Here is a 115,418-nt window from a genome sequence, read left to right as displayed (position 1 = left end):
CTATTCAAAAATATTTTCTGAAATAAGAAAAAAAAAAAGAAATGTCTTAAGTGAAGAAATATTTTCATCGGTGGCATCATATCTTCTAAACTACTAATCGTAATTTGACAAATGAAGTATTATTAGATGAATATTACTTGTTCGCTGGTTATAGGCTAAGTTGCACTACAATATATTGATTAAGGCACCGTCTAGAAAAAAAAAAATGAAAATCAACTAAAAGTTTTAGATGAGAATAAATATTTTCTTTTTTAATACTTTTTAAAGTGTGATTTTGTATTAGTCGGGGTTTAGTTTTTTAAATTACTTTTTTTCTCAAAAATATCCAATGTATTTAAGTTAATTTATAATTATAAAATAATTCGCTAAATCAACTAATACCTCAAAGTAAGCCACCACCAGCAAAAATTAAACTTTACATAAAAAATAATTTATTTCCTTCTTTTTGCAACCCCTCAAAGCGCTCATGAAATCATGACATCGAACTACATCCTCTACTCGCCAAGAGAGAACACCTCCCAGGCGATCTAGAGATGTAGCCAAAGCCAAAGATGGCACCAGGGATAGGAACACCCCATCCTCAAAATCAGCTTCCGAAAAATGCCAAAAGAAGCCAAGCAGAAGCCAGAAGGCAAAAGATAGAGTTCTTCCGAAACGGGGCGAACCAGGTGGCCTGGATGATCCCTTCAGGAAGGGTCTAAGTGGAGCGGCTACAAGGCGGTACCTCGATCTTTTGGCGGAAGGGAAAACCCCTGAAGAAGCCAAAAGGAGGGTGGAGGAAAGGAGAGCTGAGCTTTTAGCTGAGTCCCTCAAAAGCCAGGGCCAAGGTAAGAGGAAAAATCACCATATTACCCCTCCCCAAAGGCAAGAGGTGAAAAAACCAAGATTGGGCAACTCAGCAGAAGCGGGATCAAACACCGCGCTGAATACTAGCAAGAGACCACTGTCGTACGCCAATACCACCAAAAGCGTAAGGATAGCTATTCTACCAAAAGAATATCCTGACGCAACTCTTGGTACCGATGAACTGACAGCACTCGAGGAGGCGATCATTGAGGAAGTGTCTTTAGGCTGGAAACATAAGCTACAGTTTAACGGGATTCACTTTAAAACAGGCCTGCTCGTTGTAGACTGTGCTGGTCAACAAACAGCGGACTGGCTTAAAGAGAAAGCCGCAAGACTTAGCACTTGGAAGGGCACTGCTCTGGTTGCATGCTTGGGAGAAAACATTCCCAAGTTGCATACCATAACTATGTTCCTTCCAAGAAGTAAGGATCAGGAGGACCAGAAATCTTTAGCCCTGATTGAAGCTCAAAATGATGGACTTTGTGTTAAAGCATGGAAAATCATCAAGAGCAAGGCGGAAGGCAAAGGCAAACTACTGGTGGCAAAGATCGACACCAATTCTGCCAAAACCATTACAAATGCAGGTCATGAACTGCATTTTAAGTTCGGGAAAATCCCCATAACTGGCCTCAGGAAAAATAATGTAGAGGCAAACACACACCATCAAGGTAATGACCCAACTACCTCTGACTCCACAGACCAACCTCCAACCACCAACCAAACCCCAAAAGCCCCCCATCCAATAAATCCTATTCCCTTACCACCACCACCACCACCACCCCCTCCAAGTATTCCCGTAGTACAGGTAAACCAAGTTGCCGAGATGGAGAAAGGCTCAGTGAACGGTGAAGATGAGGGCATGGACCTCTCTCCGTTACGAGTGAGCCCGGATGAAGCGCTTCCAACTGAAGAGGAGGAAGAACATCTGCTTGCAGATGAAGGGGCATTCGCCCCGATTCTGTAAGCAAAATGACCGGACGCGGGATCAGTGCCAGGCTAGCCCAAGTTAACGTCCACCATGCTAAAGCGGCTTCGGCTGTCATAGCAAGGAAATTCACGGCGGATAACCTGGGGTTAGTGCTGATCCAAGAACCCTGGATTAACGGGGGTCAAGTAAGGGGCCTAACAAGTAAGGACTCCAATTTAATATGGGACACGAGAAGCACCTCGCCCAGAACATGCATAATGATCAGAAATAATATAAATTTTATATGTCTTTCAGAATTTATGACGCGGGACCTTGTTCCAATACAAGCCCAGATATACATCGAGGACAATCCCTGCACGATGGTTGTAGCTGCAGCATACTTTGCGGGTGATGATGACGACATACCGCCTGCTGAAGTACAGAAGCTGGTTGACTACTGCAACAATAAAAAACTACCGTTGTTGGTTGGATGCGACGCCAACGCTCACCATACTACGTGGGGTAGTTCCGATATTAATCAAAGGGGTGAGTACCTTTTAAATTTTATTATCGAAAAAAATCTAGATACATTCAATGTAGGGAATACCCCAACTTTTGTAACTAGAACTAGAAACGAAGTGTTAGACTTGACATTCGGAACCCCGAATGTAAGCAGCTTAATTAGGGATTGGAAAGTTTCCAACGAACCCTCACTGTCTGATCATAGAATAATAACGTTTAACCTTGAAGGCCTTCAAACAGAGAATACCTCTGGAAGAAATTCAAGAAAAACGAACTGGAATATCTACAAAACTGCTCTAAAGAGCAACCTTGAACAAATTGGTCCAGCTAGAACGACAACAAGTCACTATGAGTTGGAGCAAATAGTTAATGAGGTCAGTGGGGCAATAAATGAGGCGTTCGAACTCAGTTGCCCTATAAAGCCCATGAAAAGACAGAAAGATGCACCTTGGTGGAACAAAAATCTGTCAAAACTAAGATCCAGTGTAAGAAAACTCTTTAATGAGGCGAAAAGAACCGGAGAGTGGAATCAGTACAGGACAGAACTGACTAACTACAGCAAAGAAATAAGAAGAGTCAAAAGAAACAGTTTTAGGACCTTCTGTGAGAGTATCTCCTCTACTCCTGCTGCAGCAAGACTGCATAAAGCACTAGCAAAAGAAAAAACTATAAAATCGCTAGCTCTGCGTAAACCGGACGGCAGTTTTACTGAAAACGAAGAGCAAAAGTCAACACTGTTACTATACACTCATTTTCCGGGAAGCTCTCCACTGATAGGCCTCCAAATAGAGAGAATACCTCCTATGCCTAATCGTGAAGACTGGAAGATAGCTTCAACTATCTGTTCAGGAAATAGGATTGAATGGGCAATAAATACCTTTCAACCCTTCAAGTCACCCGGAGTGGATGGCATCTTTCCCGCACTTCTACAAAAAGGGAAAGAAGAATTAATGCCACAGCTAATTAGCATTCTGCGAAGCAGCGTAGCACTTGGGTATATACCAAGTCTGTGGAGAAGAGCTAAAGTAATTTTCATTCCCAAAATAGGAAAGAAGGATACAACCCATCCAAAGTCATTCAGGCCAATAAGCTTAACATCTTTCCTACTGAAGACATTGGAAAAATTAATTGACAACTTCATAAGATCAGAAGTACTCATAAAAATGCCTCTGAATAATCGCCAACATGCCTACAGGGCAGGTAAGTCAACAGAAACTGCTCTATACGAACTAACGAACACCGTACAAAAAGCATTAAATGTTAAAGAAACTGCACTATGCGCCTTCCTAGATATAGAGGGGGCCTTCGATAACACCTCTCATGAATCAGTATCTAAGGCTCTTGTAAGAAAGTGTGTTCCGGCCACCATTACAAAATGGATAGAGAAAATGTTGAGCACAAGAACGGCAGAGGCAACTACAGGTGTAACAACACAGAAAATCATCACAACAAGAGGATGTCCACAGGGAGGGGTTTTATCACCCTTGCTGTGGAGCCTTGTAGTGGATGAATTACTGGAACATCTTACATCCCTGGGTATTCGATGTCTTGGTTTTGCTGACGATATTGTAATAACCGCCTAGGGGAAGTTCGAGGAGACCCTTTGCGATATCATCCAAAGAGGACTTTCAGCTACAAGTAAATGGTGTTTAACGGTGGGGCTAAATATCAACCCAGCAAAAACTACAATTGTACCATTCACAAGGAAACGGCTTTTGCCTCATATCAGACCTATCCAGCTAGCTGGTAAGGTCATTGAGCTAAAGAGAGAGGTAAAATATCTAGGTATCACACTAGACAGTAAACTCCTCTGGAATAAACACTTAGAAATAACAGTCGGGAAAGCCACAAAAGCCCTTATGATATGCCGAAGACTGGCAAATAAATCATGGGGGTGCAAACCAAATATCCTAAGGTGGATGTATACCATGATGGTGAGACCCATTATCACCTACGGTGCGGTTGTTTGGCACAAAAGAACCGAACTAGTTACAACTAAAAAGACATTAAACAAAGTTCAAAGATTGGCCTGCTTATGCATTACTGGCTCAATGAGAACTTGCCCTACAGCAGCAATGGAAGTCATCCTCCACTTAACACCACTCCATGAAGTAATAAGTAGTACTGCTAACGGAACAATCTTGAGATTTGCAAAAGAGGGAACTGGTACGGGCAAGAGTATTGGTCTCAAAGAAAGGGACTCAATATCGAACACCACAGTTAAAAACCTCCTTGACATCCCAAGAGATTGCATGATCAAGAAATACAACTTTGAGAAAAACTTTCAAACACAGTTTAGTAGCAAGGCAAAGTGGGTAAGTGAATCCACGAACTACACTTTCAATGCAAACGCCATCAAGTGGTACACTGATGGATCGAGAACAGCTGATGGAACTGGAGCAGGAATATTTGGGCCTAGAACCAAAATTTCCATTCCAATGGGACAGTTTCCTAGCATTTTTCAAGCGGAAATCAACGCTATAGATAAATGCGCAGAACGTAATCTCGAAAGAAAATACAAAAACCAAAACATTGCCATCATGTCTGATAGCCAGGCCGCACTTAAAGCTATAAACTCATACGCCATCAACTCCAAACTCGTATGGGAATGTGTGAAGAAGCTGAACGAGCTTGGCAAGGCAAATAAAATAACACTGTACTGGGTTCCCGGACATGTTGGAGTACAAGGGAACGAAGTAGCAGACTCCTTAGCAAAAGCAGGTGCAACCGCACCTCTTATGGGCCCAGAACCATATTGCGGAATTGGAGACAGCACGATCAAACAAATGATAAAAACCGATGAGGAGGCCAAACGAACTAAAATTTGGAAAGAAACTCCTAAACTCAGACAGGCGAAATCACTACTTGGGAATTACAACCAAAAAAGATTTAAAACCTGCATTAACCTGAGTAGAAACAACCTGAGAATAATAACAGGGATCCTTACAGGCCACTGCAAGCTGAGAAAACACCTCAACAACATTGGCCTGGCAGACAGTGCCACCTGTAGATTCTGCAACAATAATGAAGAGACGCCAGAACACATACTGGGCAACTGTGAAGCACTAATGCACAATCGACACAGATACCTGGGCCAGCACCAGGTAACAAGTAAAGATCTACCGTCGATAGAAATACTCCAGTTAATCAAATACCTAAAAAGTATCAAACTGGAGACTGTACTGTAAGTAGTTAATTGCAGCCAAATTTGGGGGCACAATAGACCTTTAAGGTCGCAGTGCAACTTTCCCCCACAACACATTCATTCATTCATTCATGACATCGACATAAAACGTGACTCCAACAATTACGTGACTCAAACTCGAAACTCCCAACTCTTAAAAGGTGTTATAGCTACATGTGGACAAAAATAATATTTTACCTTTTGGCAAAAATGAAATCGAAAGACAGCAAAAGTTTCCACCGTCATTCTCGTCCTCATCGTCGTCATATCGATGCAAAAAGTAAACCAATGACTTTGCTAGCCAAAAGCTCCCTCCCTCGAAATTTTCTCGGACCTAACGATGAAAAACCTTCAGCGCAGCATGGAAAAGTCAATTCTTTACTCCTATATAATAAAGGGACTGGGGACTGGAAATAAAGCGCGTTAATAAAAGATGTTCCGTACATGACTTTCGAAAATAATGGTCTGATTCTAAAGTTTCCCATGAAAGGATGATTATCAAGACACAAAGTCCACGATTTATAGGTTAAGACGAATGAAACGGACGACAACGACGTTACTAAATTAAATGCAACCCATTCCTCAATATTATTTCACCTTTTTTCGTTATTTTTAGTTACCCAAAAAACTGATACCAGTTGAATTGTTATATCTACTTTCAATTCTCCTTGAAAAAAGAGTATGAAAAAACCTTTGTATTTTATACTCGCTCATAAACTTTTAGGTAAGGTATTTGTTTTTTGCTATTACACGTGTAAAGGTCAGGTAAAGAATGTCGATGTCCTTAAATTTAATAGCACGTGTGTCGTATAAAAGTTATATGTATTACATATCCGAAATTCATAAGGCAAAAGGTTTGGTTTTTGTTAAACGCTCTGAATGCTTTCATTATTCATGAAGCTTGAATTAAATGAGCTTGAATGAAAGACAGGAAATAAAGTGCAAACAAAAAAATTATATACAAAAAAAAAAACTGAAAAAAAAAAACAACAAGGAAAAATGCTTTATTGTGCAAAATGTTTCGCTTTATTTTGTCTCGTCTTTTCTTTTTAGATTTAGTGAGACTTAGAGGTAAATCCAGAATTCCAGGCCAAATGAGGAGGATATAGTAGGTATAAGAAGACAGACGAGCAAAAAGCAATGTCTTTCAAACTCTGCGTGATGTATTAATCCAGACTACAAGAGAAATGGATTAAGTTGAATGTCTTTTGTTTTGAATTTGAGTTTTCAGTTTTTTTTTTTTTTTTTTTTTTTGAATTTTCTTCTTTTTATTTTTGCTTCCTGTGTTCATTTCTTTTGTTTTAAATCATTTTCCATACCAACCAGCAACGGTTATGTGTGGAGTATAAAATATTATGAACAAGCTAACGAACATCACAACGACGAGGAAGGACGACGAATGGTACGGAACGTTGGTAATAGCTTACTGAAGGAAAATAATAACGAAAGTGTGTTTTGTAAAATTGAAGTCATTGCAAATGGATTTTTGTATTTTCTTTTTTATTTTACTTGTTCCTTTTTTAGTTGATTTTGTTGTTTTTGAAAATTTTTGTTAAAAATAAAAACCTTGAAATAAAATGTTAAGTGTAATTAATTGCAGTGCTAGAAAGTTAAGTGTTAAGTCATTGTTCAACAGAAAACTACTTGCAGACGTTATTTTTATTAAAATGGAGTGCCATATTTTAAGTTGAGGAGGCAAAAATTGAACATAAAAAGGAATATGTTTTTGAAGAATTTTTTTGTAAGGAATACCTAATGCTTTAAATTTTGGAAAAAAAATACCTGTCAAAATATTTTTTTAAGAGAATACAAAGGCAAATAATTTTGAACTTTTTTAATCTTGAGATCTACCTACAAATCCGTATTTTTATAATTTTTTTACATCTGGTATATTTAACAATATTTCTGGTATATTTAACTATATTATTTTTTTAAATATACTAGAAATTAGTTAAATATACCAGAAATGTTGTTAAATATACCAGATGTAAAGTTATCCCTGCCGTTAATTTTTCACCATCAGGTACTGACTGGTGGGGTTGTTCCATACCGATTTTTTAACGTGGTAATGATTGTGTGTGGTAAACATGTCGCAAACATGTCCGGAACATGTCCTGAACATATCTCGAATATGTCTAGAACATCTCCTAAATATGTTGTGAACATGTTCCAAAACTTTAGCACTTCGATGTCATTCAGTAGCTTGTTGCGTAGGGAAACAAAGATTCATTTTGCAAACGTTTTATTCAGTTATTTTTATTTTTTGTAGGGTTGGGTATTTTTAAATTTTATAAAAAAAAGAACTAGTGGAGTAACTAAAGCTCAAAAATTGGCAATATTAGGGAACCCGGCCGAACAGCTTAGATTTTGATGATTTTTTTTTTCAAACGTCGGTAATTAAAAATACTATATAGATTAAAAATTGCCGGTGTTGCCGTTTTGATTTTTTAAATTTAATTGAAGATTTTTGTGAACAAAAACAAATTTTTTTCAAAATTTTTTCTTAAATTTCATAAATTAATTGATGCCAAAAGATTGTTGATTGTTGAGGGACAATCTTCCATAGTTCAAGCGATAGATGCAATTTTCTTATTAATTGACTTCAAACACAAAAAAAAATATTTGAACACAACGGCAACACCTACAATATTCAAATATATATTTTTTTAAAGCTAAAAGCTTAGTCATATATGTAAAATAAAAATTAAGTTAATTGAATGAACGGCTTTTGAAAGAATGGTAATTGAACTCAGATTTTTGAAAAAAAAAAATTATTGAAAAAATTTTAACATGTCGTTTTTTAAACTTGGTCGTAATATAAAATGCATTTATTTTCAAATTTTTTTGGCTGCATTTATTATGATTTCAAATTATAAAAGGAAATGTCAATATGTATTACGGTTTATAAAAAAAAATAAAAAGTATTTCATTTTCGAAGAACTTTTTTTAATAAAAGTTTTGAAAAAAAATGTAACTTATTTTTTTTTTTAAAGTTCAACATCTAAACATAAAATTATTTTTCATTCATTTAATAACCCTTACTGTTGAAAGTTAAATAGCAAAAATTTAAAGTTCCTATTTACCACAGTCTTTGAGAAAATTAATTATTTCAATGCAAAAATTCAGTTTTAATAAAAAAAAACCATTGAAATTGAAGTAATTTTTCATTTTTTTTTTTCAAAAGTGTGATATATTTTACCTTTTTTGCTTCGAAATTCAACTGATAATATTTATTTATTTTTATTTTTAAATTTTTCTAATAACATTTTTTTTTTCATTCTGAGTTTGAGGACCATTTTTTCAAAAACTCGTCATTAAATTTAGTGGATTTAAATTTAAGAGATAAGAATGAGCTTCTGGCTTTTTAAAAATGTATTTTAAAATATTGTAGGTGTTGCCGTTGTTTTCAAAATATTTTTTTTTGTGTTTGAGGTCAGAATGTTAGAAAATTGCATTTATCGCTTAAACGATGGAAGATTGTCCCTTACTGCCTTTTATACATATATTTTCCTTAAATTACCTAGAGAATCTTTTGCTATCATTTGTTTTATGAAATTTAAGCAAAAAAAATGGTTTTGTTAAAAAAAAATTAATTTTAATTTTAAAAAACAATACGGCAACACCGGAAATTTTTAATCTATAGACTTTAAAGTATTTTTAATTACCTACTTAAAAAAAAAAATCGTCAAAATCAGAGCTGTTCGGCCGGGTTCCCTAATAATTTGCTTTAGTTACTCTACTAAACATTTAAAGTGAAACACCTGAAGTGCCTCCAGCGATAAAGAGTGTTTATTTAAAAACCTTCCTTATTTTTGAAAATATTGTACACAACATGCAGGTTAAAAAACCCATTACCTTAAAAAAATACAAAAGACTTCTTCTTTATTTATGGTAAACATTTTAAATTAAATTTAAGCATTATTTTTGTATATGTTAATTATATCTGCCTTTGACCTTCCTTTCCTTCAGAAAAATCAACAAAAACAAAAGAATACAACAAAATCAATGCATGCCTACGTAAAGTACAAGTACGCACTTACATGTTTTTCGATATCAAGCCACTCCATTAAGGGTTTCCCTAATTTTTCTTTCATCTTTCAATTATATTTTCATTCTATTTTTATTCCAAATAAAGATTTGAAAAAAAAACACTCAAAAATACCAGATTTTTTTTTTAACAATCTCAAAAAACCTCAGAGAATCTTGTATAAATCTTTCCCTCTCTTTAGAAGGCTTATCTTCCCGTTTTACAAGAACAAACAATTTATTAAAATTCCTGACGAAAAAAAAAAAACAAAAATCCTGAAATACAAATTCCAATATCCGACCCCAACAACACGACCGACACCAACCAGAACCGAACACAGAGTGTACATGTGTGTTTTCGTATGTCGCATATTTTACTGGGTGGGAGCGAACGCATGTACGTTGGCTGGTGTACGCACGTACACTTTGCGGCACGATTGCCATGTTAATTTGTTTATAATCACTGACACTTAACAAAGCGAACGAACGCACCTCCTGTCTTTTTTTTTTTTTTTTAACTTCTGCCTGCCTTCCGATGATGCTGATGATGATGAGGATGACGAGAAACGACGCAATGAAAACGCGTCCCTGTCAACGCTTACCTCAGCCGCCAGACTCGCAGGATTTCGCGCTGCCATTCCAGAGAACAACGGGGGAACGTGTAAACTTCGTTTAATTGAAATTCTAGCGGTGAAAACTGGAACCCGCAGAAACATCACATTGCTGCCTGCTCTACTGCGATCTGCGACTCTATTCGGATGACATGTGGGGGCGCGCTTCAGCTTCAGAATGTTGGCTTATGGCATATGCCATATATGCATCTGGTTTTCCATATGTACCTTGCAGGTAGGATATAGAGGTTGATTTATTTCGAAACAAGCGTTTTACCCCTTTAAATTACATACAACGAATCAAACGAATGAATGGAATGATATGAAACGAACGAACGAACCTTAAGCTAATTTGAAAAAGAAGTTTTAAAAATAATTTCATGAATTTTTACGAGATTGATGTGAAACTGTAACAGCTCTACAGAGAGACTTTTCCTGGATCACCCAGGAGTCATGGGACTTTATATAATTTACAAAAAAAAAATGTTGAAGATTCAGGCGGGAATATAAATTCCTTTAAATGTCAGAACAAGGAGACATGTGTCCTTTTTTTCAAAACGAGAGATGCAACATGGGACTTGTGCGGCGTTGCTTGGTATCAGCAAAAGGTATAAGTTGGTATGCAAAAAAAAAAGAAAATAGAAAAAATTTATTTCATTAAATTCCTGTAGATACCCGCTTTGGTATCTATGGGTATAGCTTATATGGGAGACAAAAGAAAAAGCAATATCTAAGATGACTAGAGAGACGCATTTCTCTCGGGTGGAATTAGATACATGTCAGTTATTCCTTTGTTTAAAATTACTCTTATTTTGTAGAAGACCATGTTTGCAGAATTTTTATAAGTTATTGTTTTGTAAAACTCGTCAGTAAAAATATGGGAGCAAAGAATCTGTGCAGTTTTTGAGATAGTGAGTTTGAAAGTCTGCTTTTTTTTTAGTTCCAGTTCTAAATCTTGGAAATTTAGATATCGAATAATTGATTTTGCGGAAATTAACTGCTGGATCTAAAAACTTTCAAATTAAAAATTTATTAGTTTGCTTTAGGTACTGCCTCCAGAACCCTCGACTTAGACATCAAAAGAAAGGTCTTTTTTCATGACTGAAAATTAAAAGTTTTTTTAAGGTCTGGTTCAGGGGCGTAGTTACCGCTGTATAAGGTTAATCCATGCAACAATGCCCCTGAAATATAGGGCCAAAAAAAAATTGATTATTAAAAATTTTTTTAATAACCATATTATTGCGCTTGAAATTATAAATAGATTGGAAAAGTGGAAAATGTTTTTTAAAATAAAACGACGAACATAAAAAATTGCATTTTTGTTGAGTTGACAGAAGTAGATAAGTTAGTAAGAATATCAAATCCGGAATCGTATTTTAATTTCAACGTTTACATTATTTGCCGCTTGGATACTTAAAAGCCTTCATAGTCTGAGTAACATGTTAGAAACCTTAAGCTTGGTACACACTAGGTTGATCAACACGGTCAACATGCGTTCCAAATCGATAAAATGAACAGTTAAACTTTTCTGAACTTGGTCAATTGATGTGTAATATCAAATGTGTCCTATGTCCATCATAGCTGGAATAATTTGGAAATGTTAAATTTTTCAGTATTTCGCGTCTAAAACGCGTATAAAACGCTTACAAACCGCTTTAAAAACGAGTTTAAAACGCGTCCCTACAAAACGCTTCCAAAACGCGGCCAAAACGCATCCAAAACTCGTCCCAAACGCGTCGAAAACGCATACAAAACGCGTCCAAAACTCGTCCTAAACGCTTCCAAACGCGTCCAAAACGCGTCAAAAACGCGTCCAAAACTCGTCTTAAACGCGTCCAAAACACGTTCAAAACTCTTCCAAAACGCGTCCCAAACGCGTCCAAAACGCGTCCCAAACGCGTCCCAAACGCGTCCAAAACGCGCCCAAAACGCGTCCAAAACATTTTTATAAAGAGAATAGAATCTATAGTACTATCATAAAGTAGTTCGTTCGTTAGCTGAGTGGTCGTGAGGGAGCTTAGATCGATTTCAATCGATTTTTTAGTTCGTTCATTAGCTTAATTTTCTAAAAAATTCTTTGTTATTCAAAACCTTAAAAATGACATACTTCATTTGGAAACTATTTAAAAAGATTTTTATGGAATTTTTAAATAAAAGTTAATATAATTTAATTTATTTAAGTTTATATTAAATTACTTATAAAATTAATTAAAAATTTTGTGGGATTTGAAAAAAAAAAAGTTGTTTATCTAAATTCTTTAAGAATTTCTTAAAAACACGTTCGTCACAAATTGTGCAAAACAACAAAGATTTCTTTTAAATACAAATTGACCAAATTGATATTTATAGAAACAATCCACAACAATTTTACAAAAACTACCTGTTTCTTACAACATTAAAAGAACGTACTTTCTTCGTATTCTTTAAAAAAAAAAACAGCCCGAACAGAAACGAATTCCTTTAACAAAGTTTACCCAAAATTTATTGAAAATGGCTTCAATTTTAAAAATGGTATAAACGGACCCATTTTTTTCCGAAAAACTGCCCAGATTTCTTTTTTTTTTACAAAAACGCCATATTTTTTTTTTTATAAAAAGAGCAACAATTTTGAAAATTTCGTGCGCAGTTTAGTTAAAGAATTTTCTTAGAAGTTCACAAGAGATCATTTTTATAAAGTCCGTAAGAAATTTTTAGGACTAAAGAATTTTGTTGAAAATCGTTAAGAATTTCTTAAAAATTCGTTCCTTACAAATTTTGGAAAATAGCACTGATTTATTTTTTAAACCCTTCTTTTTTTTCAAAAATTACATGTTTCTTAAAACATTTTAAAAAAATAGGTACTTTCTTCATTTTCTTAAAAAAAAAAAAAACAGCCCAAAAAACGGATCAAATTTCTTTAACAAACATGACCCAAAATTAGTTTTTTTTTAAACGGCTTTATCGAAATTTTTGTAAAAATCGCCCAATTTCGTTGCATAAACGAACCCAATTTTTGTAACACTTAACAGGGACCAATTTTTTTTTACAAAAAATGCCCAAATTTTTATTTTTACAAAAACGCCCTAATTTTATTTCATAAAAACTCATTAAGTTTCTCTTTTTGAAAAATACCAGGCAGAATTTATAAAAAAAGTTGTCAAAAATTTAAAAAAAATTGAAGGGTTTGAGGTATTTAAATGAAATTTATATAAAATTTTGTTAAAATTCGTTCAGAATTTTTTATCAAAACTTTTTAGAGTTTCTCCATTTCAAAAATACCGGAAAAAAAAACTATCGAAAATTGGTGTTTGATTTAAGAATTTTGACGAAATTTTCAAATTTTAAAGAAATTTACAAAATATTTTATAAGTTCGTTAAGAATTTCATAAAAAACGGGATTTAAGAAATTTTGCCATTATTTACAAAAAGTTTTTCTTTGACATTCGTACGAATTTCAGTGAAGTCGTTTAAAACAAAGTCGGTTTATCGTCATAAAAAAAACGATTTTTTTTACACTTTTTTTTCAAAATGCTTCAAAATTGTATATATATTTTTTTTTACAGGGTGGGCCAGGTCTAAACCGTCTTTTTTCCGTATTTTTTTTTTAGAAATTTCAAAAGACTTGAGTCTTGAATAATTTCCTCTGAAAATAATTCAGTTCAATATTATAAATGTTTCATGTCTGTTTTTAATAGTATCCACCGCATTACATGAAATGTCCATTTTCTAGACCAAATTCGAATACTCATAAATACACAAAAGTCAAATAATGCATCCTCTATAATTAGTCATCTGCACTGACAAAAGAGAGCCCACACGCGAATATTTATCTACTATGCCTTTGGTCGACCTTAATATTCCAATTTTTTTTTCCTCACTCCCAAAATTAGATCAATAAATTTCAAGCTTGCCACAGAAAATGCCAGCAAAATAAATAAAAAAAAAAAAAAAAAATGCAGCTGACACACCAAAACGAATTTAATTATGTTTTACAACCAGACACTTTGAACAGCAAGCAGCAGCAACACAAAAATGCAAGGCACCAGCCAATACCATTTTTATAGAGAGATTGTGAGGGGGCTATAGAAAGATTTTTAAGGCTACCCGAAAAATTTACTGTGCCTGTAAAATATAATAAATAAAACAAACAACCACCATGTTTAACATGACTTAAACGAGCGCATCCAATTTTATGACAATTTAATTGCTTCCTTTGAACAGGCGAAAAATAAAAACCAAGCCGCAGCTAGCAACTTTCTTCTGTCCTTTCCAAGTTCCACCAACCAACTCTCTGAAAAAAACAAAACAAACAAAAAAATACAAACTCCACAAAAAGGGTGCTGGTTCATTGTTTCAAAATTAAACACTCCGTAAAACATGTTGTTTTGTAAATTGAAAAACAAATCCATGTCACTCATATGACAGGCTCCCCCGTTCCATCACGACATCCTCAGAGACTCACCGCTTTACAGATAGAAAAAAAAATCCCTCATTCGTTTTTTTTTTTTCGGTTCATTCTAAAAATGTAGTTAGAACGACCCCAACAAGAACGTGTGTATAGAGCCGGTACCCCGACACGGAGTCGGGCCGGAGTCGGTACACCCAATTTTTGGTGGATGGATGTCCTTCAGCAGCGGCTTTTGTCGGTGATTTAATAGCGCACTTTGTCTCGTCATCAATTTAAAACAACATGTGAGTCCCCTACCTTTTTGGTGAGATGGTGACGTAAATCATTTAGGGCAGATCAAAAAGAAAAATTGTCTAGAATATACGACATGGTCGTTTGTGTAAGGTTGGCGGTGGTGGATGGAGGAGTGGGGGGGAGAACTGTCAACCAACAATTTGGTTTTGAAATTCCACATCCGATGCGACTTTTTCTGACGTGTCGTCGTCGGTCGTCAGTCGTCAGTCAGTTGGCGACGATGATGATGACAAAGACTTAAAGAGATGAAAAATGCTATTCGACTTTAGAACGTGTGGCAATGCATTTTGATAATATCGCACTAATGAGCCTTTTTTTTTCTGAAACTTAAGGGATAAGTAATTAGCTCGTGGAGGTCTTCTTCGTCCATCTATGTAAACGGTTGAAATGACGGGGAAAATGAATGTGAAAATAGGGATCATCACCATTTTGACAAGAGCGTAACGCAGGAAATTTAACAAATTGGAAGGGGATAGAGAAAAATGGGTTCAGAAGTGATATCAAAAATTTTTTGGAAAAACTTTTGGTTGGTGTAAAAAAAGCTTTAGGTCTGAGAATATAGATAAAAAAGAGGACCAAATTTTACACAGTATTTTTAATGGTACAAATTTTTGGCAGCAATATATGTGAGTAAACATAACCAAAGTCACTGCACTGAGAAAAAGGGGCACCTTAAAATAAGATGATGATCACTTTAAACCACACCTCCTAAAACAATATGATTTCCGCTTAAAATAGGTGGAATCCGCTTAAAATAGGCGGAATCAGCTTAAAATAAGTGAAATCCGCATAAAATAATTAGAATCCGTTTAAAATAAGTAAAATTCGCTTAAAATAAGTGGAATCCACTTAAATTCTGTTAATTTTAAGGTGAGCTTTATTTCATTTTAATGTGAATTTTCGTCTTAAAAAAACGACAAAACATAAAAATTTAAAAATTAATCAGTCTTAAGTTTCAGTTTATCATACTATTTTCCAACAGTGAGGTGATAGGCTCATGGTAGTCGCTGCCAGTTTTTTTTTTATTATTAAAATGTTTCGAAATAAAACTAAGAAGATTTCCCGCTTAAATTAAGTGGATTTCTTTTAAATTTGTGCATTTAAGAAATTAAGAAGACTTGTCCGCTTAATTAAAGACGGAAGTCATCTTGGCAAAAAACTATGCAGAAATCCGCTTTATTTAATATGAAATCTACTTATTTTTAGATGGTCTTTTTTCTCCGTGTACGAATCCTATTTGAAATTTGGCCACCATCGTCAAAAAACTGCATCAATAATGCAGGTTTAGGTTAAGCTATACCTTTTAAGCTAGTTATTCATTTAAAAGCCAAACCAAGCTTATTAAGTTAAAACCAAATTTAAACAACTACTCCATTCCAAGTGACTAAAAAGTCATTGGCACATATTTTCAAGAAAAAAATTTTGCATGAACGTTTCATTTGCAATAAGAATCACGAACCAAAAGCGTACATCGAAAGATTTTAATTAAAAGGGTATTTTTTTAAAGGGTGAAAGAACGTAACAAGTACCAAAATATCCTATTAAAATAATTTTAGATTTAAAAAAAAAATTTGGATAAAATATTTCGATGGTCATTGGCATCAAGAATAAAAAAGGACTTTTAGGAATCATGAGTGAAAGGGTGTTTTTTTTTTCTATTAAACTGAATTTATATTGGATTTTAAGGGTGATGATGATGATAGCTATTAGTATTCTGGCAACCAATTACTCTTAAAGGCCTTTCATTGGATTTTAAATCCAATATAATTTCAGTTTATTAGAAAAAAAAAAAAACACCCTTTTTTCTTGATGCCCAAAAAATATCACCCTCCACAATACGGCCTTGCTTTTTTCCCTTTGAAAAAAACAAACTTCTCTGCATATTTTTTTGTGATCTCCTATTTTCCTGACATTTTTTTTTTTATACAAAATGACAAATTGCTACTTTGTCGGTGTCATCCTGAAATCCTGTTGGTGAAGGTAGAGTTATTTTGGTTTTAGAAAAAAAAATTAAAAAAAAAAAGTGAAATCTGAGAATAGCTAACCGCAAGTGCGCTGTCAGTCAGTGAAAAACATGAATAACGAGGGAATTACATGTGCTAATTAGGTAAGTTATTTAGAATAGTTTTCTTGACGCAATTGAAATAGAGAAAAAATAAGAAGTTCATAAGAAAAAAAATACCTATGAATTAGAGGGGGTCTTTGTGTGTTTTTTCTCGTAGTTTTTGAAACTTTTTAATGATGATTGGTTATATTCATCTACCATCAAGGTAGATACGACAAGATTAGATTTGACAGTTCTATCAATTTAATGATCCCCACTCGGGCGCCATTTAGTGATTTTCTTCAGTTTCAATTTCAGAGATACAGTGAAAAATAATCCTCAGATCACGGATTCATATCAACAAAACACAAACAAAAAATCCATATGAATAGGGATTCCAGACGCGATGCTAGCGATATGGTTTGGTAGCTCTTTGGTTTGTTTTCGGTTTCAATTTCGGTTCGGTGTAGCCTGTTGGTACATATTTTACAACGACGACAAAATGAATATCGTAAATCTTTCTTAACTTCATTACTCTTCATGCAATGATTATTACTTTTTTTCTGCAGCAGCATCATGGCGGCGACAGTAGTTGCATTGCGGTTGCTGACGGCACCTTTGAAAAGCACTTAGCTTTATTGGCCTCGCTCGTGACGTTGCTTCGTATATAATAATCGTCGCTATGTCGCCACAGTATCGTCGTTGACTCGGCGGCGGCAGTGGTAAAGACGACGCGACGTCGAAACCGCGGCACCAGCAGTTGCTCGCGAATTGACACTTTTCCCTTCTTTATCTTCTTCTTCTCGGGATGTTGTACGGTTGTACCTTTCGCGAGCTTGCTTTTTATGTATGAACTTGGTGACACAAAATATTTTATGACATCTAGCAAAAGGATTGGCTTTTTCTGAAAACAGCATAATTGAATTTCAAAATAGTTTCCTCTTCAGAAAAAAAAAAAGGATACCGACACAGTCTGAGGGTATATCGAAGAGTCCAAGCTTATTTTTTTTTTTCTTTTGTCGGTTTGGTTTACTATATTTGCATATATATACATCATATAGCCACATCCGCACATCTACCTACCTACACTTTATGCTCCTGGCACACTGAATGACATCCTTTCGAAGAATCCTTTTTGTGAAATCAGTCATGCTGTGGCTGTGGTATCTCACTCACCGAGCCAAAACCGATAAAAGAAAGGGGGGGGGGGGGGGGGGGGATAGAGACGAGACGGATATGCGGCGATGGCGATGGTGCCTATATGTAAAAGAGTTTCTCAATTTTATAGGCTCGTCACTCGAATTGGGGTTCAATTTTCAGGATATGAATAGAATTTCCTCGTAATGTCAGTCGTTTGGTCATAAATTTGTGTTATCCATGTGAAAGATGGAATTGTGAAGCTAGCTAGTTCTTACTAAAAAAAAAACCTATATAGAGAAAGCAAGGCATGATGTTGCTTGCTGTATATGGATGAAGTTTTTAGAGGACTTTTTGGGGGAAAACTAATTTATTGGTTGAATGAATTTTGATTGGGACATTGGGAGATTGGTATATAGTATCTATATATTGGGGACATTTGGGAATATCCTACGATATCATACAGCAGATGGACTTGCTTTAGCTGCTATAGGAGTAAGTTATAATTGAGAATGAAGAGTGAAGTAGGTTTTTTTTTGCTTTGAAATTGTTGGGGATCGACTAGGATATGTTCGATGAAAGTGTTGGTCATATAAAAAAGGAGAAGGAGTTACTTAAATTTATGACTTTACCATCAAGTTTGGGTATATTTTGTGTGTGTGTCTGTGTTGTATGGACAAAATCAGGTCATTCTTTGTGTGAAATTGTATATTCGGACACAAAACACTTTGATAGATGAAATTATACTCCTACACTTGAGAATTTTTTTTTGGTCAAAGAGAGAAAAAAGTATAATCCTGGATTTTTAAGAGCTTTTTAATGATAATTCCTTATTTATCTTCCATCAAGGTAGATACGATAGGAATAGATCTGAGAATTCTATCAACTTAATGGTTTTTGCCCGGGCGCCACTTTTTGATTTTATCAGTTTTTGGTCATCTTTGAAGTGACAGAGCAGCACTTTAGTCTTTAGATATGAAGTAATCAAAATGTTAATGCCCTCTCAATTATTCTCTCCGGTGCGTATATCGTTCCAAATATGCAGCTTGACATCCATCACTTTTTCTTTAAAAATCATGTCCACCGGAAAAAGTTCATCCACCCTAGATTGACAACATGATTCATTTCACATTCTCACATATCAGGAGTTTGTTTTTTTTTTGTCTTTTGTTTTTGTTTCCATGACTTCGTGTCCCATTTGAAATTTTTGATAAAACATGTACAGTACACATACACACTGATTTAATTCCGAAGTAGTGGTAGGCAAAGAGGGGGTATCATCAGGTTGAACCATGCCAAAGACCGCATCACATTGAATATCTCTCTCGTCAATGACAAGGGACTAAGCCTCTCTCTCTATGTAGCACTGCCAATTCGGGACCGGTGATGATGATGAATCCTCTGCTGCCATCGCAACTGTCAAATCCAATGTCTCGATAAGGACTGCAATGCGGGTTGTTCTCCTCCCTCTTTTGTTCCCTCTCCCACTTTGTCTGATTCTGTTTCCGGAATAATAGGCTGTCCAAAGGCACAAAACTGGTATTGTCCTGGCCAACCGACCATCACCAAAAAGTCCATTTTCAGGAAGAGCAATACAACAACAACAACAACAACAAACAAAAAAACCCTCAAACTATTGTTGGAACATCCATCTACCAATACTTATATAGAATAACATACATATATATATGAGGAATCACCACGTAAAGATTCATCGGAATAGAGAGGAGCCATCACCACGTCAGAAAATATATTTCGCGATAGCAAAAATGTGGTTTTCCGTATAAAAACCATCAACCGAAGATGACGCGAACGTTGCACTGTTACCTATACTCTACAAAATACACACACATACATACATATAAAATTAAAACCAGAGCTCAGTTACTTTCGGTTCAATTAATATTAATTTTGAAAATAGAGGTGATGCTTGTCATGATGGTGTCCGGGTACATGTGGAAGGAGGGATATTTTAACGAGTGAAGGTGAAAGCCACTTCCGACCACAAAAGCCTATACACCAGTACCGAGTTGCCGGCCGCCGCCGCCGCCGCGCGTATCCCTCTCAAACCGCTTTCAAAATATATCCATTCTGCCGGAATCACAAAATGGAAAATGGATACATAGACCTTTTATAGAGGGAAAGGACTCCTCACTCTCTCTCACTCTCTTGAATAAAGGATATGACTTTTGTAGACCAAAGTCACTACGAAATGGCAGATAATTTGTTTAAAAGCCGACAATTGTCGCACGTCCAATGTGTGTCCTTGGCAGAGTCTCTCTCAGCGGCTACCTACCTATTCGGCCAAAGGACCAAACCCGTTATCATGTTTCAAAATATTCAGACCACTCACGCTCATTGTGTGTCGCACATGTCATGAACCTACGTATACTTGGTGTATGTGTGTGATGTGGCATTTTTGTGATGTGGGTAAAACTGGCCAAATTTTATGTTAAACTATCTAGGTACATAGATCACTTTGTATAGGGTGTTTTAGATTGATAAAAAAAAAGTTTTTTTTGATTGATGCGGGAAGTATTTAAATCCTGGACTCTGTAACTCTGTAGATTATCACGCCACATCAAGGCGTTACACTGGCGTTACATCTGCGTTAGACCTGTGTTACACTTGCGTTACACTTACATATTTTGCACTTACTTCATACCTGCGTTACACAAGCGTTATGTCTGCGTCAAACCTTATTTACAGCAGTTTTTTTTTTTTGACCTATTCCGGGTAAATCTAGAGGCCCTAGGTTACACCTGCTAATTTATCTACTGTTTTTGCTGGCGTTACCAGGAGCCTATCGTTATACTGGTGATGTAATAGAGTTTTGGTTGCTGTTTCGTAATTCTAAAAATGCCCGCACGTATCAACTGCTGCTCAGCCAGAGTTTTTCCCTACCGTTACCTAGCGTTACATCAGATTTTGCCTGGTGTAACGCTAAATGTTCGTACTGTTTTTTACAACTAGGGGTCCAACGCTATAAATTCTTATTTTCCAGAGTTTTTGCCTACCATATCCTAGCCGTAGACCTGCGTTACGTCTGTGTTACACCTTATTTACCAGAGTTTTTGGTATCATTTTTTGGTACAATGTAGACCCTTGCATTATAACTGCTGATCTAGCAGAGTTTTTCACTACCGTCACCTAGCGTTACATCAGATTTTGCCTGGTGTAACGCTAAATTTTCGTACTGTTTTTTACAACTTGGGGTCCAACGCTATACCTGCTTATTTTCCAGAGTTTTTGTCTACCATATCCTAGCCCTAGACCTGCGTTACGTCTGTGTTACACCTTATTTACCAGAGTTTTTGGTACAATGTAGAGCCTTGCATTATAACTGCTGATCTACCAGAGTTTTCAACTACCCTTTCCTTGCACATCCAGGGTTCCTTCGTTACATCCGCTAATTTCCCAAAACGTAACTCAATGTCGACAGCTCCCTTAATTTATTAAAAACACTTGCTTCCGAAATTTATTTTATTTATTACAAAATATCAAATATTCACGAAACACCCCTTTACAAAATCTATATGAATATAGTGAAAAACAGGTGCCAACCACAGTCCTCTCTTTCTCGTAAATTACTGTAAATTTTCTGATTAAGAGTATAAAATTAGCTTGAAATGTACTTCTAAGTACTAGATATAATATTGGTCTACAAAATGTTTTTACGTTGTTGTTGTTTTTTGTTTGTTTAGAACTTTAACCATAGTTCGCGAACACTATTAAATCTGTGGTTATGTTTCAAAGCAAAGTCATCGTCATGGTCATCGTTTATATAACTTCATTCCCGTACATTATAGAACTCGGGTTGTTTTCTTTTTCAAGAAGAGACCATAAAGACCACTGTAAAGGATATAGCTCAAACGATTAATATAATGAATATGGTTGTTGTCATATCATGTTACAGGACATGAATATAATATCCGTCGTTTAGCCGAAAAGTGATTAGATGACGTGATAGTATGTGATCAGAGTAGAGCTTTTTGCTCATCATATTGTATAAGGACATGGTTTATGACCATGAATGGATTTTTGGTAATACATTATACCTGCGACGAAAATGGTCTACTTAATAGTATAGGTTTTTGTTTGATCCTTTTTCTAAAATATGGGTCAGTGTCATTGGATAAAGATATAGAATAAATTGATACACTAAAATGTGTGTTTATAAATCGATTAATAAATGACACAACACAAAAGTAGTAGAGTTTCATGTTTCACCTTTGTTTACATAGATTGGAAAACGTGTATTTGAAAAGGAAACACGTTGCGTAGAAGAAGAGGTGGTAATTTTGAAAATTCTTGAAGAAAAATAAATGAGCAGGAAAAACTTGGAGAATTAGTGTATAGTTAAGAGAAAGATTTACGCATGTTGACTGTCAACTACATATGCTAAGAAAAATAAAGTTATGAAGTCCTTAAATTCTTGCTACATACAACAGATGGTTTTCAATTTTTTTCAATAAAAAAAAAACATCCTTTCATCCTTGAGAGATACTTTAGTTTCTTGGTTCAATTTTTAATTTAAACAGTATTTCTAGATTTTAAAAGGGTACCATCATTCCTGCTTATTTTTTGATATAAGCCTACATTTTTTCTTCACCTTGAAAAAAAACACCCTTTTACATGGGAAACATGTAAATTGTAAAAACTTATTTAAATCGTAATTCTCATTTTTAATAAGGTTCCTATGGATACCATTTTTAATTGCGTATTTTCATTAATTATTTCCGTATAAAAAAAAAACACCCTTTGTATTAATATTCTTGGATTCTGTGATAAATGAAATATTTTATGCAATTTTTATCGAGATATCATTTTAGAAACAGTTTTCTTACCAATTCTTGATTCCAAATTTTCATTTAAAAAAAAAACACCCTTTCGTTAAAGATAATTTTTGTAAACTCTTTAAAGTCTTGATTGTTGTAACAAACGAAACTTTTCATCAAGTAGGTATAAAAAGTCAACAAAATTTATGTTTATATATATTTATGGAAACGTATAAAAACTTATTTAAATCGTAATTCTCATTTTTAATAAAGTACCATTTTTACAATTTTTAATTGCGTATTTTCATTAATTATTTCCGAATAAAAAAAAACACCCTATGAGTAAATATTATTGGATTCTGTGATAAATGAAATATTTTATGCAATTTTTATCGAGATATCATTTTAGAAACAGTTTTCTTACCAATTCTTGATTCCAAATTTTCATTAAAAAAAAAAAACACCCTTTCGTTAAAGATAATTTTTGTAAACTCTTTAAAGTCTTAATTCTTGTAACAAACGAAACTTTTCATCAAGTATAAAAAGTCAACAAAATTTATGTCAGCTGCTATAAAAAAGCACCCTTTCATCAAAAATCAAAAAAAAGGTTTAAGGATTTTCTGATTATTTGTTATAAAATCCCACATGCATTTTTCAGACATTTTTGAGTACAAATTTGTCTTGAAGACCTATACACATTTTTCAAAAATTTTATTTAAGGTCTTTTCATCTTAAAAAATACTTATATTCAATTTTTCTTAGAATGACATAATTTCTTAACCTTAATCATCACTTCTTAAATATCCTTCTTAACGTCTTTACTAATGTCATAGAGACATTGGTCGCCAATCTTAATTTTTCAACATTTACTAGATCTTGAATATAAATTTCATATTAAAGTACCTACTTTGTACAGTACACTACCACAAATCAGCAAAGAAATAATATCATTTCCCTAATTGCTCTTGCCGACAGAAACGAAAAATAAATTTGTGATAACAAAACTAAACTCCAAGTTGTCTTAATATTTTTTTCAAAAACCTAGCCATATCCACATCCCTATTATAGCCGCAATTATACCCAATTCATTTTGACTTTATGTCTCAATGAACTCAACAACCGCAACACATAACATGAACTGAACACAACATTTTACAAATCTCTGCCAGCCAAGAGTGTGTGCGACTATTGAAGATTATTTACGAAAATTACTGTTATAAATGCCAAGTACTACCCAAGTATATACTATATATTCACCATATCAAACAGAAGAAAGAAAAAAAAAGGATCTAAGTACAAAACTAAAATGTACAACATTATTGTACTATGTTTTTCCAATTTTCCAACCCCTTTTTGTTATTCATATGCAAATTTCTTAGACTTGGCATTTTTATTCACACACAAGTCTACACAAGTACACAAACACACAAACAATATAGTACAGTACACAGTCTTGAAATTATAGAAAGTACAATTTGCTTGTTTTTTGTCCCGTTATTTGTCTATGTCGGAAATTTGTATTATGTGAAAAGGAAATTATTATTCTTGAAATTAAATTGCAATTGTTGTTTTGCTCAAACTCAAATTGTGTCCTTTTCTAATACTCTCCACTCTCTCCACTCCAACACTCATTTTCTATGTATGCTGATATGGATTGTCTCTTTTGTATAAATGTTAAAATGTATCTTCTTGATGTACGAATACGAACAACGAGTATCCCTTTAGTTCTCGAAATGGTCTCAACTAAATTAAACAGGCAAATGCCCAGGTCATTAAATAAAATATCCTTCATTGATGTTGAAGGGAAGATATGTTAGGTCTGAGATTGGGGAGGTATTATTGTGTTGTTTGGTTTCTCATTTGGTTATGGTCGTAAATTTTTGATATAATTTTGTATATCATTTTTTTTTTCTCTGCAATTTCAATTTAATGATGTTTTGAAAAAATAATAATAAATTCCTTACAAGAGAAAAGTGACTAAAAGGACAACAAAATGACATCAACATTGTTGTCGTCATCTTCGAATTAAAAGAAATGAAGAAAATGTCTTATACTCACCTCACTTACAAAACTGGAAAGGATTGATTTTTATTGAAAAATGTATATGATACATATCTTTACGATAAACTGTAAAAGTTTGTAAGTGTTATTTTTACTACTTCGAGTGTTCAAAGGTATTTGAAACTTTTATGACCGAAAAGTTATGAGTTTGTTTACAAATTTGCTCCCAGGATTACTGCTTACCTACATTGTTTTTTTCTCTTTGCGTAATAGTTTGTTTTAATGAAGAAATTGGCTCAGGAAACCTTTGACAATGCACAGAGAAAAACAGTTCACCTTTAAATAGAACGAGGCATACCTTAAATCCCACCCTTTTAAAACAATATGCGATTTCCGCTTAAAATAAGTGGAATTTGCTTAAAATAACCGGATTTCACTTATTTTAAGCATAAATCTTACTAAAATAAGAGGAATCTGCTTAACATAAGCGGAATTCGCTTAAAATAAGTGGAATCCGCTTAAAATAAGTGGAATCCGCTTAAAATAAGTGGAATCCGCTTAAAATAGGTGGAATACGCTTAAATTCTGTTAATTTTAAGGTGAAATTCATCTAAATGTGAATTTTTGTCTTAAAGGGTTTTCCGTTTACATTAAATAGATTTCTTTTAAATTTGGACATTCAATAAAATTAAGAAGATTTTTCCGCTTAATTTAAAAAAGAATTCATCATCAAGACTAGAAAAAACATCAAAAATCCGTTGTGGAATCCGTTTGTTTTTGAATGTTAACCTAAAATATCAACACAAAAAAGCGATATCACATCAAAATATTGACTCCATCCACAAAAATAATCTTCAAGGACATCACTTTATTGTAGAAATGTTGTTTTCACATTGAAATCTCTAAATCCAATTTTATTATTCAACACCTGATAGATTTGAGATTCTTAAACAAATTTTCCTAATAATTGAGGCTTTAAATAAATAATTTCAAATACACTTTGCTCCAAATTTTTGGTGGATGATGGTGGCATATCATCAAGGACATCATGTTATGGTAATGAAACACACAGATAGAAAATCAATCTTCATTGGTATGTCATTTTGTATAAATTACATAATTTACACAGAAGAAAAACAGAATTTTTCTACAGCGAGTCTCAGCACGCGAAAAAAAAAACTCAAGGACATTGTCATCAGAAATTGATTTTATTTTTATTTCTATTTGTCAAGAGGATATTTTTTTTTTTTTTTTCAAATTGACAACAGATGTTCTACTATTTGTGTGTACTTAGCATTGTTAAGCTTTACCATTACGAGAGTTCGAATTTGAAAAAAAGTAGAAATTGGTGAATGATTTCAACGATAATCGCTGAAATCAATCAATTAATTTTTGTTCAACTTAAATTCAAGTAGCAATCCAAATGTAGAATTGAACACTTTATAGTCAAATAATTCTAAGTTAGGAGCATTGAACTTTATCCATTTTAAGTAAGGTCAATGACCTGTGGTCATTCGTCATTTAATTATTTGGTTTTAGTCATTATTTTTTAAATGGTCACTGGGGTGTATGAGTACTATTTTTTACTTACATTTTTTTTCTTTGAAAATCATTAATATTATGCTTGATAGATAGGTCGGATTAGTTTGCTGTACAAAGAAATAATATAATAATTTTTGAAAAATTCTTAATCTTGCTCAAGATTTGAATTTATACGATTTTCAGAATTTTTTTTTTTTCAATCAGGCATATCTCAGATGTTTAGTCGAAAACAGACAGAAATTCAAATCTGACAACCAAGTGAACCTGTTTCTAAGGAAACTCACACAGTTATCATGTCATTATACTGCACCTGAATTTCCACCCATTGCACCATCAAAAGTAGGTAGCTTGTTGATAGTTGTCAAGGATGAAATCCAATAATTAACTTCTGGTTTACTTGGGTTATAAAGTGCATCATAAAATACTCACACATTTCACTACCTACATAATTTATGTACATATATCTAAGAAATGACATGCATGAGTGATGAAAAATTATGTTTGGATTTGCTTTGACCCAATGGAATATTTATTTTTTTTTTGTCATAAATAAAATCAATATCAATGCTGTTTTTTTTTTGTAAATTCTCTGTTGGAAAATTCAATTTCCGTCCATATACACGAACTTTGATTCCAAGTTTGGTGGACAAATATTATTGTGATTTTTAAGTTAATCATACACAAAAATAAAATTATTCTCTGTCTCTCTCTCAACGATATAAATATAAAGTATGTAGTTGGTAGTGTCGAATAAATAATTGAGGTTCCTCTCGCTTGAATGAACGAATTTTTCCAAAACGATAAAAAGATTTTTGTATACACTCTATGTCATTTGATTGAGTACAAAAAGTTTTAATTTAAAATAACTTGTTCAACAAAATACGGTTTCGGAATTATTTTCTTTTTTAGAAAAGAAACGTAAAAAAAATATTAAAAATTGTTTTTAAAATAACAAAACAACTTTTTTTAAAAACATTTTTTTGAAAATTTTAATTTTGTATACAAATATTGAAAAAAAAAAATTGTTATGAGGCTTTGAAGAAATAATTAACATTTAAAACAAGGTTTTGAAAAAGTTAGCATAAAACAATAAACATTATAAATTGTTTTAAAATAACAAAACAACCTTTTAAATGGTTTTTAATAAATAAAAAATTTAAGAACATTTGTTGAAAGTTTTATTAATATGTTGTATAAAAAAATTGTTATGAGGTTTTGAATAAATAATTAACATTTAAAGCCTCAACTACATCAAAACACAAAGTGAAAAAAGTGCAAGAGAGTAAAAAAAAGCAAAAAATATAAGAATCACATGTATATTTACCTGACATCTATTGGAAAAAAATTAACTAAAAAAGCTCTTTTGTTTTTGAAGTTTTGAAATTTCAAATACAAAAAAAATTGAAAAAATAAACTAATTATACAGTCAACTCCATCTAAGTCGAATTGTCACAGGACACGAAAATTGGTTCGAGTTAGAGGGAAATTCGACTAAGGGGAATCTATTTAATCTTTTTGCTGCAGGCGGTTTCAATACAAACGGTAACAAAATTTGAGTTAGAGGTAAATTTGACCTAAAGGAAGTACGACTTATAGGGAATCGACTGTATTTTAAATTTCAATTGTTTTTCAAAAGAGCTTTTTTTCGCAAAATGACAGGAACTATGTGATCGAAGAGCTGCCTTACGGAAAGGATATAAAATATTTTTTGAGTGTATTTGTTTTTAAAACTTTGTGAAAATTGAAAACTTGGTCTTGTTTAAGCTTTTTAAATCGAATACTTTTTTAAAATGAAAGAGAGATATACAAACAAGCTACTAGGGGGAAGAAGAAAAAACATCGTGTTTAGTTTTTTGTACTTTTTTGACTTTGTGTTTTGGTGTAGTTCAGGCTTAAAACAAGATTTTGAAAAAAGTTTGCATAAAACAATAATAATTTTATTATTTTTTTAGCATGAAATATAAAAAGCATTGAAAATTATTTTAAAATAACAAAACAACTTTTTAAATGGATTTTAATAAAAAAAAAATTAAGAAAATTTTTTGTCATTTTTATAAAAATACCTAAGTTGTATACAAAAATTGAAAAAAAAAAAAAAAAAAAATTTATGAGGTTTTGAAGAAATTATTAATCCACATTTAAAACAAGATTTTGAAAAAAAGTTAGCATAAAACAATAATATTTTATAATTTTTTAATTAGAAATGTAAAAAACTATTAAAAATTGTTTTTAAAATAACAAAACAACTTTTTAAATGGATTTTGTTAAAAAAAAATGTTTACTAACTTTTGTTGAAAATTGTATAAATATGTGTAATTTTGTATACAAAAAATGAAAAAAAAAGTTATGAGGTTTTGAACAGAGTATCAATCCACATTTAAAACAAGATTTTGAAATAAAGTTATCGAACCGTTTTGAAGATATTGAAAAATAATTTTTTTTATAAATACCAAAATTTATATGATTGAAATTTTTTCTTATTTTTAAAATAGGGTAAGTTAAATTCTTTTTGTACAAAAATTGTTTTTAAAATCAATTAGAAAGTTTACGAGAAAGTCAGAAATAAAAAAAAAAAATGTCAGGTATCGTTAAAATAGTTTGATTTTTTTTTAAATTGATTTTTTTTTTGTAACAAAATAATTTTTTGACATTCAGGTTTGTACTGGGGTGGTTTACAATCTGAAGTATCCTCCACTTATTATTAAAAAGAGAAGGTTTTTGAGAACTCAAGACCTCTTCAGTTACTGGTATCATTTTTTATTGTTTCACAAAAGATTAACCCTTCTGTACCTATCCGACTGAACCGGACTGTCCATCTGATTGAATATTTTCATTAATTTCCATTATATTGTTGTCATTTATTGGTTTGTCCATTCGACCACTGATTGAAATATTATGTACGAATGCGTGATTATATATGTATGTCAGTCGATGCGCGATGTGTCGTGAGTCCGAGTCCGCTTATACAATAAAATGCTTCTATAGTCTACATAAATGGCGTATCTGCAATTCATATTGTGGTAGCAAATGAATGTAATATATTATTGTGGCAATAAACAATCCGGCACTGCCGACCAACGACCGATGGACGATGACGACGCACGGTTTATCAAAAAATAAAAACCGGAGACCTACAACAACGGTCATTCATTTATTTGTGTATGATGCCTACATATTTTCTGCTGATGCTTTTATATGCGGGCGGAAGGGACGTTGCGTTGGTTAGCTGGATGGATGATGATGAAAGAAACATCTCTCTTTCTCTCTCTCTCTCTTTTTCGCTGAACGTTTTCACTTCATTTACAAGCAAATATAATTAACAAAAATTAAATATTCACGTAAAATTGTGTAAATATTACGAAATCATGTGGTGCGGTTGAAAAAATTGCAAAGCCCACAATTCGCCTTTTTCCTTGAATGTTGGTTGTGAATCACAACACAAAATAAATCGAAAACAATTCGACAATTTTTCAATTTTCCAATCAAATACTTATAGTATACTACGGCCTAGTGTGAGGCAGCCTTGATTTCCGTGGGAAATCGGAAAAAAAGGTTTCTTTTGTTTTTTTTTTGTTTTTTTTTTTCATTTTTTATGTTTTGTTTTGTTTTGTTTTGCACCTGTGAAAACTGCGGATCAGGATTCCACCAATTGCCGACTTTGATGCCGAAAAAGACGGATGAAAAAAAAAAAAAACACGAACCAAGATGGAAATTGTTTTTTGCAGCCTCAGAAGGTTTATAGAGAAAAAAACCCTTTTTTTTCTTCTTGTTGTTGTTTTGTGTTCAAATAAATGGACCATCAGCCGATGGTGTACCATTGAATGATTAATGCGTAGCTTTGGCTTTTACGACGGGGTTCGATTCTCTGATGGAATATCGAAGGAGCCCTCACTCACTCGCTATGGCCTGGAGCCGTCATTGTAAAGCGAATGCCTTCAGGAAAACCAAAGAGTGATTGTAAGTTCATCGATCAATGAGTTTGTCGATGGTTTTATTTTTTCAGTATCAGGGGCATTTTTTTTTTGTTAACCTTCAATGTTGTTAAAAAAGGATTTGGGTTTTATTTTTTTTAACAGTGGAGAAATTAGACGTTTATTGGAATAGGAAAAAAAAAAACTTTATCCAAAAAGAGGAAAAAGTGAAGAAAAATTGATATCAATTTCTAACACAATTTAAGGTTTGGGGACTTCTTGTGGTAGTTTTGCAACAGATGGGACAAGAAACAACAAAAAAGCGTTTCAGGAAAGCAGACAATCGTAGTAGGTTTTCTGAAGTTCCTAAATATCATCATCTTCTGAGTTGATAGCAACAAAAACATAACTCAAAAAATAGAGCCAAGTTCTTTTATATTAAAATAAAGCTAGCACAAAAAGTACTAAAGTTTGGTTTTAAATTTGGGTTGAGGTCAAAATCCAGTTTTTCTTAATTATGCTTTTCAAAACTCTGCTTTTTATAGTTCTGCAAAAAATTGGCTTGAAAAAAATGGCTTGAAAAATGTTATAAAGCACGAGCTTTTTTGCAAAATTTTGTTAAATTATCGCTGCTTATTCGATAACTTACTCACTTTCAATGTTTTAAGTTCATTGTTTGTTTGATATATCTATAAATTAAGCAAATATGAAGAAAAGGTTTTTAATGTTCAATGTTTTTGAAAAATAAATTTAAAATCCATCAATTTTTCTAAGAATGCATATTCCAAAAATTCAATAAAAAAACAACATAGTTTCTAATTAGTTTTCAACAATTAATTGGACGTGAATTATATGAAAGTCCCTCTATGCATTATAAAAAATATATAATAGCAATTTTGAATGATTCAATTTTAACGGTCACTGTGGCGTATGTTTAACATTTTATTTTATTGAAAAAAATAATCAGCTCTATTCTGCTATTCGAAAATCAAATTTGCACAGAAATTTTTGAAGTGAAAACTTCTTTTGTATCGTAGTGATTTGAAACAAGATGAAACGAAAACGCGACACGAACATTCAACTTCTTAAAACTTTTTGAAGTTATACTTCTTATGGGAGGGTGAGTATGAAAATTTACTTTTTGACAAGAATGTCAAAGGGATTATGACGCGATCACTCTTGGTAGCAGGGCTGTCGTTTCACCTTTAGAGTAGGCAGTACTTTAGTATTTAAAAATGCAGTACGCCGCAGTACGGCAAACATAAAACACACAACACGTTGCAAGTTACATGTTTCATGTGGCAAGTTGTATGTGGCAAGTTGCATGTGGCAAGTTGCATGTGGCAAGTTGTATGTGGTAAGTTGCGTGTGGCAAGTTGCATGTGGCAAGCTGCATGTGGCAAGTTGCGTGTGGTAAGTTGCATGTGGCAAGTTGTGTGTGGCAAGTTGCATGTGGCAAGTTGCATGTGACAAGTTGCATGTGGTAATTTCCATGTGGCAAGTTGCCAGGGTTGCAAAAAGCTCACATTTCAGCTCAGCTCACAGCTCAGCTCAAATTTGAGCTAATTCACTTTGGAGCTAGGTACCATAGCTCAGCTCATTTGAGCTGAGCTGAAAGTGAGCGCCCCCAACTTCCAACGTCTATATCTCGGAATTTTGAAGAAAATGAAAAAAAAATTTTTGATGCCAAAAGGTAGCGGGGACTCTAACCTATATTTGGGTACAACTCTCATCCCTGTAGGTCCACGCGTTCTTAAACCGGGAGAACTTAAAAGTAAAAAAAAAATAGACACGATTCTGAAAAAATAGGCATGATGTGGCGGTTTAACATGGAAGGCGATTTTTTAAAAATCTGATAATGTGCAAAGCGTAGGCCCATGACACAAGCTATCATTTGGCATCACTCCCAAGCGGTTTAGTTTCTAGGAGTGTTCAAAAATTCGGGGATTTTTCGAAAAAAAAATTTATTCCAACTTTCAAAGGCGATTTTCTCGGAACTTTGAAAAAAATCGAAAAACCGGATTATACCACTATCGGGTAGCTGAGAATATAAGCTTTCATATGGCACCACTCCCCTGTCTCTAGATCAAAGCGTTCGAAAGCCTATATCGCGAAATTTTGAAAAAAATGACAAAAATTTTTTTGATGCCAAAAGGTAGCGGGGACTCTAACCTACATTTGGGTACAACTCCCATCCCTGTAGGTCCACGCGTTCTCAAACCGGGAGAACTTAAAAGTAAAAAAAAAAAATAGGCACGATTCTGATAAAATAGGCATGATCTGGCGGTTTAACATGGAAGGCGATTTTTAAAAAATCTGATAATGTGCAAAGCGTAGGCCCATGACACACACAATTTAGTGCACATACAAATTTGATTAAACTTTAATACGCATGCTGATAACATAACCTTGCATTTGATATATCACAATTAACTGTACGAGTTCTACAAGTTACACAATCTTAAATTGAAAAACTTGAAAAATACCTCAAAACACTTGTGCAGATCTTTTGACGAAATTTCGACATAGTTGGCTTTAAAAAATTCTTATTTTTTTTCTAGGCATGGTAGAAATATGATTCATACGTCATATAAAAGGTCAAATAACCTTTCAGATGATATAAAATTTACTATAGGTTGTCATTTAAAAAAAATATATTTAATGGTGTTAAAAGAGAAAAAAGATTGTTTTTTTTTGCTTTTTCGATGAAAAGTGATTTGGTTTGAAAAAAATAAGCTCTTTTTGTAGATGTTGTATAGACATAGACAATATAAATATTTTGAGCTGAAACAATAAGCTTTTGGATGATATAAAATTAATATAGGTTGTCATATAAAAAATATGTATTTAAAGGAGATAGAATAAAAAATAGGTAGATTTTTTCTTTTTTTTTTTAAGGTTTCACTTCTTCCACGTGTTGTATGTTCCATCATAACTCCTAAACAACTTAAAGTAATTTGACAAGTGAAAAATCTTGTAAAACGTCTTGCGTGTCCGCTGGGTATGAGCTATCTGAAGTCACATTAAATAAACCATGGTAAAATTCATAAATTAATTTCTTCTAATGCACAGTGTTTCTGAAAATGACCTTATATCAACACTGAAGCGCATTAAAGTTAAAAATTTTGCATGTAAAATAATAGTTCCATGCCTTTGTTGTCTCTTGTAAGGTTCCAGAACCTTTGAATAAATCTATTTCTTAAAAAATTAAGGTCAAATACATTACAAAAGCGTCTGTTGCAATTCCACAAAGAAACATTAAATTCCCTTTTTTTTTATTCATTCTTGTTTTACCGTTTAAATTGTACCATGATGAGCCATTACGACAATATTTTTTTTTCCATTTATAATTCCTTGCAAGCAAATCTTTTAATCTGAAATATGGCAGCAAAAACCTAATTAAATAATAATTCATTAAGCAAAAACCATTTTGCCTCGACTATAAGATCATCTCTTTAGTCTCATTAAGCCTTAAGTGCCAATGAAACTCATCTAACAAGCTTCTACTTTAATCTGTCGCTGATCCAAAAATTTCTCTCCATAAAATCTTTTCCACCTCTTTTTTAATATTTCACAACGATTAAAAAGCAAAAAAGAAAAAACTCTCTCTTTCACTATTTAATCTCCTTCATCTTGATATTGTTTTAATGAATATTTCATCTTCAAACCACCAATAACAATAGGAATCTAAAAAAGCGATAAAAATCATTGGTTTTTATACATAGTGGAGAGTTTTCAAAACCGAAGAAAACATAAGAATAATGGGTCGATAAGGTATAGGTGTGGCGCGCGGTATCGGTACATGGTTTGGTGTGTATAGAATTTAATCATTCTGGTGCAATTCCCGTCTGGAAATTAAGATTTTCTATCTTTGAAGCAGAATCTTGAAAAGCAATTTTCTTTCCACTTCCTTTTATGACAGTATCAGTTGGGGACTTGCCCGCCTGCCATTCACTGCGTGGCATGGCGTGGGCTACAATTGGAATTGTCCAAAGGATGAAAAATATAACACACAGCCAAACAAAAGTGTAGAAAAAAAGAATAACAACAACAAAAAAAGGATCCAAAATGAAACGAAAATGAGTAAAATGTCAGGAAACTTTTTCCAAGCCATATCTCCTCACAAAATGAAAATCAGTTAAATGAAAGAGGTGGCAGAAAATGAAAATGGAAAGGGCTAGAGAGATCCTCACTGATTTTAATATCCACCTCAGGTAAAAATGGTGGCGCCATCGCTATATTTGAAACGACCACGAAATCTTGAATCTCCTTGGGAATATACGGACATGGACGCCAAATTAACTATTCGAACTTTTTCTAAACTCCAATAAAAATGGCAGTTAGCCATGCGGCTGAGCTGTATTCTGTACAATACGTCGTCGTTGTCGTTGTCGGCGCCGGCCGTGTCGGTGTACGGTCGGGAAAAAGCGAGATGGTTATAGTTGTTATTTAGTAGGATTTAGGGTGGTCTTCTGTATAAGGACGACTCCCAATAGAGTACCAGAGCTTCATTAAGAATAAATGAATTGAACTTTCTGCTTATAATTCATTTTCGAATTTTTCCATTTCTCCATCTCTGCAAAAGATTGTCATCCCGGACAGAACTTGTTATCAAATTTGATTATTTTTTTTGGAATTTGTCGCCCTCTTTCTCTTTAGACCATGTCTAAGGAAAGTTGGAAAGAAGAGACTCTCCACTCTCACTATCTATTTTGAAGAAGAAAGAAAAGAAAAAAAAGGGAAGGAATCCTTTGGGTGAGGACAGCCATTTGGCAGCGATAGCAAAACGTTGCCGTCATTTGCACGTTCCTCATGGACTCGAGGACACTCATGCCTCCAAGCTCCTCCAAGTTGTAGAAAAATTATGCAGATTAATTATATTTTCGGAAGCAGGAGAATAAACACAACACAGAGTACAGAATAGAGCACAGCAGCAAGCCAAGAATATTATAAAAAAAAGCAAAGCCTTTTTGGTTCAAGTTCGATGACGACGACGACAACGAGAAAGACTCTGTCGACCAACAATCGATATGGTTTGGGGTATATAGTGGATGGTAAAATGGGAAATGGTGTTTTGTTGTGCGGTTTTTGGACCAAAATGGTTACTGCGCTGGGCTAGGTTTTGGCCCATCGCATCCGTGGGAGAAAGGCTGTGAATTATAATTAATTGGAGCAGGTTCGATAGGTTTCGTTGGTCGTCAGCAGGTCGTGCTTGTGGTTAGGATTGGTATATTTCTATGTGGTGGTTGGTTGGGTGATGGTAAGTAGAATTGGGAAATCTGCCTGGATTCACAATATTCTGGTAAATAATTTATGAAGTGCTGGGACCTAGGGCGGCACTGGTAATTTTGTGGTTTCACACAGAGTACGGGGGTTATAAGTTTTTTGTATATATACATATCTAGCAGCAGCAACAGCAGCTAGCGCATAACAAGAAGCCATGTTTTTCTATCTGTTGTCAAAGAGTCTTTAATAATTCATTGAGACTTAAGAGTGTGTCGGGGTATAAGCTTTTGGTTATAAGTATCTTTTGTAAAATATATATTAAACAGAAAACTCTTGTATATTATCAAAAGAAGGCTGACAAAGATACTTTTTGGATACAAAATTGTTATGGTTAAGAGTAGATATTATTATACTTAGGTATAGAAATTTAGATTTCTGCATTTAATTTGTGTTGGTAATATAATCAGTCAATAAATTCTTGTTTTCATGTCTGTGGTATTCTTATACTTATTGAAAGAAAATGGTTAAGCCTTTGGGTGTTTCTAGATTCTTTGAGTTAAACATTTTGATGGAGCAATGAACCTTTTATAAGAATTTGCACATAATTTCAAAAACTTTTATTCATACAATCTTCTCTTGATATTGTTGTACATAATTATTTTTAATCTGTTCAAAAAAAAAAATTGTAGCTTGTACAGTTTTTGGTTTTTTTACCGACTGTCAAAAAGGAGGAGGTATTCAATTCAATTTTTTTATGTTTGTTACCTCATAACTTTGGAGTGAACTAATTTTGATAATTCTTTTTTGTATTGGAAAGCTGGTGTCTGCATTATTGTCCCATTTCAATTTCGTTTAGTTTTGGCTAAAAAAAAAGTATGAGAAAAACCATAAAACCCAGTTTTAATCCATTAAAGTCTGTTTCGTTTTTTTTTTTATAAAAACGATTTACTGCACAGCAAGGTTTTGGATGACTAAACTATACAATACTTTTCTAAGGGTTTTTGGTGTGCTGAACTCGAATCTGGTTTCAGAAATATTCTATCAGCTCTGGTTTTTGAAATATTGCCATTAGAAAATGCAAAAACACGTTTTTAGGCTGATAGCTCTGGTCAACAAAATTTGACTATTTTTATTATGAATAAACCAAAGTATACCTTTACAATAGTATTTGGTATGCTTAACTCGAATATGAAGTCAGAAATATTCTATCAATCTTAGTTCTTGAAATATTGCCGTAAGAATTTGCGAAAAAAGCGTGTTTTGTCTGTTTTTGAGGTTATGCTATGATGTGAGGTATCTTATTTCAACACAATTTTTAACGGTTTCTATAAGAAATATTTTCCTTCTTTGAAAATCTGTTTGAATCTTTACGATATCTGTTTTATTATCCGAGATATTTGAAGGTTAAGTACGTGTGTTTTGGCTAACGTTATTTCAAACTGCAGTAACTTCAAATTAAAATATCTCGAATTATAAGAAAGATATCGCAAAGATTGAAACTGATTTTTAAAGAAGAAAAACAAATTTTTTATACACAAACCTTCAAAAACAGTGTTTGAAAAAAATTCCCTCACATTGCAGCATAACTTCAGAATCAGTTGTTTTTGCATTTTTTAACGGTAATATTTTAAAAATGGGAGCTGATAGAATATTTCTGAATTCGGATTTGAGTTCAGCACATCAAAATCCTTTGGAAAAGTATTGTTTGGTTTATTCATCACACAAAAACTTTAATTTTGTTGTGCAGTGATTATTTTTTTTACCTCATCACTCACCCTTCCAATAATAATTTAGTTAATGAGTTTAAATAATTCTTTTTTTTCGAAGGTTTGCTATTCAATCCTTTTCAAAATTATAAGCTTTCAAAGTGCTGATCAAATTTACTTTTCTAATAGAAAAATTGGGCTGATTAACTCTTCAAAAAAAAAAAAAAAAAAAAAAAAAAAAAAAAAATGTTCCACATACGCCATAGTGACCGCTAAGATTTAAAAACTTAAAATAGCTAATGAAACCTGTTTATCTTCGTTAACCATTAAAATTTTAGATATTTTTATTCAATTCCTACCTTTACATACCGCTTTTCTACTTTATTTCCAAGGGAATATAAAATTTTCACTTGATTGAGAAGAAATAGGGTTGCAAAAATCACAAATTTTTTTTTTTTTTTTTTCTACTTCTAAGTTTTAACAATTTAAGATGTAGTTAAAGAGTGAAATTTTAAATTCTATTTTTGTAAAGTTTTGCAAGGCAGCATAATTAAATTTTTTGTAAGCCACTTTAAGGAGTTGAAAATAAGACATAATATTTAAAATTTTAGGCTGAACATTTTTTTCCTGCACCCGATTGTCCTCCTTGTCGGATTGTAGGCCATTCCCAAAACTACCCTTGCTCTGTGAAAAAAATTCTAATCAATTGACGAATATTTTGGTGTAATAATAATACAAATACAATATATTTTTAAGTCATTCCTTTGGTTGCAATTATTATGAATATGATGTTTTCTGTCATATCCATTTAAAATCAACCTTGATAAATTCAATCATTCAACATTGAAATAAAACCTAATGATCTCGCTCATTTTTCTTAGATCAAATTTCACCCACCTTTTTGGTGTACCTATCAAAAAAAAATGTTGACTACATACATATTTTATTTATTTTTAGTTTTTTTTAAATAAATATCCTATCGTTGTATAAGATAGCTCTCTGGTGGGTATAACAAGGTCTAATGCTTCCTCTCCATAAAACCTTACCAAGAAATATATATAAAAATAAAACTCAAGAAGAGATACCTCTTATACCCATATTGTACCTACTCGTATATTTTTGTATTTGAAATCCAAGACTTGTCTGTCATTTTTCGTTTTAGCTTTTTCTACCAAATTGCCATTACATCCGTTTCCGGTGTGCCAACAGCAGTCGTTACAGAATGCGTAATGTCACAATTTGATGGATTATTGACGACTTCTTAATGTATCTATCATCATCAGTACCAGGGTTTATATATGTGTATGTGTGTGTGTGTGTAACGTGTGAATTTTTTCGCCTTCCTTTTTTCTCCTCAAAAACACGAGTGTTGAAGTTTTTTTTTCAGTTATTGGCAGATACAATTTTTTTTTTACTTCATTTTTTTTCTTAGAAATTTGTGTACCTATCTATTTACGACTTAGAAGCCTTGTTTCGGACGTATTTTTAAGACACACTTACTTTTAATAAATATCCGCCTCAAATAGATAACAAAATTTATTTTTGAAGCTTTAATGATAACCTTGTATGTGTTTTATATTCATATGATGCTTTTGAAAATGACATCATAACAACACAAAAATATGCACACGTGTGTGCTAGTGTGTATATATATTGGTATGTATGGAATGCTTGGCATATTGTGTGGACAAATAGATATTTTGGGTGTACCAACTCATTTGCTGCTGAATAACATTCAAGCTTTATTGAAGTATCAATCGAATTTTGAAATCACATTCCGTAAATTTTGCAAACAAAATTTCACGTTTCAATTAACGCCAGAAGCTAAAATGAGATGACCGAAGGCATATCATTTGCCCAATAATTAGAGGTGATATGACATAAACAAAATGAGGTTTGAGTATGTATACGCGAACACCTAGGTATAATTTAAACACATCTAAATATGTAGGTATATGTTTTAAAGAGAAATTTATACTTGCACTATATAGAATAGACCTTTCTATACCATTTTAGCTGAATTCACTCAAATTTTGATTTACACTTAGAAAAAACAAATAGTTTTGTGTATTAGAAATTTGAAAATTTGTTTCCAATTTTTTTTAAGCGAGTTTAAAATGCCCACTCAAAATTTTTCTTTGAAAATTTCTTAGATCAAATTTTTCTGAAAAACCATATAGACGTCTAAGCCCAGTTACAATCCTTTTTCTGCTTTGATTTCTTTATGTTTTTACATACCAAAAATCATCGTTTGTTGACCTAAAACCCCTCAATTTTTGTTTTTTTTTTTTTTTTTTTTTTTGTATTAATTTTAAAAATTAGGTACTTTTTAATCCAAAAATTAGGTACTTTTTTTATAAATTGAAATTTTTGTCGTTTGTCCATCTCCCCTTCTCTTACATATACCAAAAATTTTCTTTTGTCCACCCTAAGTTTGGAAGATATTCAAAAATCAAATTTTGTACCGAAAAATTCGAAGTCCCCTAAAATAACCCCAACCATTTTTTGTTTTACTTATGCCAAAAATCATTGTTTGTTAAAATCCCTCAATTTTTGTTTTTTTTTTTTGTTAATTTTAAATTATTGTTAGATAATGTTTTTCAACCTCGAGTTTTTGATACAAAACAAAAATCATCATGATTCCATCCTACGCTTAGAAGAAATTAAAAAAAAAAAAAACAAATTTTGTACCGACAAAATCTAAATTTCCCTATAATCTCTAAAAAATACTTTTTTTCACCTCGAATTGTTTTAAATATATGTCAAAAGTTATCCTTTGTCCACCCTACGGTTAAAAGACATTCAAAAAAAAAAAAATTCTGAACAATTCAAAGTCCCTTAAATCTCCAAAAATTAGGTACTTTTTTTTTTAATTGAAACTTTTGCCGTTTGTCCATCTCCCCTTCTCTGAAATTTACCAAAAATCTTCTTTTGTCCACCCTAAGTTTAAAAGATATTAAAAAATCAAATTTTGTACCGAAAAATTCGAAGTCCCCTAAAATAACCCCAAAAATTTTTTGTTTTACTTATGCCAAAAATCGTCGTTTGTCCACAATACGCTTAGAAGAAATTCAAAAAATAAATTTTGTACCAAAAAATTTAAAGTCAACTAAAATCTCCAAAAATTACCTTTTTTTGCAAAAATTTAAACTTTTGTCGTAGTACATATGCCGAAAATCATCGTTTTTCCACCCTACGTTTAAAAGAAATTCAAAAATCAAATTTTGTACCGAAAAATTCAAAGTCCCCTAAAATCTCAAAAAATTACTTTTTTCATTTGTCATTTGTCCATCTCGATTTCTTTTACATATACCCAAAATTTCGTTTGACCAAACTACGTTTTAAAGAAATTCAAAAATCAAATTTTGTACAGAAAAATTCAAAGTCCCCTAAAATCTCAAAAAATTACTTTTTTCATTTGTCGTTTGTCCATCTCGACTTCTTTTACATATACGCAAAATTTCGTTTGACAAACCTACGTTTAAAAGATATTCAAAAATCAAATTTTGTGATAAAAAATTCAAAGACCCCTAAAACATTTTTTCTTACAAAAATTCAAAATTCTGTCGTTTCAAATACAAAATACAAATTTTGTACTGAAAAATTTAAAGTTCCCTAAAATCCCCAAAATTTAATCAATGAAGTCAATAATTTTGCACTAAAATTTGCATCGATGATGGCTATTTTTGTACTTTTTAGATATAGGGTCACTTTGAAATAGCCGTATAATTCTGTAGGTGCAAAATTCTTTTGATAAAATTCTGTATTCAAAAATTTTTCATTGTAAACTTCCGAATATCCAAAATTCTGTTTTCCAATATTTTGTAAATTCATATTTCTGTATTCCGAAAAATTGTTTTTATAATTAAAAAAAAATCGCAAGATAATTTAGGGAATTTTAAAGTTTAGAAAAATTATTATTTTACTTCGAATATATTTTTTTTTTTGTTTTTCAACATTTGCTTAAGTAGGTTAAATGTAATGAAATATATTTCAGTCGTGCATTTTATTTATTTAATTTCCATCAATTTTTAAGATTTTTTTTTTTTAAGTGTATAAAACTGATGCATATGTCAATCGATTTTAGGGTAAATATTGCAAGACCACGATTTAGTTCACGACAATTTGAACGTTTGTTTGGACACCATGTGTGCAATCTGTGAAACTATAAATTCATTGAATTTTAATTATAATTATTCTACTCGCATATACGAGTGTGTGTGTAGGAAAGTGAGGGCAGGTTAATGCAAACAAGAAAACATATTATTTCCGTTTAATAAATTTGTCATCCGTTTGACAATTTCACACAAAAAAAGAATTGTTTTGTTTTGCAAATTTTGAAAATGAAAAAACTGTTTGTTAAAATTCTTTAAGGGGAAAAAAGTATTGACAAATATTTGCAACAGGAAGTCATTTTTTCTATTAAAAAACAATCGAATATCGCTATCCTCCTACATTTAAGCCTCAAATTCATTAGCTATTTAACAGAATTGAAGTAGTTTTAAAGAGGATTTTGAGTTTTGATAAATAATTTGAGTCTAAGAGTTCTTCAAGTAAATGGATACTGAAATTGTTTAGCTTTTGATAACACTCAAAGCAATTCGTCAAAATGCCAATTCAAGACTAATAGTGATTGAATTCACTTCCGTTTTGATGAATGAAATGAGAATATTTCCTTTTTGGCAATTTTTCTCATGAACAAAAAAAAAACGGTCCTTTTTTAAGAGCCAATAGAACATAATAAATAAATAGCTATACATAAAAGTCAATTTTGTTGAAATATGGTATACATCCTCGAAATATAATTAATGACTCTTCTTTTCTTTTTCAAAAAGAAGAAACCCTTTTCCACATCAATTGTGGTTTATCGTTTTCCAAACAACAAAAAAAAAAGATCAAGTAAAGGGTTTTCCTTTTAACAGCTTTATTTAATTGCCATTCCATTGGCATTTTCATTTTTTTTTTTCATTTCTGCCATAAATGATAATGAAATGAAAATCAACCCTTCTTTTGAAAAATACACATTATGTACAGTAAAAATATATAGGTTATGCCTGGGAATTACGCCACATGTGCAAATCTCAAATATGTCAAGACGAAAACAACACATCCATCTTCCTAAAGAAAAAAAAAAAAAAAACCAAGACTCCCACAGCGTACAAAATAGATAGAAAAGAGAAGAAAGAGCAAAAATAAATAAACAAAAAAAGAAAAAGAAAATTAACACTGAAAACTGAAGGATTTTCATCGAATCATCTTACTTCGTCGTTAGAGTCCATGTAAGGACTAAACCATTTATCACTCAGAAACGTAAGGCTTGGCGTTTTTCGTTAAATTTTTTTTCTATATTCTTTTTTTTATTCTTTTTTATACTCACGTTGGTTGATTTTCTTTTTTAAAAAATATTGCTGGGTTAAAGATTTTTTCATTTAAAACTAAAAAGTGTTAAGTTATGTTTTTTTTTCTTTTTCGTTGCTTTAAAAAATAAATTTTAAAGAGAATCATCATTTTTGTGGGAGTTCTTTTTTTTAATGAAAATTAAAAATGATAAAAAGAAAGGTTAGTCATAAAAAAAACTTTGCTTCTGCTGTTTTCTTTTATATTATTCAGGTAGTCTTACACAATATTCCTTTTCTTACAAAAAAGAATTATTAAAATTATAAAGTTTTTCATGAAATTTCTGAAAAAAATTTTCTCCGATAAACGAAACTGCTTGCTGCTTCTTTATTTTCTGATGTTGCCTTATAATTTCAAACTTTTTCCTATGATTGAATGTATACTTACATTTATATAATTTTTAACTTAATGTCATACTTTTTTCTTAAAATTAAGCCTTAACTACAATGACCTAAAAAGTGAAAAAGTGGGAAATTTACAAAATAAAAGCGCTGTTTGTTTTTTAAAAAAATTACAAAATTTTTTTTTTTACCAAAAAAAAAATAGGCTTTTTGCATCATTATTTTTAATTCTGTGGTTTACAAAAACTGTCAAAAAATAGGTTTGAAAATGTTCACTTTTTGACTTTTTGCAAAAAGTGGCCATTGTAGTTACCTATACTTTTAATATGAATTTTTTTCTAAGCCCTTTTTTTAAATATGATTTTTTTGAAAAACAACTATTTTTAGTTATAGCTATTTTTAAGTGTTTTTTTTATTTTTAGGAATTTTTGAAGGATTGCATAAAATTTCAAACATACAGGACTTATAGGTGAAATTGATTCACTTACTCGTGAAAAAAAACTGGATTTCTCAAATTATTTTTTACCAATAAACGGAAAAAAAAAACATTTTGTTTGCCCCAATTTTTTTTCCATTTTTTTTCTTTACATATTTTTTATTTTGATAGATGAATAGATAAAATAGACAATAAACAAAACTTTATTTGTACAAAATTTCAATTATTTTTATGGTCACATTTGTGGGATAATTATAAAAAAAACATGTGTGCAATTCACACGTGGTAGAAGTGAAACCTTAAAAAATCATTTTTTTGAAAAAAAAAAAAATTAAACCATTTAAAAGCTTACAAAATTTAGCTAAAGAATAAAGCCATACTAAAATTTTTATAAGCCACAAAAAGTATAAAAATTATTTATTGAAAACAATCATTTTCATCAAAAAAAAGCGAAAAAACACGTAATTTTATCTTCTCACGCTATTAAATGCATTTTTTCCCTAACAATCTATAAAAAATTTTATACCATCTGAAAGCTTATTGTCCAAGCTCAAGATATATGTATCGGTGTCTATCGTCTATGAGACATCTACAAAGAGAGCTAATATTTTTTAAACTCAATGAAATTTCATCAAAAAAAGCAAAAAGAAAAAAAATTATTTTTATGTTCTCATGCTATTAAATCAATTTTTTTGTTTGACAATCTAAAAAAATTTTATACCATGTGAAAGTTTATTGTTTCACCTTTCATATGACGTATCAACCTCATTTCAAAGATGCCTACAAGAGAAGTTAGAATTTTTTAAAGTCAACCATCGGCAACAGATCTCTACATGTGTTTTGAGGTATTTTTCAATTTTTTTTTTTTCAATTTAAGATTGTGTAACTTGTAGAGCACGTAACGTTATGTGTGATATATCAAATAAAAGGTTATGTTATCAGCATGCGTATTAAAGTTTAATCAAATTTGTATGTGCACTAGATCAAAAGATATAACGTGTGTAGATAAAGAACATCTTTTTACCGTTATCTCAGAATTTTGAAAATGAAATTAATTGAAATTTTGTACAAATATAGTTTATTTAATTACCTATCTACAGTACAAATTTTATTCATCTATCTATTAAAACAAAAAAAAATCGTTTCATCTTGTTTCAAATCACTACGATACTAAAGAAGTTTTCACTTCAAAAAGTGGTCTGTTTTAAGCACGTAATATCTTTTAACATAGAGTACTTACATTTTTTTCAATTTTTTGATATTACGATAATATTAAAAGAAATGCCTGTTTTTGGCAGTGCAATTATGCCTCTATGAACTTCAATAATATTTTCATAATATTTTCAGAAAATTTTGTTCTTTTTTTTAAATCAAAACATTAACCTTTTCAAACTTTTTTTTTTTTGTTTCTTCAAAAATTGTGCACAAAGAATCTTCTTATTATTATTATGATCCTTGATTACAATAACTTTTTTTTTTGCAACACAACACAAAAAATGAAAAAAAAAATATATTAAAAAAGACAAAAATGTCATCGCGCGCCATCCATGATAAAATACAAGAAGCAAAATCTTCCATATACACACCGTAATACCAAAAAATGTATTTTTAAAGATATTCTTTATATTTTTTTTTTTTATTTTTGGTATATTTCCGTTTTCTTATTTTTGTTCTTTACTCTAACGAACTGCAATTTATTACAAACGCCCATCCTTCTACTTTTTTTTTTTAGTTGTATAGGTTTCCATGGAGTGGTTATATTATTTCCATTGAAAACGGAAACAAAAGAAATACAGACTCCAAGACAATGGGGTGCCAAAGATAAACCTCTTTGTGTTGCGCTGCAAATCGACAAATTTACAACTCCATTTCCTTTTGTATTCTCTTTCAATCGCTTTTTTTACACTTTTTTGTTTTTGTATGTATTTATTTTTATATGAAGAAGAGGAGGAGGAAACTTTTTTGTATTAAAAAAAACCGTGTTAGAAGTTGTACTTTTTTAGGTACGTCTCAAATCGAAACATAGTAAAAAATAAAAATCATATTCAAGCTTAAAATTGGCTCAATTATAATTTTCACTTTCCAAAAGAATTATAACTTAAAAAAAAAAACTATTATTTTTTTTTTTCAAAAAAAAATGCTCTTTTTAAAATCTCCTCTAAACGATATCGCTTTAGGATCTTTATAGAAGAAAAACCATAGAACAAAATTGAACTTTCACTCTTTCAAAGTGTTTTTTTTTTTCATCTCCAATAAAACTCTTCTCGTATTTAGCTTTTGATTGATGAAAGCCTTTTGGTGAAAAAAAAAATGAACAGCAATCCTTAAAACAACATTTCGAAACCCACAAAAATCAAGTGAAAACAAAGTATTTTAAAAGCAAAGCTACATTTTTACTTTCTCGATTGAAAAAGTTCATTTTTTTTGGCCAACACAGTTCAAGGACTATTCAACCATTCGTTTGAGAAAAACAAATCGATGTTAAGTTTTTTATTTATTTTTTAGGGTTCCTTTCGATTGCTTTATGGAAACTCTGATACACGGTTTTCCAATTGCAAAGTTAAATCTATAAAAAAAAAGTTCGGAAGGTAAAATGGTTTTTTGTTGCTTTTGATAAAAATCTGCAAACACCACAAACCCAAAAACAAAAAAAAAAAAACAAAAAACATCTTCTGAAAGTGAGTCCAGAGAAGGTTTCCAACAACAACAATTTTTACAAAGGGAATTTATAAGAATTTTATTTATGTTTTTTTATTTTCAATTCGATGGTAAATGAATACAAAAAAAAAAATATTTTTGTTTCTGACAGCTTCTGTCGCATAACCGAATGAAGAAAAAAAAATTATAAAGAAGGCAATTTCAATAACATGTTTTTTCTTTCCATTATAAAATGCAAAAAAAAAATGGGTTAGGAATGTCTTCAAAACAAAAAAAGGGGCTGATTTTTTTATTTTATTTTTCAAATTTTTTTGCTTTTTGTTTTTTTTTAACAAGGACAATAATTTATACTCAAAATAAAAAAATATTCACAAATTTGTATAAAAAGCCGGTTAAAATTTTAAAACTGCATAATTTAAATTCATAAAAAAATAATTTTAATTTAATATAAAAAGAAAATTTTAAAGAAATGGAAGAAAAATTATTTTTGTTTTTAAAATTGCAAAAACATCTTTTTGAACAATTTTCGACCTCCAAAGCAAATAAAAAAAAGAGTGTGTGTACACATGTACACTCGACTGAAGTTATACTTCTCATTCAGTATACATATATATAAATGAATTTCATTTGATATTTTTAATTTCTATTATTAAATTAATTAATCCACACTTCGTTTTTTACATTTTTATCAAGTGAACAATAAATTAATTCTTTCATCCTCCTTGCGTCCATGTAGTTTTCAATTTAATCTGTGAACTTTACTCATGTTGTGCGGTTCAGAACGTACGTATATGTTTAACGAAAGTAAATAAATTGCGCATAAAATGTTCGATATGGTAATTTTATGAGAATTGTGTGTGCTTCAGCACTAGTAGTAGCAATATGGAACTTGCAGGGTTGCTACAAAGCTCAAAAGTGAGATATGTACCATAGCTCAGCTCATTTGAGCTGAGCTGAAAGTGAGCTGAGCTGATGGTTGAGCTGAGCTGTTGGGTGAGCTAAGGTAAAGTGAGCTGAGCTGAGCTGTGATGGGTGAGAGGATACATTGATTTTTATTTGGAAAGTATAATGAAATATGAAGATATTTTAAACTTTTATATAACACCATAGCTTAAGATATTTGGTTCTAGTTATTAATGGAATTATTTTAACACATAGATATTTTTATAAATAAGGCAGATAATTTTTCGTGATCTTTTCTCTTGGTGTTTTTGATAGTAAATATATTTCTATTTTTTTTAGTAAAATATTTCTTTTTTTATCATAAAAAAAAAATTCCGGTACAATCCGGTTTTTCGACTTTTTTCAAAATTCCGAGAAAATCGCGTTTGAAGAAGCTAAACCACTTTAGAGCAATTTTTGGGAGTGATGCTAAATGATAGCTTGTGTCATGGGCCTACGCTTTGCACATTATCAGATTTTTAAAAAATCGCCTTCCATGTTAAACCACCACATCATGCCTTTTTTTTCAGAATCGCGCCTATTTTTTTTTTACTTTTAAGTTCTCCCGGTTTGAGAACGCGTGGACCTACAGGAATGGGAGTTGTACCCAAATGTAGGTTAGAGTCCCCGCTATCTTTTGGCATCAAAAATTTTATTTTCATTTTCTTCAAAATTCCGCGATATAGGCGTTGGAACGCTTTGATCTAGAGACAGGGGAGTAGTGCCATATGAAAGCTTATATTCTCAGCTAGCCGATAGTGGTATAATCCGGTTTTTCGATTTTTTTCAAAATTCCGAGAAAATCGCGTTTGAAAGTTGGGGTAAAATTTTTTTTCGAAAAATCCCCGAATCTTTGAACACTCCTGGAAGCTAAACCGCTTGAGAGCAATTTTTGGGAGTGATGCCAAATGATAGCTTGTGTCATGGGCCTACGCTTTGCACATTGTCAGATTTTTAAAAAATCGCCTTCCATGTTAAACCGCCACATCATGCCTATTTTTTCAGAATCGTGCCTATTTTTTTTTTACTTTTAAGTTCTCCCGGTTTGAGAGCGCGTGGACCTACAGGGATGGGAATTGTACCCAAATGTAGGTTAAAGTCCCCGCTACCTTTTGGCATCAAAAAATTTTATTTTCATTTTCTTCAAAATTCCGCGATATAGGCGTTGGAACGCTTTGATCTAGAGACAGGGGAGTGGTGCCATATGAAAGCTTATATTCTCAGCTAGCCGATAGTGGAATAATCCGGTTTTTCGATTTTTTTCAAAATTCCGAGAAAATCGCGTTTGAAAGTTGGGGTAAAATTTTTTTTCGAAAAATCCCCGAATCTTTGAATGCTCCTGGAAGCTAAACCGCTTGAGAGCAATTTTTGGGAGTGATACCCAATGATAGCTTGTGTCATGGGCCTACGCTTTGCACATTCTCAGATTTTTAAAAAATCATCTTCCATGTTAAACCGCCACATCATACCTATTTTTTCAGAATCGGCCTTAACTTTTTTTTTACCTTTAAGTTCACCCGGTTTGAGAACGCGTGCACCTACAGGGATGGGAGTTGTACCCAAATGTAGGTTAGAGTCCTCGCTACCTTTTGGCATCAAAAAATTTTTTTCATTTTTTTCAAAATTCTGAGATATAGGCGTTGGAAGTTGGGGCGCTCACTTTCAGCTCAGCTCACTTTCAGCTCAGCTCAAATGAGCTAAGCTATGGTACCTAGCTAAAATTTGAGCTGAGCTGTGAGCTGAGCTGAAATGTGAGCTTTTTGCAACCCTGGCAACTTGCCACATGGAAATTACCACATGCAACTTGCCACACGCAACTTGCCACATGCAACTTGCCACACGCAACTTGCCACATACAACTTGCCACATGCAACTTGCCACATACGACTTGCCACATGCAACTTGCCACATAAAACATGTAACTTGCAACGTGTTGTGTGTTTTATGTTTGCCGTACTGCGGCGTACTGCATTTTTAAATACTAAAGTACTGCCTACTCTAAAGGTGAAACGACAGCCCTGCTACCCAGGGTGATCGCGTCATAATCCCTTTGACATTCTTGTCAAAAGTAAATTTTCATACCCACCCTCCCATAAGAAGTATAACTTCAAAAAAGGTTCAAAAAAGATTATTTTTAATAAACTATCATTCAAAACTATTAAAATTAATAATTAATAAGTCATTAAGTAACGTAACGTAATTTAACGCAACATTACGTAACGTAACGTATCGTAACGCAACGTAACGTATCGTAACGCAACTTAACGTATCGTAACGCAACGTAACGTAACGTTACGTAACGTAACGTAACTTAACATAACGTATAGTGACTTTACCTAACCTAACCTTTTTTTGTGATGTTGGATTTGATTAAAACCCTCAATTTTTTCAAGCTAACACGAAACCAATACCTGACTCTAAAGAGTAAGTTAAAATAGGTTAAAAAATTTTGTTATTATAAACTTTTTAACAAAATAATACTAAAGAAACAAAAAAAAAATTACTAAAATTTTAACTGCTCAAACAAGAATTATTTTTTCATTTATAAACAAAAAAAAAAAATAATAAATTCCTTACCTTCTTCTAACTTCAAAAAACAAAGTCCTTGCATCTTCTTAAAAACGAAAACTTAAATTCCTTTAGGGTAAATTTAAATAAATTTTCTTTGTTAATTTATATTTGCGTAAGGTAGTCGAGTGGCTATTTCCCAAAAAAAAGGGTAACTTGGCAAAAAGTAACCTCTACCTATTGTTAAAGTCTAGTCCGGAATTCCTTTTAAAAATTTCGAAAGTCATTTTTTTCTTCCGTTGTGTTGGTGTGTTTCTTAGTTTGGATGGTAATTTGAACCTTTTTCTAAGAAATCAACAATTATAGAGACGTGAAAGAGAGTAAAATGGTTTGGTAAGATTTTGGTATTTGTTTTTTTTTTTTGTTTTTTCTGCAAATGAAATTACACAATAAAAGCATTTGAAGTTAGCATCCTTAATGAAGAAACAAAGCTCTTCGAGTGTGTATTGTGTAAGTATACATTAAACAGTGGTCTAAGGACTTATTTTCTTCAAAAATAAGAAACAAATTTCAATTGCAACCCAAAACAATGAAGATTTTTTTTTATTTCTTCAGGAATTTGCCAAGAGAAATGAATAAGTAAAAAGTCTTCAAAATTCAAATAATCCACTTTGCGATGTAAAAAAATAAGGTTTTCAAATTAATTGCATGGAAGTTAATGTTGGGGGATACTCTTTGTCGTCAACAAAACTAGTCTAGAAAGTTTTAATTTTTGTCTGGTAATTTGTTGCCTTTTGTTTGAGTTAATTTTGGTGACCATGGCCTAAGTGGAGTCGCGTATAATTACGTCCCTCCTTTCACCACTAACCAACGAAGGAGAGCTCCCAACAAAGGACACTCCTAAGAGATAAAAAGAATCTATTTGCGACAACAGTTTGCGAACTACGTTCTTAAAAAGCCGCGGTACTAAATAATTAGTACATTATTTTTGCTTCTAGACTCAAGAGGATGCCATATTTGAAAACTTTTCATAGCCTATAGCCAGGGGACAAGCAAGACATTTCGAACGATACCTCTTTTTTCAAAATCTGATAAAGGGCTCCAAAGTTATGAAGGAACATACATACCCATTCCACTTTTTTTTATTTTATTGCTTTTCAAAAGTTGTAGAAAAATCTTTTACTAATCTCCAAAAATCACCTCAAAACTACTATAATTAGCTTTTATGTCAACATCTTTATAAGTGTACAGGCCTTTATTCCTCATAAAACCTCATTTTGATTTGATATCTCTTTCAATTCCTTCTAACTTTGCACTTTTCAAATCTTCAAAAAACCGACCACTTAATACCTTAAATCTTTTCTGTATACAAAAATGTATACCTATTACAATTCAATCATGTTTCTTTGTATACATTTATCCTTAGCAAAGCAAACACACAACAACATTGAGTAGAGATATACAACAAGCCAAGAATAATAATAATAAAGTTCAATGTCATTTTTGCTGACATTTACACGAGAGACGGAGAGAGAGAGAGTCCTGTCCTGTGCCTTTTTCCAAGGAGTGATTTTAGTCATCCGTTATTAACATTGACAGGTTACCTTTATGAGGTTCATGTTAATTACTTTCTCAAGTGGATTGTTGTGCTTGCAAATAATATTGGCATCAAGTCTGAAGGACTTACAACAACAACAACAACCACCGACAACATTTCAGATCAGCCATTCATCATTGATGTGGGGCTTTCTATTCTAGGTTGTGTTGGTGGAAGGATGAGGAAGGATGTAAGGTAAAAGAATTTCGTTTTTTTGCTTTTTTTACATTCACCATCAGCTATCTGTTTTTCTCTTTCTGTTACGTCTTGAGATTTGGTTTGATTTATCTAATTTATATTGACATGACAACAAAGTAGAATTTTAGATATACTCGTATAGAGCCTTCGGTCAGACATTAAGTAGGTATACACCAGGTAGAAGAAGTTTGTATGTTTTGATTTAATTTCGATTGAAATGGATCAATGAATATGTTAATGTGAAAAGGTAGACCTTTAATTTATTCATGCGTCCTGTTGGCTGACCATAGGAAAGTGCGTGTGCAATATTTGTTTTTTTTTTTTTTTATTTTGAAGTAGAAAATGAGATGATGTGTGAATAGAAGTTCAACATCTTTTTTCGACGAAGTAAAATACTTATTCTACCAATAGAGCATTTTTAAATGACAATGTACATCACTGGATAACCTCTATGATCCTTAAAGTGATTTTGACCCGAGCAAAGATCTGGAAATATTTGAACAGCAGAATAAACTGACAGGTTGCCTAGGAAATCCCTCGCAGTGCTCAAATTCCTTCTTAAAAAATCATCAACGTCAAAAAATCATTAAAAAAAAAATCGGTGGTACTTAAGAAAAAATTATAAACAGGACTGTCTTTGCATTTAATTGTTCCTTAAAGTCTAAGGAACAAAATCAAAAATGGTCGCATTTTCTCTCCCCGACCTTCTCCCTCTTGTTTTTTCAAATCAAATTTTTTTTTCTCTGTCTTTCTGTTTCTATCACGAACGGATCTAAAAAGTGATTTGGTGATTCTGATTCCTTTGAGGAGTAATTCCGCAAATTGTTTTAAGGATCAAAACCAAAACTAACGCTACTTGCCATTTAGCAAAAATTTAAAAGTTTGTTTTTTTCTCGAAAAAAGATCAAACATTTTCGAAAAATTACAACAAATCAAGAAAAAGATCTAGAATACTGTGCTATAGCCTTTCTGAAAGCTTTTTTTACATTCTTTCAAATGTTTTTCGATTTAAGTAATTTTTTGCGAATAGTTTTCGTGAAGTAAAAATTCAGTCAAAACTTTGAATACATAATGTCAAATTCTATTCTTTTTTCAAAAACTTGTTCATCATTGAATGAATTAAATTAAAAATTATTTTAATAAAAAAAAAAATTGTAAAAAACAAACACTAGCTTTATACCTATAACCCTGTTTCACGAAACTTTTTATGATAAAATAAAATCTTAAAAAAAAACATTTCTTATAAATAGATAAAATCATTGCATAATTGTTAAAAAAATGATATTTATTTTAAGAAAAGTTCTTATCTGACATTTTTTAAGGATATCTTAAGAACCTGTACTGATACGGCAAAATAGACTTTAGATTCGGTTTTAGCGACCCAAAAAACATACGACTAACATATTCGGACCCCCAGATAAGAACTTTTGTGTTTGACATTTTTTTTGAAGATATCTCGGAAACCGGACGTGATAGGGCAAAATTGACTTCGAATTTGGATTCAGCGACCCAAAAACTATATGATTAACATATTCGCACATCCAGATCAGAGACATTTTTTGAAGTTATCTCGAAAACCTTACGTGATGGGACAAAACAGACTTCGGATTCAGTTTCAGCAATGGAAAATCTATATAAAAAACATAGTTTTTGTGTGATATTTATTTTAAGAAAACAAAAAAGGACTTTAAAAAAAGTTCATAAAAAGTATTTGTGACAAATATTTTGCACTTCTGCTTTTAGGTTCATATTATTGAAGAATTTTTTTTATGCCTCATTTACAGACCTGCTTAATATTTTCCTCAACAGAATTTAAAACATTTAAAATGACCATTAAAAAAATAGTCTTTTTATTTTTTTTTTCAACTTTATATTTTTGAAATTTAAATACATACCTTTGCCAATCTCAACAATATCTAAATTTTTGGATAAGCACGTATTATTAACAATTTATAAATTAAAAAAAAAATTATCAAAATTATAAATATAATAATTTATTATTATATTACAAATAAAATAATTTTTATAATATCAATTTTTTTAAAACGGGTTAGTGAATTTGCTTAAAATTTTGCTTCAATGTGTGGATTAAAAAAATTTTTTTTTTGAAAGGTATACCATTATTTTTTTAATTTTAAAATAGTTTATATAGGTTAAAAAAAATTTCCTATCAATTTTCAAAAAATCCAAAATATATTTGTTACAAAAGAAACAATTTTCAAAAAATCCAAAATATATTTGTTACAAAAGAAATCAAATGAGATATTTTGTAAAAGGTTAGCAATCGTTTAAAAATGTATTTTAGTAACTTTGTTTGTTCTTTTTTGTTGTATGTACGTACGAATCAAAACCACGGACATGGAAAATTTAAAGGTCTTAATTATTAAAAATTCAACTTCGTATTTTTTTGACTTGCGATATAGGTAGGTACTATAGGGCAAGATTAGGATTCGTAAAAAAAATCGAACTCGAGATAACAATTTTACGTGACATTACGATGATGGAGAATGCCAAAAAAGTGGGTCCGGCAATTCTGTCTGTCTGTGTGTCTGTCTCTATCTGGAGCAGCAGAATAAACGAGTGAAGTGATTTTCTTCAAACTTGGTATTTAGCAGTTTTGGGTGATTCCTTAGAGGGGAAATTGAAATTTTTTTTTATGACCAAAACTAACGGTAGTTACCTGCCATATAACGGAAATAGAAAAGTTAATTTTTTTCAAAAACGGCTCTAACGATATTGATTAAAATTTTTGTGTGTAGTATTACACATAAGAGCCAAGTTTTGAAATAAAAAAAAATATTTTTGGTACCGTTATTAACCTGTCATAGAACTGTTTTTTTGATTTATGAATAACTTGTACAAAACTAATCCGCTTTCAACGAAAATTTTTATAAAAGAGCGTTAAAGTAAAGGTAATATTAAAATTTAAGAAAATTTTCAAAAAACACACTTTTGGGTTTTTTTAAAAATATTTAAAAAAAAATTTTCGAAAAATCAATTTTCGAAAAAAAATTTTCGAAAAAAATTTTCGAAAAATCAATTTTTTGAAAACGGTTTGACGAAAAATCTTTAAATTTCGTTTTTATGTGTAAATTAATTATTTCTTCAAAATGGCATACCAACTTTTTTTTTGAAAAATGTTAGAAAATTTTTATTTATAAAAAATTATTTTTTTAAAAAACGGCTCCTACGATTTTCGAAATTTTTTTTCAAAAAATACCTTTTTATACAAGAAATAAGAAATCATTTAAAACGGTGTTTAATTAATTATAAAAACAGATTTAATTTTTTATACTACTTTTGAAATTTCTTCAAAATATCAAATTTTAAATTTCTTGAATAAAAACAAAAAGCTTTAACATTATAATGACTTTAAGCATAAGAGCATGTACGTGCGACCCCAGTTGTGCAATTTATTTAATTAAAATCCAGCTAAAAGTTTTCATAGCTATCATTTGACGGCTTATAAACGGGCACTAATTATTATTATTCTTTATTTTACCGGTTAACCCGGGGGTACTTCCTCCAAAAACGTGGTACTGACTGTACTTATGTTAGATTCTATAGAAAAACTATTTTTCTTGGAAGCAAATCTGTTAAAGAAATCTCCTGCAGATTAAATTTCTCGGAGTTCATTTACTAGAATTCATTTATTTCGCTACATATCGTTCACTTTCTGGTTTTGAAAACGTTGTCATTCTTTCAATTTTCTTAAAGAATTTCGTAAAAGAAGGTATCAAAACCATCATAGTTAGGTTTCTAGCGAAAAATACAATCTCTATACTTGCCTCATGAATGATCGACTGAAATGACAGTTCATCTGAAAAACTATTACACTGGTTAGCAAAATTAAACTTTTTTTTTGTTGCCGGAACAAAAAAAATACTTTTCTGAAGGTTTTCAGTGGGCTGAACTCGAATGCGTAGTCAGAAAAAATTAATCAGCTCCCGTTTTTGAAATATTGCCGTTAGAAAATGAAGTACTTCAGGCCTTATTCTTTTATAGAAGGTAAATTGTTTGAGCATTTTAGTAACGGTTTTTATAAGAACTATTTTCCACCTTTTTAAGTCTGTTTAAATCTTTCCGATATCTTTTTTACTTCCCGAGATATCCTCACTTGTTTGCATATTTCATAAATTTTATAACGTCATTATCTCCTTAATGATATAGGAAGCCAAAGCCACTTACTTCATTTTAAGATATCTCGGGCAATAACAAAGATATCGGAAAGATTTAAAAAGTTCTTGAAAGAAGGAAAATAGTTTTTATAGAAACCGTTACTAAATATCTTCTAACAATTTTCCTTATATTAAAAAATAAGGTCCGAAGTAGTCAAAAAAACTTTTTTTTGCATTTTCTAACGGCAATATTTCAAAAACGGGAGCTGATCAATTTTTTCTGACTTCGGATTCGGATTCAGCACACCGAAAACCTTCAGAAAAGTATATTTTTGTTTCGGCAACAGCACCCTTGTTAACCAGTGTTATGCAGTGTAATGCAACGAATTTCGGAGCTTGTCTTTCTCCAATTCATTTGTATGCCAGTGTTGCTGACTTTCCAAATAGAATTAGTAACTAAAATATTTCCAAAACTTATCTAAGGGTTATTTACCATATTTTCCCTTGGATATTTCATCATTTCTTCTTGTGAATTTTCTAACAAAACTAACACTAAATTTATTTAATTTTGTAATGCAATGACTTTGTGTTTTCAAAATTCTGTAAAAAAAAGAAAATACACAAAAAATACACACCAACAATATTTTCGTTAGCTAACAAATTATTTGAGCAGAAACTACCTACCCAGATAAATTGTATTCCCAATAGATGCACTATAGCAGCAGTTTTATGTACAGGTACACTGTACACCACCTCCACTATATATTTTGTACTACCTACAAACTAACAAAATGACTGATCCACTTCAGTAATCTGCTTTTGTTGCAAATGTTTTTCAAAGCGAAATTGCAAGGCAAAATGTGTTTGTCTAACTTTCATGCATATAAAAACCCTTTTGCTTAAAAATATAACAGCGGTAGTAGTTTGTTGTGAAGCGTAGGTAAAGGTATAGTGTGTAGGAAAAGAGTAACAAACAAATTTACATTATTTGCTGACCTCCACTTGGCGGTGGTGATAGTGGTGGCTGGTGCGGTACCTCTACTCTCTCTGGTGATGGTCCCAGTTGTAATCCTTCCGTTTTTACCCAGATTCAGGAACCTAGCGCATAAAACAAAAACTAGAAAATTATCCTTGCAACAAATTAAATGTACATCTTCTTTTGACGGGAAAGAGAGTAGAGCTGCTGTAGCACTGCATTTGGCTCCCCCTAGTGGATTCCGACATTTATATTTGCACTCTTTCTTTTTGCACTCCATCTCACTATGCACTTATCTATATGGTGTAGGTATATGTTGGATTGTGTTGTGTTTAGATGTGTGTATATATTTGCATTGGTGCCTTTAGGGACCATGTTGTGTGGTGGAATCGTGGAATTGCAGTATACCAAGTCGTAATAATATTTTTTTTTTCGCCAACTCCCAGCTGGCCGTGGATGTTCAAATGGTCGTAAAAATTATCTAGGTAAGGTATCTATTCTATCTAGGTACAATGCAAGTCGATTAAAAAGGTATAGATTTTTTTTCGCAGATATCTGCCTCCGAATGTGTTTTAAGTGCAAATAACTCGGCCATTAGACCTCCAACAAACTTTTGGTTTTCAGTCATGAATAGAGTTTAAAGAGACCTTTCCTTTGATATCTCACTCGATACTTTCGGAGGATACTTTTTAAAATGCATGATTTTTTCCGAAAAAAAAATATTTTTGTTTTTTTTAATTTTCTCATTTTTTATATTTTTTTTTTTACATAAATCTCATATCATAATCTGGTCATTGTGAATTCGTATCTGTAAATCAAAACTTGTTTCGAGGCTTTGGTCAAAAGATATCGGCTTCGGAAGAAAAACAACAAAAAAAAATTGGTTGGAAATAACTCAGGAACCAGACCTCAAAGAAACTTTTAGTTTTCGGTTATGAATAGAGTTTAAAGAGACCTTTCTTTTGATGTCTCACTCGATGGATTTGGAGGAAATTTTTTAAAATGCAATTTTCCTCAAATTCTGAAAAAAAAAGAAATTTTTATTTTTTTTTACCGGAATACATAGGCCTCTTCACTGTGAACTCATATCTGTGAACCAAAACTTGTTTCGTGACTTTGGTCAAAAGATATCTGCCTCCCAATAAAATAAAATACATTTTTGGATGCTAATAACTCAGCAACCAGACCTCCAAGAAACTTTTGATTTTCAGTCATGAATAGATCTTAAAGAGACCTTTGCTTTGATATCTCATTCGATGAATTTAGAGGAATTTTTTTTATGCCTTGATTTTTTCTCGAAAATCCATAAAAAAAAATTATTTCTTAAACCAAACCTTATTTCGAACCTTTGGTTACAATTTATTTGCCTCCGAAAGTAAGAAAACCAAAATATTCTCCAAATAATGCAATTTGTTTAACTTTTATTTTTTTTTTTTTTCAAAAATTTTTATTTCAAAATGTGTTAAAAGTATTTATTTAAGATGTTTTTTATATTATTAAAAAAATAATAAAAAAAAAAATAAACATATCCATACCTAATCCAATGACATGGATTGCATTATAAACATTTTAAGGAAAAGCTAGTTGCAGCAGTATGACATCCTGCTAACAGAACACAGGTGTAAAACTTAATTTTGTTTTCTGCCAACTACAGAGATGTTCCCTATACTTGTTATATTTATGCACTTTTTCCAGCACACGGTGTTGTATACGTATACGATGACGGTGGTGGTGGCGGCCATAGTCTAGAAAAGAAAAAGAATAAGGAAGTTCACGGAAGTTGTCGTTTGAAAAAAATATTACGGGAATATAGCAGTCCCCAACATGCATGCAAGGCAGGTGGAATTGATACAAGAATTAATTAATTTAAGCACAACATGAGACCTACATTGAATAATATTTTTTTTTATTTCTGTTTTCTATTAAAAAATAAAAATCTGAACAATATTTGCACTCTATTAGAAACGTTTGCAATATTTCATAGTCTCAAAATGAGTTATCTTAAATCTTATTTACACACACAAAAATTTTCAAATCCACTTGAAATTTATATAAGAAAATGAGAAAACAATCGACAAACTTTCTTACTCATCCAAAATCAAATATAATCATTTTCTATAATTCTTGACTTAATTTGATAAATATTATTTTGACCCAGTTAGCTTCTTATAAGTAATATCTACCATCACCATCAATAACTCACATTTTCCAATTATATTTTTATATTTTCGTACAAACGAATCAAATTACGAAAATACACTAATTGCCAAACTATATTCGGTTAATCAATTCTATCGTCCTTCGTTCTTTTCGGTGCCAGTCGTGTCGGTCGTTTGTGTGTACACAAAATCATAACAAAATGGAAAAACAATTTTCCCGTTTTGACATTGCGATTTATTTGTGCTTAAATAAAGATTGGAGTTTGAAAAAACATATACATATAAAAGAGGTACAGTTACAGAATTTTAGAACAGGGTGGACCGGATTGAAGTCTGAAATATTTTTACTAGCGATTTACTTGATTCTTCACTTGAATTCGAGAGGGTTTATAAAATGTTATTTATATTTATTTTATTTTAAAGTTGAAATGACAAGTTAATTAAAAGTACAATATTTAAAATTGTATAAAAAGTGTTCCTGAAAAATAAAAAGTTAAACAAAAGAGCTGACATCCAAACGTCAATTAATAGAATGCGCATATTGTTTCCACTTACGTTTGCAACCATAAATAATTTTATTAATTTATAAAATTTTCCAAAAATACCTTTTCTTTAAAATAATTTTTTTAAACACACATTGTAACTAAATAAACATCTTTTTTTTTACATTAAAATACTAATTTCGGAGTAGCATTCAATAGATCAAAATATTACGAAAAGTGTTAATTTTTGTTTTGTTTTATTATAAATAAAATGCAGGTTCTTGCACCAATGGTAAAAGTCTTAGGAATATTTAAGTTTTTAATAGCATTCATCGAAAAATTGAATTTAATTTTACCATTAATTTTTTTAAGAAATGTAAAAAAGATTTAAATTCAAATTTTTTTTTTGAAAATTGTAGGACACATTAAAAAAAAGGTAGGTAGTTTAAAAATTTTCAAAAATTTCTCAAATACAAATTTGCTGTGCTCTTCTTAAGAAATAATTATTGGACACATAAAGTCAAAACTTAAAAAAAAAAAATATCTGTCCTTTTTCAAAATTTTTTTTTTTAACAAAAAAAAAATGAAATATTAAAAAAAAATAACACTGAAAGTTTTAAAAATGTTTAGGCAATTGAATATTATGGCTACTAAGATGCTTTCGTAAAAAAATTCACTGTAATAGATTAAGTCATTTTTGGTAGATTCAGAAATCAAGAAAACGGTACCGTTAGTAAGTCTCCAAAAAATATTTTTTATATTTCAAACATTTGGACCTAATTTTCTGAAGACAACAGATTTTAATCCTAAGAAATATGTAGATTAAATTTAAGTTTGATTTTTGTTTTTGTTAAAAAATCCGTTTTTCAAGAATTTATGAGTCAATTTTTTTTGTGAGAAAATGGTTCACAAAATAAAAAATATGTAAATAAATGTTTAAGTCAAAGAATTCGTAAAAAGCAAAAATCAATTATAAACAAGGGAAGCAAAATTGTGGCTCAGATAAGGAACTATTGAAAATTTTACAAAAATTGCATTTAGAATAGTGATGGGAACTATCGAATGATTTGAATTATCGATAGTTATTAACTGAATGATTTGAACTATCGAATAGTTCATTCATTCATTCATTTATTCATTCGAATAAAAACTATCGGATAAAAACTATCGAATAAACTATCAAATAAAAAAAAATATTTGAATGAAAAAACTATTCAAATGAAAAAAATATCGTTTAAGAAAACTATTCGAATGAAAAAACTATCGAACAAAAAAACTATTCGAATGAAAAAACTATCGAACAAAAAAAAAACATTCAAATCAAAAAACTATTCGAATTAAAAACTATCGAACAAAAAAAATATTCAAATGAAAAAACTATCGTTTAAGAAAATTATTCGAATGAAAAAACTATCGAACAAAAAAAATATTCAAATGAAAAAACTATCGTTTAAAAAAATTCGAATGAAAAAACTATGGTTTAAAACAAACTATAGAAAAAACTATAGAACAAAAAAAAAACATTCAAATGAAAAAACTATCGAATAAAAAAACTGTTCGAATGAAAATAGTAATGAATGAATGGTTTCAAACTATCGATTCAATGAATATTTTACAACTATCGATAGTTTGATAGTTTTTATTTGATAGTTCCCATCACTAATTTAGAACGAAAATGAACACGCAACAATAATAAATATAGTTTTCTTTTAAAACATTTATAATGTATTCCCTTCAGATGTGGGTAAAATGCCACTTTTTAAAGTTTTTTTCAAATTTTATTAAAAATGAACTAAACGAATTAAGGTTAAGTTTTTATTGGTTTTTCTTTTAAATACAATTAAAATCTAATAAATAAAAAAAAAATTACCCTTATTATTAAAAAAAAAAAATATTTGCATAAGTAAATGTACTTTATTATGTTTCAAATAAACCCTAAATACCTATACCCTAAAAAAAATATGTTATATTTAGGCCCTTTATTTTTAATTACCATTATTGTGGTGATACCACTTAAGTCAACAAAACCACCCTGTACAATTTTTGCAAATAAAGTGAAAACTATTTTATATATCACCATGATGTGTTGTCCTGGGCGTGCTGTTGTTGTGTGGAATCTTTTTTCATTCATCAAAATTAGAGGGGTACTACACATAAAGATATATATAGATAAATCCAATGTGTGCTTCCGGCGGCATTTAATGTCTAGGGAAAGAAATTGCTACACACACCAAAATGACAATATAGGACTTACGTGTGGGTAATGTGAAAAGTTTTGCAAAAGGCTAAAACTTTTTCATTATCAAAATTCAAACTGAATCACGTTTTGGTATCCTCTTCGTCCTCATTGTGTTGGTCTTTGTGTCGACATGAAAGTAAAAGAGAACTAGAGAGGAGATATTTGCTTTGGGTACTTCATCTTTTCAATTTTTGTGTTTGTCATACCAAAGTAGGGGAGAGTGGGGCCAAATGTAACACTTTTTTCTAAAATCGATGGTTCTCCTACAAATTTGAAAGTGGGTCAACCAGACCTTTTTTAATTTAAAGACCCATGTTTTAGCTCCAAGATCCATCATAAAAATTTAGCAAAACATAACGGTAATGTTGAAAAATAAAGCTTCCAAAAAAAAAATCGTGTTGTTTCAACTTACCCCACATACGGGGCAAAGTGTAACACATACCGGGGTAGGTTGTACCAAGAACTAAAAATAAGAGAAAAATACCTTTATTTGTTTATATTTATTTATTTTTAATTAATAACAATAAAAACAAACCTCAGTCATGAAACTTTGGTGCAAATTTGTAAAAAGTGGAGCAAATCCAAGATTTCCAGAGAAAATTTGACAGTAGTCTTAAATAAAAGTTATTCGAATTCATAAATTGTTTTATAAGCTTTATGAATTCAAGTGGTGGTTCAAAAATGTGTTTTCAATTTCAAAATAAATACAAATTCAATTACAAGCATTCATATTCAGGGTTGTTAATTATATTAGGTAAACAATTTTTCAGTATAGGTAGGTTTTTACATGGTACAACTTGCCCCGGAAAAATGTTACAACTAGCCCCAGCATGAAATTTGGCACATAAAATCAATTTAAAAAAAAGCGAAACTGATATAGACATAACATATACACGCAATTTGAGCCAAAACACAGTTGCATATAACAAAAAAAACACTTAGCACTCTATCTTTTTCGGGTAAAGAGGTAAACCAAAAATAAAATTAAAAAAAAAAGTTACAAACATGCATTTTTTGGGCACCACTAGTGTAACTTCTCACCCTGTCGTCTAATCTTCATCTGAAGAAAATGTGCCGGTAGATATGCAAAAATTGAGCATTTTTCTCCTTTACGCGTTTCTTAATATTGAAAGGAACATCGCTTTCTTTAGCTGTTAATTCTTACCCCTGTTACATTTAGCCCCACTCTCCCCTAGTTCTATATGCCTTTTTCAGACTTTTTTTTTGGTTCTCTTTTGTTTGCGGTCAGGGGTTGAAACGGTATTTAATTGCCATAGTGATATTTAGAATTTGGACCCGAAAGGAAGTAATAGCTTTGTATTCTACCTAATTGTTTTTTTTTTTTTGTTTTTTGCCTTTGTCGTTTTTGTTATCTGAAACTTCCCTAATTAGAAAAAAGGGATAAGGGTGGTTGCTCTTTATTGTTGTTGTTGGTTTTTGTCATAAAGTTAAAGCATTTTCAACGTTTTGTTGAAAGTTCTCTCTTCATAAAAACTTCATTCATCTCATTTTCATGAATAAACAAAAAAAAAAAAAAACAGAAAAAAACAAGCAAACAAACGCCCTTGTGCCGTCAAATCACCACCATCAAGCATCAAAAATTCAAGCACAAGGAAATGCACCAGATGCATCATTCCAGCATCATTCTCTCTCTCTCTTAACATCACCTAAAATCACTTTCCTCCTTGAATATTCTCACTGGCGCGTAATTAAATCTCACACCAGTGTAGTAGTTCTTTCATCATAATCATCGTCATTATCATCACAAGGATCTCTTCGCTCTCATTATAAGCATTAACGCTGCTCATGAAAATTCAGCGAAAAAATTAAAATAAAAAAAAAAATCATAAAAAAATTTCAAAAAAAAGAAAAAAAAATATTATAAAACTATAAATGGAAAAATGTAAAAACCCCAAAAATGTAGAATTATACCCTTAATTACTATTATCAGATGGCTTAGCCCATATATTTCCATCTCTCTCGTCCATTACTTTCATTTATCTCGTTGAATTTTTGAGTTTTCTAAAAAAAAAAAAAAAACAACCGAGGAACTATTAAAAGAAAAATAACTGGAACATCACTGATTAAATGCGCAGTGTTGAATTTAATTAAAAATGTTCAGTTGAATTTTTAGGTCCTTTTTTTCGGTTTTTCTGTTTCTGTCATTTTTCGCTATTCGAGCTCTTCATCTGCACCAGTCAAAGTGATGAGTGTACAAAAAGACTTGGTGGGAAAATATATAAATGTACCTATAATATGTTATAAAAACCACACCACGCAGTGGTAGGTAGCATGTGTCATTTATTTACATAGTTTTGAAGGTTTTTTTTGTTCAATATTTTACAACTTGTTAAAAAAAAAAAATATTGTATTATCTCTTTAGCTAGAGGATTAAAGCTTTCAAAATGGTTTTTTGTTTGAAAATGTAAAAAAAAAATTATGGAAAATAAGGGAAAGAATGGAAAAATTGCGTTCAGGTTTAGAACCGTATTGAATACTTTATTTTTAAACAATCATTTTTTTTTTTAATTCATTTCTTTTCAAAAACCAATTTAAAAAATAAAAACATTAAAAAAACTAAATTTTGGTCATTTACTTTCTCAGCATATTTTGGATCAACAGAAATCCATATATCAAAGACTTTCGATGACAGATGCCAAAGGGGCATTGAAACCTTGAAAATCACTAAATTCTGTTTGTACATTCTCAAGCATAAAATTATTGGTCCTGTACAAACATCAAATTCTCGTTTAAGTACTCCCTTGACAGTTGAACTTTAACCCTTTAAAATGATTTGATACCTACTTATCGAATTTAACGTTTTTTTTTTTACTACCTCCACTTTAATTCTTTCTCACTTGTGAAATTTCATTCAATTCCAGTTCGTGGCAACATTTTAAATTTCATCGACCTCATTATTTATAAAAAAAAAAAAAGAAATACCTTACTCCCAAAACGACCAAAAGTCAACATTGCCTTGAGGAAAATAAAATAAATTCAAGAAACGTTGAACAATTCACATTTAAAAGCTATAAAAAAAAAAACTAAGCAGGGGGTAACAAGAGCATCAGAGAGACTATATACACAATATACACGACCGACGAAGACCAGTTCATCACACAAATAAAATGACCAATTTTTATAGCCAACCAATGAGCCGGGGAAAAGGACTCTTAAGTTGGGCATCTTTGGGGAATGAATCTATTTTCCAATAAAGCTTCCTTTTTTTTACAGTTTTTTGTTTTAAGTGTTTTTTATTTCTATTTTCTTTTTTTCTGTTGTTTCGTTTTTTTTTATGGTCGATGTACTGTTTGATGACTTCTTTAGAGTTTGACATTTTTTTGTTTTATAATGTTTTTAAAAAAATGTTAAATGCGATACAAACGTTGCAATGTTGTTAACCTGAAAGTTGAAAACATAAATTTTAGAAATGCTTGTTTGAATTCAGTACAAAAGTGTTAGAAAAGTTTAAAGTAAAATGAAAAAAAATGGTCTTTCTTGGTAACTCGACAAAAACAAAAAAAGGAAAATATATATTTGAGTTCTTTTGAAACGTCGCGACGACATAGGAGTATTGTCATCAAAAAAGTAGCCATAATTATTTGTTGTGGTTTTTGTTATTATTTCTGTTTAAAATGAGTATTCCTACAAGAAAATACAATATAAACCTAGTTTTTGTTATTTTTATTTTTTTACCAAAAACTAAAAAAATTTATTAAATGGCCTGTACTCCGCCTGTCGACATTATTTTTCTCAAATTTTCTTCCTCATCCCTTATACGCAATTCTCAGTTTCTTTTCTCTCTTCCACAACCTTAATTTAGATCACCCAAAATAAAATACACAAAAATAAAAAACGTTGCATAAAGTAAGGAGTATTTTCTATCAGAAAGTGAAAAACTAATTGACCCTCGATTCTCTAAAGAGCACCTAAGAGCACCCAATTTTTGTTGCATTGTGTTAAAGAATATATAAACTAACTCATAAGTTTCAATTCATCGCAGAATAACGGGGTATACTAAAACAAAATCATTAAAGTTCAAATAATAACTTACCAAAAATATCAAGTTTTTAGATACTAGTTCTAAGCCCGAATTAAAATAGAAAAAAACCATCTAACATTTTCAAAACTTTAATAATATCGTTAATAAATAACTGAAGAAGAATTCTCTATTTAAATTTTTTTAGATTTCTATCACAACACTTCGATATCGCATATAGAAAAACACTTACCAAAATACTTCGCATTCAAATAAAAATGAGGTGGATGTAACAGTTAACTTTGAACTCAATTTTTAACAAGACATGATCGAAAAACAAAAAAATGAGTGCAGCATATTGACACATGTTTATTTTGCACCCATTTTGGCGAACTTTTTGGTGTCAATTTTGATTTTCAGAAAATCGACTTTGACCAGGTTTTTACTGCAAATACTCCTATGTGCGTCGTCAATAAGTTTTCTACTTATGTCCTTAAAAACATTGTAAATTTAGAAGAACTTAATCAAATATTTTGCTAAATATAATTATTTTGCAACATTCTGTTCATGTAGACATTTTTTTTTTTTTTTTTTTTATTAGATATATGACCTCAAAAACTCAATGACCATTTTAAAAATAAACTCTTGTCCTGTGCATTAACAAAGTCATTAGTCCTCTTCTAAATTTCCAATTTTCACAATAATACCACACATAAAAGAAAAACGGTTGGTGCGGTAAGGATAATGTGGTATTGTGTGTTTGTCCAAATGCAACCGCACACCAAGTGTTTATGCTTTTCTCTATCGATAACTGTATATATAAATGGAGATCCTATATAGTTGAAAGGACATATTTGTTTGTTTGAATTGGACATAGTGCTTTTACAGTACAGTCATGCATTTGGGTATATATCCTCGAAATCGATTATTTACGTTATTCTATCCCCTGCCTGATTGCTGACCTCAGACTCATATATATATAGTAAATTCTGATTTGATTGAGTATACTTAAAAGGATTCGATTAGTTTGCCTACAGCATGGATAACAAACAAAACAGAAAAATGCACATCCAGGCTTTTCATATGTATGGCAAACATTTTTCTGCTCTAAACATCTCAAAAAGCAAGGATCCTTCACATTTTTATATTGTTTCAAGAGCCTCGCAAATACACTGCAGGGTTTTTTAATTCAGATTGATTCTTGTTCATTGTAGTTATTGGGATTTTTAAAATTTGTCAATCAAAATAAAATAAATCAAAAATTTTTAATTTAAAGTTTGAATATACACAAAACACACGAAATTTTTGTGTGTTCAGCAGTGAAAATAATCGCTTGAGTAATTTTCACAGGCCTCTTAGCAAACACTTTGAACTTAACCACCGGTTATTAACCAAAAACTGTTCTAATTGATGTACAAAAGAGGTAAACGAGGCAATTAATTTCCAGCACACACAACCACAAATAGTGTGAGTGTGTGTGTACACCAGTAGAGAGTATATAGAGCCCGTATTTTAAACTAGGTATATGTGTGCCATGGTGCCAAGGATATAAATGACGAAATTAGTACTTCCCCCTCGCCAGTGTGATTTCACACTAAATGCACTTTGCACATGAACTGGAAATTGACATTTAAGTGTTTATTTTTTTTTTTTTTTATTTTGCTTAAATTTTATCAAAATTCATGGGCACATGAAACTAAAGCCTAGTTCTTTAAAGGTCCTGTCAAAAATCAGTAAAACGACTTCATAATTATGTTTTCTGAGAGAGTTAAAAAATATTCATATTTTATTGAAGCAATTACTTGAAACAACGAATCTGAACAAAAAATTTTTTAGGAGAAATTGAATTTTGCGAATCGCTGGTACACTCGGGTGTATACGTACTTTTTTGACGATTTTTTTTTTGGTTCACGCCTAATCCTGAATCTTGTTATGGCCAAGAAAAATTGAAGATTAAATGCAAAAATAATTTTTAGTTAATATCAATTTTTTCATGTTATATTTTTAAAAATATTGAAATAACTCAGGTTTCTAAACTAACTGAAGCGATTTTCTTCAAACTTGGTAGTTAACAGTTTTGGGTGATTCCCTAAAGGAGAGATTGAAGTTTTTTTTTTAGGACCAAAACTAACGGTACCTGTCATATAACAAAAACAGAAAAGTTGATTTATTTCAAAAACGGCTCTAACGATTTTGATTAAAATTTTTCTGCTTACTGTTACAGATAAGAGCCTCCTTTGATAATAAAAAAATATTTTTTGTACCGTTATTAACGGTACCTGCCATAGAAAGGTTTTTTGGATTTATGAATTTCTCATAAACGACAAAACAGATTTCGACCAAATTTTTAATACAGAAACGTTTAAATAATCATTATTTTAAAAAAATTTAAAATTTTTCAAAAAACACATTTTTGGATTTTTAAAAAATATTTCAAAATTTTTTTTTGAAAAATCAATTTTTTGGAAACGAGTTGGTGAAAAATTTTGAAATTTTGTTTTTATGTGTAAATTAATTATTTATTCAAAATTGCATATCAACTTTTTTTTTGAAAAATGTTAGAAAATTTTTATATAGGTATAAAAAATTATTTCTTTAAAAAACGGCTCTAACGATTTTCGAACATTTTTTTCTAAAAATTTCTTTTTATACTAGAAATAAAATGGCATACTTAGTTTTTTGTAAAAGATCATTTAAAACGGCATTTAATTATTTATAAAAACAGATTTTATTTTTTTTTTGCACCACTAACGAAATTCCGTGAAAATATCAAATTTTAAATTTTCCCTTATTTTGTGCAATGAAAAACTTTAACATTAGAGTAACTTTTATCATAAGAGCAAGTGCGTGCGACCCCAGTCGTGCAATTAATTTTTTAATATGAATAAAAGAAAACTAAGAAAAAAAAATCATTAAAGAATTTACACTTTTTATGTTCTAATTTTTTGTAATGCTTTAAATAAGACACAAATTTTAAATAGAAAAAAATATTTTTGGAACATTATTAACGCTGGCTGACAAAGAACCGTTTTTTCTTATTTATGTATATATCTCTCCTAAGCGACTTAACCGATTTTAACAAAAAAAATAGATTATAAAAAGGTGTTCAAATAATAGTAACACACATATTTAACAAAATTTTCAAAAATCATACTTTTGGATTTTTTAAAAATATTACAAAATATTTTTTTTTATTAATCAATTTTTTGAAAATGGATTGATGAACTATATTTAAAGAAAAAAAAACCGTCGTTATAGAAAAAACAAAATAAATGACCTCCATTTGAAAAAAATTCTAATATTCTACAAAATTGATTATTCAAGAACCAAATTATGTTTATTATCTAGCTTTCAAGCTTCTTTTTTTACTGAAACAATTTTTTTATAAGAACATTTACATTGCAATAATATAAAAAAAAAAATTCAAAATTAATTTTAAGATGATCAAAATGTGTAATTTTTAAACCAAGCCAACTTTGTGTCTAGCTTTCAATTCTAAATCAAAATTATTTTCGTTCTTTTCAACTTTTATTTTCTTACAAATCGAATTGTCAATTTTCTGATGAAATCTCATTTAGGAAAAATCCATAGAAAGTCTACCTGCAGTAAATTCTCATAAATCTCCTTTATCAAAAAATGCAAATTTAAAAAAAAAGGAACTAACAAAATTACCCTAAGTGCAGCTTTTATATGCCTGCCAGAAACTTTCTCTCCACACTCACCATTCCTGTCATTTTCCAAGTTAACTAAAAAAAGAAAATATCCTTTCAATGTTGACTTAGTATGTTTTATCCTCCAATTGGTTTTGGTTGTTCTTAAAACATCCTTGTACTTCTACTCCAATAGCTTCAAACCCAAATCTAAACTCTTATACAGCACAGCTGAAGAATACCTATACAAATAACCTTCCTGACTTCTTGTTCATCCTTTTGAAATCTCCTCTCTGGTCCTTTTTTTTTTTTTTTTTTTGTTCTGTTCATCTTCCTTAAATCAAATCTCTCGTTAGCACCTGTTCTTCGTTGGTAAAGTGCATTTTTATTAGCTTGGTACAATTGGACAGACAAGAGATTTTTTCCCAGTGATATTCAAATTTCGAATCCGTGAATACCTGGTTAGTTTCTTCTTCCAAAAAAAAAATACTGAAGAGAGAAACGTATGTACATCACGGGCTTATCCTTTGCTTCATTCAACTACATAATATTCCAAAAGAAGCAAGGAAAAAAAAATTCCTTGAGCTTCAAAAAAAAAACCAAAAAAAGAAAATTTCTTTCATTCTCACATCCTCAATGAAAATTCTAATTTTTTTTTTCTTCATCACTCGCGCTGGCAGTGTGCGGAAAACTGGGAATTTACAAAAAAGTGTTTCCTTTGGCTTCATTCATGCATGAGGAACTGAACTTCTATCGTTCAATAAAATGTTTGTATTTTTTTTTTTTTTTTATTTTTATTTTCTTTTGACCTTTTTTCCAATTTTTGTGTTTTTTGTTTTTCTTATTTTTGTTTTTAGAAAAAAAACTTCTTAGAGAGATAGGAAATTCAAATTCAGTCATTTTCTTACAAAAATACAACTTGAAGTTGTTTAGTTGTTTGAAGCTTCCTTATATTTTCTTTTTTTTTTCGTCCTTTTTTTTTGTAGCAGCGGAAAAGATACACAGAAAGAAGCAAAGTCTTTTTTTTTTTTCTTAAAACGAAAAAAAATATATAAGACAAAGTCTTTGCCTATAACATTGCAATACTGTGCTTTCTTAAGATACAATGAAAAGTTCTTTCTCTCATTCTTCGAACTGAGCTGAGTGGCTGTTTCTTATTTTCGTCACAAAAAAGGCGAACATACTTTTTAAAATTCTTCTCGGGAAAAACTTACGTTCAGAGGAAAATACTTTTTATTTTATTTTTTTTTTTCGTTTTTCGTCCTTTTTAATACAAAATGCAAAAGTTTTGTCCTTTTTTAAGCACTTTATAGTTTTTTTTTGCAATGAGGGCAAGGAATAAACTAAGTGAGATACAATTCGACTACACTTTTGGGGCTGGCTGCAGCAGCATACTGTCACAGCAGTCGAGTCGAGTACTGCTGTTTAAGGCGGCTAAATCTGATTTTGTGACAATTTGAATCGAAAAAGACGTGTTTGAGCTGTGCTTTGAAAACGTGATGTCTAAATTTTTGAGGATTTTGAAAATGGATTAGGGTTGAAAGGTCTTTAGATTTTTCTATTAGTGCGGACCTATATTTATACGGTCTCCAGGATCTAAATTTGATGTCGGACAGATTTTGCCATGAAAATGAACATGACTTTAGGATTATTGTGGGAGGATGTGTCTTATATTTTGGGAAGGTTGAATGTTAATGCGCCAAGGTAAGAATCTTCAAGTTTGCCATCAGAAATTTACCTAAACATGTTTTCCTCATATTTTGTTATTGAAGTGGGAATTGTAGTAGAAAGTAAGTACCGCAACATTATTATGTAAGGACCCAAGAAGGTAGATCTGAATATTGCGTTGTAATAATTCCAAGTACACACATACACAAGTTGTAGAGGGTCTTTGGAGTCATAGTCGCACAGATAAAACACACCCGCCTGTGGGTAATAGTTTAATATTATGCGTGTCAAAAGTGTGTCAACAATGACACATTGCTGGCGTAACTTTGTCATTGCCTTTGGGATAATATGTGCCACAGAGTAAAAAATAGAGAGAGACAAAGAGAGAGAGAATATGCTGTAAGGCATTTTATACCTCGTTCGCTGGTAAGAACCCAAGAAGTTAAACATGAATTCAGGATGTTGTTGAGGTCGTCGTCGTCGTCGTTGTAAGATGAAATGCAAAGTTTTGATGTCGTGGCTGTCAGGTAAGTGTGTGTGTGTGTGTTATTTTTATGAGAAAACGTGAAGAGAAATTAAAGTGTCTTTTATGTGATTATGATGAACTTTAGACTTGAATCATCTACTTGAATGGAATTTTCAAAGAAGGAAAGCTACAAAAGTAACGCTTCATCAATTTTTTGAATTTGAAAAGTTGAAGCAGCATAGGTACAACAAAAACACAAGATAAAACCTTTTCATGAAGGAAGCTCAATGAAGAAAGGTATTCATTAGAAAAGGTCTATTTTTTTTTAAAGTTCCCCTTGGTTATATTGTAAATTGATCAAATAGCATTAACATAATCATAAAAAAATGTATTGTTATATAACAAGAAATTAAAAACTAAGCTTACAATTTGTTTTTAAATAAAAAACAAAAACATGTTTTAAAGTGATTGTGACCTCAAAAACAATAAAAAAAAAAAACAAGGTTTCAAAAACTTGTTTTTTCCGTTTTCAAAAAAAATGATGTTTCAAAAAGAAATTTTGAATTTGTTTTCAAAATCCAAAAATTATTGTTTCGAAAATTTATATTAATTTGAATATTAAGACTAGTAATTCGTTTTCTTTATAAAAAAAAATTTGATAATTTCAGGTACCGTTAACCCTCTGTAGGCACACTAGGGTGGGTCAAAAAAATCGAAATTCTTTTTTTTGAATATTCTTGTAGGGGCTTAAACGTTCTACAAAAAATTTTTGGAATGAAATTGATTGCTTTAACCGTTTAGAAGATATTCGTATCCAAACCAATGCTCACTGATTTCAATAGTTTTCTTATGACCCGTATGCATTGCAATTTGGATACGAATATCTTTTAAACGGTTAAAGCAATCAATTTCTTTCCAAGGAATTTTTTGTAGAACGTTTAAGCCACTACAAGAATATATCTTGCTAATTTGAAAATAATGAAGTTTCAGTGAATTAGAAATTTTTTAAAAATATAAAATGTTTTTAAATTTTTTTTTAACTTTGACCTCAAATATCTTTAGAATGGTTAGATTAATGAAAAAAGTTAATAAGACCTTTTTTGTGGAGCAATCAATTTTCAACAAGAATATGTCTTGCGCGTTTGATCATTATAATTTTTCAATTTGTTACAAAATTAAGAACAAAAAACGAATTTTTAAAGATTTTCTCGATTTTTGGACCTCAAATATCTATTCAACGGTTAGATAAACGAAAAAAGTGTATAAGGCCTTTTTTGTAGAGCGTTCAATTTCCTACAAGAATATGAAAAGAAATTTGCTAAAAAGTCAATTAATACAAAAATTATTTTTTTTTAGTAGAAGCTTGATGTAAAAATGGAAAATTGCAAAGCGGAGGACCTTCCCATTAATATAAAGAGCTCATATTTGGTGTGTATATTCTAGAGGGGTCGAGCAATCGATTTTTCGGAGTACCAAATCAAAAAAAAATTTTCGATTTTTTTGACCCACTCGGCACACCTCTTATTTGTGACGTGATAGGCACACGGGTGCGAATTTGGTTTATACTTTTTCATGTCGCTAGAACTTTTTTCGGTCACAATATTTTATAGAGAATCAAGTACCTATATGAAATTGATGTAGAATATTTCGAAGAATTCGAATATTGTATTCACAATTCCAAAAAAAAAAATATTTTCACCCTTTTAAAGAGACTTTTTTGTGACCAATTTTTTTGAAAGTTTTTTTTTATTTTTGTCCTGCCAAATTCGCACCCGTGTGCCGACAAAGGGTTAATAATGGTTCAAAAAATATTTTTTTCTCTTTCAAAAATTATACAACACCTTTTTTTTAACTCAACATCTTTAGAGCCGTTTTTGGAAATAACAATCTTGGTCATATGGCAATGACGGTCAATTTCAAAATTTAAAATTTCCCCTCCTGGAAGAATTATATTTGGTTCCCTTGTTTTTCTCCCCTGTGTTAGCTTTTCTGCCCTTTGACCTTTCAATAACGGGCTTTTTTAGTGTAAACGAGTTTCGAACATCAAATCTATATTTGATAGTACCTAATAGTCACAGAAGGCTTCTTATACATATCATATCATGACCCAAGAGTTATTTTTATTAAATTTTTCAAATAACGTAATTTAATTGCTTTTTCAAAAAAAAAAAACAAAAAAAAAATTCCTTTCACACCTGAATTCTCCGATGACTATAAAATACTCTCATAAAAAACACCCCATAAATTTCCTACTATACTCGAACCTATTTCCAATACTGAACTTTTTAACACACGGAAGAACATGAATAAAAACTCTATAACATCATTTGACCTAAATAAAACAACACAAGGACCTCTCCATATCTCTCTCTCTCTCTCTCTATACCTACCTACTTTTGAGATGTGGGTATAAAATACACCTTTTCATCATTCTTATGAAACTTCTTCATGATATAACCTCATGACGTTGACTATTATTATAAATTCCTATTTAATGGCACTTCCCAGAAGGCTCGAATACATCAAACAAGATACATCAACATTCTTTTTTGCAACTTTTTTCTAAGACAAAAAACAACAAAAACAAAAAAAAAACACCAAATCCATTCTCCTTTCGAAACTATATAGGTACCTTACCTTCCTTGCACGCAAAATAATTTTCTAAACCTAACCAGCTACATAGAAAAAGAGAGATAGAAGAGCGAAGCTCACTATAGTAGCTACCTTAATCCTTAAGAAATCTTAAAAAAAATCCTTCTGGTTCCTCTTGTGACCACTTTTGTCGGTCCCAAGAGGAAACTTCAAAGCCACTTATCATTTTCTCGAACCATTCATATTCCTGTTCTGATGCTGCTGCTACTTCTCTCTCTCTCACTCTTGTGTCTTATTCTTTGATATGCTAGTGCAAAATCAACGTCCCATAAACTTTGCAACTATGTATGTAATAATTTACTTTTCACGTTTGTTTGTGTGTAAGAAGGGGAGGGGAGGGGAGGAATAGAGTTATAAACACACATATAAATTCTTGAACTCAACTTACAACACTTAGGAGTGCATAAGTTTTTCTCAAGAACAACCAGGGCGAAATACTAGGTCCTCATACTTTGTTGTTGTGTGTGTAGGTAGAGCGTATAGAGGTACCATGCCTCTGCCCTTTCTTTCATGACATAATAAAAATGCCTTTATTTCTTCTTCCTCCTTTTCTATACACATTCATCAGGCAAGTCTTGAAAGTTCTTCAACCATGCCAATGGATCATGGGAATGGAAATAGAATGTGAAGCAAACCTCCTCTTGTTTCTTCATGGTTTTTGGAGATTTAACACAGAGTGTGCTTATGGAGCGATAACTTATATAGAAGGCAAAAGTTTTTTTTAACCCCCCTCCTCGTTCGTTTCAAAAGAATTTTGTAACGATATAGAGCAAAATGATTTCTCATAGATGTAATTGTCTAGGGATTTTTTTCAATCGAATCGAAATTATAAAACCGTGACAAGTCCCCCCAAAAAAAAAACAAAGACATCACAAACAATATTGGTAAATCAAAAGAACAAACAAAAAATATCATGTTTCGTGTCATTTTCTCTTTTTTTTTTCAAGAAATTCAATTTCATATCCATCAGGATTGAATATAAATATCTAAAATGTCCAAAACATTTTTACAATCCAAATACAAAGTTTGAGGCATTTTCGAGTTAATTGTAAATCGTGGTGGTATTTCTGAGAATTTTGTCTAACAAACCATAACAGAATAATCTTAGATTTTTTTTTTATTAAAAGAGAATCGAAATGCGTTTTATTTTGAAAGATATAGACTTTCATATTGAAGACTTTTATGGTATTGGACTTGCACTTTGGCTGTTTAAAAAAATTGGAATGAAAAATATATTTTTGTTTAGAAATGACTTAAGAACCAAAATTTTAAATTAGAGAAAAATTCAAGCCGAAAAAAATGCATTTTGAAAAAAATCATCGATTGAGAAATCAAAAGGTCTAATATAGCTCCATACATAACTGAAAACTAGGGTTGTAAAATATCAATTTGAAATTAAAAAAAAAAATATTTCTTGCAAATAAAAAAAATTGCATTGAATAAAAATGTTTGCAACAGAAAAATATTTGCATTAAAAATAAATTGCACGACTGGGGTCGCACGTACTTGCTCTTATGCTTAAAGTAACTATAATGTTAAAGTTTTTTATTCAAGAAATTTAAAATTTGATATTTGATATCATAAGTAGTATAAAAAAAATTAAATCTGTTTTTATAATTAATTAAACTCCGTTTTAAATTATCTTAAAAAAAAAACAAATATGCCATTTTATTTCTTGTATAAAAAGTTATTTTTAGAAAAAAATTTTCGAAAATTGTAGGAGCCGTTTTTTAAAAAAATAATTTTTTATGTATAAAAATTTTTTAACATTTTTCAAAAAAAAAGTTGGTAGGTATGTCATTTTGAAGAAATAATTAATTTACACATAAAAACTAGATTTCAAAATTTTTCATTGATCCGTTTTCAAAAAATTGATTTTAAAAAAAAAAATTTTGAAGTATTTTTTAAAAATCCAAAAATGCGTTTTTTGAAAATTTTCTAAAATTTTAATACTATCTTTACTTACACACTTTTGTATAAAAATTTTCATTTAAATCGGGTTAATTTTGTACGAGATATTCAGAAACGAAAAAAACTGTTCTATGACAGGTACCGTTAATACCGGTACAAAAAATATTTTTTTTATTTAAAAAGTTGGCCCTTATGTGTAGTATTACACACAAAAATTTTAATCAAAATCGTTAGAGCCGTTTTTGAAAAAAATTAACTTTTCTATTTCCGTTATATGGCAGGTACCGTTAGTTTTGGTCATAAAAAAAAAATTTCAATTTCCCCTCTAGGGAATCACCAAAAACTGCTAACTACCAAGTTTGAAGAAAATCACTTTACTCGTTTAGGCTGCAGCTCCAGATAGAGACAGACGGACAGACAGACAGACAGACAGACAGACAGACAGACAGACAGACAGACAGACAGACAGACAGACAGACAGACAGAATTGCCGGACCCACTTTTTTGGCATTCTCCATCATCGTAATGTCATGTAAAATTGTTATCTCGAGTTCGATTTTTTTTACGAATCCTAAACTTGCCCTATAGTACCTATATCGCAAGTAAAAATAGGCACGATTCCGAAAAAATAGGCATGATGTGGCGATTTAACATGGAAGGCGATTTTTTAAAAATCTGACAATGTGCAAAGCGTAGGCCCATGACACAAGCTATCATTTGGCATCACTCCTAAAAATTGCTCTCAAGCGGTTTAGCTTCCAGGAGCGTTCAAAGATTCGGGAATTTTTCGAAAAAAAAATGTACCCCAACATTCGAACGGGATTTTCTCGGAATTTTGAAAAAAATCGAAAAACCGGATTATACCACTATCGAGTAGCTGAGAATATAAGCTTTCATATGGCACCACTCCCATGTCTTTAGGTCAAAGCGTTCAGCTCCCAGAAGTTTTTTCGCGCCCCCAACTTCCAACGCCTATATCTCGGAATTTTTTTTATGATAAAAAAGAAATATTTTTCTATAAAAAATTGAAATATTTTTACTATTAAAAAAACCAAGAGAAAAGATCACGAAAAATTATCTGTTTTATTTATAAAAATATCCATGTGTTAAAATAATTCCAATAATAACTAGAACCAAACATCTTAAGCTAGAAGCCTATTGACTATGTAGAAAAAAACGGGTCAATAAGGAACTAAGACGTTTACTTTTTTTATTGCAGGAATCGTTCAATGGGTTATAAAAGAAGATAAAACCGCGGAGTGCTATTAAATGAGAGGGTGGAAATTGAAAATAGGGGTGTAAAAGCCCCCTTTTTGGTTTTTTCAATTTATCTCGTAAACAAAGCAAAATTTTGAGATATTGCTTTAATTAATAATAGAAATTAAAAATATTAAATGAAATTCATTTACATAATACATACATAATGAGAAGTATAACTTCAGTCGCGTGTACATGTGTACACACACTCTTTTTTTGTTTCTTAAAAGAGAATCGAAATGCGTTTTATTTTGAAAGATATTGGCTTTCAGACTGAAGACTATTATGGTATTGAACTTGCACTTTGGCTGTTTAAAAAAATTGGAATGAAAAATATATTTTTGTTTAGAAATGACTTAAGAACCAAAATTTTAAATTAGAGAAAAATTCAAGCCGAAAAAAATTCAAGCCGAAAAAAATGCATTTTGAAAAAAATCATCGATTGAGACATCAAAAGGTCTAATAAAGCTCCATACATAACTGAAAACTAGGGTTGTGAAAATATCAATTTGAAATTTAAAAAAAAAATATTTCTTGCAAATAAAAAAATTTGCATTGAATAAAAAATTTTATTGCAACTGAAAAATATTTGCATAAAAAAAAATTTTTAATGCAACTAAAAATATTTTGAATAAAAAAAATATACATATTATTGCAAATGAAAAAAAAATTGCATTGAAAATAAAATTTTTATTACCTTCAAATAAAAATATTTTGCATGGAAAAAAATGCAAACAAAAAATATTCCCCATTGAAAAAAAAATTAAATCCAAAATGTTTGGATAAAATATTTTTTTTTCCACGAGTTAAAAAAAAAAATATTTTATGCAAACATTTTTCATTTCATTTTTTTTTTTTTTCAATGCAAAATATTTTTAGTTAAAATAAAAATTTTATTTTCAATGCAATTTTTTTTCGTTTGCAACAAATTTTTCTTTTAATGCAAAATATTTTTAATTGCAATAAATTTTTTTTGAAGGTATGCAAATAATTTTCAGTTGCAATAAAATTTTATTTTTAACCCTCTGCACACTTTTTTTTGTGACGTGATAGGCACACGGGTCCGAATTTGGTTTGTACTTTTTCACGTCGCTAGAACTTTTTTCAGTCTCAATATTTTATAGAGAATCATACATGAAATTGGTGTAGAATTTTCCGAGGAATTTGAATATTGTATTTACAATTATTCCAAAAAATAAATTTTCACCGTTATAAAGGGACTTTTTTGTGATCACTTTTTTGAAAAATCCTTATTTTTTTATTTTTGTCTTGCCAAATTCGCAACCGTGTGCCGACAGAGGGTTAATGCAAATATTTTTTTGTTGCAATAAAATATTCAATGCAAATGTTTTGTTATTTGCAATAGGTGAATGTTTTTAAAAAATTTGTAATGGAGAGCAAATGCATTAAAAATAAAATGATTTTGTACAACCCCGCTAAAAACCAAAATTTTCTTAATGATCTGGTTGCGCAGTTATTAGCATCCAAATATTAATTTTATTATATTCGGAGGCAGATATCTGCAGACCCAAGTCTGGATTTAAAAATAAAATTACAGGCGTATTTCTGACGAAAAAAAAAGCTTTCAAAAAAATTTCCTCATTGCTACTAGGAAAGTCGATAAGTCATAGGTACAACTAAAAATCAACTTTGTTTTCAGTGAATTCAATTTTTCAATTTGTTCTTTATAAGTCAACAGAACCTGCATTTCTGAAGGTCTGACAAATAAAACCATAATAGAAGGTTATTGTGAAGCAAAAGTTACAGTCAAAACAAAAAAAAATAATTAACTTAATGATATTTGCTGATTCAAATCAGCTAATTATTGATTCCTCAGGTCAACCGCCCAAAACAATTGATAAAAGCTAAAAAGTTAAACACTTTGAATATCAAAGTGAAAAAAAAACAAACTTCAACTTTTATTATGACGATTGGAAATTTTTATTTCATTTGTACTATAACTCTGTCTATCTTTATGGTCAATCACCCAAAACCGAAATATAATAAAAACCAATAATCATAACGACTTTTGGGGGATTTTTTGGGGATACCTATAGAATTTTTGTTTGGGAACTTTTCCAATACAAACCTCTCGAATGCCACTTAAAATTACATTAACCTCAAAGATACAAAAATTTTGCTTAGAAAAAACCTTTTTTTGTTCTTAAATTTTATTATTATTCTTTTGGCTTGTCTATATGCCTCCTTCTACCTTTTACAATATTACTCTATTCCAACAACAACTAAACACAAGAAGTGCCAAAGTGACTGAAGGACACAATGTTAAATGAACTGATGATTTTTCCGATTATTTGAATGTTGTAGCTATTAGCTCGACGAGGCGTAACAGCGAAAGTTCTTTTGTGTGTTACGAGAAAATTGGAAGAAAAATATTGAAAACTTTTTCACAAACGTATACGGTTTCTCTTGTTTTTTTTGGAAATGAAAAACCTTTAGGATACAAAAAAGGAGAGTTTACCCCATTTTCAAAAAAACGATAGACTAACTGACTATACACAAGGATTGAGGCTAAAACGATTGAAGTGGTTTCAAAAGTTTTGTGCGTCTTGTCTCTATATAACCTAATACGCCAACGATGACGATGATGATGATGATGACGACGACGATGAAGAAAACAACAACATCGACGAAGACGACTTAGATGACGACGAAGAAGATGGTTGTTTCAAGAATATCATGTTGTGTTGCCAAATTTGTTTGAAATTAATGAACCGTTAAACGAATAAAATTGATGGTAAATGGATAGAACATCATCATTGAATCGGAATGGTTGAAAGAGTTGGGAATTCGATTTTTTTGTTGTTGTTTTTTTCATGTTTTTCTCCTTTTTTTATGGGAGTTTTCTTAAGAGAAAAGCAATATTGTGATAGGAGTTAAATTTCATGTGGGTAGTCTCTAATGGCATTATTACTGAGTGCTTATTCTTATCGGAGTATAATTTAAATTGCAATCGTGCAGCTAGAATCTCTTGATTTTTTGAAAATATTCGATATTTTTAAATAAATACATTTGTTATAAATGACAACTGAAAAAGAACCAAAATCTAGTGGCTTACAACTTTTAAGGAAAGCTGTTTTAGTTAAAGCCGGGGTATGTCCTTTTTTTCGTCTTATAAAACTTTTTACAGAGTGGGTCCTTGGTGTTTTGATATTATTTAAAAAAAAAACAGGTTGTCTGTAAAGCCGGCTTACGGACGATGATTTTACGTGATAACATCGTAAGAAAATAGGTTGTGTGCTTTTAAAATGAGTCAATTGAAGCGTTTATTTATTTCAAACAATCATAATTTACAAGAAAAAGCTAAAAAAATTACCTTTTTTCTTTTCTCTTTATATTAATTTTTTTATTTTAAAAGCTTACAAAAAAAAAACTATACCATTAAAAAGCTAGATATTTCTTCTAAATAATTAAACCATTTTTAATTTTTTACAATGCGCAAAAAGTATTAAAATAATATATTAAAAACAATCATTTCTTATGAAAAAAGTGAAAAAATCATTTGCATCACCCAAAAATTCATTTTTTTGATATATAACAACCTATAATAAATTTTATACCACCTGAAAGCTTATTGCTTCAGCTCAAAATATATATATCGATCATGTCTATTAAGAATCTACAAAAAGAGCTAGATTTTTTTGAACTCGATCAATTTTCATCAAAAAAAGCAAAAAAAAAAAAAACATATAATTTTATGTTCTCACGCTATTGAATCAATTTTTTTTAGACAACCTATAAAAAATTGTATATCATGTAAAAGCTTATAATTTCACCTTTCATATGACGTTTCAATCTTATTTCATGTACAGTTATGTTTGATATACCAAATGAAAGGTAACATCAGGATGCTCAATAAAGTTAAATCAAATTTGTATTTGCTTTAGATCAAAAGATAGAACCTGTTGAATAATAAGACTTTATTTTACCGTTATCTCAAAATCGTGACTACAAAATTGATTGAAATTTTGCACAGATATAGTCCTGTCTATTATCTTTATCTGTTGAAAAAAAAGAAAAGATAAAAATAAAAAACGGTTAAAAAAGGTCAAAAAAATTCGGGACAAAAAAAAACTTGTTTTTCCCGTTATTCGGTCAAAAACCATTTTGAAATACCAATGTTTTGCACATGTATAAACACAGTCATGCTACAAAAAATTTAAAAAAAATAAAAATTCACCCAAAAAAAACCCAAAATAAGTAGGTGTTTTTCAAAAATTCATATTTCAAATTGTCAAAAAAAAAAATTCCCCTACCTATTACTACTTTGTCAAAGGTCTACCTCATGTTTTAATTTTAGAAAACCATTACTAGCTTGATTTTGAAATTTTTTTAGAATTTTTTCAATACCATTGTCAGCCTTGCAATAAATTTATCTATTGATTACACTGGTCAACAAAATCAAACTTTTTTTTTGTTGTCGGAACAAAAATATTCTTTTCTAAAGGTTTTCGGTGTGCTGAACTTGAATCCGAAGTCAAAAAAATTCTAGCAGCTCCCGTTTTTGAGATATTACCGTTAGAAAATGCAGCACTTCGGACCTTATTCTTTTATATAAGGAAAATTGTTTGAGCATATTTAGTAATGGTTTTTATAAGAACTATTTACCACCTTTTTAAATCTGGTTAAATCTCTCCGATATCTTTTTTACTTCCCGAGATATCCTCAGTTGTTTGGTATTTTTATAAATTTTATAACGTCATTATCTTCTTTATGATATATGAAGCCACACCCACTGACTTCAGTTTAAGATATCTCGGGCAATACATTAGATATTGAAAAGATTTAAACAGGTATCGAAAGATTTGAAATAGTTCTTATAGAAACCGTTACTAAATATGCTCAAACAATTTTCCTTATACAATAGAATAAGGTCCGAAAAACTCAAAAAACGTTTTTTTTGCATTTTCTAACGCTAATATCTCAAAAACGGGAGCTGCTAGAATTTTTTTGACTTCGGATTCGAGTTCAGCACACCAAAAACCTTCAGAAAAGTATATTTTTGTTCCGGCAACAGAACCCTTGTTAACCAGTGTTATTGTCGCGTTTAAAAAATAGCCAATTTTTTGAAATTTTGTTTTACCCCCATTTACCCTATTAAAAGATGGAATTTTTTAAAATCCTTAAAATGTATTTAACTTTAGGTTATTATCTTTCAATTAAGCTATTGAAGATTTTTGTATCTCTAACAGTTTATTTTTAATTTTGAATTGAAATTTTTGCCGCAATGCTAAAAATTTCAAGTGGAACGTTAGAAAATGGCGTCACATTTTCGTGGTGGCTGCCATGGTTCATCGATTTATAAGACGTTATCAAGTCAAAAAAAAAAAATATATATATAAAAAACTCTAGCCTTATAAAATCCTACAGCTCTTATTACTTATAAATGAGTAAGTTGGTTCTCTTTTAGTTTGAACGCTTTCAAAAAAATAATATTCCTGAGGCATAAAACCAAAGGTGTTTGTTAAATTTATTTTTCTTTAAAATTAAGTTCACAGCTTTTAAGCGACTACATTTTTTTTTTGTGTATAGCCAAGACATAATAACATCATTAAATTTCCATGCAGCAGCACGCTTTTATCATTTCCTTGAATTTTCTTCATAAAATTCTCTCTTCGCTGAGAAAACCTCTTCTTTGCGTTCTAAAGTCAAAGTAATTGCTTACAATTAAAACTCGTATCACAAGTGGATTATCTCCTCAAGACCTTGTTTGATAATGCAAAACAACAACAACAACAAAAACGAAAAAAAAAATAAGAAAAACAAAAATGAGGAAAACCAAGCTTTTTGCAAACTCTTTCCAATTAACCTAGTGCCTAACGTCAAAGACTTTACATAGCGGCACGCGTGTTGATTGCTTGTACCTAAGTCAAAAACAAAAAACCAAAAACAAGAACAACACCAAAAAAAAAAAAAAAAAGTAAACTCATCGTCATCTTAAAGCGTACAGAAGGCTCAAAAGCAGTCCGTGTTGCTTTGGATGATGTCTTGTCGTCTTCTTCTTCACGTGGAACGTTGTTGAAGCACTTTAGATTTTCTCTCTGTGTGTTTGGATAGAAATTAGCATAATTACGTTTATGGAAGTCTTAGCGTGATGACGGTGTGGTGTGGTGTGGTATATTCAACACAAAAAATAAAAAAGAGGCTTGTGGAAAGTCTTAATGAAGTTTACAGATTCATAAGCTTCTTAGGATTTTTTTTTTTTTTTTTTGTGTTCCTTTTTGTGCAGATGTGTATCTTGGAATGTTTACAAACATTCTTAGTTGCGGTACTTTATACATATTGTTGACTTGACTAAAATAAAAAAAAAAAAAACTAAACAAGATAGACAACAACTTATAATAAGCTGTTTTGCATTACCCACACTGGCCTTTTTTTAAGGACAATTTAAAGTGAAAATGCTTCTTTGATGTTTTTGCTTTGTATCTATCTTGGGGTAAACAAAAAGTGCAAAGAATTCATCAGTACTAAAATTTCAAAAAAACAATTTTTCTTTCATAACAACCAAATAACATTCAAAAAATTACATTCTTTGTTTTGTACAAAAAATCTTTTAAAATAGTTACTTTTACAGTTTTTTTAATACTATTCGTTTTCAGAACCTGAAAAATAATTCTTAGATTCCAAGAAGATAAAAATAATTCTAAGAAACGTCGCAACGGTTATACCATTTAAAATGGTTTGGGCAGTCTTATAGTATACTCAGAATTATCATTAGGCCATGAGCTAGTTAAGCAGGATAGGGGAGAAATTTAAAACTTTTTGTCTTTTTTAAATATTTTTTTAAATTATGTACTCGTATTTTTATAACAAGGGGTGGAATCATGTAAGCTGATATTTGATAGTTGACTGTCAGATTCAAGAAAATTCGTCTGTGTAAGATGATAGTCAAAAGTGACTATCATATTTTTTTGACTTTTTCAACTGACACCTATTTAGGTGTCAATTTGATACAATTTAACATTTGTAGCATTTTTTTTTCTTGGTTTTCGTGGTGCTTTTACATTGTTGGGAAAAATGAATATTTTTGTGCTTGTGCAATTATTTAAAGCCTACAAAATCAAAATAAAGGAAATGAATATGAAATAGAAAATAGAAGAGTCAGGCTTGAGGAACAAATTAAATTATTTTTTACCTCCCCGACTCAAAGTAAGTATGCAATCATACCTTTGTACACAAAAAAATAATTTCAAAATAATATTTCGTGTTTTTAAAAGGCTCGTACAAAATTTTCGAATAACATAAGATACTTTTTTGAGTATATTACACATTTTGGATCTGCAATCTGAATTGAAAGTTTATCCCACAATATTTTGCGGGATTCTTTGTAAGCGATCCTATTCGAGTTTTGCTTGCTACGTAGTAATTAAAGTTTTAAATTATTATTTTAAATGTATTAAAAAATATTAACATATGTACATTTTTAATAATTGTCTTCTTAATTGAATCGTTTATTTTCAAAACATGGTAAGTCCACTTTTTTTCAAAATTCGTTTTTTTAACTGAATATGTTCTTGGCGGATAACCACATCTGCCTTCAAAATATGAAGCATCTAATCTGTCTATATTCGATTTTACAGCTAAGCGAAAAATTTTTTTTATTGTCAAAACATGAGTAAAGTCCCGGACTTATCATCTTTTGAAAATAAACAGCAACTTTTTTATGAGTAATTGACTACACACAAAAAAGCTGACTACTGACTCAAAATCTTAAGTTGGAAGCGTCTTTCAAGTAAAATAACTACTCGAAACATTATATTCTATTCCCAAATGCAATTGTTTGATAGACTGAGGCTTTAAAAAAAATGTTATATTCATTTTAAAACTAATTTCACATTCGTTTATTTTCAAAGTATGATAAGTCCAAATTCGTTTTTATTTTTTATCTTTTGAACTATCGGTCCAAAAAGTAAATACCAAACGATATCTGTAGCTAGGTAAAGGTTCTACAAAACATATTTTTTATACGTTCTGCTACACTTAACGTTTTTTTCTTCTCCTGAAAAATTTGAAATCATGGACTTATCATGTTTTGAAAATAAATGATTCAATTATTGTAGCTATGGAATTGAAAAACTGAAACTCTTCATTGGTTATTTTGAAATTTACTGAAGTTTGACAGATGTCAAACCCAAGTGATACCAAGTAAACCAAAATTAAAATTGATCAAAAAACGATCACCTTACTCAGATGGAAAATAGTTGACTATCAAATTTGATAGTAAAAAATATGATAGTCAAATATCATTTTAGCCGATTCCACCCAAGTTTAAAAGCACGTTTTCATCTTTGATATTTGAATGAACCCTATTGATTCTCGGTTTCAAGTTATATTGAACATTTTTAACCAAATTAAATAAATTTACAGTACCGTTTTTTTGGTAAAAAAAAATCCTCTGTACAATTTCCAAAACCTTCTATATAATAGTTTGGAGTGAACAGATTCATCGCTTTAGATCCTTATACAGACAAAGAGACAGACAGGCTTTTACTGAACCCATTTTTGTGGGGCTAAAGGTGTTAAAAATAAAAAATTTTAAAAGTTCAATTTTCTTAAAAAGTTTGTAGATACGATTTTGTTAAAAAAAAACTATCGCATTTTTTAGACAAGTTATCGAGTGCTGAAAGTATTTTCAGATGCTAAAAGCTGTAAACATTGTTAGCAGGAAATAAGAGATGAGGAAATATAGATCTGCCAGTTTGTATTTTAAACCCTTCTTTAAGATAATATAGAACAATTATGCTGTTGCTATGGAAAAATATTGTGAAAAAAGAAAAAAAAACCGTTTTTCAAAAAAGTGTGCTCAAAAACGTCTCTTTATAATAAAATTGTATGGATCAGAATCAAAACCCATTAGGTATATCCACTTTTCAAAAAAAAAAAAAATTACTTAGGTATGAGGTTTTGTTTCTCTTATTCAAATACTCTAATTACATTTTTTGGCATAGAAATCAGACCAAAAAGTTAGAGGTTAATTTCAAAACCCATTTTATCCACTTGAGTTTTTGTTTCAAAACCCATTATATCCAAACAATTTTATTCGCATCAAAATCCATTATATCCATTCAAAATATTATTTCTAAAATAAATTTGAAATTCAAAAACCATTTTATCCATGGGATGAGATTAGATGGGAATATCCGAAAATTTATACGGATTTTTGAAATTTTTGCATTTAGGATTGAATTTATTTGTTCAAAAAAGTAGGCGTAGTTAAAAAAAAGGAAATAAAGTTTTCTCGTTTTTAATTGAGTTTTTTTAATGCCATTTACCATATACCATTTTCTTATTTTGGTCTGAAATTCAGAGCAGAGGTGATTTTCAAAATCCATTCTATCAATATTTGTTTTGGGTATAACTCTAAAACAGATCACGATTTCTGGACTTAAACTGTAGGGAATCCTAATTGAATCAATCCTGCATTTAAAAAAAAAAAGTACTAAAAAATGTTTCGTTTACGAGATACAAGTTTTTCTCGATTTACTCGAAATCAAAAAAAGTGGATAAAATGGGTTTTGATTCTGATGTGGTGGTTGTGGTTACAATGTTCAAATTCCTCGGAATATTCTACATCAATTTCGTACCGTATTATCTAAGAAATATTGAGACAGAAAAAACGTATAGCAACATGAAAAACATTAGACAACACTTCTTCGATTTTTTCTCTCATATTTTTTTTTTATTTTTTCTTAGTTTTAGGAAATAAATTTCACTGTAATGTATTATAAGCTTTCCAAAAACCATTGTCTAATATTTATTCCAGTTGAAAAACTTTGATTAAACATTTTTGAAAGGTTGCCTTTAATCTCATTTGATTTGACATTTAAAATAAAGAGTAGGTACAATTGATAAATATTTAAAAGTTGTTTTAAAAGCGCGAGGAATTAAAAAAAATTAATGTTTATTTCTCTAAAGTCTAAACACTTAAATTTTTTGTTCAACAGAAATTTAAATTTAAGTCAAATAAAGTAGAAAGGCGTAAAATGGGTAATTTGAAAAGCCTTAAAAATTAAAAAAAAAAAACTTTTTAGATTCAAAGGTTTTTAAATTTTTACGAAGTTTGAAATTAGCAACTAAAAGATTTTAAAAACGCATTTTTACGGATCTTTTTTTCATTTGAAGCTTGAACATGGTGCATTTGTTTTCAAAATGTTGTTTTTTTTCTCAAAGAGCAATCATTTTTACCATATTTTTATATTTATTCTATTCGCAAGACAGCATAGTACGTCTATATAGTTGGCAAAATAATCATAAAATTTTAACCACATCATCAAAAAAAAGAGAAATTTTTTATTGCTCAACATACTGTATTCTCAAATATCATACTTCACCCTCATGGCGTTTGACGATGAAAATAGAAATGTTACAAGGAAGACAAAAATTTTTTTTTCTCCATTTTTTTTTTTTCAATTTTATGAGAATAAAGCAAATGTGTGATTTTCGCCTACTAACGTCTCTTTTACAACCACGATGCATGAGTGTGTTTCTTTAGTTAAATGAATATTTACTTTGGATCTTTATAGCATGGCTGTGATGCGATGTGATGTGATGCCTCTAGTATTAAGTATGTATATTTGTGTGCTCATGTGTGTAAGTGTGTGTGTGTCTGTTTGTCAATATATGTAAAGGATTTTCATTTTATTTGTGCAGTTTCTATGGCACTTTGTTATAGTTTGAAAATTTATTCGTATATTTTCTCTATTTTTTTTTTTTGCTATATGTGTCTACACGCAGTTAAATACAAAAAAAAAAAAAAAGGCACATGCATCAACTCCTACGACATCAGCATCAGAACCATAGAAGCAGTTTCACAAGAGTCCTGGGTTCTTTGTTGTGAAGAGTGATTTGTGGCTGCAGTCGGTTGACTAATTAGAATCTGAGTGAATGATGAAAGGAAATTAAAGTTGTTACAAGATGAAATGGGTAGTTTTTTGTTTCGAAAAAATTAATAAATGTCCTTCGTGTTAGGATTTTCTTCTTTTTTTTTTTTTGTGGTTTACTGGATATTTTTTTTTTTTTTTTTTTGAGATACAATCACAAAAGGATGTCGTTTATTTTGTTTCATTTTCTTTTTTCTCACACAAGGAAAATAGTTTTTGAGTGGACGTATGATGGGGTGAAATTTATGTGGGAAAAAAAATAATTTTTTTAATAAAATGGAACATCATTATTATGCTAACAAGTAGTTGAAGAGTGGGCTTGGTTTTTTGAAATTACTACTTTGAATGATTCTATTCTTGGAATTACAATTATATAAAAAATTAGGTGATTTCATTTTTCCTACAATATTTTAACAAGTGGTGTAAAAATCATAAAAATGCAAAAATAAGCCATTTTTTTATTTAATTAGGTCTACTTCGTTTTTTTTATGCTCTAGGAGCCTTTTCAGGTATATTCACAAACGAGAGCCTGAACTAAGATTGCCTGAATTCAACACTTATCGCATATTGCAATCTAAGCAAATATCTTTAAAAAAAAAAAAAAAAAAACACGTATACACCCCAGTGAACAATGCTTTCTAATATTAGAATGTATGCTGTTTCTGAGGAAACCTCAAGAATTTATCAGAATGATTGTTTCAAAATTTGCCTCCCTTATAAAGATTCGGTATCAAATTACAGAATCGCTTTTTTTTAACAATACAATTCCATCCCATTAGTACTTCCCTAAAAAAAAAAAAAAAAAAAAACAATTATGTAAGAAATTAAACAAAACAGAAAATTATAAACAACAATATGGAAAAAGTTTCAATATAATTGTTTGGCATGCTAAAGAAAATTTATTGATTAAAAATGTATTTTCCGTAAACATGCAAATCAATCATCAACAACAAAATACCACATTAGCTAGATATTATTTCATACTTCAAAGGTATTTTATATACCGATTCATTATAAATTCATCAATTCTTAGAAAATGAAGAAACAAATGGAAAAAAGGGTTGATCCCTACGATACCAACCGAAAACCATTAGAGCAGCAAAATACAATAATTTCTTCGTGCCAAGAACATGTCCATTTGATCTACGGCACTCCTTTTGTGGATGCGATGCTATTAAATTAATATCTCTGTGATTCCAAAAATTTTAACTGTAATTAAAAACTTTTTGGAAGTATTTTACTCTATCATTTTAAAGGGGAATTGTTGTGGAAATAGATACGAATTCGGTATACAAGGACGATTCGTTAAACGTATGTAAGTATATATAGAAGACTCTCGCAACCATATATAGCTTAATACTACTTCATCCTGTCTTGCCTTTTGCAGCGCGATATTTCATTTTGGCAATTACAACTGACACAAAAAGGAATGAGTATTTGCCAGAAAAGTAAAGAAGTACCAAACAATGTTTTATATTCTTTTTTTTTTTTTTCTTTTCTCAAAACTCATTGCCAAAAATAATAAAAAGTAAAATAAAAATAAGACAGAAAGAAAATACAAGCTATACCTCTCTCACACACACACATACATACATAAATATTCTGTGTGCCATTTTTTGATCTCAAAGTTTGAATTCCGAGCACGAAATTCTTAATAAATTTACTTGAAAATCATTAAAGTTCAACTTATAACGTATTATAGCTCCTCTGACATTCGAAATAATGAAATTTGATTTCAATTCCACAATGGTAAATTCCAGGATTTGGTTATGAAATGAGACTTTTCTTCTTTCTCTGTGCCTACCAGAGAGTCAATAAAAAAAAATACAGAAAAAATAATGAATGTACAGACGAAATATGTATAAAATTGAATTTACAGGATTTATATTCTTCAACAGAGAAATAATTGAAATATTTAGTAAGTTTATTAAATGTAAATACAATGTAAATGGTGTATCAGCATTTCAAGGATTGTTATAATAGCAAGAATTTTATTTGTTTCAAGTAGCCAGTTTTTTGGGGGAAATTTATTTTTTGAGCTGGATTTTTTGTTTCATTTAGTATTTATATTGAATTTTGAGGAACTCTATAAATGATGTATTTATGTATATCGAGTGTGAAAAGGTTTCTGCTATTTATTGAAGACAATGTTATGATTTATCATAATTTTTAGTATCTAATAAAGTTCACTATGGTGTATACGTGCTTTTTTTATTAAAATATTTTTTTTCTCGAAAACGGGTTTTACGATTTTTATGAATATTTCAAGGTTTAGTATTTTTAATCAGGTTCCAAAAAAGTGTTAGAAAACAAACCACCTACTGTTAGTCATTTACAACCGAAATATTATGAAGTTAAATATATTAATAAAGCATTTATTACATTTTTTTATGACGCTATTCTGCAAGGAAATCCTCAAGAACCCATTTTTTTGCTTTTTTGAAGAAATATTTCCTCATAATGTAATCTTTTCCAATTAAAATTGTTACGGTTTATGAAAGAAATTATTTTTTTCTTTCACATTCAGTTTCAATCTTCTCAATATCTCTTTTCTTCTCCGAGATATCTTAATTTAAGTAAGTTTACTAGGTTTGGCATATCTTACCATAAAGAAACTGGATCTCTAAAAATTAATATATCTTGCTTCCTAGAACAAAAGTGTACTTTTCTAATGGACTTAAGTGTGCTGATTTTGAATCCGAACTCAAAAAATTTCGGTCAGCTCTGGTTTTTGAGATATAGTAGTTTTTTGAGATTTTCTAAAAGAAAACTTGATTTTGTGCGAATATCTCAAAATCCTGACGTTTTTTTGACTTCGGATTCTAACTCAGCACATCAAAAACTATAAGAAAAATGTACCTTTGTTTCTAGGAGAAACAAATCTGAAGCTTTACAAGGAAGTTTATCGAATGGTTTATTACAATTAAGATATTTCTAAATAGAAAATAGTATATAAAATTACAAAACACGTAAAAATTTTGTTTAATGTATTTCATTTTGGTTTTTTTTCTTTACATATTTGACTTTTTAAAAATAATGAGCGTTGATATTTTACATTTTCCTTAATTAAAGTGTTTTTGTTCATGTAGGATTTACTAAAAAGTGAAGGATTTCGATATTTCTCCTTTTTTTGTCAATGAGTATATTAAAATATGAGTAAACATTAATGTAAAAGGACATATTTGGTGTCAATCGATAGGTTATATTATGAGGAATTAGTCCTCTAAATTTGATCTTAATGCGACAAATAGTTTTAATTTTATACAAGTTCAAATAAATCTAAAAGGGTGATTTTTTAGAAACTACCCACATTTTTCAAAAATCATTTTTACAAAAACGGTACCTGATAGAATTTTTCTGAAACCAGATTTAGATTCAAGAAAGTCTAATCTTTTATAATATCAAAAAATCATTTGAAGGAGAAAAAAAAAGTTAAATTTTGCAGGCCAAAAAAATGGTCTTATAGAAGAGTCACACTCAAAACTTAGAATAATAAATTCTACAGTCAAATTAGTACACTCACAAAAATAAGTACACTTAATAAAAATAAATGGCAACAATTTGGGACCTAATAAGAATTTTTAAAATTAAATATGTAATTAAAAAAAATATATACAGGGTGTCCCAAAAGTAATGGATCAAACGAAGCATGCTGATAGGGAATCTTAAGGGCTCTCAGTATTTGGTAACTTGTTCATCCCAAATCCTTACGGTTTTCAATTTAATGCAATTCTTGTGAAATTTTGAAAAATCCCTACTTTGCAATAGTATTTTGCTTCTTGCGCCCATTATTGATTTTTGTTTTTTACAATTGTTTTACTAAAACATTGCCAAATAATTAGGAACAATTAATTAATCAAAACATTTTTTATTTCATACGCTATTTCGCTGCAAATCAGCTAACAGTTTAAAGTTTTATAAAAAGTCAATTTCTAACTTTTATTTGAGAGCAACACCGCAAAAAAAATTTGTACGGTGTGAGAATGGTTTATTATTTTAAAAAGTTGACCTGTTATTGTAGTTTTCAAAAAAGTATAAAAATTCCCAAAGTTGCAGTTAGATCGCAAAATATTACAATTTTAATTCAACAAAACAAGGTTTTTCGGAACAAAAAACAACCAAAAATAAACACATTTTCTCGACCTGTTATTTGTTTATTTTTCTTTGAACAAACGCCTCTATTTTTGTTTGTATTTTTGCTCTGAAAAACCCTGTTTTGTTGAATTCAAATTGTAATATTTTGCGATCTAACTGCAACTCTGGGAACTTTTATACTCTTTTGAAAACTACAATAACAGGGCAACTTTTTAAAATAATAAACCATTCTCACACCGTACAAATTTTTTTAACGGTGTTGCTCTCAAAAAAAAGTAAGAAACTGATTTTTTATAAAACTTGAAACTGTTAGTTAATTTGCAGCGAAATGGCGTATGGAATAAAAAATATTTTGATCAATTAATTGTTCCTAATTATTTGGCAATGTTTTTGTAAAATAATTGTAAAAAACAAAAATCAATAATGGGCGCAGGAAGCAAAATACTGTTGCAAAGTAGGGATTTTTAGAAATTTCACAAGAATTGCATTAAATCGAAAACCGTAAGGATTTGAGATGAACAAGTTACCAAATTCTGAGAGCCCTTAAGATCCCCTATCAGCGTACTTCGTTTGATCCATTACTTTTGGGACACCCTGTATAGCTATAAAACTACGTCAGATATGTATATTTTTCTTATACCTCCGATCTTAAAATTTTTTTTTGGCTCTCAAGGTCTCAAAATCAAATATTTGTTTGATATCAATTAAGGGTCAGTTCTATTTTTTTTTTTTTTTTTTTTTTTTTTGAAAAATCAAATTCTCATTCTGCCCGCTATTTGCCACTTTGACAGTTTTTTGGCCCAAACTCATATCACTTTGACTATTAAATTGTCACACCCGTAACACCTTTTAAACACATCGAACTAAATAGATTCTTTATTTATTTCTGAGAGTGAAATTATACTTGTTTTTCAAGGATAAATTATTCATTCCATCCCGACAAAATAGAAATAACAAGATGTTGCAAAAAGTTTAGATCGAATAAATATTTACAACAGGTAGCTTGTAAAAAAATTCCTTAACCAAATTACATCCTCTCATAGAATTGACACTAACGAGTTGGTATAGATCAAATTTCGATAACCTTTTGGTCTGTAGATTTTTGAGACACAATCAAGATTAATTGTGAAACATTATTTCGATACCTTTCTCAATTTTTTTTCTTTTCGAAGAATTTTACAAAAAAGTTTTCCACTGAAAATTCATTAAAGAAAAACGTTGCGTGTTTTATAAAAATCAGAAGATGAAAAAAAAAAAAAACATCATTGAACGAGTCCATTCAATTAAACTCAAGCCTAAAATATTTGGCTTCTTTTTAAAAGTTCTATATACGGAATACCAATCTGATGAGGACTTCTATGATATATTTTTTTTTTTTTTCTATCTTCATTTTCTGTTCAATGTGTGTGGGATTCAAAATGGTGGGAAAGGTTAGAATCGAAAAAAAAGCTGTCATTACAATTCCAGACAGTTGTGTCCGAAATACTACCACCACCGTCAATAAAATGAAGGCTAACGAACCACTGCCTCAAGCAGAAATGGCGGCGGCAGTGTAGTGGTTGAATACACCCGAGGAGCAAGATGGAACAACAAAAGAAACCGACGAAAAGCAATTTATCTCCGAAAAATTGCCAAATACTAGGACCAAAAAGATTCTTTTTTTTCTGTATTATTTTTCGTCCATATCTCCATAGGATAGGGACATATCTATATAAACGCCTTTGGGAATGGGGGCTCTGCCTCTCTTTCTCTAGAGAATCAAGCCAAATAACGTATGTTAGAAATTGCAGTTCGTTAACGTGATATGAATATGAAGCTTGGATATTTTTCGGGTTTTTGGATTCTAAAGTTTTTTTTTTTTTTTTTTTTTTTTTTAGTATTTTTTGTCTGTTTACGGAAATGGTAGCGTTTGCCGGAACGGATGCCAATATTTGAAGAAGTGGCCGTTTTTCGATGTCATCATAGCACAAAAATTAAGCGGAATTCGTTGAAATGAGAAAATACAATGAATTGTTGTTTTGGCAATTGTGAAAATGTTTTGTTTGTATTGTTCAGCAAGCAGAACATTACATTGTGCTGTTGCAGATGATTTTTGACTGAAGCGAAAGGAAGGAAGGAAATGGACTTTTTTTGTTGCTATATTATTTTTTAGAGAGAGAGTGGAGTAAATTGTGAAAAATTATATGAATGAGTTTGGAGAAGGATGTTTTTAAGGATTCGAAACGTAGCATATTCATTTAATGTTTTCTATGTTTACTTGTGAATTAATAAATTTTGTATTTTGACAACAAATTGGTTTTTCTTCTTTTTTCGAAATAAAAAAGTATCTCATGGATATTTAAGTTTTTTAAAGTTTTTTTCTATATCTCATATCCGCACTACCACAAAACAAAATCTGTGTTAATCCTATGCAAATCTAATTGCAAAGAAACTATACACCTGACGCCCATTTTGTGGCGTCAACTGACGTCGTCGTTCGTTGGTCGTGGTCGTTAGTCGTCATCACTTTCTGAGACACTATGAATAAAAATAGAATGCGAGAAAGAGAGTGAGAGAAATAAAAGATATATGTATATAAAATGAGACGAGTGACACTTTTAATACTTTCGTGAGGACAATTGGATTACACTATGAATTTCATTACACTCAGTGTCACCGCACAAGACACAATCCCTCTGGATTACGTTTGAAAATTGAATAATCTCCCAATGTGCATCTGGTGAGAAAATTCCATTACTCTTCATCCTTCAGGTCCTGGCGGTAGTATACATTTTATACAAAAAAAAAAAAAAAAAAAATGGGTTAAAGTGGTAGTTGGTCATGTCATAGCCAAAGGCAGCCATCAGAAGGGTAAGGGTTATAGGGGTTGTGCGGATAGAATATATAAGTAAGTGGAGACATTTCATGTGCTTTGCATTGCATATATAAGGAAGTAAACAAGTAAAAAGCATATTTTGTGTAGATGGATGTTTTATGGACTTAATACCTACACTACACATCAACATGATTCAAATGAATTTAAAATACATATTTGACTTTGAAAGTCAAAGTTTAAATGATGAAACAAAGATATTGCAAGCATTTTGAATAAAATTTAAATTATTCAAAATATTAAGATGTCATAGTTTGAATAGATAGAGGGCTCAGAAAATTTTTGAAATCTTTGTACCCTCTTGTATTTGTTTCAATCGGGACCTTTTAAAAATTCACTTTAAAAAATATGCTATGATTTTGCAAAAACGAAGGTTACTTAGTTAGCTTGTGTCTTTTTTAGGTCAGTTTTTTTTCAAACTTTCAAACCCTATAAAACCAAAACTAAGCATACAAAACTTGTAAAAGATAAATTTTTGAACTCTGCTATTCAATCCCCTGTGAATGATGCAAAAGGGACCTAACAAAATTCACCTTAAAAAAATTATGCTTTATTTTCGCAAAGTCGACGATTCTTCATGGGATCAAACTTTGCCAAATTCCCCAAAAAATAAAAACTACACATTAGGGTGTGTCACTTTTGTATAGAAAAAAAGTACTCTAATTTTCAAATGTAATAGTGGTCAAAAGTTGTATTAGGGTCTGAGATTTAATAATGTGTAAAAAAATTTATAATATCGTTCGTCTTTGGCTCGCTCAAATCGGTTGCAGTTGTTAAGAAAAAAACGATTTTATATGAAAAAATTATTTTTTTTATTCATTTATTATTTCGCAGCTTCTTTACTAAGTGTTCAATTTCAATTAAAAGTTTTTTCTTGCAATTATCTTTCACTTGAAAGCCTAAAAAAATTCAATATATTTTTTTTTGTATCCAAACATATGTTTCAAAAACCTCTAAAAATCCAAATTTCTTAGATTTCTTCCTATATTTTGAGCGAGCCAAAGATATTAATTAAAATGAAAATTGTAAACGCAGGATTTAATTTAGATAAGCAATGCAACTTTTAAAAGCTATTACATTTGAAAATTTTATACTTTTGCATTTTGACACACCCTAATACACATCGATAGCTTACACTGGTCGGCAAAAATACAAAAAAAAGGTGAGAGCAAGAACTTTGTAATGTGATTATGATTACACTTGACTTTAGTGTGCTGAATTCAAAATTGTTTATAGTTTTGTTCTATCACGTCTAGTTTTTGAACTATACTGATCATTATTTTCACTATAAGGTCTCAAAAACTAATTTTCAACGAAGTTCTTTTTGATGTTTAATCAAAAAACACATATATTTTTATTTAATATTTTGTTTTTTAAAATCTAAATCAGAAGTCGCAAACTGGAAAAACCATGCATTATGATTTAGGCTATGATTTTGAGGTATCATAAATTTCTTTTTCCAATATCTTTGAGAAAAAAAATAATTTTGAAAAAATTTAGGATGATAAAATATTGCGTTTCGAGATTACATAAGAAGATTTGCAAAAAATATTTTACGAGGGTGTAAATCGACGTCAAATGTACCCAAAAAAACGCGTTTTTGACCTGTTAATATTCAAATATTTCAAAAACGTGACATGCCAGTTAAATTTTGACTTCGTATTGGGAGTCAGCACACAATAATCCTTTAGAAAACTATTGTTTGGTTCTATTTTTGTTGCTGACCAGTATTATTAAAGCTACAAATCAGTATTTTTTTTAGACAGTTTTAGGATAAAATTTTTTTTTTAATACAAAATGAATTTCATGTTTTGGTTTCGATCTTTAAACCAATTGAAAAATTAACTTCATTTCAAAATAATTCATTGCCAATTTCAATAACCCAATTATGAAGTTAATTAGATTGTTTCAGCTGAATTTTGACAACAATGATCGTTATAGAATAACCATTATATCAATATGATTTATATCGACAAGAAAATTCAAGTCATTGTCTCACGCAATCTATTTCAATATGCCTTCCTCTATAAATTCTACTAATTTAAGCAAACAACAGCTTCATCTGCAGTAGCTCATTTAAATTATCTCTATATCGTTCTCTCTTAACTGACATTCATTTGGGATAGATAACGAGCTCTCTGATTTCATCACTTTAACTTATTATAATACTTACCTATACATTTGCTCTCTATTATTAAGACCTTCATATATGCCATTAAAACATTTTCCATCAAGGTCGATTTAATATTATACGAAACGAGAAACATATACAAATAATAATATCCTTTGACAAAGTTTATTGATACAATCACCAAACAAATTGAGATATTTAAATGTAAATCAAAATTGAAATTGAAATCGCTGTGTGACATGCATTTTATTCCTTTTGGGAATTATTAAATAATATATGAACAAATCTAAGGGGTATATAAATGTAATTGTCTTTAATCCAACTAAACATTAAAACAGCTTTGCAACATGAAATTTGATTCAATAATGAAGCTATATACAAAAGTACCTCTCTATTCGTTGAACATTTAAAGGCCAATATTTAAACAGAAAAAAAGAACAAATTACTTGATTGCCTTGTTACGTGTTTTCACGATTTTATACACGCCCAGCATTCTTAAGGACAGATAGTGCATTTAAAAAAAAAAAATCAGAAAATCAACAAGTGATCATGTGAAATCAACAGGCAAACCTGGTAAATCAACAAGCAAACATGTTAAATCAACAGGCGAACTTGTCAAATCAACAAGAGAAATCAACAGAAGAATCTGAAAAATCAACAAGCAATTCCAGAAAATCAACGGACGAATGCAAAAAAGGCTAAATGTTTATAATACACACCTTTTAAACTATGGTGGGGGAAATCTTGTTATGAGTAAGTTGAGTAGAGACTTTTGTTGATTTTATTCAAGGTCCATTCTAATTTGCAACAATTGGATGTGAATTGTATAACATGAAGTCTAATTTTCCATGTAAAACCACACCACTTTTTTTTTAACCATTTAAGAGAAGTTTTAGAAAAATTGAATTACAAAAAAACTTAAATTTATTTTTGAAAAAAATAAAAGTGCAAATTTATCCGACAACAAATTGAAACTATAAACTGTTCCTTAACAAAATATTTAAACACGCTATCTAGAAAAAAATTAACTATATAAAGTGTTGACGTTAGCCCATTGCACCAGTTTAAATTAAGTCTTTAAGAAAAAAGTTTTAAAGAAACTTCCTGTTAATACTCTTGCACTTCCTTCCATGTTCTCTTGCATGAGTTTGCTAAAATACAACACACAAGAAAAAAAAAAATACAGACTAACACATCCGTTAAGAAATGAAGTGTTCCTTATGCATCAAAGTGTCTTCAATACTAACAACAACAAAAAACTAAAAAAAAGAAAGAAAAAACTTTTAAAAAAAAAGGGTTATAACTTTTTTTTGTTCGCTTTTCTTTTTCAGGTCAAAAAGTTTACCTTTGCTTTTTAGTTTACAAGAAAAAAAAAAAGTATAAAAGGAAACCGTTATTGTTATACCTATTGAGTTTTGACTTCTTTTTTCTTCTTCTTCTTCAATATTATACGAAAACTTATTATACCTTAGGAAATAGTTGTAGCGATGTTCGTTTAGGGTAAAGAGTTTTTGTGTCGTCTATTTGAAGATGAGAGACGGATTTTTTTTTTTGGCCAAGTTTCAAAACTGTCAAAAAAGGGACTTTGGCAAAAGGATTTGGTTACATGATGGGGAAACAATTTCATGTTGTGTAGCAGAAGTTGTAAGAGTTTTAAATAAATGCAACAAGTTTTAGGTCTTTTTTTTTGTTTGTTACAGAAATAGAATTTTTTTTCATGTGCAAAAATAAGAATAGAAACTTGTCAAATTAATAATAAATGCAAGTCATGTATGCATTTACTCTTGGTCAATAATTTCAGTAGCTAACTTTTACATTTTCAAAAAAAAAAAAAAAAAACAGCATACCATAGAAATTATACCATTTTAGTTCCCAATTTTAATTTAGTAACAATATTTTAATAAATGAATATTTTACTGATTTGAGAATGTTAGAGCAGCTGTGAAATGTTAACACTCCAATAACTTAATTTTAGAAGATTCGAGAATGATCTACAAGTAACTATAAACAGTTGAAATTTGTCTATAAAAAATAGTACGCATACGCCACAGTGACCCACTTCGTTGGTGTTTTGTTCCATAGGCTCTATAATCTAGAATTCTATATAGATTTTTCAGATTGAAGTATTAAATGAAAGAAAAAATATCAATTTTCAAACTTCGTAAAGTAGGTCACTGTGGCGTATGTGGAAAATTTTCCACGTGCTCTATAGTGCAAGTATGAATTTCTTCCTAGGTTTTTTTTTTTTTAATCTTAACCAAAACTAAAATATTTTATTTATATTGATATTTATTCTACTGATAGTCTAACTGACGATATAAAAATATTTTTTGTTAGATTTAATAATAATAATTTATTGACAAATGATTTTGAACTTTGTAATTTTCTCACAGTACTTTAGAAAAACTATATGAAAAATTATTCGATGATTCAATAAAATAACTGGTTAACATAACATGCGTCAGTCTGTGTGTCTGACGCTTTTCAATTAGTCTGAAACAAAAATGTCACTTAATAAAAATATTTCAATTTTAAGCCTTAATTATAAGCCGCAGCGAGTTGAGCATTTCCCTTTCCCTTTCGGCTGAAAAATGTTTTAATAAATTAATTAAAATTTTGTACTGCTGACACAAAAAAAGCAACAGTTAATAAATTGACATTTCATCCCACTTTCTTTTTAAATAATATCAACTTTCAACATATTTGGTCAAATGGAACATTTTACCTACATATGAAATTTATATTTCTCGGAACTCAACTAACCACCCAATGCCTTTTTCAATATGAAATGGTTTTGTATTCCAAAGAAATTTCAAATGGATTTTCTATTTAATTTCTAGTTGATTTTCAGTACTTTGAGAAAGTTTTTCTAATAGTATTTCTAAACCTAAAAAACAACCTTTTACACGAACAAAATATCTAGTATGGATCCCACTATGTTTACATTTGCCATGGGCCATGGCAAGGATAACATATTTTTATTAAATTTCGTTTGAATTTTATACTTTTGATTTTTATATCTTCAAAAAATAACCCAAAATTAACTTTATCAAAAGTTAGAACTTGTCTAAAAAGTAATAAAATAAATGGATTTTTTTTTCAAAAAAATTTTTGGAGGTGTGTTTGAGAAAATTAAAAAAATAAATTCATACATCATTCATTCATAGTCTCAAAAAGTTTTTGGAAATGACGTTCCAGAAATGAGGCTTTGGCTATTATTTTTTTTTTTTAATTTTGTATTGCCCAGTGAAAAAGAATTATTTTAGACAATTTTGTAGCTTTTAGGGGTCTTGATTGTTAATCATATTTTTTGCAAAACAAAAAAAAAAAAATCATTCCAAAACTGGCGTTCCCGGAATGATGCATTATTGTGAGATATCGAAAAGAAATTTGGTAGAGCCATCTTTTTATCCGATGATTATAATTTTATAGGAGCCAGAACATTTTCAAAAAACCGAGGTAAGAAATTTGGGTACAGTAAGACACTTTTTTTCGGATCGTTTCAGAAACGCTTTTTGCAATTAGTTTGGGTATAGCCCAAGAGCTAAGCCTTCATATTTGAAGAACGAAAGAGTCAAACGACTCCAAGCTCTTGAAATACCCCAAACACATGTTTTGCATTCTTTAATGACTTTCAACAATGACGTAAGTATTCATATTCAATAATAAGCAGTGTTATCTTTCTAAGTCACGAACTTGAAAACCTTCCTGTAAAAAAAGCCTCCCTTCTTAAAAAAAAAAATTCTTTCAAAAGCAATCCGTCAATTCTAATACCATTATAAAATTTTATATATGTTTATTACTACGACCCCCTAACCGTAAAATCTCTTGATGCGTGTTAATTAGTCACTTAATAATTACAAAAGGACACCAAGGTATTTTTCATTATATAAAAAAAGAGAGAAGTACATTTGCATATTGCGTGTTAAGATCTTCTACCCTCAACCCTGGATATGCACTCTGTAAAATTCTCAAAAAAACAAAAACAAAAACAATGAACAACAACAACAACAACACTTCAAAAAGTGCACATACAAAAAAAAAAAAACTTATATTTACATATAAAATTTCCTTGAATGTCAGAGATCATCCTAAAAGAATTTCTATGCCAGCAACAATGTTGGTTTTAAAAATATTTGAAAGAATCGTATACTCGTACATGAGTTTTTCATCTTCAAGGCCAAAAACCACGTTCGTTTGTTTGGTTGCCTTCAACACAGAACTATGGCGGCGGTGTTATAAATGAGATTCTTCTCTCTAACATTTGCAGAAAAGAAAACTTTTTCATTAAAAAAAAATATATAAAGAAACAAAAAAAATGAAAAAAGAAGAAAATTAAGAACTAAAGAAAAAGACGAAAAAAAAAAAATGTGATAATTCAAGCAAAATTTTGAAACAACCAAGAGTACAAGTACATGACATGGAACACATCACTACTATATTAACAAGGACGAACTTAGCTAGCGGAAAATAAACTTTCAGCAAAGTCAAATACACGCACTAGCACTATATACAACCCATACTCGCCTACACTCTCTTTATCATCGTTTCCGCTACCACCGCCATTACCACCACCACCTTCATCATCATCATCGTCGTCGTCTCCTCATGAATGAAGGGAAATACTCATCATCTTCAGTTATATCACACAGTTCCTACTCAACGAGTACAAAATAGAAACGAAAATTCAAAGAAGAAAAAAAAAATAAATATAGTTCAGTGAAAACACTGCTGACATAGAAATGAAACAGTTTCCTTGACACAAGAACCGAAAGTGCTTATCCGAGATCGTCGTCGTTGGTGTCCTACTGATATGTGGCGCCCTCTTTCTTTCCTATATCCAACAGTGAAAGCCCCTTCTCTCAGTTGAAGCGACAAAGCCTAATACACTGGAAATAAATTGCAATTGTAATGAGTGGGCTTTTAAAACTCGAGTCTTGGCCTGAGCCCAAACTCGAACCCGAACCAGGTTCTCCTCACATCACACATTTACTAGGTTGGAGGTGGTAGAGGTACCTACACCAAGGACGAAGTGGAGGCTGAAAATCATTTAATGAAGTTCCCTTCGTCTCGTCTCAACTCGTCGTCGGACAAACGGTCGTTCGTTCTTATGCCAGTCTCGGGCGGCAGGATATAAAATACCATCATCCCCCGTATCACATCACACAGGATATGGGTAGATTTTTTTGTTGTTGTTGCTGCCTGCCTGCCATCTTCTCTTCCTCGGAAAACTGAATTGCATATAGCAGCGGCTTTGAAAAGTTGCTTCAGAAACAATACGGCCAGCACGAAGAGGTCGAAAGTGGAAGTAGTACCCTAAGTCTTGTGCAGCTTACACAATATTTGTGGGCGCCAAACTGGGTCATAGGGTTAAGTGTAATTCCATACCTCTTTTGAATGTGTGAATTCTGATGGTTGGTTGTGGGCGGTAGGATTTCGTTCGTTCTCGTTGTCAGTGTATGTTGTTGGTGGTGTTGGCGGCGACCGACGACGACGTACACTCGTACTGTTTGATATGGTACCGTTATAGAGAAGTGAAACCCCAAACGGAGAAGAGGTATAAAAACTTTGAATGCTGTATATGTAGTTACAACGTTTAATTAAACAGACAAAGAAGGTCGTGCTGAGTTTAAATTTAGTACGGGGTACGTTACGTATACCAAACTGTAAAATGAAAGGTGGATTGCGGTGCGGGTGAAATAGAAGGGGGTAGGGGATTAAACAAGGTGACAACTTGATGAGCTTGTGGAATTTTGTGCTGACATTTTGGTTTTTGAAAGAGTGCGGTGTTTCCTTTTTCCATGTGTGTATATATTTATATAAAGTTTAGGCAGAGAGTGTAAGTAAAGGATCTATCTAAGTTTTTTTTTTTTTATTTTTTGTTTTTTGTTATGGATTAGCTTCAGTTTGGAGATTATCAAAGCTAAGACTAATCTGATGGCTTTTAATTGGTTGTTTTTGCGGTCAAAGTTCTAGAAAGTAGTCATTTCTAGATTGGATTTGTTTATCTGCTTTGATTTCACCCACAATATCAGGGTTTGATGGGGAAAATTAACGGGAAAAAGTTTAAATAAATAAGTTTGAAGTTTGTTGTTTCTAATCGGAAACGAAAAGGATATTCGCTTTTGATTATATATTTGTAAACTTTTGGGAGTTTATTTACATTTTTCAGTTTTTTACTTTTGAAAAATAGTTCTTCTAAAGTTTCTCAAATCACTAGTCGGTATAAGGATTTCTTCAATAAAAACCTGAAAGGCCTTTTCAAAGTATTGATTATGTTCCAAAATTGTTTTTGACAAACATTGTAACAATAAAGCCAGACTAAAATCTACACAATCTGGCAGACGGCTTTTGCCATGTCTTTAAAGATTTGTAAACCGAATTCAAAAATGTACTTATGATGAAATAAAATCTATTTTCTAATCTAATCTAAAATAAATCACAGAGAAAAAAACCACCTAAAATTAAGCGGATTTCTGCATGGTTTTCTTTCAAAATGACATTCGTCTTAAATTAAGCGGAAATCCAATTAATTAAAGATGAAAATCTTCTCATTTTTTTTATCATAACAAGATTTTCATCTTTAATTAAGTGGATTTCTGCTTTTTTAAGATGAAAGTCATCTTACAAAAAAACAAGGCGGAAATCCGGTTATTTTTAGCGGTTTTTTTTTCTACATGTAAAAAGTAAACATTTTTCTACCAAAAACTTTTGGATGAAATGTGTTTAATTTGGTATTTTTAGGTAGTTTTCGTGTCAAATGAATAAGTTAATGAAAAATATAGATATTTTGATGTGATTTGAAACCTGCAGCTCGAAAAATTATAAAATATCTATTTGGAATACAATATTTAGATTTTTTTTCTTAATTAAGGTCAGACCAAAGTTAGTTCTCTAGCAAAGTTATTAACCTTAAAAGTTCATTATATTATAGGATAGCGAAGATCTCGTTGGATTAAAAACACTGCAAAAAATTCGATATTTTTTCAGTTAAATAAAAAAATTCTTTTTAAGACAATTTTCAACTAATTTTCCTAAAATATACATCATTGGATTTAGAAAAAATAACAAAGTTTCAAAATATGCACTAAACCTGTTCTACGTGAAGAAAAATGAGTCATTTTAAATTAAGTCATTTTTAATCCAATCTTCTTAAAACAATAAGATTTCTTTTTAAAATAAACGGAATTCGTTTTTTTAAGGTGTGTTAAATTTAAAGTGAAATTCATTTCATTATAATACAAATATTCTTTCGATTTGAAATGAAATGATTTCTTATTTTTTATGTGTTCACTTATTAATATTAAAAGATTTTCTTAAACAAAAAAGAAATCATTTAAAAGTAATGTGGAAAGCTCTTAAATGTTCGGTTTTGGTGGTGGTCAAGAGTTGTAGAAGCAATTTTTTTTTTAATTAAAATGGCATCACTTAAAAATAAAACGATTTTCTTTTTAAATTAAATAGATTTTTTTAAAGAAGATTTGTACGCTTAATTAAAGAAGAAAGTCGTCATAGCAAAAAACATACAAACATTTTCTGAGTTTAGTTCAGAATCTTCTTGGTTTTATCATGTCCTTACATTAATGCTTAAATCGAAGTCAAAACTAAAAAATGGTGAAAAAAAATGTTTTATTTATGACTGGAACGGTCTGATAGGAACGCATTGTAAAATACAAACATTCTGGTGAATTTTAAGACATACCTTCAATTATTTGTTATGAAATTAAAGGTAATTTCTTGGAAATTAATTTAATAATTTTCAAAAGGTTCAGTAATGTAAAATTTAAGTATAACTCGATATAAAACTGTTCGTTTGCAAATTATATCATTTCATTATCGGATTGTTTTCCAAGACGAATACATAATTTATTATCATTATACAAAAGGTAATCAAATTACTTTTAAATAAATATTTAAAGATCACAAGAATTTTCTGGTTATCCTTGCAAAAAGCCTTCAAGCATTAAATAAACCTGCCTTTTTATGAATTAAATTACTAAGTCACAAAATGAAAAAAAAAAAATATTACTATTCAATTTATACCAAAAAATGTTCATATATGCATTGTTAAAAACCTTTCTCCTGTAAAACTTTCATTTACTCATTCATTTCATTTATTAAGTTTCTCTTTACAACATGAATCTTAAGCTTTTCCTTAAGACTTTTCTTGAGTAGGTATACATTCTTTTTTTGTATTTCTTTCAACACAAGAAAAAAACTAATTTTCTTCGTCCAAATTGACCTAGACCAAGCTCTTTACTTCAATTACCCGGTCTTCTTTTTTACGAATTCCAAAAGAGAATAAGGAGAAAAAAATATTTTCAAGGTATCTTTCTATTTGGCCTCCTTCTCGAAAGGGCGACCTCTCTTTCTTCTTTAGAGCTTATAGCTTCTTAACAAATTAATTTGCTTTCGTCAGTCGGTAGGTATGGTTGCTGTGTGTTTGTCCCATCATCTGTATGATTTAATCCTTGGATTTTCCTTTTACGACTTGAGGACGAGATTATTATTACTTTTTTTTTTTCATATATATTATGTTCATGTTTTCCAATTAACACTGAGATTTGTTCCTCCTTAATAATAATACACATGTTTTCTTGTACCTACAATCGACTTATATTAGTTTATTCAAATGAAAATCCTTTTTACCATAGAGGTTCGTAGTATGTGAATGTTCAGCAAAAAACAAAACAATAAAAGAATGAAAGAAAACAAAAAAATAACAAACCTTGACCTCTCTCTCTTTTTCTTTTTTTCTGTGATGATGATGGCAGATGGTTTGCTTTCATTTTCCTCGTTCCATCATAAAATTATTACGAAATGACGCTATTGTTCTGAAAACTATGAGCTTTTCACTGAAAAACTCAATTAAAAACTTTTACTTCGAGGCATTTACCGAAATTAAATCCGTTCAAGTTGGATTATTAGTTTTGTGCCAAGTCCAGATAATCCTTACACACATACATACGTTTTATTAATTCTATTGAGGACTTGCTCTCTGTCTCTCCCTCCTCTAAATAGATATAACTGATAGCTCTAGCTGGTATGTGAAGATGCCACAGTTGGATAATTTTCCCAGGATAACACATTTTCTAGTTTTACCAAATGAGAACTTTCGTACACACCGAATTCCTGCCCCATCATTTTGTATAATTTTTGGGAAATAAAATTAATAGTTGGCCATGAGCATAGTCGAAAATATGATCCAATTGCAAGAAATAGTAAAAAAAAAAAGGATAAAGCTTTGAAAATATATCTCTCAAGACACTTTTTTAGAGCAAAAGGTGAATAAATTAGTCAAAGGTTAATTTTTGTAGAAACATCCTAAGTGCTTGAGATTCATCAAGATACAAAATTCTTGTCATTAAAATATTACGCTTGACCTTCCATCATCATACCAAAAGGAGCTTATTATAAAATAGAAGATGAAGGAAGAAAAAGAAAATACTCTCAACATACAAAAAAAAAAAGGTCCTTTTTTTCAGCTTAAAAAAATGTTTTTCTTCCTCGAGGCTTGAGTTATTCTTTTCTTGAAATATATTTCCTCAAAATTAAATTTAACAAAAGACTACGAGAGTATTTTGTTTGCAAAGAAACCTTAATGACGAAGGTGAATAACAACAAAAACAGGATACAGGACTAATAAGAAAAAAAAAGGACAATAAATTATTATGCTGGCCCTTTAGTTAAATGTCATTTAATTTAAAACAAATTCACGCTTTTTATTGTCCACCTTAAGAACAACACAGAAAAATATCAGGGTCACTGCCATAAATTAAGTCTAAAGCTAGCCTTTACCTTCTTGCGGAGGAGCATTTAAAAAAAAAATTAACTTCATTACTCGACCTCCATCCTCCGACCAGACTTTTAAGGTACTTGTTGTTGTTGTTGTTTGGTGGCCCTACTATAAGACTGCTAGCTGGCTGCTGTTACAATTATTAAAATTAATTGCGCTTTCAACAGGTGCTGCTTCTTATGTTTATATAATGTGTATCTAGGTTTTTTGTATATGTATATTTAAAGAGCTCCATCTCCTGAACAGGTTAGAGATTGTGTAAGAGAAAATTGAAATGATTAAGGAAGTTTGTAGAAAGAAAGGACCGAAAATTTCAAAAAAAAAAGAATGAAAAAGGTAAACCCTTGAGCTTATTTAAAGTACCTATAATTTTTGTTTTTATAATTTTTTTTTTGTTTGTCTTTTTTTTTTAATAAAGTTATTATAAGTTATTATATTGAGACAAGGAATTGGTTAATGTAGATGAATTTTCTTAGAATCCATATCAATATAATTGTCATTTTCAATAAAGAAAAGAGCTCTTTGAACTTTCTTTTCTTTTCGTTTTTTTTTTTTTTTATGAAAGTTAGGTAAAGTTGTCTTTGCAAAACAATCTTGGCATCTTCAGACAAGGCTTTGAAGAATTTCCTTTTGAAGTGTAACTCGAGGGGTTTCTGAGAATTAAAAAAAAAATATATAAATAAGAAAGACAAAAATTCTCAACTTTTCAATTAAGATGGTATTGGGCGTTAGATTGGAACTTATAGGAACAATAAATAAATGTTTTGTGAGAAATATTTTGTTCGCAAACTTGCAGACATATTTATTTTGATAGAATTTAGATTTTATCTCATAGAATATAACAAGACTCCAGATATCTTTTCAATTCTCTAGAGGAAGATAGTGCGTTAAACCCGATAGTTCTAATTTTTGGTACAGTTTTTTATTATTAATTAATACCTCTTAAGTTTTTGGACACGAGTTTTTCCAACGAAACAATGTCAAAAATTCATAAAACGTCAAAAAAAAGTCTTTTTGATTTTAGATCTTAAAGGATTAATTTTGGCTTTGAAGCTTGTAAAATTTCTAATAATTGCGCTGTAAAAATAATGTACATACCTAATGTGGTACCTAATAATGACTTCCAAGACATTGCTTTTCAAATTTTGTTGAATAATGTTTTTAGTACAAAAAGTCCGGTCAGTTGGAACTTTGACCTTTTGGAAGTGATTTTTTCTCCAAATTTGTACATGTTGGTTTTTTATACAAAATTTGTACCTATTATATTTTGAATATAAATCAGAATTAAAATTTTGAAAAAGCTAGTTTTTGGATTTGTAAAACAGTTTTTTTCTTTTTGAAAATCAATTTTTTAATTTTTTTTTGGAAAATAGGACTTCGAATTTTTTTGAAATTTTGGTTTAGGTACTGATTCATTTTTTTTTTCAAAAATTATTTATTAAAAATTTGTTTTTAAAAAAACGGCCCGAACGAATTTTGAATTTTTGTCCTAAAAATGCATCTCCATTCGATTTTGGATGGTGTTCTTTTTTCTTTGAAAAACGAATTTTATGTTTCTTTTTTCTCATATAAAAACTTTTAAAAATTTTAGAAAATTGAAACCTAAGAGCGTCGTGCGACCTAGTCGTATATTTTATTTTATAACTTTATGGTATTTAATCTTTGCTTGAAAAAAATCATATTTTTATGTTTGAAAATTAGTTTTTCAAAAAATGTTCTAGTTCGTTTTCTATTTCAAATAGATTTTTTATAAAGCTTTAACTGTGTATGTTTCGCATCTTGTGGAAAACACCCTGTATAACCTGTTAATGTTTTGCTTCTCGAAAATAATTTAAATAAAATGCACGACTGGGTCGCACGAACTTGCTCTTAGAGTTAAAGTTGCATGCATTTTTAAGACTTTTTATATAGAAATGTGAAAAAAAATAATAAAATTCGTTTTTTAAAAAAATAAAATAAAATCTAAAATTAAATTGCCCTCCAAAACAAGTATGCAGTTTTGATTGATATATTAACATGCATTTTTATAAAAAAAATTTTCAAAATAGTTAGAGCCGTTTTTAAAAAAACTAATTTTTTATAAACAATTTTTTGGAAAAAAAGTTTTAAAATTAAATTTATATGTCATTTTGTAGAAATCAATAATCAACATCTAAAAATCAATGTCCCGTTTTCGAAAATTTGGTTTTTCAAAAAAAAATTTTCAAAATTTCTTTTTTTTTGGAAATTTTATTTTTGGTTTATATTTAAATTATATAAATGCTTCTTCACAAAAAGTTTCGTTGAAATCGAATAAGCAGTTTCGGAGATAATCAGATTTGAAAAAAAAAACCGTTCTATGGCAGGTACCGTTAATAATGATTTTCAAACAAAAAATTTTTTCATTGAAAGATATACCTTAGCTTAAAACTATCATTTGAATTTTTTAAACAAAATCGTTAGAGCAGTTTTTGAGATATTTATATTTTACTTAAATCGGTATATGACAAGACCGTTATTTTTGGACCAAAAAAATTAATTCCAAAAACCCCTCTGGAGAGTCGCCAAATAACGCTACACACCAAGTTTGACATTAATCGGTCCATCCGTTTAGGCTGTAGCTCCTTATACAGACAGACAGACAGACAGACAGACGGACTTCCGGGACCCACTTTTTTGGCATTCTCTACCATCGTAATGTTATGGAAAAATGTTATCTCAACTTTTTTTTTTGTACGAATACATAACTTGATATATAGTACCTATATCGCAAGTAAAAAATAGTTTGAAAAAACGACTCTAACGATTTTGAAAATTTTGTTTTAAAAATACCTACATTTTAATAAAAAAAAATCAAATTGCATACTTTTTTTGGATCTTAATTCGATGTTGTACTTTTCCCTTTGAAAAACGAATTTTATGTTTTTTTTGCTCTTAGGTTTAAGAACTTTTAAAAATTTTACCAACTTCGATCTTAAAAGCGTCGTGAATTTTATTTTATTATATCACGGTATTTAATCATTGCTTGAAAAAAATCAAAGTTTTGGGTTTGAAAATTAATTTTTCAAAATTTATTTTTTTTTATCTGAAATAGATTTTTTTATAAAATTTTCCCTTATATTAGTTTTTATTTACTTTTTCGACCCAACCTATTATTCGCTTTATTTCTTTGTCACATCTTGCGAAAATCACCCTGAATAACTTGTTTTTGCTTCCCGAAAATAATTTAAAAAAAGGTAGTATTATTTAGAAGAAATTTATTAGAATTTATGTTTAACCATAATTTATATTTAAGATTCCCTATAAACTTATTTAGGTACGATCATTAAAATATTATGTGGTCCAAGCTGTTGGACAATTTCGCAAATACCTTTTAAGTCATTAAATACCAGACAGAATTCCTCCTACAAGGACAGCAATGCTTTGGTGATGCCACAAGATATGTGTTGACGCCTCCACTCACATTTTATAACTCTCTACATTGGCTGTTTCGAAAATCGCATTTTTCAAAAAACTTTTATTTTCTTCCATCCTTTCGTTTTGACATAAAAAAGAAAATAACACCCTCATCAAAAACCAACTTATTATCCTCTAATGACAATTTTGTGAACCTTCAAAAACAATTTAATCTCGCCAAAAACAATTTTAATTAGTTTGCATTGTTTTTGTTTTATATATAGTTTGCGCGGCTCCGGTTTCGCATCGCAGCAACATAGCAAGTCATTATTTTCATGGCCTCATTAGCGGACATTCTAATGGATTTTCAGTGGTCTTTTCAGGACTTTGGCATCATATGCATGCATAAACCATTTCTCTGCCTTTAAAAAAAAAACCTCTGCAGAAGAGTTCCAAGAACCTAAGAGAGAATAATTTAAATTCCTCTCCATCTACTAAACCAAAAATTTTGAACAATGACCCAATACGACCAACATTGCACACATAAGAACTTGCCTCCTCCGGTATCCAGGTTTGCAAGCCTCCTCCATGCCTGTCCTGTATGCCTACAAATCATCTAAAAAGTTTGTACTTAATGGTGACGTGTTTTGGTAACTGGTGGCGCCGCGCCGCCACCACCGCCGCTGTCACACGTCCATGACGTTAAAATCTGCCTAAACAATGCGAAACGTGTTGCGCATCAATGGCAGCGCATTTTTGCACAGAGAAAAGAATCTTTTTGTCTTGTTTGCGGTGCGTGTCGATGACGGGAAAGTGCTATATGTATTTTTTTTTTGTTTTTTTATTGTTTTCAAAAATCCATTAGAAGAGAGATAGAGAGAAATTAAATTCAGGATTAAACTCATTCAATTTCTCCATCATCATCGATTGAATGCAGTCAATGCGGCGGGAGTTGACTAACGCGATAGACCGCCATCATCGCGTATAAACGGTTTTGTTCGTTTTTCCAGCTCTATATGGTCTATCTATCTCTTAATCACAATAAATCATCAAATGCAATTCAATATCCTTTTATTTTTTTGTCAGTTGTGTTTTGTGAGAGCGCCGAGGACGTATACACTGAAAGAAATTTTTTTAACAATAAAAATTTATTACAACAAATCCGTCAAATTACAAAAAATTACTTCTAAAATTCTAATCGTTGCAATAGAAAAATGTTTATTTTTTTTCTTCCAGTGTAGGCAGCATAAAACGCAACGCGGCGATCGATAACGCTTTTTGATTCAATAAAAATCCTTCTAATGTCCTTTATCCGATTCTTTTATTGGATGGCGTCTGGCCGTAACCCATTGATGTCATTTTATAGAAAATATCCTATTTCGAGTGTGCAAACACTCTCCATACACACGAACACCAGCAAACACACACACATTGACAAACCATTCGCTTTAGGGGTTTTCAATTCTATTATATGGATACGGGAGAGTTTCTATAGTAGGTCCTTTTGGGAAAAAAAAAAATTCTTTTTCTCTATAACGTAACGTATATAGTGAATCAATTGAAATGGGTAAAAAAGGACATCACACTTGGTATGTCCTTATACGCTGTTTAGTTGGCAATAGCAGTAAATTTCATTAATGGAGTTCCAGCATTTATGGCTATTAGTGCGAGTTCGTGTAGAGATCAAAATTGAATTATGAAATTAATTGTTTATCATGGGAATATCAGAGTGGGCAGAGAGGGGGTTAAGGATGTTTTGTGTGTAGATGATATAAAGTGATATGGGTTTATAAATATGACAAAAAAAAAAAAGCCTCGCGGTGAGGAAACACTAAAACTAAGCTCTATGCGAGACTAAGGGAAATTAGACGAATTTTATTTATTTATGATTGCCAAGCAATTAATTTTAATTGAATGATTCATAAATTTATTGACTAAAGTTGCTGTTTGGGAAATATTTTTGGGTAACATATTAATTTTTGTTTTTATAAATTACGGTAGGCACCAGGAGAAAACAATACAAAAATACATATTTTCAAATAGGAAGAAAAGAAATTAAGGATTGGATATGGTAGATAAGAGCAAAAGGGGAAAATACAATTAGAAAATATCAATTAAAATTTGTTTCCGTTATACCTAACGTCTCATATGCCCATTAATATTACTTTGTGACTTTATAATGAATTTATATCCGTGTTGAGAAGAAGTCATTCCGTAATTTAATTTATCGACAGGCGATATCGTTTTTACGATTGTCTTGCTTCACTTAAAAACGATAGTCACTATTTTATTGGACGATATCGTTTTGACGATTGAAAATTTGCATTCTGTAAGACAATAATCGTCTAAAAGATATCGTCAAAACGCTAGAGCTTAGATGAAAGAATTAAACCATAGTTTTAAGAATTTATTATTCATTATTAGAAATTAAAAAAAAATAAATATTTTTTGCAAGTAAGAAAACTTCAATGCAAACGAAACGTTTTATGCATTGAAAAATGTTATTGCAAATGAAATAAAATGCACGGCTAGATCGAATGTCCTTGCTCTTATGTTAAAAGTTGCTTGAAATATTAAACCTATTCAAAAATTCATAAAAGATTTTTCATGAAATTAAAATATAAAAAAAACTTAAAAATAATATAAAATTTTGTTCAAAATTACAAAAACATATCCTTACATGGATGTGATCTAAAAACGAATGCCATGATTTCTTGTATAACAAAGAATTTGTTGATTTTTTTTTTCATAGTAAGAGCCGTTTTTTTAATGGTTTTTTTTCATGAGAACATTTGGTATCCCTTTAAAACAAAATATAAATTGAAAATAAAAACAAAGTCTCAATAAAATTCATTTGTCCGTTTTCAAAAAATTCATTTTTCAAAAAAATTTAAAACTTTTTTTAAAAATCCAGAAATTATTTTTTCTTTTTTACATTGAAGAAACAACAGATTTTTGGCACTAAAATTTTTGCAGAAATCGGTCAACTCGTTTATAAGAAAGTCAGAAAGCAAGAAAACGGTCCTATGGCAAATACCGTTAAAAAAAAATACACTAACCCAAAAAACTAAGGGAACAAAAAAAAATCGTGATTTTTTATGAGCAAAATCAAATTATTTTGAGTTTATTTGAACATTTTATTGATAAATATCGTTTAAGTTTTAGATAAACCCAGAAAAAAACAAAAAAAAAATTCAAAATTAGGAAAAATATCCAAAAATGGTATAAAAAGCTTTTTTTCAAAATTTAACTTTTTTTGAAAACTTTTAATTTTTCCTAGGTTTATCTAAAACTTAAACGATATTTATCAATAAAATGTTCAAATAAACTCAAAATAATTTGATTTTGCTCATAAAAAAGTTCAAAGAAGTAAGTCATTTAGACATGCAGAAATATTGATTTAATTTTAATAAATTAAAAATAAAAAACACCATTTAATTTGAGTCAACTAAATTTATTTATTTGAATGCATTTCGACCGATGTATCGGTCATCATCAGCAACACGACTTTGTAATATAGTTGTCACTTACATAAACAGAAAGCTTTAAAGAAAAGAATTACATAAATTATCTATGAAAGTTAAAACAGTAAAGATATACATAATTGATTTTAAAAACAAAACATTAGACTAAATAGATCGACTATATTAAGCTTTAACAGAGTGAAGAGAAAACAATTTAACAACAATTAAACAAATATGACTCTATATTTCCATTGTCTGCATTCAGTGAGTTGTTGTCTTTTTGTATGTAAAAGCTTTCGATGGCGTCAAGCTTTCTACCATCTGCGACGCTTGCTAAAAGACGAACATCATTCAAAGTGATTGGCAAATGTTGTTCGTGTAATGCATGTGCTGCAATTGCCGATTTCTTTGAATCGTTGTTTTTAATGTAGTTCTGGTGGTCTTTGAATCTAGTTGCCACTGATCTCTTAGTTTGGCCGTAGTACTTTCGTCCACACTTGCATTTAATTTCGTAAACTCCAGATTTTTCCAAGTTGTCTTTTTTGTCTTTAACACTTGTCAGTTTGTTTTTAAGTTTGTATTTATTAGAAAAAACTAAAGACATTTTGTTGCGGTGGAAGACTGTTTTAAGACCATTTGTGATGTCTGGAGCGAAGGTCATGGACACTCGACTGAAATCAGCTGGTTGTGTTGATTTTTTCCGTGTGTAAAAGGTTGAGAGTTGTTGTTTATTATATTTGTTTGAATGTTGACGTATTATATTTTCAATTAGGGATGATCCATATCCATTAATGTATGCTGTGTTTAATATATGTGTGTATTCTTGTTTATAATATTTGTTAGATAATGGTAAACTAACAAGTCTATGTGCCATAGAATGGAAGGCAGCTAATTTATGTTGGATAGGTGCAAAAGCATTGCTCGGTGTATACCTGAAGGTGCTTGTTGGTTTGTGGTAAATAGCTATGTCAATACGATTTTGTTTATTTCTTAATAATTTTAGGTCTAAGAAGTTTATTGTTTGATTTTCTTCTAATTCGTAAGTAAATTAGATGCTGTTGTGTTGGGTATTCAATATTGATAACAAATCATTTACCTTATTCTTTTTGACGATTGTAAAGATGTCATCAACGTAGCGAAACCAGGTTTGTGGAAGATGGCCTTTCCTTTTTAATTGCATTTCAAAATCAGCCATGAATGTTTCCGCAATTAATGGTGAAAGCGGGTTGCCCATACTCGTTCCAAAGTTGATTTTGAAAAATCGCCCCCTAAATTGAAAGTAATTCGTATTCATGCACATTTCAGCTGCTCGTACATAAACATTTACTTTTTCAATTGGAATGTTCTGCTTCATGAGATTATTTTTGAAAATCTCTATTGCTTTTGGAACTGGTATTGAAGGAAAAAGTGAAGAAACATCGAAAGAAGCCAAAATTTCATCGTTGGCTAATTCTATGTTCTTAACTCTTTCTGCAAATTCGATCGAATTTTTAACCGATAGGCTTTCACAAGGTAGGTACTGTTTCATTTCTTGGACCAACCATCGTGAGATGTTTGTACACGGTGCACTTAAAAGTGCTACAATAGGCCTCATTGAATCCCCAGGTTTATGAACCTTTGGTAAGCAGTAGAGTCTCGGTACATCAGGATTTGAAATCAGAAGTTTCCATTTAAACTGTTCACCAAAAACATTACTGATCTCCTTTCTTACTTCATTAGCAGCTGTGACCATTTTGTTAAGAGGGGATCTTTTGATTTCATCGTATCCGCTATCAGTTATCAACTTCCAACAACGTCGATCGTATTCGTTCTTATCCATCACCACAATTTTGTTGCCTTTGTCTGATTTCATGACATAGCATTCTTTTTCATTCAAAGATGATACAATTTTATTTTCATCAATGTGGTTAGAGTTGGAAAGATGATGATTTCTGTTTTCAACACAAAACTTGGTACGTTCTCGAATTTCGTTTTTAACTGTAATTTGTTTAAATTTCAATATAGTTTCAATGTCAATTATCACATCTTTCA

General features: G+C 30.4%; 2 protein-coding genes across 2 annotated transcripts; both read left to right on the top strand.

The window, feature by feature from the left end:
- Nucleotides 1–478: 478 nt before the first annotated feature.
- LOC129918001 (uncharacterized) lies at nucleotides 479–2,399 on the top strand (the record flags this gene model as incomplete). The annotated part of the gene is made up of 1 exon (XM_055998287.1): nucleotides 479–2,399. A coding segment is annotated over one exon (1,332 nt), but the record flags the coding sequence as incomplete, so codon positions are not given.
- Nucleotides 2,400–4,051: 1,652 nt separating this feature from the next.
- LOC129917996 (uncharacterized) lies at nucleotides 4,052–58,158 on the top strand. The gene is made up of 3 exons (XM_055998277.1): nucleotides 4,052–5,459; nucleotides 6,786–6,907; nucleotides 57,989–58,158. Exons 1-3 carry the CDS (start codon nucleotides 4,135–4,137, stop codon nucleotides 58,156–58,158), a joined length of 1,617 nt encoding a protein of 538 aa, XP_055854252.1. The 5' UTR covers nucleotides 4,052–4,134.
- The last annotated feature ends 57,260 nt before the right edge of the window (nucleotides 58,159–115,418 follow it).

Source organism: Episyrphus balteatus, chromosome 4, assembly GCF_945859705.1.
Source record: "Episyrphus balteatus chromosome 4, idEpiBalt1.1, whole genome shotgun sequence".
NCBI classification, from domain to species: domain Eukaryota; kingdom Metazoa; phylum Arthropoda; class Insecta; order Diptera; family Syrphidae; genus Episyrphus; species Episyrphus balteatus.
The sequence above is the reverse complement of the archived record's forward strand: the minus strand, read 5'-3'. Positions and strand labels throughout refer to the sequence as shown.

Coding starts and splice junctions, on each gene's coding strand:
- LOC129917996 (XM_055998277.1), top strand. CDS start 4,135: ATGATATGCCGAAGACTGGCAAATAAATCATGGGGGTGCAAACCAAAT. Junction 5,460..6,785: donor ATCAAACTGGAGACTGTACT/GTAAGTAGTTAA, acceptor CATACCAACCAG/CAACGGTTATGTGTGGAGTA. Junction 6,908..57,988: donor GAAGGAAAATAATAACGAAA/GTGTGTTTTGTA, acceptor CACTTTTTCCAG/CACACGGTGTTGTATACGTA.